The 109,971-nt window shown below is 41.9% G+C and overlaps 2 protein-coding genes across 4 annotated transcripts; one reads left to right on the plus strand and one right to left on the minus strand.

The window, feature by feature from the left end:
• The first annotated feature begins 25,354 nt into the window (after positions 1-25,354).
• Positions 25,355-63,537, plus strand: PRDM11 (PR/SET domain 11). 2 transcript variants are annotated; one of them, XM_019551308.1, is made up of 7 exons: positions 25,355-25,501; positions 26,393-26,496; positions 27,727-27,989; positions 29,085-29,152; positions 49,027-49,214; positions 52,260-52,907; positions 53,835-63,537. In XM_019551308.1, the coding sequence occupies exons 1-7, from the start codon at positions 25,386-25,388 to the stop codon at positions 55,997-55,999; spliced, it is 3,552 nt and encodes a 1,183-aa protein (XP_019406853.1). In that variant the 5' UTR covers positions 25,355-25,385; the 3' UTR covers positions 56,000-63,537. The 2 variants fall into 2 exon arrangements, with proteins under 2 accessions (XP_019406853.1, XP_019406854.1); XM_019551309.1 differs by lacking the exon at positions 52,260-52,907 and having other exon boundaries at positions 25,356-25,501.
• Positions 63,538-75,999: 12,462 nt separating this feature from the next.
• On the minus strand, positions 76,000-98,638 carry SYT13 (synaptotagmin 13). Of its 2 annotated transcripts, none has more exons than XM_019552206.1 (6): positions 98,094-98,638; positions 86,190-86,412; positions 84,011-84,151; positions 81,651-81,964; positions 77,592-77,721; positions 76,000-77,044 (listed from the first exon to the last, which is right to left on the minus strand). In XM_019552206.1, exons 1-6 carry the CDS (start codon positions 98,274-98,276, stop codon positions 76,740-76,742), a joined length of 1,296 nt encoding a protein of 431 aa, XP_019407751.1. In that variant the 5' UTR covers positions 98,277-98,638; the 3' UTR covers positions 76,000-76,739. The 2 variants fall into 2 exon arrangements, with proteins under 2 accessions (XP_019407751.1, XP_019407752.1); XM_019552207.1 differs by having other exon boundaries at positions 98,490-98,568.
• Between the last annotated feature and the right edge of the window lie 11,333 nt (positions 98,639-109,971).

Below are 109,971 nucleotides of genomic sequence, written 5' to 3' on the forward strand. Positions count from 1 at the left end.
TGTTTTTTTGGGGGTGGGGGAGTGATTGTGTGTGTGTGTATAGGTAGCAGACCCTGCACTGAGGGGAGACTTAATTTGCAGCTGGGGGTGGGGTAGGGGACCCTGATCTACAGGGACAGTTAATATGCAGCTATTTGGGGGGCTGATTATGTGTCATACACACACATACACATGTGTGCAAGTGTAATACCCACCTCTGCCCCTCCACCGTGCCAGTGTGTGGGCAGGTTCTTCTGCCACCACTCTCACCTTGAATGCCTCCCCTGAGTGCCTTTCACCTGCCCCTTGAGATAGAGGTGTAACTGGCAGCAGAGCAGCTGGCACCACTTTGCATCTTCTTTGCTTGCTGAAGGGCTTTCTGTGCTGAGTGGGCTGTCCCTGAGTGGCTGGGATGCGGCACTGTGCCGTGTTGTGCTTGGCCAGCAATTCTCTGCTGGCCTCCTCAGGTTTTTCAGGATGTTAAGCTCTTGTGAAATAATGAAAGAACTAGGATTTGGAAGTAAATCCCTGCCTCCAAGCATTCAGCTGTTCACCTGTGCTTATGTCCATGTCCCATTGCAGCATCTGATGAAGTAAGCTGCTGCTTACAAAAGAGCCTGCATCTCTGATTTACCCTGCCTTGTGCTGATGTAGTAACTGCAAGAGCAACCACATACAGGTCAATGTGTGTTGACTCTGAAACCTAAGCATGGGCACTGAATTGCCAGTGTGAAGTACTTCATTAATAGAAACTTCAAACTAATTTAGGATTGCAAGCGGAGATTGAGCCATCACTCCTCCCAATTTCCAAAATAGCAACAGTCATCAGCTGAGTTACTTTCCTTATGGAGACAAGGATTCACAACTTAAAACAGAACTTAACAGAGCTTCAGGTACCAACTTCAACTTCCACTGTTAATACTAGGATACTTAGGGGGGTTTACAGAATATTTAGCAACTGATAGGATTGGGCCCAACTGTTCCTATATTTTAGTTTGTTAGGGAGTCGATGTTACAAGAGTGTAAGTGGAGAGAGAAATGACTTTGCTACTTAAATTGAGTTTACTGGAGTGTTTGTGTGTGTGGATTAATATTCATTGTTTACAAGTATTCAGACAGGCAGTGTGTGTGTTTACTGAAAATTTCTGCAAATGAATCTTTTCACAAGTCATCCAATAATAGGCATTACTACTTGCTATTCATCACTTATTTATGTCCCTATTTAAGTTTGTTGCCACTCAGGAAGCAGAAACAATGTCATGTGATTAATCGCACCTCATGAATAGTGCGAGAGGCTCACAAACACTCCGGGCTAAAATTTGTTCACATCAGGCACTGGTCAAACACTTTATTAATAACAAACAGATTTGCAGACCTCGCAATTGGGTTGCAAATGACTCGAAGCCAAGAGATGTGTGAAATTTGCAACAACAAAATATTCTCGTTGAATAATTCAACAAGCTCGAGCTGCCTGCTTTCATTGTGCCTGTTACTGTGCTATCTGGTGCCTGCATTTAGCACTTGAAAATAATTATTTACATTTTGAAAGTAGCTTATAAATTTAGCTTTGTAGCACCATATCTTTGGGATGTAATTCAGTGCTGTCTTCACTGCATACAGGTTCAGAGATGAAGTGGCTTACCCAAGGTCACAGAATAAGTCGGTGCCAAAGCCAGGAGTAGAACTTGGAAGAGCCTGGTTCCAATTTCAATTTGGACTCTGATCCATATATGCTTTGATCCAAGTGACTCCACTCTGGGGTCATTTAAACACTGAGGATGGGCCAAAATTAAAGTTCAAAAACTTTCTGAATGTGGTTATCTTTCGTGGCATACAGGGAAAAGACATGTGAGTTAAAATTAAATCTGGAAAGTACACAAAACTGTTATTAAATGGTTAGAAACTTGCCAGTTCTTATTTAAAATAAGAGTGTGTGAGAGAAGACAAAGGAGGTCTGCAATACGATGTAACTCTTTTCTATGCTTTTATACTGTTTCAGAATGAGTTAAGCTCCCTACCTAATAAATATTTTTACTTGTTTCATGTATTAAGGGTTATGGCATTGCATGGGCAGATGGGCTGTCAAGTTATATGATGTATATAACATGTTTGATTGAGAATAGGAAATTCACTCAGCATGGATTTCAAAGAGGACCGAAAACTTGGGCTCTCATGTAAAAGATCATTTTCTTGAGTTAATAAAAGCTCATATTTATTTTTCCAGTGTTATGTCAGTAGGGTTCATCTTGTCTGCTTTTAAAATTAAAGCTATAAAAGCCTGTTTTCCCTGCCCAAGATCCCTTTGCACAATGCAATGGAAAAGTTATTGCAGCACTGTTGAAATAGTTTATTTAACCATGTGAAAAACTTCCACTGTCTTTTGTCTAAGTTGAATACATATATTTGGCATGTTCCCTCTATTTTCAGTAATTAAATCCTTGTTGCTTCTTTCAGAAGAACACAAGAAGCGAAGAGCAGAGTTCTCAGCTTGGGAGGAAATTAATTCTCTTGTTTCCTGGGGCATTCCAGAGGGGAATGTGATAACTGCATCATTGCTATAGTATATCCTTGCCTTGTTTGGATGAGGAAAGAGGTGAAAGAGGAAAATTCTGCCTGTAGGCAATACTGCTGGGTCCAGTGTTCCCTTCTTTATTTCTAGTGGCTAGGAACTGGATATGGTAGGAGGGCTAGTGTAAAAATATATCCCAGCCCAATCACCGCCTGCTGTTTCTTCTCTAGTGCTGTGACAGCATATAGAGTTTTACCCTTGGTGCAGTGTGCTGAACAACTGGTTTTTATTCCAAAGATCTTGCATCTAAAGGTTGAATCGTGTCAAACCACCTTCAGGTACCAACTTCAACTTCTACTGTACATAGTAGGATACTTGGGGGACTTAGAACATTTAGCAAGTAACAGGAGCTGGCGTCTCTTCCTACATTTCAGTTTATTAGGGAATTGGATGTTACAAAAGAGTGAAAGTGGAGGGAGAAATGACTTTACTGAAGTTCTTTAAATGTACTGCTTAAATGATATATGAAACTGTTTCTCTGATCCAGACAGGACTTTTTTTTTACTTTAAATTACAGCCATTGATCTAAAACAAAGTCTTGGATATATATTTATTTTTGGCAAGGTTCATTTCCACCTAAGTCATTACTGGCCTACAAACTGTTCTTCTGTTTCTGTGAAAAACAGTTCACATACATGCACACACATACAGCAAGCGCAATGCTGTCTTGGCATTTCATGGGTAGTTCTCTTGATATTTCTGTTCTGAGTCATACTGGTTTTCTATGGCTGGCAGCAAGTCGGCTTTTTGAGCAGTTCATTGGGAAGGATTTTGGTGAGGGTGACTTCCATTTAAAAATTAGTTCAAAAACTGCCTTGATCTGAGGCAACTCATTATTGCTTGTTATTTAATGACCTAGTTATGCAAGATTGATATATATTTTTTTGTGAAGGGTTATACCCAACAATAAAATGGTTGGACTTGACAAAATCAGTAGAAGAGAGAAAGAGGTGGCAATACCTACTAGTGCTGCAGTACAGATCAGCAACAGGGAAAGCAAAGGAACTCCTGTAGTGCTACAGCATAGGGATGAAATGAGGAGCCAGCAGTCTTGCTGTAGCTTCAGTTGCCCTTCGGAGTGAGGACTGGGGAAAACAACATGCCTAGACTGAAGGGGTCTTTATATATAAACAGTATGATGCACTTTTCTTACCCCCTTCTGGTTTTTCTGTCTTTTTTTTCTTTTTCATCTTGCAGCTCAACTAACTGTTTGCTTTTGGTTGGGGGGGTTAAATGCTTTTCTAATATTTAGCAGCAGGACTAGGTTGGCATTTTCCACTTACTTCATTTGTACAACAGTGATCCATGCCTTTTTTAAGTGGTAGGTTGGATGGGGGCTATGCCTATGTTTGCTCCCAATACTTTCAGCTGATTCAGGTCCCTCTTCTGATATCACCGCTGTTACAAACATCAAGTTGTCTAATATCTGAGCTATTTCTAAGCAGTGTATTTCATGCTGTTAATGTTGACCAGGTGTTCTGAAGCTTTGCTTGGCTACTATTGGTAGTTCCAAATGCATCATTTGTATGCAGTGCCAGTCTCGTGGTAGATGCACTGAGGACTGAACCAGCAACCTCCAGACCTTAAAGAACTGTCAACTTCCAGAGCCTCTTCTCAAGAGCTAAGGCTCTTGAGGGTTGGGCACAGACTGGGACCTGTATAATTCCCTGGGAAGTGTGTGTTTCATAAGCTTACTGCATCAGGAGAATCTGTTGCATTTTCAAGTGAAGTCAAGATGAGCAAAGACTTTTTTCACTGAGTTTGGTTTGCAGCTCTATGGAATTTTAAGAATTTGGGAGTTCTGTAGAGTGTGTATGACATCTGTCTAACAAGTCACATGAGTTCCCAGTATTTTGAGTTTTCTTTTCTCTAATCATTCCCCATCTGGTTAATATCAAGCCTGAGCACAGTTTCTTCTTCAAAAACTGTCCTTCCAAAGGCAAGGATATCTCCAATTAAAATAGCAGGCAGTACATTCAGCAGCTGTCATAGTCAGGAAAACTGCAGCACACCCCAGTACCTGATGTTATTATGTTAGTGCCACCATTGTGCTAAGGGCTGTGGAGACTCCTAGCATCTGCTGCGCGGTGCTTAAAAGCTAAAGAGATAGAAGGCAGGCCTAGAAAGTGAAGTATGATGACATAGCAGGTTGGCATTCATTGTGGAAATAAAGCATAGGTATTCTGATGCCCAAGCAGTACCCTAGGTGCAGCTGGGGTGGTGTGGGCACTTAAGTGCACAGTTGACAGCCCAGAGGTCACAAGTTGGAGGCCATAGCAGATGTACTCATGGCACAGGTCTGTCAGATTCCAGCAAATCTGCAAATTCTGCTAAATACCTCGTCACACAAGGACGTGAAAAAGAAGGAAGGACTAAATCCCTGCTTGCTGTACTTACATTTGCACTGTGTTCCACCACATGTGGTACTTCTAGTATCATACAGTTTTTCACTAGAAGGAAACCCTGGGCCCCAGAATGAGGCACAGAAGTTTTCCTGAGCCAGGGGCTCCTATGCATTGTTAGGATGTAGCACCTTCCTTAGCACTAGCCTCTTCTCCAATAATAGAAGGTGCTCATTTTACAAGCTTTGGCTCTTCTCCATTTTTATCCCCGTGGCCCTTTTCTGAGACTGAAGGTTTTCTTAAAACTGAAAATTCCTTTTAGAGTGGTGGTCCTTTTTATAAGTGCTAAGCAGAAGGCAGTGGGTCCAGTTGAAGCCAATGCGGGCAACTGGGAGGGTTGGTTTCTTGATCTCACTGCCTAGAAGAAAATGCTGAGAGGAGTTGAAAGGCAGGTAAGCACCACACAGGTAGAAACTTTGGATGAGAGGGGCATGGCAAAAGGGACTCAGAGGGGAAAGAGTAAGCAGGCAGAAAAGACCAAATAACACAGAAGAAACCCAGAAAATCTCTGAAATGTCCTTGGAGGGACAGAGTGAGAATGGAGAGAAGGATGAAGGGGTAAGAGAGGGAAGGAAACAGAAGCCCTGCACAGTACTGATCATGTATTGTATTTGTTTTGTAAAGTATCTGGTGTATGTCAGGCACTGTATTAATAATAAAAAACACTGAAATGACAAGAGCACAAGGAAAGAAAACATGGCAATTCTGAAACGCAAGTTATTATTTGCTGTTGGAAAACATTTTTATAACATTATTGAATAGAGAGTCCGTGCATAGCTTTCACACTGTAGACTGCAAATTTTGTTAAGGGATGCAGGCTACAGCAGGAATCTGGATGAGAGAAGTACTAGTTCTCCAAACTCTAAGCTCTTCCCATGAGGCAAGAACCTGTAAGTATCTGAAAAACTGAAGCAGTTCAGAATGTCAAGACTTAAACTGATGCCATTTAGGCTTTCCTTGTCCACACCACAGTGAGGTTAAGGGCTGTTAATGAAAGACTTTCTGCCTGCAGCTCAGGAAGGCAACATTTAAGCATTTCATATTCAAAAAGTTTTCTTTGCGTGCAGAAGGTAGGAAGTTGCCTTTTTAAAATGAAAGCTAACATAAAATAAGGGCCTTTGAAGAAATGTCAGTAATGCGTACCACAGAATACTGCCTCAGTGCAGCCTTAGGTCACAAATACCCATCAGTTTTATAATGTGCCCATTGGCAGGGTAGCTAGATGCATACTTCTAATTTAAGCATCCTTATCACACAGGAACTATATTCTCCACTCCCCCTCCTCTTGCTGCTGCTTCTTAGATGGAGAAAAACTTCACTTCCGTTATCTATCCATTGACAATGAAGCCTATTCTGCAGATACTATCGTGAGGCAAAACACAGCATGTTCAATATGATGATAAAAATTTCTGCAGCATATTTGACAAACATGCTTTAGGCAGTTGTGAACATTTAACAAAAACACATCAGTAAAGAAATGTAAACTGATGCCATGCTAACTTACAGTGCTAAGATTGTCTCTGCCTCATTAAAAGCCTTGTAAAAGATACAGACGCCTTGCCATGGGCTCTGGAGGCCAGCAGATTGAAACTCTTGGACAAAAGAGGGGAGGAGCGAGTTCCAGAGTCAGGGTTCTCTACCAAGAACATCTGGTCATTATTATATTTTCTTCTCAAGGACTTCAGCTGATCAGCTGCCAGTGCATAATGTGGAGAGAGAAGCTGGTCTTCTGGATTTTTGGGCATAAGTAATAAAAGGCTTCGGAAGTTAAAACAGCAGCTATTAATCTCACAATTAGTGGGGTACTGCCATTCATAGAGCATGTGACAATCCGCTAAGGCAGGGGTGGGCAAAATACAGCTGGATCCAGCCCACCAAGGAATTTTATCTGACCCACAGTGGGTCCCTTGGCCCTACCTGGCCCAAGCTTCGGGGGCAGCCTGGACTGTGGTACATACAGCCGGTCCTGCCATTCTCGGGCATGTAATGGGGCTGGGGCGGCACGGCAGCCAGACTTGCTTCCTGGCACCCTCCATAGTGGCAGCTCTTTCTAGCTGTCACTGCTGGACATAGCCCTGGGCACCTGGCCCATCCGCTTTACACCCACTGCCAGGGCACTGGACAAAGCAGGTGGGAGGGGTCTTCATGGAGACAGGATGGGATTGGGCTTCTGGTGGGTGGGGAGCAGCATCCAGGAGTGAGACGAGCAGGCAGGGCTGGGGTTGGGACTGGGATTGGGATGGCGAGGCTGTGACTGGGCAGGGCCGGGGCTAGGGCCTGGGGTGGAGTCGCGATGCACTCCCTGTGCACCCCTGTGCCGGGTGTCAGTTCCGCAGGCAGGTCCGTGCAGGGAGCAGATCGCAGCTCTGCCTCAGGCCCCATGCTGCCCCTGCCCTGCGAGCCCAATCCCACCCCTGGCCCTGCTTGCCTGTCCAGCTTCTGGATGCTGCTTCCCACCTGCTCACAGCCCTATCCCATTCACTGAGCTGAGCATGCTCTGCCCGTGCGGGTCCAAGGCAGTCTCCATGGAGACCCTGAGTTCACTGGGTAGTGACGGTCAGGGCCATGGCCCAGGGCAGAGCCACGATCTGGCTCTGTTTCCCGCATGCCACTGCCCACGGAACTGGCACCCATCACAGGGGTTTGCGGGGAGCATATCACGGCTAGACCCACCCCTGCCCATCCTCCCTGCTCCCAGATGCTGCTCCTGCCTGCCCACAGCCCCATCCCATCTATCCAGTTGAGCACAGGGAAGAGCCACTTAGGGAGTTTTGGTGAGCTGTTGCGAGTGGTGGGGGGGCATGCTGACCTTACCCTCAACAGATTGCCAAAACTCCCTAAGTAGCTCTCCAGTGCAAATAATTGCCCACCCCTGCTCTAAGGCAAGATGTCCAACCAAGCAAGTGAGTAGCCACATTTTGCTTTAGCTAAAGCTTCAAAATGTGTTGACACTGGTAGCTACTGATTATAACCAAATGTGCTTCCTTCCCTGCCATGACCTAGCACCATCTGTGATGCCCCATGTCCCAGGTATGCTGCATACAAAGTCTTGTTATTCAAGTTGACTGAACAGCTAAATAGCAAGGGGTGGTGTTGGATGTTACTGAGGAGTGTCAGCAGAGCTGTGTGAAGGGAGCTCAAGACTGGAATAGCAGGGCACATTATAGATCAGAAAAGTTGCACTGGCAACTCTGGGTGGTTATGGTTTTGTGTGCTCTGGCTGTGAGCAAGCACATTAGCTGGCTTAGGTATAAGGGTTATACTAAGGCCAAAAAATGGCTCAAATCCATGTCACTGGGGTTATACTCAGTGTAAACTGCACTATATCATATTAAGGCTTTTTTTCCTCCAGATATCCAGTGAGAGTTAAGGCAGATATAGGCCCATGAGACCAGAGATAGAGATCCAGAGACATTTCTGTAAGTGTTGTACACTGACATAACATTGACTAAACCTGTTTATTTTCACCTCCTTCCAAATACATGAGCCAGGTCACAAGTGTGCTTTTGGGTGTGTTGCTCCCACTCCTCTGAAAAATATGAGCATTACGTATGTGAAACCATCACCAGGCCCTGATAAGTCTCATTTCCAGCTGTTTCTTATTGAATCTTAAGATAGGAGCTGCTGTTGCTCAGTGACCTCAAACATTTCCATGCTGACCAGCTAAGACGAAAATTGAAGTATGGAGTACATTCCCTTTCAGTACAATGAAGCTTCGTTTTGAACACCATTCATGTGAACAGCAATTGTAACTAGTGTTAAGAAATAGGAACACAGCTGAAAAATCCAGTAACATGGCAAGAATTACTGTGAATATGCACGAGAGAAGATGTATTTTTAGATGAATGTGTGGCTTATTTGAAGGATGGTAACTGTTTATATTTATCATATGTATTAGACACTGCACATGTACTTGTATTTGCATGGGGATTCATTTTTCAAGCCCCAGTGAGGAAAAACTGAAGCTTTCCTGAGCAGGTCACATCAGATCTAGAGAAATCTAAGCTTTCTTTAGAATCTAAGCTTTCACTTTTTAAATTATTGAGCTATCTATCCCTTATGGTAGTGAAGAAGACCTCCCAATTGCGAACAGGATGAAATGTAATTAAATGTTTCTTGCCTAAGTTTAGGCTGCTCTCATGCCTGTTATAGTACAAGCACTTTTCCATCTGTACAAGTAGGCCTTGGAGCAGTGGGAAATGAATGACTTTTTCCCCGACCCCCAGATATTGTTTTTAATTTCCAACCTGTAACATATATATGTTTAAAGAGCTGTATATGTGTGGTGCATGCTGTGTTGTTCTCTGAGAAATCTATTCTGTACAAGTGTAACAGAAGAATTACCATAGATTTCTAGTGCAGTGGTTTCTGCTCAGTGCAAAGTACTTGCAGGGCAGTGTTGCTTTTATGCTGTTAAAAGTGAACTCAGCAAAGAAACAAATACTTCCTGGATCTCTTTCTTGGAGACTGGTACCAAGTAACTCAGATGCTAATATTTTGTTCTCGTTTCTATTGTAATTTGCTGATACTGTTTGTTGTATAGGTTTATTCTGTACCCAAGTTTTTGAAAGGTTGTCCTGGGGGCAGCTGGATGTTTTAGATTAGCTGATAAGGTTTCTGTCATTGACTTTTGGCAAATGAATGGATTAGGCTGTTTTGAAACTTTCCTTGTTTGAACTTGTGTGTGTTCTGACAAAGTGTCCATATCATGAAGGGCCTACATTTTTTTTCCTGTGTAAACTGCTTTCTTGGCTTATAAGATATCCCTTCAGAAGATTAAAGAAATAACTTCAGAAATGCCTGGTCTCTGCGGAAAGCTCTGTGCAATTAGAATAACACCATGAGTGAATGCAGTATCCAAACGTCCCCTCCTCTATATGGAAGGGAATGTGCAGATCAAATGATGGTGCTAGTGAATTCAGCACACGGATATCTGATTTCTTGGCAGATCCAACACCGGGAGTATCTGGACTGCTGCCTACGTTGAGAAAAAGGGGGTCGATATGACCTGTGCTTAGCCAGTACCGATGCGAGCTGTGTAACATGAACCACTAACCTGTAGACAGATTTACCAGCTCTGAATAATGTCTGTTGTACTGTGTGATCTTATCTTCTTAATGGCCTGCAAGAAGGTACAAATGAGAAGGAATACATATGGCTCTTGCTTTGGTTTCTTCTGCAGTGTCGACAACAGTTTATTTGCTCTTGTGACTGTTGCTGCTGTTCTGCTGTTAAACAGCTGGTCAACTTGTTAGAATTTTATAAATTCATGAAAATTATATAAAGTTTGGATAATGTTACCCTTTTCCTGCCCAAAGCTGCTCCAACCCTACTTATTCAGAGAACAAAGCTAAGCAAAGCACGAAATGAGGTAACTGCACAATATGCAACATCCTGTAACATCAATAGAGGAGAAACCACTACAGTAAATGTAAAGAGCCTATCTCAAAACGTTATCCTAGAAGTCACAGATGAAAGATTTCTTGAGTCCTGCTCAAATCACTCTCTCTGAAATCAAAGGCCACCAAAAGACCTCTGTTGGATGGGGATTCTGCCATACCACATGCTGTCTGAACACAGATAGAAGGGGTCTAAGGGTCTCTGCTGTAAAGCATTTAAAATCTGAGGAGTGTTTCCTGAAATAAGTTTGTCATTTGGGCTATAGTTGTATGCCTATTGGTTCCTTATCTGCCCCAGGAATCAAGAGATTGTTCCTATTCTCTAACTTCAGGGCGAGGGCTCAAGATTGGAATAGATAATGCATTTTGGTTCTAGAGACCTGACTTGAGATGTGGGTGGATCATGTAGAAAAATGAATTTTTGTGGTCTCTGTTTAGTTCCTTGTGCTCCATATTTATCCTGTGATTTCTGTCACTTTGACAACATGACAAAAATCATCGTTCTGTGTAGAGAAACAAGACTGAAATGCATTAGGTCCATTATGAGAGTTGCATAGGACTCCTGGGTATGTTGAAATGTGTGGTGAAAACAATAAGTCAGAGAGAGGGAAACTGACTGATTTCTGCATGGGAAGGTTGCACAGAGCCTGCTCATCCTCTGTCCGCCTCCCTCACCCCCATATTCTCAGTTCATCCCTTTCACCAGCACTCAACTCTCAGGTATGTAAGGGAAAAGAAAATCCTGCAAATGAAGTAAAAAATCGCTTGGCCTTGTATGAAAATGGATGAGTGAAAGGCTGTCTCTCCAGGAGTCTGGCGTGCTGCTGTCTTGAGGGGTGAGTTCAGACACTTAAGAAATATGACGGAAATCGTGATTGCTGGCTGCATGCCATTCTGTGAAGGGCACCGGATGCTGAGATGCCGAGCAGTGCTGGTAGTGCTGGCACTTTGGCCCATGACGGTTGGGCTACATGAATTATCTCTCTACCTTCCAGCTAATTTTATCCTGTGGATTTTCATGAATCATTTCCCATCTCTGGGGGTAAGAAATTAAAATGGAAGCTTACCAGCTACAGTGGCCACATCTGCTATTTAAAAGGCTGTTTCCGGGGTCTGCTTCCTGCCCATACCCTTTTTCTCTTTGGGTAGATGTTGAAATGCATCAATCACTAGTGTCACTTAGCCAGGCATCTTACAGTAGCTAACCTGAAAAACTGCAGACTGACTCTTTAGGACTACATGAAAATGGATTTGGGATGATTTAAAGGTTTCCTTTGAGGAGTAAAGGAGGCAGTTTGATGTTGACCTGTAGTGACGAGTGTTCTGTAGCAAGGTCCCAGGGTCACGGTGAGCTGGCAAAACTTGGGAGTCCCTTGGATTCTACAGGTGCGTTTTATAAATTCGCAAAAACACTCGAGTGTCTCCCTTTATCTCCCTAAATGGTATAATAATCATGGTAAGAGAAATCCTTTGTTCCGGCACAGATTAACAAATAACGGGCACTTCCTAACACTGGCCTCCTTCTTCTCCACAAGTGAGACCTAAAAGCTACTGGTGGACTAAATCTTCCTATGTGCTTCATATGAGAACCTTTTAGCCTTTGCAGATGATTGATCACTGTTCTGTGGCAGGATGTAAGAGAAAATATTTGTTAAGAGACGGCGTCTGAAGCCATATAGTCCTTAAATTCCTCAAATGACATTTGCCTGGACTCATGATTAAAACTGTCAAGTTCTGAGAAAAGTGCATGGTGCAACTGGCAGCATTATTTTCTAGGAAATAAGATTGAAAGAGACCTCAATTTTGGTCCCCTGTTGTCATAGGCAACCAATCCATATACAGGCAGTCCTCTTGCTTACAGCAGGTTATGTTTCTGGAAAAGGTGTTGTAAGTTAAAACGATGCAAGTCAAATCTGCTTTTCCCATAGAAACAATGTTATAATAGGGGGCTATGTTCCTGACCAAGGACCTGATGCCCAACTTTTTATAGAAATAACCATAAGCACCATATTTAAATCAACTATTTAATCAACTATAAATTATATACTCTGTACAGTACTGAAAGCTTTCTAAAGTGTACTGTATATAAATCGATTAAACAGGGCAATACTGTAACTAATCACATAAACTTTTATTTAATTAGAAGATGAAGGAACACCATCAGGGTCATGGAATTCAGAAGGACTGCTTTGGGGAGATTTTGAGGAGACTTAGGGCTACTTGATGGCTCTTTGAGAAACTGATCCAGGGATGTTTGTTTTGCTGCCCTCTTTCTCATTGTAAATTTCCCTGTTGTGCCGTAAGTGCGCAGATCCAGCGCCATAAGTAATAACATGGGTGTAAATGGCGGAGCGCTGCAAGTGCAAATTGCTGTAAGTTGAGGACTGCCTGTAATCCCTTTTATTAACTGATCTTTTTACAACTTGAAACCTGCAATTCCTCTTGCATTCAGAACTTGTGTTGGTAGGCTATGCCCACACCTCAGTCCTCTAATGGCTAGTAATCTAATTTCCAGTATAAATGTATTCATGACAAGTTTATACTCATTTGCTCTTATACCAACTTTTTGTGCCTTAATTTTAATATCATCCCCTTTTTGTTGTTTATCCCTTTATGAATTTATAGAGAACAGTAGTCTTCTCTCAGCCGCAGTTTTGCTAGGCTAAGCAAGGCAAGCTATGTTAGGGTTCTTTCATAAGATACACTCTTCATTCCCCGCTCATCATCATAACCATTTTTTTTTTTTATACCTCTTCCAATTTGAATTAGTCGGTGTGACCAGAAATGTTTGGAGTATTCCAGAAGAGGTCTGCCTTGCACAGGGTATTAATGCTTCCCTATCTCTGCTGGAAATGTCTCTCCTGTTACAACCGAAGATCTTGTTTCACACATTAGTGGTTCATAGTCTTTCTGTGATCTACCATTGCAGCTGTGTTTTAGGGCCATGTCATATGTTACACTTAGGACGTGTTGACTGCACTTAAAACATGAGTGTCCATGTGTTCAAGCAGTAAAATGGGTGCCAAGTGATATTGGAAAGTTATCAGGGATATTTGTTGTAGCCATGTTGGTCTAAAGGCATAGGCAGATAAAACTCTTGGGGTAGAGGTGATATCTTTTATTAGACCAATTAAGCAGCTTTTTTACAAATTAACTTTCCTACCCAGGAGAACTGTACCATTTTTTAGTTCTCCTGTGCAGTATGAAGTTTTGTTTCTACGTGGGAGAAATTTTACAATCTTTGAATTCTCCTTTGCCTGATGAAGAATGTTTGTACCTGAAACATTGGAAAGTTTTGACTTTTTTCTCAGGAGGAGTATTTCCAGATCAGATTAAGTAATACATGTTCAGCCATTGTCTCACTGGTGCACAGCGATAATACAAGTTCAAGACTCTGGTGCAGTGTGGGGGCTGGGACCAACAATCAGCTGACTGTTGGTCCCAGCCCCCCACACCACAGCGCACCACACTGAACCGGGGCTGGTTCAAGCTTGCCAATGACCAAGATGCTGCTCACCCCACAGATACTGTGGCAGGAGCAGGGCTCTCCCTTGGGCTTGCCTCCCTAAGCTTCCCTCTGCCCACCACCAGTGGCAGAGACCCAGATTACAGTGACATGGGGCAGGTGCTTCTAAGCTGGGCAGTTGTGGACCCACAGTGGGGATAGTGCTGGCTCCAGGCATGGGGGTTGTGCATCCTTATGTGTAAACATGTGAACTGCAGTGTCCATTGCTAGGGTCAGTGTTGGGTTGGGGGGGCACAGCCAGCTCCAGCCTTGTCCAGAGCAGTCTGAGATTGTAGTAAGTGACCATTCAGAACATGTTCTAACTTTTTATACAACACAGTAATGCTGCTACAATCTAAATTAGGGGTTCCCAACCCCTGGCCATGGCTCGGTGCTGGGCCTTGAAGGTTTGGCTGCCAGGCTTCAGAAGGGCTGGTTGCCAGACCAGAAGTGACCACAGACCAGCAAACGGCAGACTGGAAGTGACTGGCATACTGTGGACCAGCAGCTAACTGTTGGCTACCTGCCCACAGTATGCCGGTCACCTCCAGTCTGCGGCTGATCCACGGCCACTTCTGGTCCACAGCTTGCTGGTCCGCAACCTAAAAAAGTTGGGAACCGCTGATCTAAATGTAACTTGTGAAAAATCCCGTGTTAAAATGCCTTAAGTTGTGAGCCCCCCAGCTATAGCAGAGATTCTTGTGTTAGTCCCTAAATGCATTATCTAACACTGCACTATTGAGTTTTTGTCCCATTGCTGTTATTTCAGACCTCAAGTTCTTTATGCTATTCCAGTCCTCCTCTATTTTGTCAATACCTCCCAGCTTTGCGCTGGCTATAAATTTCTTTAGCATGCTCCTGCTTTTTATACCCAGGTCACTAATTAATATGTTGAATTGGTTTTTCAATGGATTTTATTTTTTCAGGATTCCACTGGGCACATCTACACATGCATTTGCATCGCATTAAGTTTACTGAACACACATACACACAGTGTTACAATGTAGTAACGCATATACACGTGCATTACTGTGCAGTAACTAATCAGGTGTAAATATGAGACCTGCATGATGCAGGTATCACATTTATGCCCAAGTCAGTGTAAGTCACCATAGTTAACGTGCAGTACAGGGATGCATGTGTAGATGCATGCCCGTACTGCACAGTAATTTTAGATTACTGCATAGTAAATGTGCATTTGTTCACATGCCCACTAATAACTTTCATCCAACCCAACACTTCTCCTTTCAGCACAACCCATTTAGGTTCTCTATTAGTTAGTTCTTTCTTCTTCTTGCAATCCTTCTGTTTCTAATTTTCTCTAGTCAGTATAGACAGGATGCTGAAAAGAAGTGTAGGACCAGACTTTTTAAAAGAAATCAATATATTGAGTGCCTGAACCCTTTTTTAAAAAACCTGGCACTTTTAGACCTCCCATCCTATGTGTATTTCATCTTCTACAGGGCTGCAGTGTGTATGATACCAGTAGCAAGGGAGGGAGGGGTATGTTGTACACTGATGCTACAGAGTAGTGTAGGTCTGCTCAGACAGTACATGTTCCTTTGAGATAAGGTGTCTACTAACTTGATAATCTAGTGGGAGGGGATCTCTGGCCCACTGCTGTTCATTTTTAATAAATCTTGGCAAGCAAGGAGAATTCCAGTAGAGTGGAAGAGTGCTAATGTTGTGACAGTATTCAAAAAGAGCACGTAGGATGACTCTGCTAATGGTAGGCTAGTTAGCCTGACATCAGTCCTGGGCACAATAGCAGGAATATCATTAATGCCAGCTAATGTAATTATATGGCAAATATGCCTTGTCAGACAAATCTGTTTTTATTCTTTGAGAAGCTTACAAGGAGAGTTGATTAAAGGTAACTATATAGATATAATACGCTTAGAATTTGTAAGGCATTTTACTTAGTACCACATGACAATCCAATTAAAATTAGCACTACACAATATCAGTAAAGAATAAATGTATTGAGAATTGACTAACTGGCAGATCTCAAAAGAAGAAATTACTGTAATGGGAAATTATCACCAAATAAATGGTGAGGGGGTTGGACTTGATGAGCTGCTCAGGTTCCTTCCGACCCTACTAACTATGAAACTATGAAATACATCCATCAGGGAGGTAAAATCCTGGGGAAAAAAGAAAAAACTGTTCAAGCTAAGAGACATTGTTGAAAAGTCAGAGGATGGAGGACCACCAAAATCACTGGAGGGCTGGAGAGACACTTTACAGTGAGAGAGGTTTAAATAGTACTAATTTATATAGATCCTTATACTACACTCATCACCATAATATCTTAGTGCTTCCCAGAAGTGCTGTAAGCAACAAAGCTAACATCTGGCACATGTTGTTCTGTCAGCTTCTCTTTTGGGAGAGAAGAGTATTGAGTGGCATGTCTTGTTTTGGTAGGGTTTTTGGGTTGTTGTTTTTTTAATAAACACAGTGTTTGTATGTTTATGTGGAAAAGGCATTGACCAAAGAATTAGGCTTTGCACTTGGAGCAGAAAGTGATGAGGTTTGTGAGGTTTTTCAATTCCTGGGAAGTTCATTCCACAGCCTCAGAGTGGCACCCGTTAAATTCTGTCATCCCTGCAGGACTTTTTTCCCTCCTTTTTAAGCTAAGCAGATTTGTCCATGAGTTCTTGATAAAGAACAGATTGAGAAATGACTTGATTACAGAGTAGAAGTAAATTAATGGGAAGAAAATACCAGGTACTAAAGGGCCCTTTAATCAAGCAGAGAAAGGCATAACAAGAACCAAAGGCTGCAAGCAGAAGCTAGACAAATGTAATCTTTTACTACTGAGGGTGATTAAGCATTGAAATAAACTACAAGTGAAAAGATTCTCCTATTGATATAATCAGATCAAAGGTGGATACCTTTTTGGAAGATATAAGCATAGCTAATGTGTGTTTTCAAAGTTCAGTACTAGGGTCACTGGGTTAAATTTCAGAGCCTGTGGTCTACAGATTAGAGTGGATGATATAATGGTCTTGCTTGGCCTTAAACTCTAAATATCTCTGAGATCAGTAGAGACAGGTCAGCTGGGGAAGAGGGAGAGCTGAGGATACCAGCCTGTACATGGATTCACAGTTTGTTTTCATTTTTAACTTAAAGTTGAAATGTCCTTTTTTTTAACCTCAGATATCTTACTGGCTAGAATAAGCAGCCTTTTTTCTCCCATTTGCAGGATATGATACCACGCGAGGGGGCTGTTCTGTAGAACTTTCTGCCATGTTCACATCCTTCTATGTTGTAGGGTCCTGATTCAGCTCTTACAGAAAATCCACACTAAATACTGTGGACACACATAAATATCCTGCTTAGAACAGCCTGTGCTCAGCCAGCAATGGGATGCCATGGATTGACAGAGATATAGGATTTTGTATCATTTCCACCCTAGCTAGAAACAATGGTGTGTAATGAGATGTGATTATAAAATCAATTGAGGATTGGTTTGATTCCACCCTAGGCTAGAATGTGGCAGAAGCTCATCAGCAAAGCATACCATACAACCCTTTACAACTGATGGTGGTCTGACATGGTTAAGGGATTTTTCTATAGCTAGCAGCATGACAAATGAGTGATATAGCTGGCATTGTATCTACTTGCTTTGGAGTCTTCCATCTAAATGACCAAACACACATTTAGAACAGGGTTGACTGTAAGGTGGATAGAAAATGAACTGTAAGGTGAATAGAAAACTGGCTGGAGCATCAGGCTCAGAGTAGTAATCAATGGGTGAATGTCTAGTTGGCAGCCAGTATCAAGTGGCGTGCCTCAGGGGTCGGTCCTGGGGCTGGTTTTGTTCAATGTCTTCATCAACAACCTGGAAGATGGCATAGAGTGCCCCCTCAGCAAGTCTGCAGATAACATCAAGCAGAGAGGAGTAGTAGATATGCTGGAGGGTAGGGCTAGGATTCAGAGTGACTTAGACAAATTGAAGCATTAGGGCCAAAAGAAATCTCATGAGGTTCAACAAGGAAGGACAAGTACAAAGTCCTGCCCTTAGGACAGAACAGTCCCATGTGTCAGTACAGGCTGGGGGCTGACTGGCTGGGCAGTAGTTCTGCAGAAAAGGACTTGGGGTTACAATGGACAATAAGCTGAAAATGAGTCAACAGTGTGCCCTTGTTGCCAAGAAGACTAACGGCATACTGGGCTGCATTGGTAGGTGTGTTGTCAGTAGGTCAAGGGAAGCAATTATTCCCTTCTATTCGGCACTGGTGAGACCACATCTGGAGTACTGTGTTTAGTTTTGGTTTCCCCACTACAGAAAGGATGTGGACAAATTGGAGAGAGTCCAGCAGAGGGCAACAAAAATGGTGAGGGGGCTGGATATCTGGGGGAACTGGGCTTATTTAGTTTAGAGAAGAGAAGACTGAGAGGAGATTAATAGCAGCCTTCAACTACCTGAAGGCGGGGGTTCAAAGAAGGATGGAGTTAGACTGTTCTCAGTGGTGGCAGACGACAGAACAAGGAGTAATGGTCTGAAGATGCAGCACGGGAAGTTTAGGTTAGATATTAGGAAGAATGTTCTTCACTAGAAAGGTGTAAAATGCTGGAACATGTTGCCCAGAAAGATAGTAGAAGCTCCATCCTTGGATGTTTTCAAAACCTGGCTAGACAAAGCTTTGGCTGAGATGATTTAGTTGTGGAAGGACCTACTTTGAGCAGGGGGTTGGACTAGATGACCTCCTGAGGTCCCTTCCAACCCTAACTTTCTATGATTCTATGACTGGTGGCAACCTTCGGCATGAGTCTCAAGCAGAGCTCAAACTTGGATCTCTAGTCGTTTCAAGACACGTAAACTAGTGTGCCATAGTGTCTCAACAGGGGATAATATAATTGCACTGAATGGAATTGCAGGATGGGTACTTAGGAAAGGAAGGGTTGGTGCAGTGTAGAGCAGGTTTCTAAAGGCCCACAAGTCAGTGTTCCCAAGCTTTATCTGTGTTCTCACCACTTAAATCACTGTAATTTTGGACAAGTCTTTTGAGCTCTTCTGTGCCCTCAGCCTTACCAACTGTAAAATAGATTTAATAGCGGTTGGCCAGTGACCAAAGCGGGGCCTAGTACTGACTAGTGTCACAGAAGTACTGAACATCAAGTCAAGTACTGATACTGTGTCCGAACATTTAACTTGGACAGTGACTTGCTGTACCTCTAGCTATTCTAATCTGTAGTGCCCCTCAGCTGAATTCATAACTGACATTTTTGCCTATTATGACACTTCCACCTGTTCTCAGTGGTGGCAAGTGACAGAACAAGGAGCAAAGGTCTCAAGTTGCAGTAAGAGAAGTTTACGTTAGATATTGGGGAAAACTGTCTCACTAGGAGGATAGTAAAGGACTGGGACAGTTTACCCAGAGCGGTTGTGGAATCTCCATCTTTGGAAATGTTTAAGACCCTGCTAGACAAAGACGTGGGTGAGATGATATAATCGCAGATGGTCCTGCTTTGAGCAGTTAGATGGCCTCCTGAGGTGCCTTCCAACCCTAATTTTCTATGAGTCTCTGATTCAGTTAGGCAGGTATCTGCACTTCTTTATGAGAGTAAATTGTGCAGCTTTCAGAGAAGAATCTGACTATGTCCCAGACGATCACCTGACAGGTCTTTGTTACACAATTTACTCTCATAAAGAAGTGTAGATACCTGCGTATCTGAATCACAGAAACCAATGATAAGAAATTAAGTGAAAGGCCCAAACATTGACAAGGAGATGGGGAAGAATTTAGGGGAGCAGGGTGTAATTTTAAGTGGCCTTTTCAAAATCTAAAAGATCCAGGTCTGTGTAACGAGACTGTATGTTCTGCCACACTGGTGAATGGGCCACATAGAGAATAAGACTACTACTGATAGCTGATGAAATAACTGCTGTCATTTCACTGGTAAAGGTCTCTACTGTGAGAGAGAAATTCCCAAGTTCCAGTTGCTGCTTGAACCCTTTTGGACATTATTTCTGCATTTCAAATTAACAGCCCAGAAACTCCTACATGTGTTTTTCTTTCTTTCATTCTTAGCAGAACCATAAGGCAACAAAATGTAGTTCAGAGTTATTCTTCCTTAACATAATTCTAGGTTTCTGCACACGCTGACACATCTGCCACAAGATGGTGTAAGTATCTGTATAGCCACATGTATCATGGAGGTACTCTCTTTTATCTCTTCAGAGTTAATAGAACGTTTCTTTTTTGACTTGTGTCTCTGTGTTACCCTAAATCTAAGGAAGCATTTCAAATTTAGCTATAAAAATTAAGAAATGGAAACAGGAAGCTGATAGCCATGAATATAAATTAGAAGATAGGCACTATAAAAAATGATGCCAAAAGAAAAAAGATTAAAAGTCAAATCAATGGTCAGCACACATAAGGACAATTTAAAGGGGTTTAAGTATATTAGGAATTAAAGGAATCCTAATAGTGATATTGCTCTACAGATGGAAATGGTAAACTTGTTAATAAAAAAGCAGAAGCCTTAAATAAATATTTTGTCCTATATTTGGAGAAGGAGCCGGATGATTTATCATATTATCATCAAATACTTCCCATTCCAACAGTAACTTAGATGCTGTTTAACATCTTCCTGCTGAAATTAGAGCTGATATTAGCTGGTCTGGATAATGTATATCCTAGAGTTTTAAAAGAGCTAGCCCTAAAGCTCTCTGGATCATTGATGCTGATTTTTCCAGTAAGTTGCACTACAGAGGCATTTTCAGTGGAATGGACAAAAATCTAGTGGACCAATGCTTAAAAACAGTTAAATAGATTTACCCATTTAATGTAACCTTAACATTAGTTGCAGGTAAAGTAATGGAATGTCTGATATGGGACTTATTAAAAGATATTAATGAAACCAGTGCCACTCTGTATAGGCTTATAGCAAATGGGTCTAACTTGATTTTGATGAGATTAAAGGTTGGCTTTAAAGAAACAGTATTCATAAAATGTATAAGACTTTTGATTTGATATACCATGGCATTTAGATTAACTGACTAGAAAAATTAAAATTCAGTGTGCTTTAAATGAAGTAAAAGCTGGTGTACTGCTAGATCTCAGTTTAATTGTGAATGAGTCACTCACTGGAAGTGTTTTTACTGGTTTCCATTTATCAATGACCTGGGGAAAAATATAAAATCATAACAAATAAAAGTTTGCAGGTGACACAAAGATCACAGGAGTCATAAATACTGAAGGATCAAGTCACAGAAAAAGAGCAATCTGGATTGATCAGTTAGTTGGACACAAGCCAGCAATATGTAAGGCCATGTGAAAAGTCATACATTTGGTAGCAAAAAATGCAGGGTACATTTATGGCATGGAGGACTCTTTTTGTGGGGGAAGCAGCGACTCTAAAAGGTATTTGTAACTCTGAGCACCTAGTGCAATACTTGTGGCCAGAATCCAATAGTCCTTCCTTTTTGGGAAATCTTTGCTAAGAGAAGGATAGCAGTATTGCCTTTGCAATTAACACTAGTACAAACTCTGTGGGAATACTGAGTCCAGGTTTTGTGGCACCAAGTCAAAGGGAACAATGATAAATTCAGAAGTGTTCAGAAACAATATGCAAGAATAAAGTATTGGAAAATGTGCCTTAAGGTGAAACAATGAATATTGTTACCTTGTCTGAGAAAGGGAGAAAATGAGACTTGATCAATGTCTAAAAGAACCTGCATGAGGCTTATCATATTTCTATATGATAAGAGGGTCATTCGGTTTAGCAGACAAAGAAAGGTATAACAAAATTAAATGGTTAAAAATTGAAAATGGATGAAGTCAGATGAGCATTAAGGCACAAATATGTATTACTGTGTGTAATTAGCAGGGATCCTGGTTTTCTCTGATTAAAAAAAAAAACAAAACCCAATTTTCTGTTTAAAAAAAAGTAACCCCAAATCCCCATTTTTCTGTGGTTGTATCTATATATTAGTGCTGTTTCATTTAAATCACAGAAAAATGAAACACCACTAATGTGGTAGATATATTAGTGGTGTTTCATTTTAATCATGGAAAAATGTGGATTTGGGGTTACTTTTTTTAACCGAAAATTGAGGATTATTTTAAAGCAGAGTAAACCAGGATCCCTGTTCATCACTGGGTTTTGGGGGGGTTGTTTTTTGTTGTTGTTGTTTTTTTTAAATCAAGACAAGATTTTTTTAAAGATAGAGTGGTTTAACTGGAAATTAATCCAGTCCTACAGTCTGTTACACAGATCTAACTAGACAATTTGGTTCTGCTTTGTAACCTTGAAGGAAGTAGCAGGGAGAGGAAAAGTGTTGTTTGCTCACAATGAGGCATGCAAGTCTGCTGAAAGCCTCTGGTTTGTGGATGCTCAAACTTTAAGGGTTTGTCCTCTGAGCCTCTTCTGCCATGCAGTCATCTGAAAATGTAGTTGAATGTCTGTCCCAATACTGACATTATCATGTGCCTCCTGTGCTCTAAGGGACATAGTTCCATGTTGCAGCTAGCCACTAAGGGAGGATATTTGGGGAAGTATCCCTCACAGCCCTTTTTCTTCTTCATTGCTCTGCTCTATTATTTATTCATTATCTCCAATACATTCTTGTGGCAAGCTCTTTAAGCAAAGCTTTTCAGCTTCTCTAGGGAAGACAGGTTGCCCCTTTCTTCAGCCAAAGTACGTAGAATCAGTTATTTGATTTATTTCATCTCTTGGTGTGTGGAAAGGCAAGCAAGGATCTTAGCGCCCTAAAATACACAGGCCCAGTGAGTAAAGGCAACAAAGATTAGAAGTTTAAAATTTCTTGGGGTATCTTGGACTTGTCATGACAGTTTTTGATTGTCTTTTGGACAAAAAAAGCATAAAGTGCTTCATGTAGATATGTGTGAATTATGGTACTTACAGTGTGGCTACACTTTCATTGCACTCCAGGGGTGCTTGTACACACAACAGTCTTGTCCTTCAAAGTGGCCCTATTGCACCACTTTAATGCCATCGCTGTTTACACCTTTGGCAGCGTATTTCGCTTTAAATGACCTTGTTACGTAGCAATATAAAACACGTCCGAGGTATTTTAGTTTGCTGCATAAAGTGCAGTGGCACACGGGCTGCTGGAAGCCCTGACATGGTCAGGGAAGCTTGAGGATGGCGGGTTTCCAGAGCCCCGTGCACTGTTCCCGCCACCTTCTCCCACCGCCTGCACATCCAGCTGCCCTCCTGCCATCTTGCCACACTGTCCCGGGGCAAGCCAGCCCATTCCTGGGCTGCCCCAGGTGGCGGGAAGGCAGTGAGGATGGTGTACGGGTTCAGGAGGCCAGCTGCCGGTGGACCAAGCAGCCCCTGAGCTGTGTGGGACCCCAGACCTTTCCTTCTGGGCAGTGGCACCCGGCAGGTGCCTACCAGAATCCCGCCCAAGGGTCGCCACCACCATGGAGGGAAGCACCGCGTGCCATGCAGCTCAGGGGCTGTGCGACCTGGCGGCAGCTCATGCAAGGAGGCTCCACTGAGGGAGAACAAAACTCAAAAAGCGGCGAGGAGCCTGATCTTCTACATCCCCGCCCCAACCCCTTCCCAGAGCCTGCCTGAGCTGTGCGGAGCCTGGTGCTTCCCTCTGTGGTAGCGACAAACTGTTTCCCTGCCCTCTGGACCACCTGGGTGCACTGCTAGTGTGCTGCCCAGAGGGTACCGCCACTGCAGAGGGAAGGACCAGCGTGCCCCGCAGCTCGGGGACTGCTCGGCCTGCCAACACCTCGTTTCCCCCCTTCACCTTTGCTTCGGGAGAGTCAGGTAGGCTCTGCAAGGGGGGGGGACAGGTTCGGGCACCTCACCACTTTTTTCTGGTGGAGCCTGCCCACGGCAGCACGGAGGGGGCAGAGGCAGGGGAGAGGTGAGTTGATGGGGGGCCGTGATGCACTGTGACATCACATGACATGACAGAAGTCCCTAAATTGAAGCAGTGGGTTTTTAAATGACACAATTAAAAACCCACTGTTTCAGTTTAGGGAGAACTAAATCCCCATCATGTGTACAAGTACCCCATGAGTATTAGTTGATGAAGTAGGGGATCAGTATTAGTCTTCCGGTTTACAGATTGACAGGTGGGGAAATAGGGTCTGAAAGCCACTGCCTGAAGGAGTTTACAAACCAAGAGTAAGAATTCCAGAATTTAATCAGGATTAGAGCTCCGAGACCAGATTCTGGTCCACCCACGAGGTGTCTGCGTGGATTTAGACACCTGACTACATCCTATTCCATCCTGTTAGAGTCCCAGAAATTCTGTTACTCCAGAGGGTGGAGAAGTCAATCTTATGGGTAAGATGACAGCATGTTACAAAAGTAGATGTATTCATGAATTTTCAGGGACATGACACGGTGAAATAGGATTGCATTTAGGTGCCTAATCAATGGCATAGGGTCTGGATCTCAATTCTGTACTGCAACAACCGTTCCTCAGTGAGCATTTCCGAAGGAAGGATTCTGACTGTTAGAGGTTGGGTGCCCGCAGAGTACTAGAGTGTGTGAACATGACGCAAAAGAACAGCCCTGAGGGCCATGAAGTGTAGTACCCAGTGTGATAGTAACCACTACCGGGTGCTTTAGAAGAAAGCGTAAGAACAACAGAATAGCAGGTGATGGATAGTCTCTGTGCATACACACTCCCATTTGTGCATACCTACACATGTATGCATATTTGGTCTCGTTGGAAAGCAGGACATTTAGATACTGTCTTAAGCCACCGAACACAAAGTTTAATATCCCTTCCAAAATGTTGTGAGCATCAATTATGCTGATTCCAGGAATTCTTGATGGCCATATAAATGCCCAATCCTTTTCTGAATCTGGTTTAAGTTCTTGGTCTCAGGAGCATCTGGTGGCAACCACTGGTGAGAAAAAGCCTTTCCCTTTAATTGGTTTTGAATCTAAATCTGCCACCTTTTAATTTCATCAAATGTTTCCTTATTGCAATGAGCCAAGATGGTAACATTTATCATTAAAATAATATACTTCCAGGAAGTATGGTAATAACTGGTCTCCATTAATCACAAGGAGCAGAGAGCTGAAGAACCGTAAGGCATGCAGGTCTGGTGAATTCCTGCATGCCTTTGAACGTTAAGGATGCTTGACTGCATCTAGCTATGTATTACTCCTCCCTGGACTCTGAGTCAGGCTGGAAAGTTGTGTAACCATTCTGCTAGACAAGCTGTAGTTCATTGCCCCCTTACATTCTGTTTCTCCACGTTATTTAAAATTGCACTTCTGGTTATATGCTATAATGTTCTACCCAGTGATTTCAAAGGTTGTCGTTCTATATTAGCTTTGTCATTGTATTATCAGCACAATCCTGATTTCCAGTACCCCATTCGGTTCCCCACATCTTGCACACTAAGTCTACCTCATGATAGAATTGCTGTTGTCTCTTGGTTCTAGAAGGGATTTTTCGCTGAGAGTGGCAGTGATTTCTTGTCAAAGGGAAGGTAGCAAAGAACTAGATATTTGGGTTAGGAAGGAATTTCACAGCTTCTCTACCCTTCACCTTCCCCCCTCTTCTCTTTCAGAACATGAGTGAAAACCTGAAGGACTGTTTGATCCAGACCCAGACTTCCTTAGGGGAGATGGTAACAATAAAGACTGAGGCCTGTTCTCCACACCGGGACCAGGAATATGGACACCCCTGGTAAGCACTCTTGCTTTTCCTGTCTTCTCTTCTTCGTTCATAAGTTCAAAATGGATTTGATGGATTGTGCTCCCCTTAAAGCTACTGGCATCCCAGCAGGCTGGGATGTGGAAGATGTCTGTCTGAAGCCACTAAGTGCTGTAAGCATTAGTTACATAATACTACCTGAGCAACATGCTCTGGCAGGCTGGGGCATCAAATATCTTTAGATTAGATCATGGGATCAGCCTTGGGTACTTTTCTTTCCTTTAGGCCTGGGGAGCAGTGCAAGGCTGTTACCATCCCTTCTCTCTTGTCTGTCGGAGAGTTCTTCTCTATTCTCCATTCAGGATGTTGTACTTTAGGCTAGGGACAGAAGTTACACACAAACTGGCATAAGTGATTAAAAACTGGATCACATTTGTAACACAACAGAAGTTTAGTGCACATAAACCACGTTCAAAATGGCCACAATTGTTTTAAGATAAATCTGGATGGATGTAATATCAGATTTAGTTGTTTTAGGTTAAATAAATTTATTGAAATCTCTCAGATCCCCTCCAGATTCAAGTTAACTCACAGTCCCTCAGCATCCCAGGATGTTTTGCACCTCCCCTGCAAACTCCACCTTGCAGGTTGGGCGGGCTAGCCTTGGCCCAAGTTGTCTGCTCCAGCTGAGCAGGGAGGCATGCTCTGGCACCTCCCAGCTTCTTGCCTGGGCCACTGGAAGCATGTGGTTGCATTTTCAGAATCAAAAGTGAATGTCTGTTCACTTGCTTATTGGTTCAATCTACACAGCTTAAGAGTAACCAGCAAAGATTGAATCGATTCAGCCTTGGGCTTTTTAACTGTCTGTAAGTAGGCCTAAGAATTTTTTTTTCTTCCCCCCACCTCCTTTTGCTATCTTTTCAGCTCTGGGAGGCCTGACCCACAGTCCATGGAGGTAGAGCCTAAGAAACTGAAAGGGAAACGGGATTTAATAATGACAAAGAGCTTTCAGCAAGTAGATTTCTGGTGTAAGTATTTTACCCTAGAGATGACTCCATCTAGATAGCCTTTCTTCTTTTCTGTGTCCACCCCTTTCCTCTAGAATGAGGGAATTTGTCACAGAATTGATCTAACATCTGCAGTTAAGCTGCAGTGAAGATGCAGATGCTGAAGCTGTCTGTATATGGTGTGTGTGGTCCCAGATTCACTAGGAAGAAGAAAAGAGTCAAAGCTCCAGGTCACTCCTTCTGGGTGCAGGTTAACCTCCCAAGGCATTGCCTGCTTTCAGCCTTTTGAATTCTGAATATTCCTTGAACAAGGGGCCTTGCATGTCAGGTTCCCACCATAAATGAAGAAATGTTGTAGTCAGACTTCGTCCTAGCCCCCAAGGCATAGTAATGCCAATTGAAATCCATGGGAGTTACTCTTGCTTTGCTGGGGGGAACAGGATCCGTGACGTGGTGCTTTCTCCTTAGTGAGGAGGAAGAGTTTTTAGAAAGCTATTTTAGAAAGCTTTCTTTAAATTCTGTCTTTTGAAACCCTGTGTTTTCAACTATATTTCATAGGGGAAACACTGCCAGCAGTGGAAACCATTATTTTATACAACCGGACAGTGGGTCATGTACTTAGCAAGAAAATGTCATGTGTGTCTCAAATAGTTACTGGTCTAAAGGGGTGAGACAGCATGGTACAGAACAGCATATAATCCAGAGACCTGTTTCACTGCCATGCTTTCTGGAGCAAGAGTGCCTTCAAGATGAATTTCAAGGAGAGGATGCTAGGCAAGTTTCTCCAGGTGCAAGCTGTGGCAGGGATAGAAGCTGGGCTAAAGCTTGGGCAAAGTGGTAGAATGCTGTAGGAGGAGGTATAGGAGGAGGATTAGGTGAGAACAGAGTTGTAGGCATTCTAGAATAGAAAGAGGATTTATCTGATACAGAAAGTGAGCAGGAGATAAAGCCAAAGCATCAGGGAAAGGAAGCATTTTTTTCTACTGAAGTGAAACGGGTTGTGGTTTAATACATGCCCCTGCACACATTTCTGCACCCTAATGAATAGACTTGGAACTGCTGGACTGTGTCGTAGACCACGTGTTCATAACAGATTTTCCTTTAATTTGGGTAGCAGGTGTCTTAACTTTTGGAATAGGAAAATCTGCGCTCTGTCCTCATTGGGATAGTCTGTATGAGCTATTCATTGTTTTCAGATGTTGAAACTTCTGCTGAATCTAATCCTGTTTTCTCCCCACCTCACACCTACAGTTTGCGAGTCCTGCCAGGAGTACTTTGTGGATGAGTGTCCAAACCATGGTCCCCCTGTGTTTGTGTCAGACACTCCAGTGCCCGTTGGGATCCCTGACCGGGCATCACTGACCATCCCGCCTGGCATGGAGGTGGTGAAAGAACCCAATGGGGAGAATGACGTGCGCTGTATGAACGAGGTTATCCCCAAAGGTCATATCTTTGGGCCATACGAGGGGCAGATCTCCAGCCAGGACAAGTCAGCTGGATTTTTCTCTTGGCTGGTAAGTGTCCTAACTGCCTTCCTCATTGTGTACTATCTAAGCACGCATCTTAGCACAGTAAATTATGGGATGGGAAAGCTAGAAATTGAGTCTCTAAGAAAGCAGATGCCTTTCTGCTGCTGTTTGTTTACAGCAGCCTTAGGTTGGGGGTGGTGAGAAGGAGTCGGGATTCCAAGGTTATAGTCACAGATTTGGGAGGACTTGACCACTAGTGTCACACAGTGCATGCAGTACACAAAGGAGCATCTTTCGTGTTTTGTTTCATCAACTGAGAAAGCCACAGTTTTGTAGTAATGAACGTAGGGGGAATAAATAAGTAAGCTTGCACCTTCTCTCAACTTTCCTGCTCTCTTTCTTGCCTTGCCTCCCACCGTTCAGCCTTTAGGAGCTTCTTCCTCAAGCATCTTCTTTCTCTCTGCTTATCCTACATATTATTTCTAGAGATGGGTGAGCTGTCTGCCCAGCCTCTTGAAGTAGAACTTTCCAAGAGCAGATCAGTGGGTGGGAGAAGCTTAGGATTTAGGAGTCCCAGTATCTCGCAAGTCCATCCGCTTATCAGGAACAACTTCATCTTTTGCAGCCGTAACATAGTGTGGGTTGCTTTAAGCAATCTACAGGTAGATTTGGGATTGTGTTTATAAAAAAGTTGACAACTGTTTTGTAAAGTAGTTAGAGCAAGGAACTGGGAAGCAGGACTCCAAAGTTCTGTTCACAGCTATCTCCTGGGGATGCTTTATGATCTAGACTTAAGTCACTTTTATCTTAGTACCTAAGTCTAGCTGCCTGTAAAATGTGGGGATAAACCCCAGCCCTGCTCTGGAAAGATAACCTACATGGGCAGAGGAGGTGAGAGTTCAGTCTCGTGCATCTTGGTAAATGGAAAATGGCCTTAGACTATCAAATTCACTTCATGAATGGAAGGAGGCCCGGCAAACATCTGGTGGGAGTAACCTAGAGTCAGTAATGCTCCAGGTGCATTTGAATTGATGAACTAGAGATGAAAGACTACCTATGCTGACCAGCACCTGAAAAGTTCTGCATCCCATTCCCTGAGACAGCCCATTGACCTGCTGTCTTCGTTTTATTATTCTTCAGATTGTTGATAAGAACAACCGCTACAAATCCATAGATGGGACAGATGAAACCAAAGCAAACTGGATGAGGTGAGTCCAGCTGTCTTATGCCTTCCCTTGTGGGGTTTTATGGTCTTGACCATTTCTTGATCCTTCAGTGTGACAATAGCAAAGGTACTCTTAAAAGGTTCATTTATTTTTTCCTAGTAAGAGCTGTTGTGAGAGTCCTCTGCTGTCAGATTGAATGCAAGGGTGTAACATGGAAAGCATATTCAGGGAATATCTGTTGTTTTATTAATAGGCATGGTGAAAACAGGGAGTAGAGACGTACCACAACCCTCTTAAAAATTAATAGATCTGGCTTACATTATCTTTAATTTTTTTCCATTTTACTTTCCAGTGTTTCCAAAAGACTTCATATAACTTTGAGGAGAACGGTCGTAACATTTTTTATCTTTTCCCATTTGCTAGAAATTGAGAGAGAGATGCCTTTTTCTTTGAATTTCTAGTGGAGAAATATCCTAGGCATTCTCTTGTTTTGTTGTCCACGTAGTTTGCTAGCAGTACTGAGCATATATAAGAATTCATTAGTATACCTGAGCTCCCTCTACTGGCTGAGTGGCTCCACAGCAGTGGAACATAAATCGTTGGACCCTGGGCAGAAGAATCGTTTTGATTCTTGTTCTTGGATGGAGCAGTGAGTGAGGAGTGATGTTTAGCATTTACACAGCATGACTAAGTTTGAAAGCTCTTTACAAGTATTAATGTTACTCATGTAGCCTGAACATGAGGTAGATGGATATCATTTCCTTTTCAGAATGGGGAATTTGAGAGAGAGTTGATATGACTTATCCAAAACCACTAAATGAGGCAATGACTGAGCTGGAATGAACACTGCTGGATGTGTGGCTGCCCCTTTTGTGCTCTGACCACTCAATCGCATTAGCTCTTCAAAAATTTACCACTGAAGGCAGATTGTTGGCCCAAATGAACAGTTTCCATTATTAACTTCACCAAGGAAAGACATGAAATATAGCATTTGTATGGAAATACTGCAAAGGTACCATGGAAGGCCTGGAGTATGACACAGTGTGTTCTGCTTGGCTTATTTCTTGGATAGCACTTCTTGTGTTGCCTACATCTATAGGGTTCAGGCAATGCCTGTGTTATGTGAGAACAGTTAGACAAGGAAGGCTGGATGAGTAGATTAGAAGGCTGAATGGAAATGACACAGACAATAATGGAGAAAATATGAGGTTGGATCACTTGCCTGTTGTAAGAGAGCCTGTTGTAGAATGCGTGTCAAGAGTCTTAAGATAGATCACACTCTAGGAAGCAGTATCTTTCTGGTCTTTCTGTGTATAACATAAAGCTCTCTGCAATAGACAAAGGGAAAGAAAGAGTTAGTAGGAAGGGTTGACTGTTTAGGAATGTGTCTATATTCAGAAACTTTCAGACAGAGCAGGCATGCAGTGCCTGCCTTAGGATTTTACCTGTCGTTGACACCCATCAGAAACCATACCTTTAGGAGTGCTGCAGTTGCATCTGAAAAAAAGCGAGCAACTGTCTCCTTGCCATAATTTCTAGATCGACTGCTTTACAGATTGGATTGATTCACTAGGATGGGTGACAGTTGCATGTACAGAGCAGCAAGGGTTGATGCCAAGTTTGTTCTACATTTATGTATCAGTTTGTATATGTTTGACCCACCAAATCTGAGACCATTTTCATATCCCTGTGATGAAATTTTGGACTTCCAAGTGCTTGACATTCAGAGAATTTAGATCCTCTTTAACCAGGACAATAGACACAAGTAGCGAAAGAGCATAAGGCAGGGTGGGTGACAGACTGTCACATGACCAATATAATGGAGCATTTCCCTTTTTGTCTTTCTTCATCTCTAAGAATTTTCTGAAGCTGGACTGCATGTTCTCCTGAGATGGCCATTATCAAAAGAGCAATTCCATTTTATCTTCAAAACTCTATATAATCTCCATTTAGCATGACAAGTTGTTGTAACTAGTATTGTGTGAAATTTAGTGACTTTGGTTTGCAGGGTTTTATATTAATTTTTTCCTCTGTTCCAATTCCCATAGTATCATAGTATCATAGTATCATAGTAGCTAGAGGCGGAAGGGACCTAGGTAGATCATCTAGTCCGACCCCCTGCCTTGGCAGGAAAGAGCACCGGGGTCAGATGACCCCGGCAAGGTGCTTGGTTTGAACAAATGCTGTGACTCAAAGCAAACCTCAGTTAAAATCTTTGCTTCTTCTGACTTGAATAGGAAACTAGCAACTTATTTCAAGTTCTTTAATTTTACAAGGGCCTTCAAAAAATCCAGCACCAGACCCATTGTGTCTGGTTACTTGTGGGACATGGAGAAAGAACTTTAAACAGATCCTGGTGACCTTTTATAATAGTGGATGAGGCAGGGGATTCTTCTGGGAAATGGTATGGTCTTTGCAATAATGCATGAAGGTGACCCTTTTTGTGGTACACCTCACCAAAGGATGGAGGAAAGGCATGGGTGGAGAGAAGTAACAGATATTGTGACAGAAATGAGCCCTATATTTCTCAAAGCCTATGGCATGGCCTAAGTCCCTTAACTTATGCAGTCTGTGTGGGGAAGCCATACGGGGAAGGATTAACCACCATACACAATAAGAGATTGCAGGAGCAAGAATGTCTTCATTTTTTTCCTTCTGCATGGAAATGTCTGCATGTGGGTTTTTCAGTGGGTTGTTTCAAGGCCTGTACTGTTACTGTAACTCCCCTGTTAGACTTTTCTACCAGGATAATCATGGCTGTCTATGAACATGAGAATAATAATCATGGCACTCTCTTTTCAACTTTTCTGCTCTTTGGATGTGGCCAAGGATAGATGCCTGATTCCATGAACTGTGCCCATTTAATTTAATTTAACACACCATTTTTTGTAAAAAAATTTCAGACAGGACTGTTGGGTTTTTAGGGCCCTTCTGTTTCAGCAAATTGCTGTAAAGGAGTAAGAAGTAATACACATGTAAATCCCTCTGAAACTACAGTAGAGCCATCAGCATCCTTCAGAACCTTCCTATGGCACTCAGAAGTAGTACTACACTTGCTGCTTAGCAGGAGAGGGAAGAGAGGTGACAGCGTGTCTTGCTAATGGCTTTATGAGCAGAATGGTTGTGCATAGTGATCATTAGCATTTTTCAAACATTGCATCATAACTGTAGAACTTCAGAAAAAGCAAGCCCACAGAGACACCTTAATGAGGTATATAATCAAAATGGTGCATGAGCATATGTGGTTCCTGTAGAGCCTGGTAAAACCCATGCTCTGTGCCACTCTTCATTCAGTTATGCCACAGGACACAGTACCAGACTGATAAACTCTTAAATGAAGTGACAAAACTTTCTCAGCACTGAAACCAACTGCAAACTCATCCTGGGCTTCTGGAAACTATCACTGTGCTATGCAAGCTCTTTATAAGTCTGTGCAAACCGTGTCTGAAACCTTTCTGTTCACTGGATTCACAAAATTTGCCTTAAAATTGGCCAAACTGGCCTGTTTTTGTGGCATTTCATTTTGTGTTTCATGACTTAATTTGATTCACAGTGGACATGTCTCCACCCGCAATTAATGTTAATAATAAACTCTGGTGCAATTTGAGCCAAAGTAAACAAATCCCAATGTCACTGTCTACATGTGCATTTAAATGCAGTAATTTACTCCACCATCAGATAGTATCTGTCTGACAGGACTATCCTATGCCAGAGTAAATTAGTCTACTGCAAACTAATTGCAGCGCACATGTAGATGATGATGCTTCACTGCGCAGTAAATTAGTCTACTGTGCATTAAAGTGCACATGTATTCATATTCATAGATTGGAAGGGGCTGGAAGGGACCTCGGAAGATCATCAGGTCCAGCCCCCCTGCACCAAGCAGAAAAGACAACTGGGGTCAGGTGACTGCAGCAAGGTGACCATCCAGTCTCCTCTTGAAGATTTCCAGGGTAGGCAATTGCACCACCTCTGGAGGGAGCCTGTTCCACAGTCAGGACACCCTACCTGTGAAGAAGTTTTTCATAATGTTGAGCCTGAAATGGTCTTCCTGGAGTCTGTGACCATTACTCCTGGTTTTCCCCAAGGGTGCCCTGGTGAAGTTGTTCACCAAGCCCTTGATGTACGTCCCTGATGTAGTGGTAAGCTGCTACCCAGTCCCCTCTCAGCCTACTCTTCTTCAGGCTGAAGAGTCTCAGGTCCCTCAGCCTTTCCTCATATGGCTTGCCATGCAAGTTTCTAATCATACGGGTGGCACCATCATTTAGATGTGCCCAGTGGGAGGAAAAGAGTGGTACACTCCCTGAAACCCCAAACTGCTTTGTTAGATACAGCTTGTAGCTGAGTGCAGCTGTTCCTTTTATGGTATTGGCATTGGCAGCAAAAATTGGGACCTGTAATTCACTGCCAGTGCAGCATACTTTGGCTTGAACAGTTAGCTAACATTCATGGTCTCGTGGGTTATTTCCATTGGGAAGAAATGATGAGGGCCTAATGGGTTTTTTTTAATGGAATCCTGTTTGCTTACAAAGAAAGGTCCTAAGAAAGTCCAGTCTCACTGAAAATGATAGGAAGCAGTTTCCATGCTCTGGGTTCCAAGCCTCTTTACTACTTTATCCACAAGCAAACTCTTTATCCATAACAGCGTTTCTTAGCTTTCTCTCTGGGTCCTACTCTAAAACTTTCTTGGTTCTCCTTGGCTTTGTTGTTACCTTCCTGAATGCCTGCAAGCAAAACATTTCCTCATCACCCCTGCCAAAACTTTACCCAGACATCTGCCTTTTCTTTCAGCCCAAGTGAGACATCTTTGTCCATTTTAGCTCATCTCCTGACCCACCTTGCTTGTGGCCTGTATTTTGAGTGGTGGCTTATATTTGTTTAGCAACTTACTCCTGAAAGAGCTGAACTGCTTCTTACATTTATCCTGAACAAAGAGCGGCTATAATATCCACCAGCTTCCTCTAGGGTCTGGCAGAACAGCAGTAAGGAATCTAGATAAATGCATCTCACAGAGGTCCACTTACCTTTCCACATGTTTTATCATATTTCATATTTTGACTAGCATATCTTAACGTATCCCAAAGCACCTTGTTTTGTGTTAGACATACAGCAGCACTGGAAGGCAGACACATGTTAGGTGGCAAGTGGCAAGTATGTGACAACTGATGCATATCACGAAAAGGAGGCGAGTGGGAAACTTTGGGCACAACACTGACTCGTGCTACCTGTCCCTTCCAAAAGCATATTAAGATTTTTAACGTATGCAGGATAAATGGGATGCTATTTTAAGATCTGTATTTGACTCAGGCATACAACAAACTCCATAAAATGAAATATAACTTCTTCATAAGGTGGAAGGTTTGAATCAACTCAGCCCATCTTTGAACTGGTTGTACTAGCCATGTCATTACAATGAAGCCATTTTATTGTTGTGGTCTCAAATAAGATAAAACTTTAAAGCCACTTTAGCTTTCTTTTTCTGCATGGAGCCATTACGTGATAGGTATGAAATATTCTTATTTGCGTTTCCATACTTTTATAGAATTTCTTTTACCCCAGAATTTCCAGAGTTAGTAATAATTGTGGGTATGGTGGGTTTTATTTTTTCATTTTCTTTTTTCTTTTTTGATTATTTTTATTATCACCATTTTCTATCTTAAATTACTAGTAGGTATGCTCAACTTCCAACTTCATTTTGATATTTATTTTGTCTGTGATTCTTTATTTTTTAATGATCAGAAACTTCATACCTGAACACTAGGCAAGAAGCCCAAAGAGAACATTTCCTTGTGACATTTTTAATTATTTGAACATACATAACATCAACCTTAAATTACTGTTTTTCTTTTAGGGTCAGAGTCACCAGTGTACTCTGGCTGCTTTCCTTCCCCTGGAATAGCATAAAACAACTGCATACTAGTTGATTAACATGGGCTTACAACTGCTTATATTACCAAACCAGTGTGAAGACACCGAAGTGGACTCTGGTTTCTCTCAATCCTTTAGTCTTTCATATTCTGTGCACTTGTTGCCACCTCTTCTTCCCCCTCCCCAGCCCCCAACCCAACACACACATTGATTTACTATGTACACATACTTATTTCCATTGTTCCTTCAGCCTACATTCCCCTGCTCACACCCTGGCTGACTCCTCTCTTCTGTCTCCCACCATTCTCTGCATACACATGTACATACCCTTAGTTTCTCCTTTCCTTTGAGTAGTTCTAGTACAAGAAGTATGCTTTTTGGAAGGAGAAATTTAAGAGTTGTCTTTCACAATTGAATGCTTCTGTCAGTGGAGAATAAATTTGCACTGGAGAGCCAAAAGACTAATTGCTCTCTTCCAGAATGGCTGCCATTTCCTACTTTTCTCAATGACTTTGCACAGTTTGGAGGTGCCCTCTTTCAAAATAGCCACTGGTTCAGCTTGGGAACAAGGAGAGAGCTGCCTCTGGGCAATATGGTAAATCCATTGTGCTGTCAAGAGGTAGAAAGAAAGCAGTACTTGGCTAAGTCTTATTTTACCATCACATGCCTAAGTGGCAAGTACATAACCATATAACTGAAGTTGGGGGCTTCAAGTTTGTGTTTTAGCCTAGCTTGGCTTACCTTCACGTTCTCAATTCAGCAAGGTCAGTAGGCCACACTGTAGGTGTTTGGGAGCAGGGGAAGAAGGGGGAGAATTGAATCGTCCAGACACGTAATGTTGGGCAAGTCCCAAAATTTTAATTGCAAAGAAACCATAATTGTTGGAAGGAGAGAACCTCCTGTCTTTTAAGGCCCTTGTCCAGGGAGCAGGAGACTCAAGTTCTAGGTTGACTTCTCAGCTCATTCTCTGCCTCTCTTACTGCAGATGACATACAAAGCAGCCAGGAAGGCAAGATGGTTGGGGCCAGGAACCAATGTGCTAGAGGGAGGGCAGTTCACTGAGAGACATGTTTACCTGGAAAGAAAATGGCTCTAGGGTTTAGCCTGGGCCCCTGTTCACAATGGTGTAAAAAATATTCCAGTGCGACTTTATCCAATGAATGATAAATACAAGGTGCAGTGGGCCAGTGTCAGCTGGTGAGCACTCTGGACAACTCCTAGCCTGTGGCCTGGTGGTTAAAGCAGTTTGCTGGGAAGTAGGCAGCACTGGTTCAGACTGCCTTTGGGTGAGGGCAAGGTAAAAAGCCACGGTTCCCTGCTTCTAGGGCTTACTCCAATGTGTATACTATCTGGTGAAAAGGTGGGTGGTCCCCCTCCTTCATTTCACTTCCAGAAATATGTATGTAGAGTGATACTGTTCAACTACAGTTGGGATAGTAACTATGTGACTGTCTACAGTTGCAATTATGAAGCTACATACATTCCACTTGGGAATGTGATAAATAAGATTTAGCCCATTGCAAATGGTGAATGGAAGCAGTGGCCACTTTTGAAAGAGGATAGTTCAGAGAACTCCACGGAGAGGAGCATTATTTCTTAGCCGTGCTGGAGAAGAAACTTTCACTGGTCAAAAATAAAAGTAGAAGAGAGACCACTATTCTGTTCTAAAAAAAAAATCTTCAGATGTAGCCCATGCATAAAGTATTGGTTTTAACAGTGAGGGAAGTTATAAGAGTTTGTATTATATTTCCTTATTAGGAACATTCAGAACACAAAAATAAGTCTGATACAGGATACTAAATTTCTTTATGATCCCATTTATAAAATAACAGTTAATTCATAAAATAATTGATTTAAGTATAAATTCTCACACTTTATTTTATACTTAAAGTGCTGTAGTATTAGCAAGGTTATGCTAAAATTCATATATACATTACAAAGACTTTGAATCCCTGTTTTATGTGTAAAACTCAGTTTAACCTCAGAGCTGAAACTGGCACCTCTATAAAAGTCTCATTTTCAAGCCTGAAAGCTTCCTTTAAAAAACAAAATGGTTGCCCTTTCCTATTTTGACCGAAGAAAACTGAAAGCTTGCTGTAGGTAGAAGAAATTAGTCCCTATCCACATCTCTTGCTGGGGTCAGCCCCACTGCAGCACTGGCTATATGGTTGGATGTGAGGGATGCCTCGCGCTGATTTCCTTTTACCCAATTTTGCTTTGTGGGATATTCAACCCAAGGAACATGGCTGAACGAAAGAGGAAGCCCAAGTTTTCCAAGGAAGAGCTGGACATTCTGGTCACTGAGGTGACCCGGAACGAAGCCATGCTGTTTGGGAGGGAGACGATGCGTCTATCCCATGCTGACAGGGACAAGATCTGGGAAGGCATAGCAAGGCAAATCACATCCGTCAGCCAGGTCCCTAGGTCTGTAAAAGACATTAAGCACAGATGGGACGACATGAAGAGAAGGACCAAGGACAAACTGGCATTCATGCAGAGGTCCCTCTCCAGCCCCGGCAGCATGGGGCGGCCCTCGGCCATCGTCCTGACCGCCCACGAGAGAGCCATCGAGTCGACGCTACATTCGTCACGCCAGATGCACGGCTTCCGGAGAGCGGATCTGGACGTGGTTGACAGCCCATCAACAAGCTGTAAGTATCATTGCCTTAACAACTCTTTGTCTTTATGCTTGCACATCTCAGTTTTGACATGAAAGTGCCATTTGTGTGTAATCCAAGATACTATGTTGCTTTCCTGGTCAAGACCCAACTGTGTAATAAGCCTTCTCTGTTGATCATAGTGCAGTGAGATGGGATGAAGGAAATTTCCTTACCAGTTAATATTTTCTTCTCTATCCACACCTTCAGTTCCTTTGCCCTTATTGCCTCTTCCCCTTTCCAGTGACTTGGTATTGCTGAGGTGCTTCTCTAAAGGACAGACATGGGCTATCAAATCTTTAACGAAGCCAGCTACAGCAATTGACAGCTCTGGGGGAGGGACAACTGGTCCCAGTTGGCAGACAGGCATTTATGAAACAAAATGCAGTTTTTCACAAATGGGCATTGCAATAGACAGGAGTCTTGAGCAAGCTTTCCACCAAGTCCCAACACTAAAGGATCTGCTGCACAGTAACCAACTTCTGAGAGGCTTTTTTTTTTAGTGCAACAATTGACATTTGTGCTTTGATACCTGGTCTCTGACTTTTCTTTTTTGGGTAGCGTGATGATTCAATAACAGTAATAACAATAAAAAGAGCATGTGATGAGTGCTTTTCTATTTATTTATTGAAATAAGAGGCAATAAAGCTATTATACTTTTTAGTTATAATTAAACTCAGTAATTCCTGTGAATGCTGAACACACAAGCTGATTTGTAAGGGCTTTTAGCCTTTGCTTATGATTTTTTTTCCTCCTGTGTGTATGTAGAATTTGCTTGGCTGTGAAATTTTGGTGAAGTAGGAGAGGAAAGGATATCTTTTATTCTAGAGACTGTAGTAGTTTCAGTTTTGGGGTTCTCTCACCATGTTGTATCACTTACCTTACCTCTTCCAATTAATTAGTGGTGTTAATAGAAAGGCAAGGACAGAACTCTGCAAGTACTGGCAAAATGGGGGTTAGTTGTGAGACAACTCTTTGCACCAGTCTTTGAAAGCTAGAATGTATCTTTCAGAGTGGAAGGAATAATGGGTACATTTCTACAGGGTTTATAGCCTTTCTCATTCAGAAACTCACTTCTAAACTGCTAGCCTTTTTAAAGTTCATAAATTTTACTAGGGCATCATCAGTAGGGAACTGGACAAGCCAGTTGTCAATCATCCTAACATTTTGACTTGTGTACACCCATGAACAGGGTTCTAATTAGATTTTTATTAATATTGGTGGCATCAAGTTAAGTTGGAATTTCCTTTGGTGTCGTTTCTTCCATCATTTTGATGTGCCTAGCTAATGGGGGAGGTAGGTGGGGGTGTCCTGTTGCTATAAAAGAGTTTCAGCATTTGATAGGACCAAGGCAAAAAATGATGACAGTCAGTGAAAACTTAGGAAGCTCCAGGTGCTGTTTCATAGCTCTTTGTCTGAAATATTTTATGATAATGCATAACCAGGTGTTTGGCATCAGGTACGTGCACATTGCTGGTGTCTTTTGAAACACTAGTCCAAAAGCCAGCAACCTCCATTTGACCAAAACATGTGGGCACTTTAGGAGAAAGTGGATCATTGCTACTGTATACAGTTAATTTAGTTCCTGCCCCACTCGGTTATACTGGATACCTGCCAGTTTGGGTTCTTCAGAAAATTTGGTTTCTTCACTCTCGGCACTTGGTCACAACATTGATTGCCTCGGTATTCATTTTTGTGTCATGTGAGCAAGCATGTTTTAGGTATGCACCAGAACATGTAACCAGAGACTTGTCTCTAATACCAGAATAGTGAAGGGAAACTTTTCTGACTGCTATGAGATCTCTTGACACCATTGATGAGAAGTTTTCATGTTAATAATTTATACTTTTTGTTCTGTTTTTAAGCTGATGAAGATGAGGAAGTGCCAGGCCCCTCGCGGGAACACCATTTCTCATCGCTGCAGAGAGACAGTGCAGAAGCCAATCAGCTCTCTGGGCCCTCTCTCCTCTGCACCTCTTCTTCATCTGATCAGTCAGAAGCTGCCAGCCAAAGGCAGGAAGTGCAGCACCCATCCCCACGAGCCCAGTCGTCCTGCAGAGCCCCTCGCCCACGCACCAGGAGCCCACCCCTCTCCAGCTTTGACCGGCAACTTCTCCATTCCCACATACAGCAGACAGACCTGTTCAGGCAGTTCTGCCAGGAACTGGTAGCTATCCACAGAGACATGGCGGACAGCATGCATGTCATCAGCCAGAGGATGGCTGACCTGACTGGACAGGTTGGCCAGATGTGTCAGGCCCTGACTGAAATCCAGGATGGGATCCAGGCTTTTCAAAGGATGCAGGACCCAAATGCCAACCAAGGGACCCTTCAGCAGGCAGCCTGCTCAAAGAATAGTCCCGAGCCCAGTGCAGAATCCAACCAAAGTCCTCCAAAGCAGACCCGTCTTGCACGGACTACCAGGTCACGGAAGAGAAAACACCATTTTTAGTCAGCTTTATATTAAGTAAAGAAGGGTCTCCCCTCCTGACCTGTTGCAGATTTACAGGGCCTTCACACATGGTTCAGTATTACATGGAAAGGGACAACAGGCCTCCTTCCACCCTTAGGTATAAAGTAGTAAGAATTATGGCAGGTGAGTAGACCTGGTCCTGACAAACCAGAGCCTCAAACTCTTAGAATCTGGAATGTAGGGCAGCTCTACTACTTCCTAGAACAGTGGTTCTCAACCTTATTGGACTCAAGGCACCCCTCCATTGCTTCTATGAATTGTGTGGCACCCAATTTCAAAAACTGATTCATAGATTACAATGCTCACTTCCTTGCAGAGGGGTCCAGTAGTGAGGTTGGAGAGATGGCCAGGCAAGGACAAGCCTGAGCCTGTATTTATCTGCTTATCTCTACACAGCATCCTGGTTGAGAATCATGGGCCTGTAGCATAGAAGCTATTGTCACCCTTCTTCCCCCAGCTTAAGTACTCTAGACACTTTGAGATGCAGTAGGGTTCCTTTTCCTGATCACTTTAATGCCTGGGAAATATTATTTACTAAAACAGCTTATTTGCAAAATTCCTAACTAAAACTCTCTTACCCCTGTCCTCCCGCCGTCATCCTGCCAACTGGCATGTGTGCTGTGCAGTCTTAATTAGTCAACGCATCATTACAGCTTTAAAGGCTCTTATTGCTCGTTAGTTCATCTTGTGCTCAGTAATAATAGGAGATCAGGGCTTTCAGCAATCATTACACAGGGTGTTGGGAAAGTAGTGTGAATGCTGAGAAGGGGAGAAAGTGGATGCAAAGAGAACTCTTCTTGCAGTGCTGCTGTGAGAGAGAATATCTGAGCACTATTTGACACATAAATCCCTTTAAGAAAGGGTGGTCTGACACTTGGCCAGAATCCTGCAGTTCTGCACGTACTTGTACTGTAGGATTTAATCCTCCTGTTCCTCCTAGTGTATCTGAAGCCCTGATTATACTTCACAGCTGTAGGTAAACCTGGGTGTTTGTATAATATGATTGCAGTCAGAGTCGTACCATATTCTTTTCTTGCATGTTATAACCTTTTTATTTTTGAACATCCAGAAATGTGCAAGATATTCGGTAGAAACAAGTAAAGACACAGGGCATGAATCTGACCTCATATATGCCAGTTTTACTTCACTGTGACTCTTTGGACATTAGGGGAGTTGTTTTGCAATTAAACTGGAGTAATTTAGGGCAGAATTTGTGCAGTGCTCTCTGCCCTGAAAAGCTTACAGTCTAATGTCCTGGTAGACATCCAAGCTAAGACCCTAAGTCACACTTTCTTTTTCTACTCAGACAAGAGAAACCAATGTTGTAACATCTTAGTTGTTTAAGTGCAGTGTAGTCAGGACAAGAGGCTCCATCACTCCATCTGCCTTTATGTGTACACTTATCATTTCAAAACCAGGTTTAATGCTCTTACTTGACCTGGTTACAACATGTAGCATCTTTTTCTACAACACACCTATGTGTCTGCTTTGTTTACATATCCGTGCCATGTTGCTTAGATCTCTAGAAGTTACTCGGCAATTCCGTCCTCCATGGTCCCCAACATTTGTTGGCCCATTGGAGAGAATACCAAGTAAGTAGGGCAGTTGTAGGCAACCACATACTTTGTTCTCCCTGTCAGCATTAGTTTAAATATTTTAATTTCCTGTGGCCTCAAGCACAGGTTCTTGTGAGCACACAAGGCCTGCAAGCCATGGGTTGTGGACCACTGCCTCAAGAGGAAACAATGTATATATAACATTCATACTGAGTAGCACTAGCAGTGTGTAAACCAAGCTATCAAGGGTATCTTTTTGTTCATAGAGCTAGGTAGGACACAAATCAGATTAGGATGCCACAGTGTCACAAGATAATTACAAACTGAGTTAAAGGTTGTTTGGGCAGTGAAGTTAGGCAACAGAATAAGGCAAAACTATGGGTTGCATTACTTCCCTTAAATGTTTTGTTCTTTTAGCTGTTTACTGTTTCTCTTATATTATGGTAATTGTCAGAAACTGGGTTCAGTGTATGACTACAGAATTTGAACCATTCCTGGCACACAATTTTTTGTCCTTCATTCAATAGTCATAATACAAATAGGTTATTTGAAATGGCATGATAAAGGGCTTTTGTTAAGACAGCCTAGGTCTGGTAAGAGCTCCTTCTTTCTTCCAGGAATTAATCTAGTCTGGAATCCTTTAGAGAAATTTTCACAGTGCATTAAGGCCAGACCCCTTTCACTTCCCTTCCTGGCAGTCTGTCATTTTGTCTCTGTTGTAATATTTGAAGTCAGTAAAAAGCCCCCTCTTTTTTCATTCTGGGGGGTTGGAGAACAAGGAGATATTTGATCTTGGCAGTTGTTGGAGAGTCTGCAAGAAACTGATCTAATATTGTGGCTTATGGAGAATCAAAGAAGTGGCAAACTCTTTAAATGGTTTTATGAGCAAATCCAGTGCGGCTAAAGAGTATTCATATGTTATATTTTTTATACAGTTGGTCCACACTGGGCACATTTACACAAGACACTACATTGCCAGGCACAAACAGTGATGCTGCAGCAACATCATCATAGCAACACACTCCCTCACTATAGCATGTTGCTACGGTGACATAGCAGCTAAAATTTACTGTGTGCCACCAGCACCAAAAGGAAGTACTAAATGATGGCACAGTAACAATGGCACCATAGGGACACGTGTAGACGTGCCCACTGAGGTCTTAGTGCCAAACCTGCAAGGTTGGCCACCTTGATTGCATTGTTCTTGGGGACCATGGGAGCTTGGAGACCTGGTCCCTGCAGCTGATAAGCACCCACAGCTCCCACTGACTGTTAGAGGAGTCATGGGTACTTTTATGATTAGGCTATTAATGTCAAGCTCAGACATACAAAAGCACTTAGTGTTTTGTCTGATGGTAGGCCAGACAGCTTTAAGAGAATTCCCCTGAAATATCAGGGCCTGGTGGATTGGTTAGGAGAAAGCACTATGGATTATAAATTCAAATGACTAGTTGGAGATGTATCTCTGAACTTCCTCTGTGAGGTTACGCAGATGGGCCCACTGCCTAGGGACAGATTGTCTGCCCTGTGAAGGTCCTCAATGAAATGGTTTCTCTGTACTATCTTGAAGTAGGGTACTTCTTCCTGTACATATCATGTTAACTGGTTATTGAAGCCTTGCAATTAAGTGCCCCTGTTAAAGCATATGGCTTTGCTTACTCAAGTATTTCCATTTCTTGTATATGCTGGAAAAGTATTTCTTTAAAAGTATTTTTGTTAAGATTACAATAAATATATAACAGTTTTAACACGCATGCTTGTTGAGTCATTTGTTTCTCCTATTCATCTCTGCCTGAACTTGTGCCAGGGAAGCAGTTGCTTAGTTAAAGGCATGCAACAAATTTTGCAAGGATATCTTCCTTGCTGTTGCAGATGCCCAGGCATCCCCAAAACTGCCACACAGCTGGAGTGACATTCATACATTTGCCAGCCCTCTTGCTGTACGGCTGGGTTGCAGGCAAAGACTGCCTGTGCTCAGCTGGAACGTGAGCGGCAAACTGCAGCTATTCAGTTGTGCCATTAGGTCTGATGCAGTTCCTGGCTTCCTTTACTTCCCATTCTGGCCCAATACCAGCAGAGGCAGCCCCTAGGGAGGAGACAGCATCTGATAGGGAGCAGAAAGGAGCAAGGTGGGATTTGGGGCAAGAAAAAGAATGTGGCCATACTAAGGAAGTTGATGGGGAGGTGAATATGATAACTGAGACCCTGATCCCTGCTAAGGATCACCTCCCCAAGCTCTCCCATTGTCTAAAAAAAACAGCACATCGTTGCAATGGCTCCTGGCTCCCTTCAGTACTTTAGACTTCACTGAGTACAGTGGTTCCCTCCAAGTCCCCTTTTTTCTGAGGTGTGCCTCTCTGTACCAGCTGCCACACAGATCAGAAGGACCCTGGGAGTAGCTTTTCCTCAAAGAAGGGATGCACGTGGAACTACATAAATACTATAACCCAGGCTACAAATTTCACCTAGAGAGAGAAGCAGGTCAAAAGGAATTTAGAAGAGCACTGAGCTGACAGATTGAAAGTATATACTGCAGGGACAGCTTCTGTATAGCTGGGGTCACTACTACTTACTTTTCCAACAGCTAAGGAATTGATGCAAGTCAATACATACTAGCAAGTACAGGAAAGGCTCCTCTATATCTCAGTACTGCAGTGAATACCTGTCCACTCTTGGGTCATGGCATTTAGCTGAATTTGAGGAGGCTGGACAAAATCTTCATTCAGTCTTAGAGATGGCTTTGCTGTTACTCGGCACTTAGGCCTGTCTAAGCCAGGAAATATAGAGAATGAGACTGTCGCACATGAGAAAGCTCAAGCTAATTATTTTCACTTTACTCTGTGTGCCTCTCACCAAAAGAGAAATGACTACATGAATAGGTTTGTGTGTCCAGGGTCACTAGTATCGTTCTCCGTGTGGAATGGCCAGTAAAACTTAGAACAGTTGCTTGGGAATAGGATCTTCCATTTATGTCTTAAGCTCTTGCCTAAACACTAGGACTGTGCAAAACAGCACCGTTTCGTTTTGACTTCCATTTCACTATTTTGAAGGGACAGTGTTTCCTTTCACTTTTGGCACATTTCAACATTTCCCCCATAGGCTATAATGGGACTTGCGAAAATGCCTATCACTTTGTCATTTCTTGCCTGATTTGGATGAAAATTGTAGGGAGGGTAGCCCCGCCTGAGGGCATGAAGCCTGTCAGGTTTCAAGGAGATAGGTGCAGGAGTTTCTGGGAAACTGCACCTTAAAATGTTCAAAACAAACTCATATCACTTGCCGGCAGCAGCAGCCTGCTGTCATCCCTCATCATCTGGGATCCCATGCCCCTGGGAAGAGCTGGGGCAAGTGATCAGAGAGCTGGGGGAAAGATTGGGGAGCTGGGGAACCCAACCGGGAACTGGGGGACCTTGAACATTCCCCCAGCTCCTTGTTCGAGTCCTCCAGCTCTCTGATCATTTCCCCAGCTTTTCCCATGGGGCGCGGGCCCCTGGATCTGCGCACCGGGTTTCATCAGGCTGCCACTTCAGGCTAGGGCCGGCGGCAGCACTGCAGTTTTCCCAGCACTCAGCATAGGCAGCGCCAAGTGGCTGCTGCTGGCCCCAGCCTGCAGCAACAGCCTGGTGAAACCCCACACACAGATCAGGGGCCTGCACCCCCTGGGAAGAGCTGGGGAAATGATCAGGGAGCTGGGGGATCAAACCAGGAGCTAGATGTCAATAGCAGAGCAGTCCTTCCCCCCCCACTTAGTTTCTGTTTAGCTGTAAGCAAGCCCACACAATTTGAAACTTGAAACGTTTCAAAACTTTCTGAATTTTCAAGTGCCCTTGTTTTGTTTTGAAGCTGTTTCAAAGCCTTTCATTTCATTTCAATTTCACTGTTTTGAGTTTGTAACGCATAGAAGCAGCTTCGAAACAAAACACCTGTCGAAATTTTGCATAGCCCTACTAAACACAGAATTCATTTCAAGTAAATCTGTTTTGATATGACTCCAGCACCCTCATGTAGCTGGCCTTGCTTTGAGTTGAGTGCCTTGTGCCCACACAAAGGGGATGGTCTGTTTTAGCTACATCAGTTGCCAGAAACACTGAACTATGTCACTTTAGTGTGTGTGTAGACAAGGCTCAAGACCCAGACTAATCACTGGGTGGTGTCTAGTAGCTAGGGAAACAGCTGTTTCCAAGGTTGGCAATGACAACAGTGGAGTGATCTGCCCAGGAGGGAAGGTTTCTGGCAGCCTTTGCCTCATAAATTCTATTAGACTTTACCCAGATCTGTCTGGATAAGGTCTATTAGGAAAAATGCAGAATTCTTCCAACCAGGAATTTTCTGTCTCCTTCATTCAAACATGCCACAAAGTCTAGGATGTTCTTCCTTGCTCTGATGACAGTTCTTAGTTCAAGGACTTTTGATAAAACTGAATGTTTTAAACTGGTGAATAGAAAAGCGTTGTTGTTTGACGCATATCTAACACGTGGAACTCACTGCCATATGATAACCCTGAGGCTAGAAGCTTGATAAGATTCAAGGACAATTTGTTATGAAACTGTCTCCATTTAGAGTAGGTAAGGGAAAATATAAAGGCTCTAAGCCCTCTTATTTCAGGGTAAAAAACAACCACTTGCTTCCAGGGTTGGCATCCATTTCTATAATGGCCCTTTTTGTGCTTTTTGCACCTTCCTCAGAAATTGCTGCTATTGACCACTTTCCAACACTAGGTTGATATGGATGGACTCCTGGTCTGATCCAGGATTTTACCATCTGCTGCGTTTCTCTGTTTGCCCTTCCTTCTCTCTGTCTCTTCCCCTTTCCCTAGTTCACAGTACAATGGAGGTCAGGAAATGGCAATTTAAACAGTTTGTGTTTAGAGCCATGTTAGGGAAGAAGTAGTGCACAACCAGTGTGATTTGTAGGTGGGGAAGCTGGGCAGGTGAAATAGAAATGTTAGGGGAACATGAGAGGTGGAGTTTTGGGTCCTTAGAGCCTCTCATGAGCAAGCAGAAATGTTGAGTGGTTTGGGGAAGCCTGGTGAACAGTGAATGGGGAAATATAGTTTTAACATTAGTTGTTCCTGTGTGCCCCAGTAGGAAATGCTACCTAATTTCTTCTCGACCTCCTCCATATCACAAACTTTAACTTAACGGAATTTTCTTTGGCCAACTCCAGTTATGGGAATGTACAAAACTATAATGCCCAGAAAATGCACTGTTGTCGTCAGCAAATTCAGATGTGGCCAAGCTGCAACACGGGTGCCACAAATGGAGGGGACAGGTGGCCCTGCAGTAGATAGAACAGGCAGCAGAAAGCAAAGCAGCAAATTGGTCCGTGAGCACAGGGCTGGGAGCAAAAATCAGAACAGAAGATTGGATGGGAAGAGTGGATTACAGTGGCACTTGGGTAGGGAGTAAGGCTAATTTGTGGCACAGCCTCCAGAAAGGTTGCTTCCCACTGGGCTGATGAGTTTAAACACCAGATGTTCCATTAATGTCTGGTGAAAGATGTTAAGTAGTTGACACTTGTGACAGCTTGTGTATAGGACCAGACTGACTTTGTCATTGTTCCCACTGAAGTCAGTGGGCGGTTGGAGATGCAGAGCAGCTGCAAAATCTGGAAAGCATCCTGACACTTTAGTTGTGCTGGGGGTAGCCATCCTCCTGTGCTAACCACTGACGACTGCAGTAGGGCATCGTATCTCCTGGGTGTTCTAGGAAGTGTTTTCTGAATGTCTGACTATATCTTCTGTGAAGTGACTAGCAGCATAGAGAGAGGATGTCCTGACACAAGCCAAATGTTAACTCTCACATTTGGTTTCGGTACTACATTCCTCCAACGTGGTGCAGGAAACCATGCCTGTGGTTTGAACGGATTATCAATGATTATAGTGCATCATAGAGAACATGCACAATAGTCTAAAACACAGCTGATTACAGTCAACCAGACTGTTGTTTAGTATGAAAACCAAAGGTGCTTGAACTTCATTTCAGGCCTTGCAACCTCCTTTCTTGTATTTGCAAAACTTGGTCAAGTTTATGAATTATTTCCCCTTTGCAATTTTGTGGGAGTATGAGAATTCAAGTGAAAATGCACACATTTTGCTAGCCAAAGAGAAAATTGTGCTATGTTTTGATGCTGACTCATAAAGAGTAATATAATAAGAGACTGTAGGAGGAGGCTTATGTTGAAGTTTGAATCTCTGAGATCTGGAGTCTTTTAGGGCTGAAGGGAAAAGCACGCAAAGGAGAAGCAGATTCTATGTTGTAAAATATTCCTCTGCACTGTGTTCAAAAATATCAAGCAGTCGTATGTGTATAGTGACAGGGGCCTGTATCCAATCCTATGTAACTCTGAGGAAGTTGGTGGTGGTAATAGTTAAGATCTTTAGGGCCTATGGGATGTTTTTCTTTCTTCCACCATTTAAAAAAAGGGGCACTAGTAGGAATGCTGTGAGCCTTCCTCTAGATTTATATATTGTCGTATTACAAACTGCAAATTGACTGATTTACATGTTTATCATGTTCTCAGTGAGCTGAAATTTGAGAGCAGGTAGTCAAATCTCATATCTGAACTTCAAACAGTTCAGGATAGATAAACCAGCAGAATAGTATCAATATGGGTATCAGCTTTCAAGCATCTATGGTTTTTCCACACTGGCACCTTTTTTTGCATTTGGATACCAATATGATGCAAACCTGTCAGCATAGGAGTCCATGCTTTCCTTTTTAGCCATAGTCTAGACATTTGTCTCATATACATGTTATTGCCTACCAGGACCTCAGCCCTTTTGCTATCTCAGATATTGCTTACTCAGTAAAAGAGAGGCAAAGGAATATAGCTTCTACTGAAGGGAGAGATGATGTTTAGAAAGCTGTCAGATGGAGTGGTGGGAGTCCACGATGTTCTGGTATTTTAAGGAGATTCCCGGAATGTGGGGGACTCCTAGGATGGAATGGGGTTCGGTGGATTCCAGGCATTCACCATTTCCATTTAAGACATATTATGCAAGAAATTTGCTGAAGGTGAGTGACTGTATCACCAGCACTAGTTCTGATATCCCTTCAGGTCAGCCACGTGTTGTTACAGCAGCAACAGTCAGAACCTCTTTCCTAGGCAGAAACAAGCACCCCAGACCAAAGAAACTATTTAGTATTCCTCAGTTGTTCGTGTTCATTGTCCTGTATCTCTAGCAATTTGCATATCATTACCTATAATTCCATACCCTCCAATCTTACTGTTTCTCTGGCTCTCTTTGAAGGTCATTCTGGCATGATCGCGGTTGTGGTTCAGTAGACTTTGGCTGTGAAGGGTTGGAAAAACAGGATAGAAAGTTTTTTATTCAAATCTGCCTTATAACCTTACTTTCAGGTATGTGATCATATCCCGAGAGGAGAGAGAGCAGAACCTGATGGCCTTTCAGCACAGTGAGAGGATATACTTTCGAGCCTGTCGCGACATCCGGCCTGGGGAGAGGCTGCGGGTCTGGTACAGTGAGGATTATATGAAGCGGTTGCATAGTATGTCCCAGGAGACTATTAACAGGAACCTCACAAGAGGTGAGTTTCATCCTTCCCTTCATCCCTTTTCTTTTTTTTTTTTGCCATTCTCTAGCCAAGTTTCCTGCACTCTGTGATTTGGATCATAGACATAATATCAATAAGTAATACATAGCATGTGCAAGAAGTGCTGAATTTCTAAAAGCAAAGCCCATAAGTAGAGAGCCCCATTCAGCTTGGTATGTGTGCAAAAGAAAATGCAGTTGTCCTCAGGGTGTCTGAAATCACAGCAGGACATCTTCACTTTATGTTTTGTAAGAAACTGAAATAAAACATGAATATTGGAGCTTCTCTCCTTCATAAATCTCCCTGTTGTGAAGCTGCTGCACTGACATATATTAGACTTACCCTTTGTAAGATGTCTAATGCTCTGGTTCCTGTGAATAACTGTTTAAGGGAGCTCTTTGGATAGGTTTGTGTGAATGTGAAAGTGAAGTTTTCTTGATATGTTTGTATCTCTGATTTCCTGGCTTAATTTATCTCCTCTTTCTTCCATGAGTTAATTTGAGACCAACACTGCATCAACAAGAGACTCCTCAAGCACACAGCCTTATAGGGCTTATATGACATATAGGAGATTTTTTTACTGTTCATTAGATTCAGACCAATTTTTCCCTGAATTAGAATTGGTGTCTCATTATAGGAATAGTCATGCTGGAGCAAATCCAGTGGTCCTTTAGGCCAGTATGAAATTACCAATGCAAGAAACTGTAGGAGAAGACAAGATATTGCTATGCATGTATTTGTCTATCTGATGCTACAGCTTTGGGAATGAAGGAATTTCTTTCCAAGCCCAGCCACAGAATGGCAGGGCCTCTGAGAGGCAGCAAAACTAAATATAATTTTATCATTAAAAATTCTCTGTGTGCTATGGCACAGCTGCTGCTGCCTTGACTTGGTAAAAGGTGTCTCCTATTAAAATAGGGGGAGGACAGGGCCTCTTGGAAGCCCTGTTGATTCTCTGTCAGCCTGTAGTTTTTACACTTTCTGAATGTCATGATATATCGTCGATAATATTTGGTGAATATGCATGTATTACATTAACAATTATATTAACTATTGTATGCGTATGCACAAGCATTAGGGATTTTGTTTTCATCCCATGTGCACACCAGATGCTCAAGTATTTTGAAACTTTCAGAAAATGTTAAAAGGAAAACAGTATGTGTGCAGGGTCTACGGTGGGTTACCTAGCAGGGAAGTCTTCCATTGATGTTTCTTCCAATATTAGTCTTTGTATGAATGCCCCTTACCAAATTTTATGTATCTCTGGCCCGCACCACACAAACATATGCACTTGCATTTGGATCTTGTGTTTCTACAGATTGAGAATTTTAAGTGATAGTCTACTTAAGTGAAGCGATGAGTGTAATAGAGAACTGTATCTGGGCTCACCAGAACCTACAGTATCCAGCCACTTGGAGCTTGTTATATTGAGATAGATGGGAATGCCTATATAAAAACCTCCAGCTGTCTTAGTGAGCTAGTCCCTTGCTACTCTGGGCTCAGCATCACACAAGAGAAATGCAGACATGATCATCACATGCATTTTTAATTTGGAACTCCTGGTGTCTGCTCTGAAGTGACTCACCTCATAAGTCATTAGAAAATAAGAATCTGTTTTAAAAAAATGTTCTGTTTAAAATGTAGAGTTGTCCAAAACATGTCAAGAAAAAAAAATGCATTCTAAAAAAGCTCCCAGTGAGTGACAGAGCTTCTGTTGTTTTTCCTTTTGTTTCTGCCCTAATTTCTTGGCTTTATGGGAGGGTTTCTTATGTGCTCAAATAGCGTAACGAGGCCACAGTATTTACTTAATTATAAAAGAGCAATTGATTAAAGGAGACCATCTCTTTTAAGGTCACTTGATCAGTGGTTGAAATCCTCTGCAATGAAGAAAACAAAAAGCTAAAAAATCCAAGCTCTGCCCTTAGAAACACAGTAGCAAAATATGTTGAGTCGGTTGCATTGTTTCATACCAGAAGGCAAGTGGGGATGCAACCTTACCCTAAGAACCCAGCATGAAATCTCTGCAACGTCCAGTCCAGCCCTCCATACAGTTCCATATCTAAGTTGTTTTCAGTCTTCCATCTTTTCTGCATCCTTAGCATTGTTCTCCTCAGCGAGACACTAGTAGCGCTTACACTGTAGCTGTTTTGAAAACATGAACTTATTTTAAAAACAAACAAAAAAAAATCAGCATAAAGCAACGTCTTGTTTGGGAAGCCACCAATGCTTGAAGTTATTTACAAGATAGAAGAAAGATGGACTTGATCCAAACCTATCATCCTTTGAATTTCCAGGTAAGGAAATATGGCTATTCCCTTTATTTTGAGCAATTAATACTTTGTGTAATGTCGCTTTTATTTTTTGTCTTTGAGTGATGGCCACTTTCTTAGAGTCCATAGGGACGAGCTAGATGTCCCAGCTTAGGAGAGAGTCCATCAGTTCTAGCTCAGTTGGAGACATGTACCATGGGGATTAAGAGGGCAACTTTTTGTTTCCTTTGCTCTCTCATCTCTGGAAAAGCCTCCAGACTGAAACAGAATGAGTGCTTCTAAGCTTCTGGTTGTTAATGAGCAGACATTTGTGGTTCTTGTGGAAAACTCTGAATCTCATGCTTCATGTGCTGTACACCTGATACCTTTTACCAAGTCAAAACAGTCGCTGTTCTTCCAGCAAGCCTGTAGGCATTTGGGCACAGGGCATAGGGTTCGACTGTAATCAGTAGTTGACCTTATAGTTTTAATCCAGCACAGGTTGGTTATACCTGTTACATAAAACAAGCTGCCTGTATTTTTACTTTTCTTTAAATGTGTGGGTCCTACTCCTGTGTGGTTATAGAGACTGTCTCTTTTGAAGGCTTGCCCAGTAGTAGAGCTTATCTTCTTGGTTTCCGCTGAATTTGCTGTCAGTTTCCTTATTTGTAACACCACATACAAATCTGTAGGGACTCAGCCTGCCTTTTCTTTTCTTTTTTAGTTTTAGATTGAGGAATATTGCGTAGTTCCCAGTGATAATCCCCGACACCCTCATTTTCCTTTCTAGGCGATAAAAAATCACAGAGGGAAAAGTCAGGAAAAAATGTGGACAATCAAGAGGACATGAGAGGCCCTCTTCAGCTCACCACATTGAAGCAAGGGAAGAGCCCTTACAAGCGCAGCTGTGAAGAAGCAGAATCCCATCCCCAGACAAAGAAAAAGAAGATAGATCTCATCTTCAAAGATGTCCTGGAGGCTTCCCTGGAGTCAGCAAAGCTGGAAGAGCACCAGCTAACCACGAGCACCCCACTTTCCATTAGAAAGGCATCTAAATACCAGACTGAAGATGTCTTTGAAAGATGTGGAACTACCATTCAGCATAGCTCCCCAAACCTCAGCAGAAACCGAAGTGAGGGAGAATGGAAGGTCCCCCATAGTTCCTCTTTTAGCACAGCCAAAGAGATGGGTCTCCTGGAAGATGAAGAAGAGCCCCTGTCACTCAAGGCAGACAGCCCTACTGAACCATCTCTGGCATCCACTCAAGGCAATTCACATGAAATCCCCACAACTTCCTTTTGTCCCAACTGCATAAGGTTGAAAAAGAAGATCCGAGAGCTGCAGGCTGAGCTAGACATGTTGAGATCTGGCAAGTTACCTGAGCAGCCTGCTCTAGCACCTCAGGTACCTGAGCTTCAAGAGTTCTCTGACCCCACAGGTAAGTCATGGAGAATAAGAATGTTCTTCAAACACTGCATAGGAAAATTTAGGACATCACTGTATACTGTGTGCAGGCCTAAAATGTTCCAGCTTGGCCATTGCGTGGAACACTGTATTTTATGGAAACATTAGAGCCATGTTCTGCCGAGTTGGGGGGCAGGAGCTGATACTGTGAGCCCACTGGGAAGACATTGTTTGGGAAAGTTTCTGTAATGACGACTTGTTCTATTTGTTTCCGTTGTAATGAATACACTGTCAATAAAAAAAAGAAATTCCATTGCAGCTGGCTTGTCTGCTGTATTTGTGATGCTTTCTCTTTCAGTGGCAGCAGCAGTGTGATCCTTTCGGAGCTACCAGGAAACTGTACTTGAAAGTCTGAATTACTTTAAATGTTGAAACTGAAACATACTGACTCCCTGCATGTGTGTGAAGCGTTACAAATCCATTCTTTCCTTTGGAAGCACTCACTGTGTACTCTGCTGTCTTAATGCAAGCATGCATTCCTTTCAGAGACTTGTTTCATTACCCTCAAGAATATGCTGTCAGTTACTAATTTTCTTTAGCAAAGCAGCATCATGTTTACTTTTGGGTACCCCCCAAAGTGGTCAGAATGGCATTTATCTTCTTGTTGACCAAGAGACATGATATGTTTAAGAGTTATATAAAATACCTCTTATTTCTCTTCAGAACTTACATTCAGGTGGCCATATTCTACTTTTAATGTTGGGTATGCAACAGAATTTGGCCAAATCATAGAATCATAGAAAATTAGGGGTGGAAGGGACCTTGGGAGGTCATCTCGTCCAACCCCCTGCTCAAAGCAGGTTAGCATTCTGTGTTATTTTTTTAATGTTTGCCATAGCTCTGAAGCTTTGTAAATATTTTTTCTCATTTCTTCCTTTTAACGTTTCTTCTTCTTTTGCAGCTTCGGAAAGCATCATCTCAGTTCCTACAATCATGGAGGATGATGACCAGGAGGTGGATTCTGCCGATGAATCAGTATCCAATGATATGATAGCTGCTACAGATGAGCCTTCCAAGATGTCTTCTGTGACTGGCAGGAGGATTCGACGCTTCAAACAAGAATGGCTTAAAAAGTTCTGGTTTCTGCGGTACTCCCCAACATTAAATGAAATGTGGTGCCACGTTTGTAGGCAGTACACAGTGCAATCCTCTCGGACTTCAGCCTTCATCATTGGCTCTAAGCAGTTCAAGATACACACTATAAAGCTTCACAGCCAGAGCAACCTCCACAAGAAGTGCCTGCAGCTCTACAAGCTCAGAATGCATCCAGAGAAGACAGAAGAGATGTGCCGAAATATGACCCTGCTCTTCAACACGGCCTACCACTTGGCTTTGGAAGGCAGGCCCTACTATGACTTTAGGCCTCTTGCAGAACTACTGAGAAAGTGTGAACTCAAAGTGGTGGATCAGTACATGAATGAAGGAGACTGCCAAATCTTAATTCATCATATTGCCCGGGCTCTTCGAGAGGATCTGGTGGAACGGATCAGGCAATCTCCCTTCCTCAGCATCATCCTGGATGGGCAGAGTGACGACTTGCTGGCTGACACAGTTGCAGTTTATGTGCAGTATACAAGCAGTGATGGGCCTCCAGCAACTGAATTCCTGTCTCTTCAAGAACTGGGTTTTTCAACAACAGACAGTTACCTCCAAGCATTGGACAGGGCTTTTTCCAGTTTGGGAATAAGATTGCAGGATGAGAAGCCAACTATTGGTTTGGGAGTAGATGGTGCTAACATTACTGCCAGCCTGAGAGCTAACTTGTTCATGACAATCAGAAAGACATTACCTTGGTTGCTTTGCTTGCCATTTATGGTACACAGGCCTCACTTGGAAATTTTAGATGCAATCAGTGGAAAAGAGCTTCCATGTCTGGAGGAGTTAGAAAACAATTTGAAGCAGTTACTCAGCTTTTATCGTTACTCCCCCAAGTTAATGTGCGAGCTGCGAGTCACTGCTGCCACTCTTTGTGAGGAGACTGAGTTCTTGGGAGACATCCGAGCAGTGAAGTGGATCATTGGGGAGCAGAATGTCCTTAATGCTCTAATCAAGGATTACCTTGAAGTTGTGGCCCATCTCAAAGATGTCAGTGGTCAAACACAAAGAGCGGATGCTTCTGCCATTGCCTTGGCTCTCCTGCAGTTCCTGATGGACTACCAGTCAATTAAACTGATCTACTTCTTGCTGGATGTGATCGCTGTGCTTTCACGCCTCGCCTATGTCTTCCAAGGTGAATATCTCCTTGTGTCACAAGTGGATGACAAAATAGAGGAGGCTATCCAGGAGATCAGCAGGCTTGCAGACTCGCCTGGGGAATATTTGCAGGAATTCGAAGAGAACTTCCGAGAAAGCTTTAATGGCATTGCTGTGAAAAATCTACGGGTGGCTGAAGCCAAATTCCAGTCAATCAGAGAAAAGATCTGCCAGAAGACCCAGGTGATCCTAGCCCAAAGGTTTGATTCACGTAGCCGGACATTTGTGAAAGCATGTCAGGTATTTGACCTTGCAGCTTGGCCCAGAAGCACTGAGGAGCTCATGAGCTATGGAAAGGAAGATATGGTACAGATATTTGAACACCTGGAAACAGTCCCATCATTTTCCAGAGAGGTTTGCAGAGAGGGAATGGACATCAGAGGAAGTTTGCTGATGGAATGGCGAGAACTCAAGGTGGATTATTATACCAAAAATGGTTTTAAAGACTTACTTGGTCACATTTGTAAATACAAACAGAGATTCCCACTGTTAAATAAAATAGTTCAGATCCTTAAAGTCCTTCCCACCTCATCAGCCTGCTGTGAGAAGGGACGCAATGCCCTTCAGAGAGTACGCAAAAACAACCGCTCTCGCCTCACTCTGGAACAGCTCAGCGATCTTTTGACGATTGCTGTTAATGGGCCAGCCATTGCCAACTTTGATTGCAAGAGAGCACTAGATAGTTGGTTTGAAGAGAAATCAGGCAATAGTTACGCACTGTCAGCAGAAATGCTGAGCAGAATGTCCTCCCTTGATCAGAAGCCGATGCTGCAGAGCATGGACCATGGCTCTGAATTTTACCCTGATATTTAGGAAGGAATGCCTCAACTTCAGAAAGCTGTTGAATAATTTTTTTTTAAATCTATACTCTAAACTTTGATATATTATATAAGATATATATATATATATATATATATTATATATATGAAAAACCCACACTGAAAATTTAAAGTTAAGGCGAAGTGCGTCTGATAGAAGCTAAGTGGAATTTTAAGAATGAGACAATGTTTGAAACTTACTGATGTCTCCAAACATGGCAGCTGCAGTGTAGGTGGCAACATTTCATTCTTCAGAAGCATGTGCTGGGGCCATACTCTACATGTTGAAACGTAACAATCTATAAGCTAGATGACAGGTCTCTGTCAACCTCCTCCTCACAGTAGCTTCCTTTGTATGTGTAGTTTTTTATTTTCATTCCCTGATTCTCTTTTCACACTTTAGTCCAGTTATTGAGCCATTTGAGCCCTTCGGTGACAACCAGTAGATTCCTGATTTCCGACAGAGCACCCTGTTCATATGTGTTGGGATCTCTCTTGTTTTGAACAGAAGCTTTATTCACTTACAGAGGCTGTTGAGGGGCTTGGTTTTTCTTTTTTCTTTTTCTTCTATTTTAGAAAAGAAAAGTCTCAGCTAAACTGTGATATCCCATTCTCAGTTCTCCCCACCGGTGGGCTGTGGAGTAAGGCAAGGCTTTCAGCTCCCCTTGTGATAACCCAACTACCAGTTATACATATTATAATACGATGTCATGTGCAGACTATAAAATAGCATATTAGAGAAGGCGGGGGAAATTTTGCATTTATATTTTTATATTATAGGAGATTAAAAAATATATACAACTCTTCATTAAAAACCAGGGCTGCTGTGGAAGCTAGACAGCCGGTGAGTCAAAACCCATCATAGGGTGGAGATTCTAGGGCTTAAAAATTATATTCTAATTTACATTATTTATACTATGTCTTTATAATCATAGATTGTTGTGGTTTTTGTTTCTGTTTTGTTTTGTTTTTTGAATGAGTGAAAGAAAACCTGCTATAGTTCTGTGGCAGGGGATATCAATGCAAGATCCATCTTGGGTTATAATCATGTGATGATGTCCTTTAAAGGTTCATGTACTCTCTTGTGACCAAGGTAATGTGTCCCACAACATGGCAGAATGATGACAAAAGGAAGAAGGAACACTGTACTTCTTCCTGTAAAATATTTCTTCCTTTTTTGAAAAGGGTGCAAAGTCCAGCAGAAATTTGAAAGTGGGACTAACACTTTAAATGATAAATGATCTCATTTTTTAGAAGCAAATGAGATCCATATATTTACATAATGTCAATTCAAGTTAGAAAAAGCAAAAATCAATAATTAAATAAGATGCAAAAATTCCACAGATGCTAGTGCCTTGCTCTGCTGATGTGGCATGGGCAGCATCAACCTAGCTGGAGCATCACAGGGGTGAAACATAGTTACCCAGAAGAATCAGGCTGGCATGTTCTCACTTCCTAGAGGGATAAGTCGTGTGCCAAGCTGTGTTATTTGGAAACATGGTGGTGTCAGCAACACTGAACCTTTCTTTTCTCCTATTACCCCCTGCCCTTGGTCTTGGTGCTAAGATATCTCTAGAACCGTTGCTGCTAGTTGATAGCTTTTCATTTATATAAATATATATATATATATATAATTATTTTTTAAACTTTTGTTTTCAATGGTGATGTAGCATGTCTGAAACCAATCTCTCTTGGAGTCACTTTCACTGCCAGGGTTCACACACTGTCTTCCCCAACAAACCCCCACACCTCTACCTGGATCCCGTCCCCTCCCAAACTTTGCCCTGAACAGGAGCACACAGGTCAGGTGGAGACATGCAATTGAGCTGCCATCTTCCAGCTCAGCTCCTCAACCCCTAGACATGGCAGAACTAGTTATTCTGATGCATTTGAAAATGCATCCTGTCTATCTGTAAATTATCCTTTTTGGGGTATGGTGAGGAGGAGAGATGAACACTGCTTGAAGTACATATTGCAATGATTCTCTATACCTCTTGTCCTTATTCTGCGCTATATGTTATTATAATAGAACAGTTTATTTGGTCAGTTTTGAAAGGGTCAAAATAGACGATGGAGCCTGTGATAGCTGCTGGGATGGAATACAGTTTGAAGCACTTAACTCCTTCCTCTCTGTCTCTGCCTCACTCCATACAGTAAATGAAATTCATATCCTAGGACAGATGCACCAGAGTGAGCTTGGTAGATAATGTCTAGTGTGAATCCAAACAGCTATTTGTATTAGAAACCAGGAACTGGAATGCTTTTCCCTGAAATCCTCATACAAATCCACAAGCAAGTCAGGTCAAGATACTGTTCCATATAAGCATAGGGAAGGCATTATGTAATACCTGGCAAGTGAATTATCATAATATATTGCTGAGGGTCCGCTTCTCCCCTTCCTCTCCCAACAGAGACTTTCCTCGGATTGATTCAGCTTCCCAGATGCGGAAAGCTAGATCAGATTGTCCTCTGAAACTGTGCAGACTCAGGCAACCCCTTGTTCAGATACACAGGAGAATTTCTTGTAGAGACTGTTCTCAACTGCTGCTGGCCTGTGAAGTAAAACACTACCCATTTCACCATCACAAAGCCACCCAGATCAGTTTTCCTTTTGGAATCTGTTCTATACCTTCTTTACCCAAAATCTGAGAAGATAAAACAAAACAAAGTCCCCCCAAAGAAACATTGCCTATGCTTTCTGCTGTAGCTGGACAATGTGAATTTAGATACTGAGGAAGTGCAAGTAACCCAGCAGCAGGAATAGGATGGGCTTATTAGTTTCTTATTACAGTACTTCCTAACTACACTCAGATATCTGGGAAATCTTCAGCAATAGAAATGGCAACCGTAAGAAAAGGTACTTGGTGTAAGCTACTCTGAGTTTAAGGGAAACAAAAGACAGCTTCCACTGTCTTTATTTTCTTCAAAACAAGAGCTTAGGAGGTCCAAGGGATCCATACTCTTCACCCTAACAGATCTGTCCATTATCTTTCAAACAGAAAAAGTTAAATGGCCTATGGCTCTTTTTCAGAACAGAGCTTCAGATTCTGTGGCTGTCTTGTTGGAAAGAGACATGTGGCCAATCCACAAATACGTTTATAAACAGTAAAGGTGAACTACTTCTTGTTCAAACCAGTGTTCAAGCCATGGAAAAGCCTGTTTACAACCTCTACCCCATCATCCTTTTTTGCTGATGTTGCAAAAGAAGACATCACTATTCTGGAAAGGTACACACCACAAAAAACTGGCTTAGAAATGACATTTGTGACAGTCACATTTCATTTTCTAATACAGTTTATCATTGGTGTGACTTCTCTTGAGCTGTACACATTCTCACTACTGGAGTAATATAGATGTATAAGGTGTTTTCTTTCTAGACTGTCTGGAAAGCAGTGGTGTCTTCTCTTGCAAAAATTACCCTACACGGTATCAGTGAAGTAGTGCCAATGAAATGAGTAATTCCTAGTGGCTGCATGCTGCTAAGATATGTTAACAGAAAAGGCAAGAGATTCCTAGCATTTAACTATTAAGGGATGCAAGAGTTTTGTTCAATAGTCAGGCTTGTGCAACACAAAGGAGTCTTCATTGTGCTTCACAAAGCAAATAACATCTTTGCACATGATTAATGTAGGGAGCTTTCCTTGCAGATTTATTTACCTAAAGATCTGGGTCTACAACCCTTTCTCATGTAGGTAGGCCAAGGGATTTAAATACAACTGCAAGAATAAGCAAGGTCTACTGTAAGGTTCACAATATAAGGGCCCCAACTGAAAAACTGTTATACTTGTAGAATTACTGTTGATTTTTAATGCCAAATGCTTTATTCATCCCCCTTTGTTTTTCAGAACTAGTACCAAGTAAGGCTTTTCTGAAAGCAGATATGTTCCATTGCTGCTACTTTAAGTCGTCTGATTTCTTATGCAGGCCAACCTAAAGAGAAGTTAAAAGGTTCTGATGTAGTGATATCTGAGTGACAGCAGAGGGTGCCAGTTCTCAAGGCTGGTGGAGATCCAGTGTAGCAGTAGTAGTAGCAGCAACAGCAGCAACCTACTGCACTGTACTACAGCTCTGATGGGGTAGCAAGAGATACCTGTCATAGAGTCTGCCTGAAGTTAGGAGGGGAGCTGTACAAATGGGATCAGGTTTAACTGATTCCCCCTCCTGCTACTTCCAGCTAGGTGGATATTGTTTTGAAGGTATTGCTCCTGGTATTGTGAACATCCTCAACAGGAAAGATATGATGATTCTGTTATTCCTTGAGGTTTTTTATTTTTCCTTTTCCCTCTTACCTGAGGTATCTGACTGTGACTAATACACATTTCTCCAGACACTTGATTTTATACAGCTGTTCTTTGGGGGGGATTGATGGCCAGTTCACCCTATGCCCTTTTGCTCAGGCTTCTCTACTCTTATCCTGCTATTTGGCAGATACCCACTAAGCACACAGCCAACTACAGGGGCTCCCAGTGGCTGCATATAGTCTAGGCCTCCCGGCCACTAGGCTGAATACAACAGGGACAATCCTCATGGAAAAAGAGACCAAAGCTCTTCCCATATTAGCAAAAGTGCAAGAAGAGCAGATGCATGTTGCAAGGATCATGAACCAAATATGCAAGAGTGTCCTTAAGTAGGCAGGTTCCTGGAATGTTCTTTGCTTTAAAGGTTGAATTGATCTTTGCATTACCCACATGTACTGTTTGCACAGTTGCTGGTCTGGGTTCTCAGACACTGTTCAGGCTCAGTCCATTGCTAGCACGCAACACAAACTCAACCAGTTGGCCACCAGAGTTCTTTGGGGTTACATTTCTTTCTTAACTTAGCATTGCTTTTTGCTTGGCCAATGGCTAAAACCACCAAGACAGCCAGCTTGCAAACAAGTAGCAACATCCTCTGCTTTTGCCAGATTTCCCTCTCAACTCTATAAAAACAGAGAAATGGTACGTTGCTCCCCTGACCATTGTACTCTCAATCCAGTAATGCCTATGCAATTCCTGTCTCCTTTGGAGACATGTATAATGTGTGTGCATGTAAGTTAGTGTATGTATACAGTAAATATGCATACAGTCTATATATTGTATATACGCACATCCCAGTACATATACACACAGTACAAGAAATAAAATCACATGCCTATATATCTATAAATAAGATCTTATATATTTATATATTTCTATGTTTTCAATAGATCTAAAGATATAATATAGAGGTAGAATCAACCACCTTTGTGTAAGGCTGGCCCTGTGTTCTAGCACAAGGCATGTAACACTGAAATCCAAGTACTTCAGTATAGCTTTAGCCTTACACTGAGGTCTACATTTGTCTGTATAGCACACTAGTGAGAGAGACTTTGTTGTGGTTAGGACAAGGGGATTCATGGTGGTATGTTCAATAAGGTGCTAAATGAGGCCTGTGCAGCAGTAGTTTTGGGAATGTGTCTTGGTGAGGGAAAACAGTAAGCACCCTTGTCTTTTGACTAAGCCTGCCGTAGGTCCTGCGTATTCACACTTGGGTTGATTGATACATATCCCACCTCTTTATGCACTTTTCTTCCCCTGCATGGACAGGGTTCGTTGACTTGGTGGTCCCAGTGCCATGAAGATGTGGCTTTTCTGCTTCACCTGGTTGACAGTCCTAGGTGGGCATCAACAGGCTGCAAGAGGGAACTAGTTTTCTAGTCACTAGTACAGCACAGTACAATAGAGTGTATTTATACTCAGCATATTCCATACAAGATATCACCCGATACTTTAGAGGTGCAATTAGAATAAAGAGAGACGTACTTTACATAGTTGAAGACAGTTGTTCTCATGTGGTCAGATAGGAGGAATGAAATAAAAGAAACAAAAGAAAAGCGACTGAATTGGGAATGGTAAAGATCTTAGTGTTCAAACTCCACTGGGAATCATGCTTGCAGTTCTGCTAGATAATTTTTGCAGTCTGCTCACTTTACAGTAGACCCAGTGAATGCAACTGCACTGTTGTTCCTCAGTGACAGCTGTTTCATCAGGTTCTTTTAAAGACAGCTACTTCTTAGCTGTTAACTAGCCTGACTGACTGATCTAGATAGTTTTATTGGTGGAGAGGGGAATTATTTGGTTAAGTAGGGGCCACTGTAAGTGATGCATAATGGTCACATAAGCCAACACAAATGCTAACATTGCTGATTTGAGGCATTTAGGCATTTCACTCTTTCATCCCCTCCATTGAAAAGAGAACCAAGAGAAATATTTTCATATGAATGGCAGTTTCAAGTTAAGGACATCTTGCTGGATCTGGGCTGTAGTTTTCATGGATCAGCTTTCCTGGAGCATATGTTGATGTCTGCAGGATGGACACCCACCTCTTTCCTCTCTCTGCATCAAACTCAGACTGCGAACAGAACCATTCATCTTCCAATGTTCTTGGCTGCATGGCAATGCCTAGGGTAACCAGAGAGGTTTCTCTTTCAAAGCTAGTAAACATGATAGTGTCACTGCTGCTTCTTCCCAAGAGGAAGCTATCGTACGTTCAAAGGAGAGGAATGGAGATCTGGCTTTACGGCACCAGCATCAGCCTGGTAACCACTTCTTACATTTGTTTTAATTTTTTATTTCTTTTGGGAGGAGGGGGAGTTCAGTGAATTTTAATTCTAATGATCGTGACTAATTACACTGGTATTGCATGAGGAAATGCTGTGTAAGCATTTCCCACACAACTCTGTCAATGCACCTCAATTTCTGTCTGTTGCAGGTTTCTGTCTCCACACAACTACAAATCCACCTCAGTTACAAACTTGCCCTTCCTGAGTCTCTCTGAGCTGTGACTGCCAGTGTGCTGAACAGCACCTAATAAACATACACAGCAGAGAGAAGTTCTCCCTAGCACCCGTTCTTAATGAACCTCATAAATGGTTTCCCCACCCCCAGCTTCCTCCTTAAATGCCACTGACTTTTTTTTTTAAGCTCAGTTAGCAAAGCAACCCCCAGTCCACATGCTGCCAACATAGTATTCACACCTGGTATTGGGATCTTTCATGCACTGCACCTCATGTTGAGTAAGCTTACTGGGCTACCTGGGGGAACCATATCCCATATGCTGTAATATATTGTGATAGGAGGGCTATTCAGGTTTCTGACATTCAGGCATCCTCACAGACTCATAAGCAGTTTTGCAAGATACATATTTTTTTACTTAAAGCAGAAAACAAAAGGTCTCGTCTTAACCTCTCCCTTCCCCACGTCCAAGCACAGCCCTGCTGAACTGTTAGTTTCAAACACACCAACACACACACATACACAAAATGAGAGAAAAAAGTATCTAAAAGTCTATTATTACATATGTATTAATATGTTAATATCACACTCTTTTGGAGAACATTAAAATGTTATTACTTTGCAGACTATGCTTTATAGTACCTGTGTGAAAGGACCTAGGACACTGGATACGAATAGAGCTATGTTGATATATCATAGTATGTACACGAGAACTTTCCTTTTGTCATATTATACTTGTAATGTAAGATGATTGTTAATAAAACATTTAAATTTATCAGGATGAGGTAGTTTCTATTTTTTTCTTTGATATTAATATAATTTAACTCAGGAAAAGCAGGAACACCAAAGCTGCCCACAAAAGACCCACTTTGGCAAATTACTAAAGTACCTCCAGGCAATAATAGTTTGCATCCAGTGAAAGAAATTGCAACCACCCTTTATTAATAACTTTTATGTGTGCAGATAATCCCCTGGCCATGTCATATCAGCCTCTGCCAGAAACAAATGTAAGGTTCCAGTCAGTTACTTCTTGAGCATGATCAGAGAAGATGTTCCCTAACAGTTCTGCACCTTTTCAGCTGTGATAAGGAGGTATGACTACAACATTTATTGCTATACCCAAGTTGACTTTGATCTAGGTAGCTTAAGTACCAATAGCAATGAAGTTATTGTGGCATGGGCTTCAATCCCCTAGCATGTACCAGGAGTTCTGAGTTGCCTTTTGCAGCCTGCACTGAAGATCATGCACTGCTATCGGGACCCTGGCTACAACACAGTGTAGATATATTTAAGAGTCTCCATGTATGTATCCGTTGTAGTCTTCTTGCCTTATATTCCAGCTACTACAGTTGTTTATATTCTGAAACTTTGTGGTGTCTTCTTTTAGTGGTCCAGTACACATTTTAACTGTCTTCGCACATTTAGAAATGAGATTCTTCTCTGCTTCCAAGGGAGAGCAACTAGACTTTCCTACCCCTTAAAGGAATGTTGTTTTATTTCAGGGTGCTCTTGAAATTTGGACATCTCTGGTCCCAATCCCTGTACCCAGTGGGGCAGAGGCTATCCCAATAACATATAAATGAAAAATGTAGAAACACCATGGAGGGGCAGAGGCAGAAACAGAAGCACTCTCCCATTCAAAGTAATGACCATCAAACTGAGCCATATTTCCCCTGGCCTACTCTTCTTTTGGCCCAACACACCTTCCCCTCCTGGCTGTGGAGCTGGGCAGGCTTCAACAGGAAGGGTGGCCCTACCTACCCCCCATCTTAGTGATGAAAGCACTTGGGTAGGAAGTGGAAGATGTTGATTCAGACCTCCTCTACAGGAAGGTAGGCCTGGAACTTCGTTCTTCTACTTCAGAAAGTGCTCCTACCTCTACACCAGGCCTGCCGTTGTTGGTGTCAAATAATCACTGATCACGGTTTGTAGTCCATAGTGACTAACATTTCAGGGGCTTACATGGAGTTTGTGTACTTTCCTGGGTGGAATAGGATCACAGAAGCAAATAAGTTCCCATAGCACAGCCCTCAGAAGGGCAAGGCAAGTCCCACAAGGGAATAAGATCTGAAACTTCATAATGGGCCCAAAATTCTGCTTATGTAGTTGCTCTTTATCTACCTAAAGGGGAACTGGATTTGGGCTTCGGTTTCTGTTTCCTCTTGCAACCTTCAGTATCTGACCAACCTGAACATTTAGCGTGAGATTTTCAAAAACACCTGTATTGGTCTAACTGCTCTCACAGAGCACTGAAATATCCCATCCTTTAAATGCATCTTAGCTCCACTTATCCTACTTAAGCAGTTTAACAAAAAGTAATTGAAATACTTCCCTGTTAGCACTGGCCATAGAATCAGTACTAATTACAGCTTTATCAATTTTTGAGAGAAGACTATGAGAACTTCAGAGGAACTTGGGTACTGATTAAGTGCAAGGCAATGAACGCTGGAAGGAATGATTGGAACCATGCTTATTGCTCACACACACATTGCTATGTTCAAAAATAATGGTAACTACTCAGCAAAAAGAAACCTCCTTATTATTCTGTTCTCAGCTGGGCTGCAGTTGAAAGAGTTCAGCTATGGACCTCAGCAGCCAAGGGAACAAACTTTTATCTGAGGGGAAATTGAAAAGATTGGATCTGTTTATTTTAGAAGGGAAACAGTGTCCAAACAAAATAATGGGGTAGCTGATAATTTAAGGATGCCTCTGTTTGAACATAAGCTTCGCCATGTCCAAATGTTGCACTTAGACTGGTCTAAGTGAACAGAAATCATTCTAAATCCATAACCATACAGAAGTTTAGTGCACATAGATTGGTCCAAAATTGGTGCAAATGATCTAAGATAGACCTGGTACAAGGTATATTCAATTCAGCTTGATCTAGGTTAGACTGGGGCATCAGACTTCTGTACTGGGAGGATGCTCAGATGGAAACAAAGGGACAATAAATGTAAATCTAGTGAAAGAATATGCTTTCTTAAACAGTTATAAGGGAAGGAATTTTGGACTAGATGGACCATTGCCCTGATTTGATCTGGCCCTGTTCTCCTCCTTCCCTACTACCTCTGAGTCAGAATACTAGTAAATTTTACAAAAGGGAAATTTACTAACCTGGAAGGCTTCTCTCCAAAAATGCTATTCTAATCAGTTTTTCCCCCAGTCCCCTCCAAGTTTGATGATTAGATTTTTTTTTCTTTTTGAAGTATCCCAGTGTTTTCACCTTGTTTGTAACATGTTTTAGCTCTGATTCATCATCCTGAATTGTCCGGAGAGCTTGGCTTCGTGCTACCAGGAGCTGTAATTGGCAATCCTAGTAGGGCTGATAGGCCAGGTGGAGTGAATTAGGCTGGTTGTGCTTGTACACCACTGGATTGGGTGAGAGGGGACAGAAAGACCCCTACTTAAACTCACCTGAAGGCAATGGTCAGCTGGCTGCTCAAAAGACTTGTTTTAGGGTGCAATCTGCTTTGCCTTTGGATGGTCTGCAGCTGATTCTCACTGTGTGACTAGTTCCAAACCTGGCTTTTGCTATTAGGTCTGACTGCCTTTGTAACATCTGTTAGTATGTCTAGAGGGTAGTATTTGTATGTAGGGTAGGCCTAGCTCACATTCTCCCCCATGACTACTTCCATCAGCTCAAAATTGTTACTGAGGGTGTTCCACCAATTTCACTCTAGGGAGCAAGAGTTTTACCAGAATGAGGTCATCAGGTAGGAAAGCATAGAGATGAGTTGCTTTCATGAAGTGCTTGCCTTGTACTTTGTGTTTTCAATTCCAAATTCTACCTAAAAAGGCAAAATTTTCGAGTGATTGATTACTGATTTTGGGAGCTGTAGTTTTTGAGTGCATAAAACTAGAGCAGGGAAAATATGTTTCAGAGATGAAATAATTGCCTGCCTCTGCCCTAGGGTGAGAGTTAACCCTGACAGGGGAGATTGTGCTTGCCAAGCTCAATGTTTGAGAGCGGATGCTCATATTTTGATTTTTGTCTGCACCAAAAGATTGAGGTGGCTGTAAGGCTCGGAGAGGATTAGAGGCCCCTGGGCTGCAGCAGAGGTACTCTGTTTATGATGCTCCTACCCTGAGCCTTGCATCTTCCTCCTGGGGCAGCCTCCCTTTGAACCTGTAACATCAAGTCGGGGCAGGACCCAGAGAGCCTGGAAGCGAGGGTGAGGAGGTTGGTGCCTGGCAGCAAGCTGGGCTAGGCACCTTGGTAGTGTCAGCCCAGAACTACTGACATTGCCCTAGGCTCATTGTGCACAACCCTGAGGCCAGTCAGACTGCTGTGCTGAAAGAAGGGGACAGCCTGCTTTTAAAAGTAGCCACAAATCTTCCAGCATTTCCAGGGGTCTCCTAAGCGTCCTCTTTAATGCTCAGAAATGTGAGAAGCAGTGCAAGTGTCAGGGGGAGAGGAGAGAGATGGTTAATGGGCTAACATTGTCCTCTCTGGCTTTTCCTTGTCAGGTTAGGTGTTAATTTCTTCTTTATGTAACAATGATTCCCTTGACTTCCTTCGGCTCAGCAGAGCACTTCAGGACAGGCTCTGTATGTGAAGACCAGATTTTCAGGCACGTCTCTGATTCAGATAAGTTAGCAAGTGAGCTTGAAAGAAAGCAGCCCATGATGTGACTTTCCTATTAATGTACCAGACTGAGAGGAAGGCATCTCCATAGAAACCAAGCTCCATTTTCCCTTCCCCCTTTCCAGGTAACTCACGCAGGCAGTGGCTGAATATGAGGTATTGCCAGCAGACGCTCGCCAAGCCCAACATTTCTGTATGCACTGACCTGTATCCAGTAGGCTAAATAAACAGACCCCATCTTCACTGAGGTTGTTAAATCCTAGGCTCCCTTCAGCCTTTGTGGGCTGTGCCACGTGCCTGTATCCATGTGGGGATACTGAACGGTGGGCGCAAGAGAACAGATGCTGTTTTTTGCAGATGGGGAAGTTGCTGCACGAATGATGCTGCAATTCATTTACAAGGGGCTCTAAAAATATGTGAAAGAATATCAAAGGCTCCAGGCTGCTAAAGTACCAAATGCGATGCACTAGACTTCCTGTCACTCGGGGGCTTGAGGCCACTTAAATCCAAGTGAAATCCAAATTAGTTGGCATTGGCCATGTTGGTTACAGCTACCTCCCACTTCAAAATGATTAGGAAACACCAGGGAGATGGTGGCATGCAAGAATGTGTGGAGGGTAGAGAAAAGGCACCGAGTTCAAGACTGAGTGGACATAGGGTAGGACTGAAGGGCATCAGCCAAGCAAAATGTGCAGGGCTGGGAAAGTAAGGGCAGGAGGTGCTTCAGGCCAATAACAAGGTGCAACAGATGCACTGGGCTGCTCTGAAACCTGCCCCAAGACAGGAATTGCAGCAGCTGTGGCAGGGTTGGGATTGAGGCGTTAGCAGAGCTGTCCTGGAAAGGGAAAGGCTAAAATAATGTACAGGCTTCTGGTCCGAGCTGTGCTTTCAAGTTCACTGGAGCAAACTTTGTTAGGCCCTGGAGAGTGGTGTCAGTCTTTGATTTTCATCCTCCCCTCCCTCTCCCTCCCTTTCCCACCATAAGATTTAAATGGGAAAATGGAGTAGTTTGGAAAGAGGTAACTTTTATTTTTTCTTCTTCTTCAAAGTCCCATGTATTCTAAGGCATGTGGGTCTCAAAATCCATGACGAGGATGATCTCCAGTCTGTTATGTCATGCTGGAGATCTAGGGTGGTCATCAAGGTTCCTCAGGAGTTGAAGATAGTTGCATTTAATGTCCATGAATGTTGCGTGTTTCCTGATGCTGAGGAGACACAGTGAGCTCCCACGGACAGGGGCATGGCAAAGGCAAGTGGCAAGCTCCTGCAGGCAGCCACAGCAGTGTTGGCAGGGCGGGCTGAGCAGGGAGCTCCTGCAGGCGGCCACAGCAGTGTTGGCGGGGTGGGAAGGCGTGCCGAGCTGTGAAAAATAGAGGACAGAAAGGTGTCTGGTTTCATATCAATAAATGACCAAAAAACCAAACTGTCCTCTATAAAACCAAATGAATGGCCACCCTATATGAAGATCCCAACACAGAAGTGTTTTAAATAACAGAAACTCTTGATGAATTTGATATGAAAATAATCATGTTACAGCAAGAATGGTTCTGTAGACCAGACTGCTGCTTCAAAATATGGAGGGTTTGAGTAATCCTGGCCAACCCACACCAAAACAAATTGTCAGGAAGGAAGCCATGATGGAAAATTGCCTCAGCCTTGGAGGCAAGGGTATTGTCAGAGCCATCCTTCTACTTCCCTTTTTTTCTGTGAAAAGGATTTTAAGTAGAACTGGCCTGACTGTCCCCTCCAAGCAGTCCAAGGACCATAGTATTTTGCTGGTCTCGTTTGTGACCCCCAACATGAGAAAACAATTCCTCTCAACCATGCTATATACCTCTTCCTACCATACTTTAGTTCTCACCTAACAGTCAGAATGATGTCTCTATAGTAGTCAAGCTGCATTTCCCCACTATATCTCCACTATGGAGCTTTCCAAAACTATTTCATTGGCACTTTGGGCTCTGCCCCTTGCACTGGGCTGTGAGAGGAAGAACAAATGCATGTGCCCAACGTCTGCTCCGACACCTTCCTAATTAGAACAATCATTGAATAATTGAATCATTGAATAATCATTCAAATTATTCAAACTAATCAGAACACTCCAGTGTGCTGCAGTGTCTCATATATTCAGTGCCCCCGTATTTCCAAATGGCAGTGGGGGTGCATTAACTCAGGGTTTTCAACCTTTTTTGAGAAGTGTACCTCTCCTGGTGGGTACCCCCTTCTGGATGTGGAGTGGGGTCTCCCAGGGGCCAATAGATGACAGGGGGATTTAAAAGATGCCCTAACTCAGTGGTGGACCAACGGGGAGGTGGGGGGCCATGGCCCCTGGGTGCCGGCATGGAAGGGGGCACTGGCCAGGCCCTTCAGAGTTCTTCTTGCGCAGCCTGACTTTAAGTTTTGCTATGAGAGACAGGGTGGGAAGCGCAAATGCAATCATTGCCCCAGGCACCAGAGACCCACAGTACATCACTGCCCTAACTCCAACTCTAAATGGATGACACTAGTCTCGAGTGTCTCAGGCTCCTATCTTCTTGTCTCTCATCTGTGTGAATCTCTTTTGCTTTTGTTCTTGCCTTGTGAAATACCAAGGTGGACACCTTCCAGGTCCATAAGGGCTTTGGATTTTACCGACTACCAGTGTGCCAGAGGAAGGGTTTAAAATGGGGACAGGGGATGGACTCAAACTAAAATCTCAAACCTACACTGTGCAGGGATAAGGTACTACAATGGCACTGCAGCTCCCCTTACCCCATGCATCACCAAGGATAATCAGACTAGAATCCTTAGATCCAAATGAACTGTTATCATTTTAGGATCTGGATCCTAATCTTGCCGTGGATTCATTTTCAGATCCTGTCCCCTCATCTCTCTCAGTCCTTGTCCTTTTCAGAGGTGTAAGGAAGTCTCTCTAATTTGATAGGGATGGTTTTTATATTGCTTCACTGAAAAGCAAGGTAGGAAGTTTCTGGTGCTTAGCATGGGTGCAATGCAGTTACCAAACACTATTCCCATCCATCCGGTTAAACAGTACATCTCAAAAGGTCTTCCTCAGCTTTCCAGTTAACCACTGAAAAAATTTACAACTGTTTTACAAGCTTGAAGCATAGGGAGCACAAAGGAGACAGAGAGACCATTGACAGTTTGGAATTATTTATTTACCACAAAAGCTTTAGGTTTGCTCTGTAACATTAGACACATGACTGCAGTTTCATGCTCTCCTTTTGTGCTTTGGACTGTGAGTACAATAGAAACAACCAATACCTGATTATTTTACAATAAAGACTGGCTGGTTAACTGACCGAGTAACTGGGAAAGTTTGGTAATTCATGTTGAAGGCCACCGTCACCATTTTTTCTTTGCTATTCTTTATTTTGAAACGTATCAATGAAAATGACCATATCAATGCTAAGAGTTATCATTATTAACTCATCACAATTAGACCTTTTAAGTGAACCCTGTTCAAATGTGATTGAGCTAAACTTTAAAACATATAAAATGCTTCATTAAAGTTCTATAATTAGAGGTAATCTAACTTTAAAATGACCTTCACAGAAGTACAAGATATATGACCAAAGCAACTTCAGCTCAGGGCCTTTAGTAAATGTCACTGTGACAGGAAATATCATGTTGAATTCAAGCCTCTGCTACTGATAGGGACTGTGCCTTCTTTCCCACAACATTACTGAATCATATGTGACTCATGCACTTGCTAAGAAATACAAGTGGACAAGTAATTTCAAGTGAATCCAGTACATAGTTCTCTATTCAGATGGAGATAATGGGAGCCAACAGGTAATGATGGTTGCAATTGTAATGCACTGAATATTCTCTGTATCATTTCATGATGAAAAGCGGCTCAGTCTGGAATCGTGGATCCAAACATGGTGAAACTCTGGACAGGGGCCCTTTTGGGTCTTGATCTAATCTCTCTAATGGGCAGAACTACAGCTTCTTTCTTCTTGGGGGGGAAAAAGCATGTATCACGCTCCAGTTCCTTTATACTGATGGTGGCAATACCCTGAGTTGTTTTGGGTTTTTTTCCCAGCACTATTCCTCAGCAACTTTCAAAGTGCCTTAAAAGCACTGTCCCAGATTCCCCTCTCACTCCTGCTGTTCAGTTCCATTGACTTGAATGGCATATCACCTCAAAGAGTGCAAGCATAATTGAGTGTGCTGAGCTTCATACATATCTTGCTGAAGATTTATAATGATCCCTTCACTTGTCACTGAAACACAACCCCTTTGCTTATCAAACATAGCTGTTTTGCAGCAAGAAGCCACAATACAGAAAAAATTAGGACAGGGAACAAGAAAGAATACTGTAGCCAATTGAAACTGCATGGGGATTTCAAAGGTCTTGGGATGTAATAGGCGCAGTAACAGAGAACAAAATATTTCACAGACATCTTAAAGTCCACCAACGATTCATGATTTTACATCACACCTGCCTTAGCACAAAGCTCCCAGCTACTGCACTGGAACATTGATTCAGTGCTAAAAACTGAAGGTAGAGCTGGCCTCACAACTCAGTCACCAGCATTATACCATCATAGGGCATGTTGGAATGGTACACCTATTTTTTAACATAGTGGACACAAGTTAGTTCATTTGGGCCACTATTCCCCTCCCACGTATGAAATGCACAAGAGGGAAACGTCTACCACAAATAGTACAGTTGGATTAGGGGAGCTGTATTTCCAGTGCAAAAATTTTTCTCCCATACACGGCCAATATCAGGAATTGGATCTAACCACCTGGCTGGCTTGCCCATCCAAGCCACTCCACCCTATTCAGTCTCACTCCCTTCTGCACTATACAAGGGCCACTGCAAGTGGTGTAATCGGTATAACCTCTCTTATTACAGACATAGCTCAGGAACTTCAGTTGTTGCAACTGTAAAGGCATCTGACATTAACACCCTTTTCATCTCTGCATGCTTAGCAAGAAGCAGCTGCCAAAAGGTACCCTTTCATTTGAGAAGACACAGTAAAGGTATTCCTTGGTTTTCCTGTAGTTATAGACTTATACAACAAAGCAGCTGAAAACCGAAGGACTGCTCTGGCTCAGCTTTCTGGAACCACCTGGCTCAGGTGATATTTCCAACAAACACATTTCTAAAGCACTTTGGGTTTAATAATGCTTGGCCTTTACTGAGCTCTTTGTTGTTTATATTTTTAGTATTGCCATTGGTGACTTTGGCTCTACGTGGTTATATTGTTTATAGCAGTTGAGCTTCTGAAGTACTTTAGAAACATGTGGCTTTGCTTGCTATGCAGATATTTGCATGGAGGATAGACAGATGGATGATAGACAGACAGCCTGCAAAAGCAATATTCATATGAAAAATGATGCATACAGCTTCCATTAACATCATGGGCAAAAATCTCCATTTCTGTACCTGATCCAAAGCCCGTTGAAATTAATGATTTTCCTTCCAGTGACTTCAGCCCTCCTTCCTCCCCCACAACCCAAAACACACACAGAAACACTCAAAAACATCCTGTACATTTGTCTTTGTTTTCAGTGCAAACCTGAACAATAAAACATGAGTAATAATAATTTAACTTAATACATACCACATTTTAGTTTAAGAGAGACTGTTCCCAGGCAATAATGTGAAAGAGCAAAGAGAACCAGGCCCTCTACTTTTTACTCACTGCCTGTTACTGATTCTGATTTCAACATGAGAGATCTGAGCCTTAGAAAAAAGATTGCATGGTTTTATCTGGAACTGCTTTACCTAGAATTTGATTAATATTTTTTAGGCAATAAAAAAAACATCCTTGAAAAGAAGATCTTTCTTTTCACAGCCTGGCATATACCAGGGATCACCTAGTGACCACCAATTTTTGATCTGTAATAAAGATTTTGCTTTAAATCACTGTGGGGCACTGGGAGAAAATATGGCTTATAATATATTGCCAATCATTATAAATGACTTGTTAGTGTAAGCAGAAGCCAAAGTTAGACAAAGCTTCTGACAGTGAGATGACTATTTGGCCCTTTGGGTATCAGCCAATCTTCATCATACCAAATGATGATATAACTCTTATCCTTATCTTAAGAGAGAATTTTTAGCATGATTCTCAAAATAAGAAAAAAAACCCCCATCATTCATAGCAAGCTGCACAAGACACCTGATCTTAAAATGAGTTTCATGATTAAAATGAGCTGTAGTAATTCTAGAACCAAATCATGAATACAGCAACTGGTTGGGCTCAGACATGTTGAATGATACTTTTGCATTATCATCTTAACTTTATTGTAAGTGACTGTATCGTGTTTGGTTTATTCACAGCACATTGCAACTTTTTAATTAGAAACAAACAGAAATCTTGGCTGAAGTATCTCCCTAATCTCCCTGTTGAGTTTGCCCTTTTACCTTTACCATTGTCTATGTACATTGTGGAAGGTGAAAAAATAAAGAATCAATTGAGAAATAATTAGAGGCTAAAGCGTAAGACATAAGATTTACAATATAATTCCTAACACTGCAGCCAAACCTAGTCTTACCAATTGAAATAAATGTTCAATGTTATGCAAAAAGCCAGCCTGATGTGTGCTCCAGTTTACACCACACAAAACCTATAATATCTAAAGCACAATATCAATATCAATAATAAACAACACAACTTTTTGTGATTGTCTGTCTCCATGGGTCTTGTTTGAGTTTTTCCCCTGTCTTGTTCACAGTTTTGGTTCTTGCTTATGAATGAAAGGTAATTTTCCATAGACAAAGGAATAAAGGACACATTAATACTTGTATAAACATGAAGTGTCATCAAATGGATAATTGTTAGCAGTAATACTTTAATCAAATGATCCAGAGACTGCCCAAATGAAATGGGGGATTGATTCAATCATTGGTAGAATTAAACAGAAAGCACTACAATTTTATTCTGATGTGTTTTCTACTTTGAAGTATTTTAAAGTTACAAACAACACGGTGATACCTTGAGTTCCTTGCACACCTTGTCACCATGTGTGTCTCTCAAAGCTGGACTCATTATTTGCAATGGAGTGACAGTAATATGTGCACAGACCCAAAGCAGCATTCCTGTTAATGACACCCCTTCAAGATCCCAAGAAATTGGAATGAAAGGGAAGGCAGCCACCTACTGCATGTCAGTTTCATAGTTGGTAGGGTCGGAAGGGACCTGAGCAAATCATCAAGTCCAACCCCCTGCCATGGCAGGAAAGAGTTCTCAAAAGCATTTAAGTAACAAAGAGATGATGAGTTGTAGTCAGTGAAGTTGGGCCAAAACATGGAAGCTTATAGGCCCATCTTAGAGCAATGCTGGTAACTAAGAAGGTTTGAGTATGACATTGAAGTACGACCATGAATTGTCAACTACCTGCCAAGGTGATCCCACATGTTCCAAGAAACACCTGAGACTAACTGAAACATAGACATATCTTGGATGTTTTGTCTCAGACACCAGTTTGTTTCTAAATGGAAAATGTGGAAATTAACAAAAAGATTTGCACCATGTCTGTGAAAAGAAGGAATGCCAACAAGAAGTTTCTGCATTGTGCCAAAGACCTGCAGGAGAGAGAGAGAATACAGCTCCTTGAAGGCAACAGCGGTAGAAAGAGAAACAGAACATTTGGAACAAGGATTCTTAAACAGGGTGCTGCAGCAGTCCTTTCAGGGGCGCCACACAATATTAGCACTATTCGGTGTGCAAACATGATGCACAAGGAAAATCCAGATATTTAAAATAGGAATTCATAATGTTAAAAGTATTCTAACCTGGTGTGATGTTTCTGAGTTCTTTGTAACAAAAGAATTCCTCTATTTTTTTTTGCATTTAAAAAAGAGTGAAAAGAAAGAGTTTTTATTTTCCAAGGGATGCCTTGAGTCTATTGAGGGGTGTCTCAAGTCTAAGAAGGTTAAGAGCCACTGATTTAGAAGATGCAGATAGGTGTTAAAGGATCCTTAATATCTCATGTTTTCAGCAGCTTTCAGCAACCCTAAATCCAAGACTGCAGGCAATAGAGGGAAAGAAAGGAATTCAGACATAAGGTTTAGCAGTACTCATTTCAAAATTTGTGTTTATTCCATAAATCCTTGAGATAATACCTATGTCTCACAAATCATCTATTGCTTTCTCTCCCTTGTCTTCTCTTTGTGTGCATCTCCCCTCTTTCTGCATCTGTCTTCACTTTCACGTGACTTCACTACCTTTTGTACTTCTGTTTCTCTCACAGGAGCCAGATTATTTTCATAATCTTTGTTTTTTATGTCCATGCAAATAAAACTGTGGCAAAATAGGCAACATCAGTCTGCAGTTAGAGAAACCACCCTTCTTAAGGGGGCTTAGGCAAGAATGGCTCCTTGTCACATCAGGAGTGAGCAAGCAGTAACTTCTCGGTCCATCTACTCCCATTACCTGCTTGCTTATTTTTTCCTTACGAGCACCTATTTTATGTCCATAAAGATCAGCAAAAAAGTGCGCCTGCTAATCCTGTAAGAGCAACTTGCCTGGGCAATCTAACTACTTCAAAGAAGCATGGACAAGACATCCAGAGGTGGAAGATGGCCTGAATTTTGAACCAACTGCATTGCCCTGACTAACTTGGAGCTCCTGTATGTAAAGACCTAAGAAAGCAAAAGAAAATTAGGGAAGTTAAGCGCTTTTCCTTCTATTTTTATGAATAGAAATTTCCACATTTATTTTTTACTTTAAAAAGGTCAGTCAGTTGTTTTCTGTTTTGCTGGAGGTCCCTGTAGCAGACTTAGACATGCAACATGGGTGCTCTCTTGCCCTAAACTGAAAGGATGGAAGTGTTGAGAGTCTTTAAAAAGGAAGCTTTCTCCTAACCTGCTTGTCAGCTGCTCAGATTAAAAATGTTTATAAAAAGATAAAAGTGCTTTGAACAATATGAATATAACTCACTTCCCTGTTTACTAAATCAGGTTTCATGTCCATATCCATATGCAAAATCTTTGCTATGCATCTTCTAGGTCTTCAGTCAGGCACAGTCTTCCAAGGAAAGCAAGGTAGAGAAGACCAGAACTTACCATAAATAAACAGACAACTAAAACTACTTTTTAAGCCTTCTTGAAAGTGGAACACCTATGCCAGCCTATCTGCCAATACCCATCAACTTGCCAATGTGAGATCCTGTCCCTGTAGAAGATAGAGGATGACTTGCTCCAGGCTATCTATCTCTAGGAACTAATGAAGGATTATCTCCAGACTTTCCCTGATCTAGCTTGAGAGTATTCTTGTGGCAGGGAAGGGGAGAAGACAGTGTCAGTAACACAGAGTGCTGTAATTCACCTTTTTGTGCATGGGAGTGGTTCACGTTCCTGCAAGACAAAATACAACTCATCTTATTCCTTCGGGCTCAAAGACCTGACAGCAGGTTGCTCAGTGACAACTGCATGGCTACATGTGAAGTTGATGCCACATGGCTATCTGCCTCCTGGGGTTCCTCAGCATTTCTTCCCAGTGGTTCTTCTCTGTGCCAGTAGCATGCAGACCTAGACTGCACTTGCCCAGTGACTGGTTCTGCCCTCCACCCTCCTGGGTCATCATCTCCAGCTCCACAGTCGAGACGCGCAACAGCTCATGAGGCACCTCAAACATGATCATCTCATTCCAGACAGGGTTGATTTTGTGCTTTGCATGTTTTGTCTGCTTCTTCTTCAGCTTCACAGACTGATGCTTCAGTGTCACCTTGACAAACACATCTGCATGGAAAATGTAGGGGTGGGGGGAAAGACACCGTGGTGATGAATATGCAACAGGGAGAGACTAATTACAGGACGATACAAACGCAATGACTACAGATCTAAATAAAAGAACTTGAGCCATTTTTATTTGTATGCTTTTTCCCCCTCTTAAAAGTATTTTAATCTGTTTTGCTTTCTAAAAGCAAGTGGCATTTTTATAATCCCGGGCAGAAGTTAATAAACAGTTCCTGAAAATGTACTATAGAACGCAATGTTTGATACTACTGCTTTCCATTAATCCTGTCTGTAATTAGACTCTTTGTGGTCTTAACATGGGATGGTTAAAATGAGCATATGAACGTTAACTATAAATCTGCTTGTGCAGCCAGATGAAAAACATGATGCTACTCTTAATTATGGAGATGGCTTCTAGGTAATAGGATGAGGGGCATTAGATTAGATTAGATTAAACTGACTATATGGATTCCCAGTAAATCAGGCTGCACTGGTAGCATCATGTCCAATAAAAATTTACTCAGTCTCCATATTGCCATTCCTTACTCACCATTTCCCAGGAGAACTTTCAACTGTTTGGAATGGAGATTCTTGGCCTTTATGATCACAACTAGCAGCCGGTTTGCTGCTGGCAGATAGCTGATAGAAAGAAGAACCTCCCCATAGCCTGTAGATGGCACCTGGCAATCAAAAGAAGTATGAGAGGGAGGGCAAATTTTCTCTCTGCTTTTTCAAGTAATTCTCAGAGAACAGCAATGAGAGGGCAAGGGTCAGTGGTAAACTCTCAGATATACTGAATCAAGACGGAAGAATCCCCCAGTTGGCGCGACAAGAGTCTGATGAAACCAAGAAGGGTCTTGGGAGGACTCAGCTGACAGGTCCCCCAGTTCTCCTTACCAGTTAACCTGGACACAGGAGTTAACTTTTTCTTTTTTTTCATGCTGAAAAATAATTGTCTCCTACCAGTTGTTTTCAGAAAAGCATTTACTCCAAAGAATGGAACAATACAATGTCACATGAGCAGTATTCTGTGCAACAAAAATGCCTACAGAGAAATTTAGCTGCAGCCTTAGTTCCTCCCTTCCTTTAACAAAAAAAATATGGAACAGCTGCTATCTCTGTCTTTAATTACTGCCTTTGGTCTTCTGTGTCTTTTCTCAGCTACTCCTTGTGTGAAGAATTCTGGCTCAACGTAATCTTTGCCCTCTGTAATCAGAGTGTGAGATCTGCTAAACAGCAGAAAATCCCCAAAGGTATTAGATTAATATGTACTGCTAGGGTATGTAGTTGATAAACCAGATTTGGCCACTTAAAATTAGGTTTCAGTTTTTGTTTTGAATCAAAACCTCTGTACAATCAGCACTTGTGCCACTTGCTTTGCTTTGCCTTCTTGACATGTCTGCTCCCAAACCTGAGAGTGATTGTCTACTTCCCCAAGCTTCAGTATCACTAAGGAAGAGCTGTGAATGATCAAACTTCCACTTCATAGGGCCATTTCTTTTATTCCCTTCTTCCCATTAGTGACTGCCCCCTTAGCCTTCTGACCTTTCTCCCCTCTATGCTGTAGACATGTATCCCTGAGGCAGAACGGGGGGTAGTAATCACACTTTCCTTTGAAAGCAATGCCATTTTCGTAAGTAGAAAGTCAGAGGAAAGGGAGAGAATATGCCACAGATCAGACAGTGGGAAGCAAACGGGAAGTAATTATGCACTCATGTAGCATTAGCTTTTGACAGAAATCCACGTTTAGTGTGAGGTTTAATGACCCAGAAGAGTCACTGGAAGCCAATGCTAGTTGAATCAATTCCCTTGGTTTTCTCAATACCAGCTACAACCTTCAGAACAGCAAACTCCTGCCCAAGGCTTTTTTGTGCCCTCTACTCTCAGTTTTAAATGGGCTATAAATATTTCAGATTAAGTTTTCACTAGAATGGCTGCTGTTGACACAGATGAGCTCCCTATCCATGCTTTAACAGTGGACTTACTCTTTAGAACAGTGTTTTTCAACCTTTTTTCATTTGCAGACCCCTAAATAATTTCACATGGAGGTGCACACCCTTTGGAAATTTCAAATGGAGATGTGGACTCCTTTGAATTGCAGATGTGGACATTCACATACTTTTGATTGATCGTAGTCATCTTTCATGGACTCCTTAGGCATAGTCTGCAGACCCCTGAGCATTCGCAGACCACAAGTTGAAAACAACTGCTTTAGAAAATATGACTGTCAGCACTATCAGACTGGAATAACTCATACATGCACAAAGACAGAAAGTCATTACCAGGGAAATCCAAAACTCAAATAAGTAAAAAATCTTAGAGGAGACAATGTACATCTTTTTCATGAATTTAGGCAGGAAGAACAGACAGCACCCAATAAACTGTGCTCAAAACACCTTATACTAATCCTGGCCTAAATCATAATTTAGGTCAAAGGAAGCAAAAGCATGAATTTTAATCCAGTACTGAAAAGAGCCTTATCTTCACTGTAGCAAGTAGAGGTCTTCTACATGTATATCGTTCTCTCAGCATGAAAACCCAGTGGGGAAAAGGAACATGTTTTTACCTTAGTGCAGTTAGGCAAGGTCAGCTATATATCCCTCATCCAGGTTTTTCACCCACTAGTTACACTGACTACAGTACCTCATCCCCCCACTAAGATTTGACATTGAGAGAGTAGTTTCAAGCCAGCTCTCCGCAGGTGGTAACTCCTTTCCATTTTTGTTATCACAGAGAAAACGTATCTGATGGTTTGTTCTACCACACTGGGCACTTCATTTAAAGCCTCCTGTGCCTCAGCTTCCCCTTCTGCAAGTAAGAATAACTACCAGGTGTCATTAGGTAGAACCTGTGAATAATGTGTATGAAGCAGTCTGAGCTCATGAGATGGGAGATAGGAGCGATTATCATCTTTATAATTAGTAAACCAGTGGGAGGGGAGGAAGCCTGCAGCATCTACAGTTTTCATTGCTCTAACCAAGCAACAGCAATCCATACTTTTCCAAGCAGAAATGACATTGCCTGGGTAGCTGTAAGCTCCCTCCTGGGTTCTTTTATTTGTGATGGACTGTTTCAAAGAGGATGGCTTTCATATTTTTGAAGCTTTTCAAGGAAATGTCAGACTTTAAACATGTCCCAGGAACCTTGTTCCTGGATGCAGGCTGGCAAAAATTGCTCCTATCGCTTTTGATCAGCAGTCTTTCACTCCCTCATTCCCTACTGCTCTGGTTCTCGATTAATGATTCAGGACCTCTTTGTGAGCAATGTGTGTAATGGCTGGCTCTCCCAGGTCCCTGATGACGCAAATACAGCGTTCACTGCACATTTTTCAGCTCAAACTGGGGCATTGTTAACAGCCAGTGTTAAAGTTAACCTACTCCTGTCAGGGTACAAAAGAAATCAGTTTTGTCCTTACTATGTGGGCAGCTGTCTGTACAGATGGATGAAATCAGAATGACTAACATGTCTGCCAGCTTATGGTTATATTTGGATGATACCTGCTAATCACTATATACACACAGTTTCCTGGTACTTCACAGTATGTATGTATTTAACCCATTACCACTACACTGGCATAGCCCCGTACAAACCTTATACCGCTTTATGTTCCTTGGGAAGGGATTTAAGCTAAACCAACAAAGCCATTTCTATACCAGAATAAGTGCCCTCATGGAGGGTGCTGAATCCATTTAACTATGTTGATGTAACTCTGGGGTGAGTAATTATTTCGGGCTGAGGGCCGCTTACTGACTTTGGGCAAGCCATTGAGGGCCACATGACAGGCAGCCAGGGACAGATAAATATTAATTTTCTGAATTTTGGGGGGGCCCCACAGGCTGGACAGAACCACCTGGCAGGCTGCATCTGACCTGCAGGCCGCATTTTGCCCACCTTGGTATAACTGGTGAAACCTTCCTCTTTAGAGAAGGCCAGCAAAACCATCGAATAAACAGGTCATTCCTTTATTTCCTTCATACAGTACACAACCTGGTTAGTGGCTGAACAGATAAATTAGCATTATTGTAAACTGGAGTCACAGATGAGTTCTGTGATTTAAGCAAAATGAGCGTGTAGCCCTCACAAATGACAGTGCCAGGTGGTTACTTATTTTAGTGCCTGTAGCAACACTATTAGTGCTATTTCTCACTGCCTGTGTTGCCTTGCCCTGTCTGGAATTACAGTACTGATTGTCCTGCCTTCAAGTGCTCCAAACTGCTAATGGGCTATTTTTTTAAAACAATGGCAAGGGAACTTTGGGCTAGATCCTATCCCACCTATTAGACACCTAACTGGATGTAGGTGCCCAAGTGTGATCCTGTTCCATCTTGCCTGAGTCTCTGGGAAAAAAAATCACACAAAAGGCAGCAGTGCTTATTTAACTGGAATAGTTTTAACTATCTTGAGTCAGGTCTTGAAGAGCATATAGTACTTTTGAATTCAGAGGCACTGAGTAGTTGCATATCCATCATCTCTGTGAACTGGTTCAATGTAAATACAAACGAGGTTATTGTATGCTCACTGAAGTGCAGGCATATTGAAAAAAACCTCCCTTAACTTTGGCACTGAATGATTTTCTCGTTATATTGCCTGAGCTATTGCCATGCAATACCTTCTCCAGGGTCTTCAGTTTCTCCCACTGGGCTGTTCCAAAGGGTTCCCCGACCTCAGCCAGGCTCAGTTTAAGTTCCCCAACAATGCTGTGCCTAGAGAACTTATCACAGGTCCTCAAAGTAAGAGTCAGTGTCCCCTCTGGCATCTCTTCCTCGGCTACTGGAAACAGCAGAGCTTCTTCCCAGATGGTGTGAAGTGCTTTCTTCTTCAGCTCTGTCTGGGCCTCGGTGATGCCTGACTTACTCACCACAGTGCCCAATATGTAGCAGTGACTGCCAGGGTCCTGGTCCCCCATCATACTTCCATGCATAGCTAGAGGAGAAGAAAAAGGAAAAGGAAGCTTTAATTGATTGAAAGATGGTGTCACAAGGGTTAGCCTTACAAAGGATTTGGGGCCTTTGCCTCAAAGTGCATTTTATGGCTCAGAGTGCTCATAAAATGAACTAAACCATACAAAAACCCTCAAAGCACAACTAATCCTCCTGCTTTTTACAGTGGAAAGACTCTAGTCTTTGAGGCAATGTTATGGACTTCACTTAAGTGCGTACAAGAATATTATTGTCCACTGTCTTCAGGAACAACACAAGGATACTGTTATTATTGTTCTGGAGAGTCTGCATCATACTCAACTAACATGCTCAGATTCAGGGCACTGAACAAGTAGCTAGATGAGACACAACATAAGATATTCTCAGGGGCTTTAAACTTACCTTCACATCGGGGCAGAAAGAAAGCCTGTTACATTTAAAAGGGAGCAGTTAGTCACAGGAGCTATAGAGGAGGAATAAGACCTCTTAGTATATCTGCTCCATCCCTGGAGCTAACTATAGTATGCCCCTAAAGTTCATTCTTCACTCTTACATCCAGTTCATTTGCAGATGGCTTCCCAGAGAGACCATTGCACTGCTCAAAGGACTTCAGTGATCTTAGCCTGAATTTTCCCATTTATTTTATCTGAAGGGTGAAAGATCTAAAATGAAAACTATATGTGAAAAATCATTTTTGCATGTCTCCTTAAATACAGAAAAAAAATCCTATTGTCCTTCCAAGACAAAGGTTACAGTTCTGTCCTTAGGCGGGTAATGCAATAGGAGGCTTTTGGGGACCACTGGTTCTGTAGTTGTGAGCTGATTGACCTCCTGAGAGAATAGAGTAGGATCCAGTCTATGGCTGAAATACACTGACAGGAAAATCAGCAAGAGCATACATGCATATGAGGACTCACTGAACATACACTTCCACCTGAAAAAGAAATCCAGCACTACAGGTTAGCTATTAGCAGCTTGTCCAGAATGGGGGTTGCAAGTCTTTGCTTGGAAAAGTGATATCTAGGTTTGATTTGGGGCAGCTGAGGGAGCTGCTATGAAATAGATGGGATTTCTGAATTATTTACATAGCAAGTCTTACCTTCCCCATAGGATGAATGACACTACTACAGTTATCTGTCTTCATTTCAGACACAACCACAGAGCCCAGTTCTATGGCCAGCCTTATCTGGAGAGAGTTACCATACTCAGAAAGAATATGAGCATCTCCCACTTGACTTGAGCAAGGAGATTGTTGTGGTTAATGTTAGAGCTTTCTTTTCATCTGGTAGTGGGAAAATGCATATTTTAATTTCTGCTAGTTTATCTTTCAGCTGGATTTGCCTTAAGGACCCATACAGAGGGACAAAACACCTGCCTGCCACCTCCCTCGCCATGTCCCTTTAAAAGATGTCCTCTTATGTCCTCTCATTTGTGCCCTTTTAAACCTGAACAGAGTAAGATAAAACCAGATTCCCTAGTTATGTGCTTAATGCACATAAGCTGTTTCTGGTTATTGCTAAATGATGGCATGTGCATTCTTTTCAAGCAGTGAAATATCTCAGCATTTCTACTTTGAAAGCTTCCTGGGCAATAAAATGTTCCTCTGTGGGTTCTGTGAGAACGTGTTGGTTTTTACATAGGAGGCAAAGTATTTTTACAGTCAGAAAATGCCTTCTATCTTCACAGACAAAGGATGTCAATGCAAAGCCTCCGAGGAGCCTTCCAGAAGGCATGGGACTCTTGAGCCTGGAGAAGAGAAGGCTCAGGGGGGAAGACAAGGTCTAATAGTCACAAACCGCTGGAAGACTGTTTTAAGACTGGACATAAGGAAAAACTTCTTTACTGTCTGAGTTTCCAGAGTCTGGAATAGACTCCCCCCAGAAGTGGTGCAAGTACCTACTCTGGATACCTTTAAGACATGCTTGGATGCTTATGTTGCTGGAGTGATCTGACCTGCTCCTTGGGCAGGGGGCTGGACCTGATGATCTTGCAAGGTCCCTTCCAGATCTAATGTCTATGTAGTCTATGAAATGCCACACCTTCTGCTTACCTTCCAGAAATGCCACACACAGCTCAGCTTTCTGTCGGTCGTAACCAAGGGAATAGTGGAGCTCAGGGACCTGGTTACAGCTTGCTGCTCTCTCAGGATTCAGGCGCTCTGTGACACACACATCCTTTACCACACCTGGAACTGAACAAACCCCGTTAGGAAACCCTCAGCTTTCACCAGGACCAACTCTTCACCTCTTTGTATTCCTCCTTGCTTCCCTCCTTCCTGCTCCCATTTCCTTCTCCCATCCCCTCTTTGCACATCTGTCCATATCATTTGAACAAGCCTCCCATTTTTTCCTGCTCTGGGACTGCAAAAAGCTTGCCACATATTGATCACTTCTCCAGCTTCCCTCCCATTAATTCTATATGTGTTGTTGCTCTTGCACTGTTTTTCCACACGTTGCTTGAAGTATGTGGTCTCTGGGATAACAACTTTAGGGTTGCTCCCTCCCAGGATGCTAAAAATACAAAGCAGCTGGAAGGAATTCAGTCACGTTCATGATACATTCTTTCCCACACAGAAAGCCACTGCTGCCTTGGTTCACACAGTCCCTGGCTAAGCAGATGATCGTGAGACAGTGATGGGAAGTTGTGAAGCTATTTCCGCTTGCAGGATTTTTGTAGTGGGATATATTAGCCCGGCTACCACAAAGAAGGCTGTATGGGCAGGTAAGGCATCTTGCTTTGACTCTGGAAGTGTCAGTCTATGTCAAAGGCTGCCCCTGGTTGACCAACTGTTAAATGGGTGCCTGGTCATTTGGGCTGGGAAGTCAAAGGCAGCCTGATGTGATGATGGCTACATCACTCCCTTTTGTGCCGTTGGCTATGGAAGTGTGTTGTGCCTTAGCCCTGTACTGTCTGGCAGGGCAGACCTTTGACTGCCCGATCTCGAAAAACACAGCCTGCAGGATTAAAAGGACAGCCAATATTTTGGTGCTGGACATTTCTGTCTGAAGGACCAATTTTGATCAGGACAAAAATATGAGGGAAGTTGAAATCCCATCATCATGTGTCACTCATGATAAAAATCAGTGGGATATGGTATAGAAAGGAGAATTCAGATACTTAAAATAAAGCACAAGAAACTTGCGGCACAGCAGAAAGGAAGATCATGTGTGGAGCTGGTATTGCACAGGGATTAGTGCAATTGCACAAAAGTACATTAAGTGCTGTACTTGTCTCCATGGGAGCCATTTTGCTTTGGCATCCCTATCCTCCTGTTTGCCCTGTGATACCTCCAGCACAGCTGCTTCCTGGGGCATCCCCTTATTCCCTACAAGACCTGTTTCTGCAGGCAGAAGTTGGGATAATGGCTCTGTGCCCAAAAAGACAGAGAGAAACTTAATCCCTAGTGATTTCTCAAGTTAAAAATAAATCTCTCTATAAACCACACACAGACAGTATTGGGCCTTCTGGAAAATCTCCAGGAAGGTTGTATTAATGTTATAGTCGCCAGGATCAATTGTGCCGTTAAAAAGGCAGCAGGGGAGGCAAAATCAATGTGGGCACAAAACCATCTGAATTAAATGCTGCCAAATGTGAATAATTAAAATTAGATTGTCTCTAAGTTTATAAGAGTGGTTTTGAAACTATTCAGGATGCTGCTGTGTTATGCCTAGGGCTGGCTAGAAATTAAGAATCCCATTTGGTGGAAAATTTTTGAGGTTTGGGAGGTCTTTTTTCTTCAGCATCAGGACAAAAGTAAGAACTTGAAAAAATATTTCTGGGAAAAAAGCAGAGACTCTACTCTCAAAGTTCCCAAGACTCATCCTAGACCTGAGAATTTTTTCTGTTGAAGGTTTTGTTTAAATGGATATATCCCCAAAAAAGTGTTGTATTTAATTAATTGGGATTTTCTGGCCAAATGTGTAGTTAAAAAATTCTCAACGGACTCTGGTCACAGCATTGTGAATGGAACCACCCAGTGTGTTGCCATGCCCCCCTGTTACTCACCCACATTTAAAATGATGGTGGACAAAAGAAAGCTTTAAATGATTTGTAAACAGAGAACATTTATACTGGAATCCATAAGAGAAGGGAATACTGGAGCCTATCCTCATTATTTACCTCTCTTATTGTAATTTTATTTAGTCCTATGGATCAGGACACCTGGCCATCACCACAATGGTTACCAGTCTGACTAGGGAATAGTGCCATTGACTTGGACATGTACACACCATTTTGAGGGAGAACAAATAACTCCTCGTTGACTTGTATCTTCATCCTGTTCTCATCCAAAACAGTATGTTTTCCTTTAGCTGGTTCTTCAGTTGTCTTCAAGGCATAATCTGTGTAGTTGACAACTTCTGGAGAAGTCACTACTGGCTTTGGTCCATAGATGTTGGGAAATTTCAGGAGGGTCCGAGGCTGGACAGGTTCTGCAGTCTTCTTAATATTGAACTGAAAAGAGATCCAGTTGAATTATTCTTTACAAATTAAACTAACACTGCTGAGCTGTCTCTGAGTCCAGACCAAGATAAAAATGTTTGCTTTCAGACATTCTAAATGTCATTGCTACTTCTCTGCCAGAACTCGCTAGGGTTATCAATCAAGAAAATTCCCTGCCAAGCCTGTTACCCCATTTCTTGGACTTCATCTTCTTCAGATTCATCATGTGGCCAATGTCTGTTTGCAACAGAAAAAGGAAATGTTCTTACTGGTTGATGATTTCCCCTTCACAGTACTTTGAATCCTTAATTTATATGCCTATGCCACCTCCTTACTAGTCTTAAGAGACTAGAGACTGCTAAGGGAGTTGCATCTGAGCTATAATTGATATGCAGCTTCTGTTGCCTTTTTGTGTATGTCAACACGAAGATCAATTGGCTACATTTATGCATTCCTTTACCAAGCTTTTCAGATGAGGGTATACTAAGCATTACGAATATCTGGCCACTGTGAATCCTATTATTTGCAATATGGAAAACTAAGATACAATACAGCACAGGGGAAGTGGCTGACCACAGCAATCTTATACTCGTTCCTGCAATTTAAGACTAGCTCACCCAGAAACTCATCCCCTCCCCCGCCCCCCGTAAACTGCTTGGATTTTGTCATGGCTCTATGAACCAAAGCCCCAACTCCCCACTGGGGTACCTTTCTCTTGATCAAACAGGCAGACAAAATACCTTTGATAGTTTTGAAATTATACTTACACTTCCTGCTTAGAAACTCAGTATGCACTTCCTTCATGTTTACCAACTACAGCCTGCCAGCTATGATAATAGACAGACTGTTTTAACCTTCCCTTTCAGCTGGCCAGTGTTACTTGGAGTCTATCTGTCCTTAGACTCAAGGATCACAAGGGTTTGGATGGCGATTGCTTTCAAAAGTCAGTTGCTCTCTTCAGCCTCATACGCCCAGCCCCAGGAATGTAGGATTGCTCCCCTCTGTTCCTTCACCAGGATGCCAATGAAATACCAAATCTTCTCATTTCTGAGTTCAAGGAAGTGGTGGAAAACTTCTTTCACCAGTTATTGATTCCCCAAGCTATCTGTTCATTGCTTCTAGCTACTCATTTAATCCTGTGGTTACATTTAATATAAGCAGCCTATATTATGATGCTGAGTTTGCAGCTCAGAGGGCTACGGGTTGGAGCGATCACCTGGTTCAATAAACATAGGTATACCTGAATGAAAAGAACTACACAGCAGGTTCTGGAGCAGTAAGTAGCCCCTGTAGCCCCTTTGCCTTTCTCTGACTAACTAATTTAACTGAGGGATCATCTCCCAACTTCCAGCCACTGTAGTCTAAGTAAGTGTCTCCAGACTACAGCATCAACCATCATGTCTTCCCTCTTACATACCAAAATCAATTAACACTCCTCTAAAGCAAAGCGGTTATTAGCACATGATTCTGTAGTGAGTTTTTACCATTCTCTTTTCTAATCCCCCCTTTTCTGCAGCTCTTTTAACAAGTCTCTAGTGTCTTTCAGGAAATTTCACTTTCCTCCCTGACCAACAAGAAGCTGATCCTGAGGCACCCAAGGGACCTACTTGTTGACCTGGTTCTGTTTCTATTTCCAGTGCTAAGGTAGGAACCATTAACTGAGAACAGTCCAAGTCCATCTTTTCTCTTAGGTCATGAGTTTCATGGGAGTGCTCATAGATCCTAAAAATTTTGCCTCACCATGTTGTCCTGGTCCATTCAGAGTAGGGACTTGACTTGGGACTTCACTAGGCACTTGACAGTACCACACTGATGGTGATATTTGAGACAATTCCTCAGACTCACTCTGTCCCCAGTTTTTAGTACTGAAGCTCCTAGGTTCCTCTATCAAAATACAATTTTTGTTTCTGTTTCTGAATTTCTTTTGTCTCCCAGTGTCATAATCTTGATCTTTTAGTAAGTTGCCACAGATCAGCAACTTAGAACATATCCATCGACCCATTAAACAGCTGTGATGGTGACCAGCCATTTACAAAAGGTAACCTTTAATATGCCAATAACCCTCTCAGAAAGTTACCCCTACTGTCAAATGATTCCTTTAGTAGGTTTTTGTGGTCTGAACAGAACATTACACAAGGCCATTTGATAGGGGTAAGTAGGGCTTGATGTATTGTGCCAGAAGTCCCAATCCTCAGCAAACTGCTTAAATTCAGAACCAGAGAACCAAGGCCCATTTTCACTAAAAACTTCCTCTGAAGTCCCATGGCTTGCAAATATGGCCTTCAGGATGGATATCACTGACTTCTCAGTCATACTAGACAAAGTGCATACTTCTGGCTACAGGGAGTAAAAGTCAGTAGCTATTAAAAAAGTTTTTGATTTCTATGTAAGTAAAACAATACCAACCTTTTCATATACCCCGGATAGAATCGAGTGAAATTGTAGGAGCTTGGCCTGCTGATGTAGCTGAAACTTTAAATAAGTGTGACAGTTTTCTACTATGTTTGCAATGTCATTATTGATTCTGGGCCACCACCTCACTTTGTGATGCTTGGTTTTATATTTCTCGATTCCTAAATAGCCTATGTGGATCTTCTGCAGCACTTTCTTATGAGACTCCTCCATATCACCAACTTACTGCCTTTTACCACCAAAAGTTCATGTCTACAACTCCAGTAATTTGTTATCTCTATGTTCCACTGACTTTGGGACCCTGGCCAACCTGGCCAACCTTTAACTATCATTTTTTCATGAGTCTCAATGAGTTGTCCTTCTCCATTTCTATTTTTATTTGCTGAAGTTTCCTCTCTGCTACACAGAGCAACTTGACAATCAAGTCTACATAAGCTTGCACTTCTGTCTCAGAGGTCTTTTCTGGTTTCATAGCCAAATGTATATCTCTAGAAAGTGCACCTGCAGTAATCATAAATGTATCTGATAGATAGATCACAATTAAGTTATACTTCTGCAGCTTGAGCACCATTCTTTGAATCCTCAAAGTATAGTCATTTAATGGCTTGTTAAACAATGCTATCAGGAGTTTGTGGTCTGTTTCCATATATGCTGTCTGGCCATAGATATATTGGTGAAATATCTCACAGGCAAACAATATTCCCAGTAACTTCTTGCCAATCTGTGCATATCTGGTTTCTGTCTTGGTATTGGATCTGGAAGCATATGCCACTGGTTGCCAGTCATCATTATATTTTTCCAAAATTGCTGCACTGACCCATGACTGAGACTCCTCCAGCAATTTTTATAGGTTTTCCAGCTGTAGAGAATTTCAGTACAGGCTCTTGCATTAACTGTTGCTTCAGCACAAACCGTGGTACTTCCTATTCTGCATTCCAGCACTATTCATTTCTATTCTTGAGGAGTATCCTTAATGGTGTCGTTTTTGCTGATAAATTTGGTATGAATTTGCCCAGAAAGTTTACCACACCAGGAAACTTCAGCATCTCTGTCTTTATAATTTCATAGTTTCATAGTTTCTAGGGTTGGAAGGGACCTGAGCAGATCATCAAAGTCTGACCCCCTGCCATGGCAGGAAAGAGTACTGGGGTCAAATGACCCCAGCAAGGTGTACATCTAGCCTCCTCTTAAAGTCCCCCAGGGTCTTTGACTGGGGACATGGCATCTTTTCAATGTCTTTAATTTTTGCCTTGGCAGGTTTCACTCCTTTGTCGTAGATGATATCCTCTACAAAAATCAGACCAGTGATATCAAGCATGCACTTTGTTCTATTCAATTTCAAATTTGCAATTCTAGTGGTCTCCAACACTTTCTGAAGATTGCAATCATATTCTTCTTTGGTGGAGCCCCATATAATAATATCAGTCAGAAAGATGTCCATCAATCACAAAGGTGTCCAGGAATATGCATAAATCATACATATGGTTTTACGATACATGTTGGGGTCAGAGGAGATACAAAAGGTAGATGTTAAAATCTTTACTTTCCAAAGGGAGTGTTAAATGTACATAATATAGAGCTTTTCAAAAATGAATTTCAGCTGCCAAAATCCTGAGGCAGCATCCAATTTACTGAAAAATCATACATTTGCACCTTGAGCCATAATTTCTTCTCTAGTTAGGAATTTAAAATGTTCTCATTTGATAGTCTTGTTGAGGTGCCTCTGATCCAGGCATATATATATATGTGACCATTATTTTTCTCCACAATAATTAAAGAGATTACCCATTCTGTAGGCTCCTGAATTTTCTGTGTCACTTGTAATGCTTCCATTCCTGCTAACTCCACCTTGAGTCTATCACAGAGAGCAAAATGCATGGATGAATAAAGGGAGGGACTTGCTCATTTTTCTGAATTACATGTTCACCTGGCAAGCAATCCAGCTCTTCAAATAAATCCTTATACTTTGAGATCATATTCTTAGGCTGTGGCTTCTTGTGATGTGGTGATAGATGTTGTAGTTTGGGGTTGCTACCCTACTTAGACTACAGAGGTTGATAATTGGGAGATGGCCCCTCAGTTAAGTTAAAGATGGACATAGAGCCTGCAGTGGTTGCTTACTACTCCAGAATACAACCTATCATACAGTTTTTCTCATCTAGGTATACCTGTGTTTATTAAGCCCAGTGATCACATGGTGTCAGCCAAATGTGGATCCTGAGGGGGAGTGCAGTGGTGCAGTTGTACTTCTTCCCCTTTGATTCCTCCTCCACCCAAAACTTCAAGCCAAATGCTTGAGAGGGGTAGCAGAATTTCTTTTCAGGCAGTGCTGAGATAGTCAGTTGGTTTCATGGTTCATTATTATTTCCCTGATTACTGCTCATCACTCTTTATGGCACAGGTGTTAATGACCCTCTATCCTTTTCAAAGGTCTTGATGTTCCTCTATTCAAATTATCCTTTCTTCCAAAATTTTGCTACCAGTTATCCCTGGTAAAGTCTGTATTCTATGTCACAGCCCAGCAGATAGTTTTAAGCTCTAGCTGAAAACCTTAACTCTGTCATGGTAATATTATGTCAGGTAACACTAACTCAGCTGTAGAAATGGCTGACAGTGAAATATTGTAGGCACACCATCTGTTCTACCTTTTTCTAAATCCTAGATCTGCCCATGGTGTCAGGACTAGTGAGTGAGAAAGAACTTGAAAGAATTTGAGTTCCAAACTGAAAAAGAAGCCAGAAACTGAGAGCAAGTGGACGAACACAGTGATATGGAAAGACAAGGACTGCTGTAAGTGATCTGCCTACACAGTTAAGTAACAGGACCACTATACACGTACATTCTGCAACCTCCACCTCCCATTCTGATGTTGGGCAAGAAAGCAGAGAACTGGAAGGCATTCCTACAAAGATTTGAATGGTACCTATCAGTCAGTGGGAGAAGTTGACATCAAGTAGGACTGTGTGATCAGACTAATTTTGTTTTCCATCTTTCTTGCAGTCATTAAGATGGTCATCCATGACCATCTGCCACATGGCACTGGCAATGAGTACAGGATGGATGGTAATCTTTTCAATCTCTCCTGCCTTCCTGCCAAAACCAAAGTTACTTCAGCCTCAATTGTGGAACTTTAGTATTCCAGTGATTGTGCTGTCATTGCATATACAGAGAAGGACCTACAAATGGTCCTTAACTGCTTCTCCCAATCATACTAGTGCCTGGACCTGACTCTTAACATTGGAAAAACAGAGGTGCTTCACCAGGTTACTCTGGACCAATCAACTCCCCCAGCAAAGATCCTCATTAATGGACAGGAGCTAGAGAATGCCGAACACTTTGCATGCCTTGGCAGCCGTCTCTCAAAAAACTTCCCACCAAAAACAAATTTAAAAAAAATTAATTTGATACCTCAGTCTGAGAAGAAACCTCCTGAAAGACCCATAGAGCCTAGCTTAAAAGAGCTGCAGAAAAGGGAGAATTGGAAAGTGAGTGGTAGAGGCTCAGTGCCGAATGACGTGCTAGTAACCTCTCGTCTGTAAGTGAGTATTAATGGAGTTTTATGTTAATTTATTTTTGTACTTTTGTTAAGAGTGGAGAGGTAATTATAGAAATTATAATTTATAACTGCTCCTAACAGAAAATGGAAGGAGTTGGGAATTTGAAGATGGTCTTTCCAGGAGTAGCTAGGCAAGAGTCAGTTAGTGAGAGAAAGACTGAGTCTGCAGATGTTGCACAGTGCTCCACAGATTAAAGTGTATTGTTCTTCTCATTCACTTATACCTGTCCTTATTGAATCCAGTGATCACTACATCAGTGGCTTTGTTTCACAGTGAAAACAGCAGTGTCTTTATAAAATGAGGTGTAGCCTAACAGGGCACTGGACTGCAAATCAGAAAACCTAGGCTGTAGTGTCTTCTTTGCTACTGCCCTGGCATGCAATCTTGGCCAATTTGCATCACCTCTGCTTCCTTCCAACCTATTGTTCACCATGTCACTTTGGACTGTAAGCCCTTTGCATGAGACAAGGCTTTCTACTACGTCAGTGCACTGTCTAGAGTAGGGGTGGGCAAAATGCAGTCTGGGGACTGGATGCGGCTTGCCAGGCCATTCTATCCAGCCTGCGGAGCCTCTAAAAAATGTAGACAATTAATATTTATCTTCCTCTGGCTGCCTAACATGCGGCCCTTGATGGCTTGCCAAAACTCAGTAAGTGGCCCTCTGCTCAAAATAATTGCCCGCCCCTGGTCTAGTGCAATGCATCTCCTCTCTGCATACTTAATTGAACCCTACACATGCTGTAGGACAGATCACAGGACCTTATCAGCAGTGCCTGAGAGAGAGGATCTGGAATTCAAAGGAGGCCTGAGTCACATAGCTGAGATCTAAATTTTAGGACTACTAGGAGCTTGGTTTTCTGTTTTGCTGATCGTACAGAGAGGGAACATGTCTGGAATGAGGATAGACCCGCCTATGTTTTGGACCTGCCTCCCACGGAACACTCACAGCAGTATATCAGTACTGTCCTGTATATGATGGGTATTTTTGCTACACCTCATTTCATTCCCTTTGAATCATAAGGCATTGGCCCCTGATCCTAGTTCTGATACAACACTCATCAGTGCAGAACAAATTCAGGTAAAATTTTCTCTGTTAAATGAAATGGTATTTTAATGTGATTGGCCAGAGCTCATGCTCTTATCATTCCAGCCTGTGGGTGGTTCACAGAAGTGGAATCAACAAGGGGAAACAGAAGGACAGTGAAAAATGTGTATCCATGTTCCCAGCAATGTGGAATTGTCTGCTCACTTGGCAGAGGCTCTGTCCTTTGTGGAGGAGAAGCTAGTAAAGTTCTTTCAGCGGGACATTGCATTCCACCCCCACCTCCAACCTAACCATAACTCCCAGCTCGGGAGAATTTAAATCATTCTTTGTAAACACATGCTTGGACTGAACAATGGAAAGGTGCAGGGCCTGCCTAGGAGCCTGCCCCTGCCACTCAGCAAATTTGCATTAAAGCACTTAGAAAGCCTTGCACGAAAGACAATGTGCAAATGTAAAATGTTGTTTCATTCTGATCTTGCTGTCCTAGATGATTCTCTTGCCCCAGTAATTGCCAGACCATTTCGTGTTAAGCTTAAACTGAGAGGGAGCAAGAAAACCTTCTTAATTGTAATGAATGCTTTCTTTTTTCATTAGTTACTTTGTTTCCTATTAATAATGAATGCAGATGAAGCCCTGGGGAAAGCTTTCATCTGGGTTAGGACACTTTGCCCCCAGATTGCATGTCCTTAGGGAAGAGTACCATTCTTCAAAGAGCAGACAATAAAGTGAAAAAAAACAATCCCGGACCTTGATTTTTAGCCACCCCCCACCCCCAGCCTGTGGTGCTCAGAGAATTAGTGTCATAGCCATTAGCCATGGAAAAGAACTAATTGGGTCACTGACTCTGTCTCTCCAGGCAGCCAGGGCAGCATTGTTCACCAGTGCCCATTAACTAGTGCTTGCTTCACCCTAGCTTTATGACTTCCAGCCTATGATCTTCAAAAGCAATTCACCCCTACGCAGAAGACAAGATCTGGTCTGAAATGACACTTTGGCTTATATAAGCCTTGTGCAGGCAGCCTGCAGAAGAGTGAAAAAGGGGTCAGCCTTGGAGATTTTTAAGCCCCAAGTCTGGAAATTCCTTGAAATCACAGGTTGTTAAGTTCAACTTTTCATTTTCTAAAGAATTTTTTTTTAAATGAGCTTGTTCTGTGCAGGACATGGGAATCTCTAACTGCTCTCTTAACAAAAAAATAAAGGTTCTGTGTGCACTTGTGCTAATTTTTGAAAGCAGGGTATGGGTCTGCCCTGATAGCTCTGGCCAACGTCTCTTCTCCCTTCCCCTTTATAAGATGTGGACTCTGTAGCAGCCGTCCGTCCAACTGGCTGTAACCCACCACACCAAAGGTGGTTGCATGTCAGTGTTGTTATATGTCTCTAGCATGGAAAGCATTTAGGGATGATAGATGCTATACAAACATGACGTATCATGATTACTAGGACTTTTTTTCTTTCTAGAAGCCAGGCACGATCAGCACACAAAAACTAACAGCTCCACTGGGTTTACACATTACCCTAGTCTGTCTGCTCTGCAGAATTAGAGATGAAAGACATATGCAAACACAGTAGGGACCAAACCACCCCCTCTTCCAAATGCATCTGCTTCTGTTTATTATGCATGCTGCCAGCTCCGCTTCTCAAGTGCTGTCAGCTAATGCAGTCATATAGTATTGCCTGTGGAAAGTTCCCTTTACAAATCAAATTTCAACAGCAATGTCTTAAATAAAGCAATGAGCAGGAAAATTCAGTCAGTTCAGCATAAAATATGGGAAATGAGATAGACCTAAATTAGTTGCTAGACTGATGACAAGCCTTTTATGTCCCTCCCTGACATCAATTGAACACCGTACCAGATTATTACCTTGATTGAACGTGTGTCTTATTGCCAAAGAATCTGTGTCTTTACCGTGTCCTATCCTCTGATACTTCTTCAAAATGACAGTACAAAAGCCACTTGTTCTGAAGATATACCTTTATGTTTGTATGAGCTATAATTGTGTTCATAGATGCCTTTCATAACCCAGGGGCTTCCTTGATACCATAATAGTGTATAAAGTGTACACTATTCACTATCTACCTTCCCCTCTCTTTGGCATCTGTACTGTATATATCTGAATCTGAGACTGACAAGCATCAATAATTAGGTGTTCCAAACACTGACTAGGTTACACCATGAATTTAAGTCATTTTCCATCACTGCTTAAGAAATTAAGAAAAACGAAAAATCCAGTACACAGTATAACAAACATACACATGATATACAATACTTTAATGACATAAATATAGGTTGGAACTCTATCTTTGTAATTAATATGGCCAAATTTTAATCAAAAACTTCTTAACAGATCACATCTCCTGGCAATTGGATCTTTTTAATTAGGAAAAAAACCAAACCTAGCAAACATATGGAATATGGGAACTAAAGACATTTTGCATATTTGGTGACAGAATGCTTTGTTCATTCTACAGGCAGTATTAAGCCAGAATGTTTGCTAAGAGATAAGTGCTTCACATGCAGAAAGCCCATAGTGCTAAAAAATATTGATGACCAACATGCATCTACCCTGGAGAATTCAGGTGGAAATAATGTTACAAGAGCTGGGTAAATAATAAGATATTTGTCAAGTTCTTTATTAAAATATTGCAAAATCGGCTAAGGGAAAAAATATTTTCTCAGCCTGATCCTATGATCTTACTGGCATCATGAGCATAATTTGACCTTACGGGGAGCTCGGGGTTCTTTGGAACATGTATAATGGAGCCTTAAAGGGAAAGCTACAGATATGTATTAATACTTTGCCTGGGCTTTGGATAAAGCCTCTCCCAAGAGATAATTATGGAAAGTCGGTCAGTTTTAGGATGATGACATAACAAAGTTTAAATCAGTTAAAAGAAAAAAAATTGTGTTAAACAAGTAGGAAGAGGATAATAATGAAATGCTCAATACATTGACAAGATGGAAATGTGGGTGAAAGATGACATACAGGATAACATTTTAGAGTGAGGTTTTTCAAGGCTGCCTGGAGGTAGAGAGATCCATTTATCATTTAAATGGTAAACTATGCAAATCTCAGCCTTGTTACACAAGAGTTTGCTGGAAAAATCAGAGGGCAATTAGTTTGGATAGCCAAGGCTAGTGAGGAAGTGGAGACACGCCTAACAGAAACGGGGAACTGGGAATACATTAGCAGGTGAAATTCTTAATAAATAAATGCAAACAGCTAATGAAAGGCACATGTCACACTACTTATCAGGCACATTGAAGGATTCAGAAATGGTCATAATACCTCAAGTAAGAGTTCAAATTCAATAATCTGCTCAATAGCTGGTGGACGCACAAAGGAATAAAACAAAACAAACAATTCTAGTGCCAGCAGACATATATCCCTCCCCACCACCTCACCACACACACATGCTATATGATCTTTTGTTATCTTTTAGCAGAACACACTGCAGTAGAAATATGACAAGATTAGATCTATTTTCTTTGGAAAGAATAAGAGTAAGTGGCTATTACTGAGATGCTGAATACCTAATAATGAATGGAACAAAGACAGCCAACTAGGACTCCTACTACACTGTTCAATACTACAAAAATAATAGTGCACTCTATGTGATTGAAAGGCAAATAAATAAAAATTGTGTCATCCAGTGTAGCATGTCCATATGGAACCAGCTGCTTTAGAAGATTACTAAGAGAAGTGACATAATAAGAATGAAAAAGACTTAAGGTAACATATAAATAACAATGGCACCTAAGGTAACAACAACCAAAATAAAACTTTCAGTGATTGCTGGCCTTATAGTTCAAGCTAAGGACAAAATCAACTAGGAAAACCAATTGAAAATGAGACAGCAGACCATTGTAAGCTGTATTTTGAGGTTTTATATTTACACTTTCCAATAATCCATCTGGCATTAGGTATGGGTACTTATAGGACACAGGAGTAAATTGTTTGTTGGTCTGTTCCATCCTGGCAATTTCTGTGCATCGAATGTGGTCGAATCCTCCTAGTAATTAACTAAGATCACGCAGGGTGTCTGACATTAGTAGCACTTTGCACCTGCTGCTTGAGTACATGCACAAGAAACAGAAAACACAGTTCACAAGAGGATGAGATAGTAAACTCTGCATTTAAGGGTCTTGCTAGATTTTCATTATAAGCTTCATTCTGACACATTGTCCTAACTTTTCCCCAAGCTTAATCTGTTTCCCATCCAGAGAAGGATTATTTCCATAATAAACATCCTTATATAGAAGTCCTTCCACTCCACTGCAGCAACTATAGGTGCCTGTGTGTGCAGCTGAACATGGGTAGCTATAATGAAAAATTTTGGTAGTATTACTCTGTGCCTATTATTCCCATTGCTGTCTTCTTAGGGCATCTTAGTAGCATCCAAGTTTCTGTTTTAGCCACCTGATTTACCTTATGACCTAACCTGACATCTCAAGAGGGATTTCAAATCTTCTCAGTTTTTTTGCCACTAGCAGTTTTCATGCTGGCAAAATGACAGCTGTCTAAATCCCTCCTCCTCCCATTGAAAAATTGTTACATCCTGAATTCTACAAAACAAATAGGATGTCTTAAATCACATGCCAGGCAGTCTAGCACAGAAGTTGCATTCCCACCCTCTGCAGTTAAAGAAAAGTGGCAGAAAAAATAGAGAGACTGGTTTACCTGCTGGACTGGCTGAAGCACGCTGGGCTTAGCATTTTCCAGGTCCTCATCTTGGTCCTTTCCTGAGAGTCCTTTCCTAGGCTGCCTGCTTTTGCAAAAGCAGGTGAGACCACAAAGGGCAAGGATGCTAGTAGCAGTCCCCAGAGTGGCTCCCAGAGCTATTACTGGAGCAGACAAAACCATTGTCCTGGGCTACACAAAAATAACACAAGAATCAGGCAATTCTGCTGCTTCTCAAGTGTGGTATATCACAGTTGTTCGCTCTCAGTGTTTAGCTTGGTTTCATTCTCTTCTGAAGAACAAAAAAGATTTCCTGTAGCAGCAGGGAAAAGAAGTGACTAAAGGACAGAAATAGATTATTCCAGCTTTGCTAGGCAATGAGACAGCCTCTCTCACCTGCAGATGATTCTGGCTTATGCTCCAGATCAGGTAGAGGAAAGCAGAGGAAACAGTGTTTATAGTGTCTGTAATCCCTTTAAGGCAGCAAACAGGCAGTTTTCAACAAAGCTTGATCTTCAGCTCCACTGGGGAAAGTCTGATGTGTGAGAGAGAGGAAAGACGTCAGCAGAAGGGGATGGGCCCTGCTGGCTAACTCATAGAAAGTGGATCCAAATGTTGGTTCAGCCCTGGGTAGGCTTTTAGAGAGCTGAAGGTTGTGTGTGTTGCAGTGAGGGGAAGGATTTTTTTTCCCCCTAATCTTAAAGTGAATATAGTGGTTGATGAAAGATGCCAGCCTGGCAGTACACTGGACATTTCTAGAATAAGACTGAAGTTTGTGTGGGCAGGTAGTCCAAAGCTAGGCAAAGATCTCCCCAGGAACCAAGGACCATCTCAGATCTCACAGCCTTCCACTTCAAGTGTGAAGCACATTTCTATGACTTCTTTTCCTGATACTTAAACACAGGATAATAGGTTTACTAAAAAAGGGCAGAAAAGAAGGAAAAAAGAAAAATCCCCATGTTGCACTGCACGTGATTCTCCTCCCTGGAGAGGATGAGAGAACAAGCCACATATGGCAGATGTAAGTCACAGAGCTTAATGCAGTATTGGAAGGCACTCAGATGCAACAGAATAGCTGAGAGACAGAAGCAGGTTACATTTGCCTTCACTGCCCTGCCAGAGGCCTTGACCTCTGCCCTAGAGGAGTCATCTCCCTGAGTGACAGGGTAGTTAACTATCTGTGACCCATTTCATCTCTACCCTGTCTGATGAGGCTGTAGTAAAGGAGGGCATACACTCTATCAGAGCATTCTTTGAGATGAGGATGTTTGTCTCCCAGGTACTGCCCCAAAATGAATCAAGTCACTTCACATAGACTACCAAGCACCCAACAAGTGGGTATACATCTGAGTCATTATAAATCAGATTGGAACTAATGGGCAAGTGGTAAAATGTTATGTCTCCCTTTATAAATCCCCTGAAATATACTGTTTTGTTGGGATATTCTCTATCCTTTAACAGAGACATACAGTGGACTCCTGCTGTTCAGGTGCACAATAGTGTTTAGAAATTCAAACTTTAATACCGCAATTCAGTCTGGGTTTAATCACGGCTTTTTTCACTTTCCTCAGGAATTTCATCTAAAAAATCAAGCTCCTATCCTTTCCTTCAAAGGGGGACGTCTGCTTCTGCTCTCCATTTGTTCTCCATCAACTCTGTTGCACAGGTCTTCAGCTAAGCAGGCATCTTCAGTGCTCTCACTTCCCTGCTTCTCTCACATCCTGCTCCTTCTTCCTTTGTAGCATCCCTATGGATGGCGCTGGTACTTGTTCAGGTCCATTCTTCTTACCTACTGAAACCTCTTCTCTGGTTTTTCTGACACCCATTTTCTCTCTTTCATTTTGCCGCCAAGTAGGGACCCTAGGTAGAGCACATGAGTTGAGCTCATGAGTAGAGGACAGAATGGCTCCCATTTGTTCTCTTGTCTTAAATTTAGATTTAAGCTATGTGGATTGGGCCCATTGTTTTTGTTTTGACCTTGTACAGCACCTAACACAAGGGAGTCTGGGCCATGACTGAGTCATAACAACAACTGCAACAACAACTGCTTGAAGAACATTGGGAAAACACCTCCAATGGCCAACATTAGGACCCATTGCATGTAGACAATGCAACATAGTTCTCTGTAGTTTTCTGCCTTGGTAATAAATCTCCCTCTGGAATGGAGGGGAATAGCAATGGATGAGAGCATATACACACTATCTCTATTATTGATTTGAATTGTTTTTCCTGCATCCTGCAGGTAGTGGACTGTAGCTTAGAAGCTTTCATTTGGCACAGAAGGATTCACAGTCGACCTTTCTGGTTTTGCTGTCAATCTTACTTTAAGGACTTACACTCAGACAAACTGATTTGTGTATTCTCTGTCCCAAGTCTGTCTGTGGTAACTGTTTGCAGATGCATTCAACATAAGCAATGCTACTTCATTGTCATACCGCTACTCCTTTACCCCTCATTTTGAATAGGCTGCACTATTATAATGTCTTCTTGAGGTTTTCGTTTTAACTTGCTATTTTCACTTTTATATTAAAAAATATATGACGTTTCATGGGATTCTGCCTCTGCCTAATGCAGATAGAAAAGCATGAACAGAAGGTAAACATCATAAACTTGGATTTTCTTCTCCCCCTTCCTGTGGTTCTATATAAAACCCAAGTGATCAAAGACTCTTCACATTAGGAACTGTCCTTACTGTTCTTCAAGTCCACAAGAGAAGTAGTAATGTGGGATACCATTCAGACCAGAACAGAGAGACAAAGAATTGAGAATGGAGATAGAGTTTTGATTTTTAATCAACTGTGGTTTCTTTATACCTCTCATACAAGCACCCCTGAGAAGCATACAAGACTATAGAAGCCAAGGATAAAGTACGGGTGAACAAACACCAACCATCAAAGTTGAGTACACTTAAATGCTATTCTTCCCCAGGATGCTTTTTAGAGGTTCACAAAGAGGCAGGAAGATTTTCTTGCATATCCTGTATAGATTACAAAATGTACAAAAAGATAATGTTTTTAATAACAAATGCCAGTTGGCAGCCTTTTCCTGGGGGGGGAGGGGGGGAATCTTGCATTATAATGGAACACCATCAGTACATAAACCTTTAGAAGAGACTGTGAACAAACATTTCAAAACTGAACATGTGCAGTGATGCACGCAAACAGTACAACCCTTTTGCTTGTACATAATATGCACATATTTTTACACAGGCTGTCATAAAAGCTGTGCCATAAACCTATTCAAACTCAATTTCATATTGAAAAGAAATTATACTGTGTAAGCAACAACCACCTGTTTTAATACAAAATTGTAATACAATTATTATGTTGTTAAAATGATAGTAAAATGGGGTAGCAACTGGTTTATGATCCCTGCCCATTACTCAGATTCAGAATCACATTGTTTTTCATTAAGTTAGCTAGTTCTGGAAAGAGATTTCCCAAAGTCAGCTTAAATTACAAATGTCTCCTAGCTGGATTTCCCAAGCAACTTCGGGTTATAAACCATGTTTCCTACCTGCCCTGCTGATATACCTTTTTTCATACAGATAAATGATTTCTGGCTTTCTCTGGTCCTGTATTGATCTGGACAGTGATTTCTGATGAGTTTCTATTGTCACAGTTTGCCCTGTGTACACTTACTGCTACCACTGAAGACAGGGCCAAAGTTAGCACAGACCTGGGGCATTGTTTATAGAAGTATCATAGAGAAGTAAGGCTGGATAGGACCTCAAGAGATCATTTAGTCTAACTGGGGATTTAACCTGGGACTGTGGTGTCATTATCATTGCACTCTAACCAACTGGGCTAACTATCTCTCTAAGAAAAGTGGATACTGTTTCCCATAAAAATCAGATCAAGGTTGCAAATTTCATCAAACAGGATTTCTACCATCACATGGAATAGCAGCTTGCCTGCTCTGTGCAGCTGGAAGTGAACGGGTTCATCAAACATGGAACTGTGCTATGTGATTGATCGTTTAGTTGCTGCCATTATAATGCTAACCCACTCCATTTTCTATGTCTGAAGACAATGCACAGGGTCAGCTGAGAGACCAGGTGCCCATGAACAACAATATTTCAATCCCAGTCATGAATCCACACATAATGGCACATTAATATAAGCCTGAGGATATCCCTGCACTAAAAATTGGATTAATGGAGATGAGCTTGACAGCCCTAAATCAAAAGCAACGCAAAATATGAGCTGTTGGAATTAAGCTGTCAGGAAGAGTCATGTAAAAGCAAAAGGCATTTGGAAGGTCATAAGGTGCTATCAACAGATGTTTTAGTGGCCAAGGCACTCTCCTGGGTGGTGAGAGATGTGGCTTTGAACACCTCTCCTCAGGCCGAGAAGGCACCTAACTTCCAGGAAAGATGCAGGATTGCAGACAATTGGCTAGCTGCCAATTGGCCTGCTTAATTTACTGCATACTGTAAATCCCATCTTTACAAACCAAGCTATCCCATAGGGGACAATCCCCTGCCTAGGAGATTTAAGCACTTAATTTGAATTTGTGAATTCCTCTCCTGGGGCAAGCATTTAAGTCCCTATGTAGATCTGGGCCGTAGTGCCTTTGAATCATTACTCACACAAAATTTAAAATTCAAATACATCTTCCCCTTGCTCCTAATTACTTCCAGAAGGCTATTTCTTCATGAGGTATTCCTAGAAAATTGTGTTGGCTATAAAATAATAATAATGATGGGGTGTAGCCAATTATGTTATTCAAGACTTTACAGAGATCCAGGAGAGTGCTAGTGAATTGACTAAAGAATGACTTTGTTACAAGGACCTGCTTCCCCACAATACATCACATTAACGTGTTGACTTTTTGCTCTTCATTATGTAAATGGTAGAAGACAGCTGACAATTCTTTTTTATGTTATGGGATTCTGGGGTTGTGTGTGACTGGATTATTATTGTTGCAAACTGGTTAAAGGACAAAACTAAGGCTCTTAGTGCACTGCCAGCAGAAAAGTATCTAAGGAGTACTTGTATTGATAGTCTATGGGTAATGAATACTTACCTACACATTTTTGGCTGTATTCATAGATTCAAGCCATTGACTCTACATGAAATAGTCCAGTAAATGATAGAGACAATGATGGACAATCAAGTGTCTTGGTGTTTTTGTGAGGGAGTCTGAACCCCACTCATCCTGGGCTTAGAAAGGGGTGGAAAGGGTTACAGGTTAGCCCAAGCTGACCAATAGCATCATGGATTCTGCAAAAGCATTCAGCAAGGCAACATTTACACATATGCTTACTAACACGATGGAGCCCCCTTCAAGTTTAGAAACTCTGTAAGCAATACAACAGACTGAAGCTCTCCTCACTCACCAAGATGTACTTTCCTCACTCACCAAAAGGTACTTTGTAAGGCTTCTCAGGTGTCTCTCTCCCCACCATGTAGACGTATACAAAATAAGGCTGAGACAGAGAGGTTCTTCTAAGGTGCTCTAGACCCCTTCTCCCCTCTTCACTATAATCCTAGAGTAGCCAAGCTACTCGCACAGGATTAATTTACAGGGCTATATCCTTACAAGGAAATCTCCCAAATCTCCAGGGGCAGACAAGACATCACCCTTGTCCCAGAATACACATGCAACCAACTCACCGCACCATACTGTTTTTAACATTCTCTTTAATATCTTTTCTCTCTCCCATCACATCATTCTTTCTCAGTCAATCAATCCCGAATAAAAGCTCATCAATCACTGCCAATCATGCATCGTCCAAGCAGTCTCACACTCACTAGATACATTCAGTCAAATCCAGTCTCTCACCTTTACCTCAAAACCAGTCATAGTTTCCCCCACCAAATATTCTGACCCTACTACACTTGCCCATGCTGCCTAAGTGGGGCAGCAGGTCTAACGTTCACTGTCTTTTGAAGGCGTCTGATAGAAACAGTAACTGTGCATACTCTACTTCAAACCTAGCGTCACCTTTAAGTACATACATGCTGCCTCAAAACTTCACAGGTAACATCAGCTGCACATTTTTAAACGAGAAAGCAGAACATCAAATGCAAATGCATACTTCTTCCTAAAATTTGTCTTCCCAAACCATAAACTCTTTGGAAAAGACTGTATCTCCCTATGTATGTGTTTAAACAGTGGCTAATACAGTGTGAGCATAACAAACAATGAACAACAGCAATTCATTGAACTCCCTTTTGCTACATCCTCTCATCAGCACAGACCACATCATCACTGGACACAATAACAAAAACAGTAACATCCCATATTCATTTATCTGCCCCTCTACCCATGTCATATTGCCATCACCTGCTTGCAGTGCCCCTCTGGTGTCTATATTGGACAGATGGAGCAATCCCTGCATGAAAGCATGAATAGACACTGGTTGGACGTCAACTGCAGGCACACACAAAACTCTGTGGCAGAACACTTTCATCTCCCTGGATATGCCATCACTGCCTCTGATGTGGCTATTGCCTATGAAAGTGCACACCCATCTGAACCAGTTTGTCTCTGAGGTGTCACCCTGCCTTTGCACTATTGTGAAGGCACAGAGACTAATCCTATATTTGCATATTCAAAATGGCAGTTTAGCTAATGGGAGATGTGGATATGAGGTACGAAACTGACCCAGCCACTTAAATTAAATGAAAAGATTTCAGAAAGAAATAAAGAATAATCTTCCAAAATGGAAAAAAAAAAAGAACAATGCCCAAGCCTCATGAGCTCCAAGGTGATGAAGATTAGAATTTAGATCCTTTAGCATGCATCCTTAACTGCTATAAATTGGTAAAATGCTGCTGAGTGATTTGGAGTTACCTTGATGTACCCTAGTAGATTATCAAGTCATTCATTTTTTCTCACATACTCCATATGGTAAAAAAGATTTACTGTGTGAAAAGAAATCATTAGATGTATACAAGTAATGCAGGGCTCATATGAGTACAATTTAAATGAGCCTTTCCCCCTGGGACTTGGGGATTCTTAGGAAAAGGAAAAATCTGTGCCTGTTTCATGGAGCAGTTCTGGACTGTTTTATCTGAAATGGCTGCAAACTTGGAAGAGTTCAACCTTTCCTGAATTTCTTGGATAGGTGGCAGTTTCATTGCTTCTCTCCTTTCCTTTTTCTCTTCTGATTTAGAAGCTAAATGACACAAAATTCACTTGATAGACACACAAATGGATTCAAAACCAGCTAATTGTCAGGCCTCAAATATAAGTTGTAAGAGAATCATCGCCAGAGATCCTGGTTTTCTCTGATTAAAAAAAATCCCCAGCTGAACATAAAGGAGTTTTGAACTTATAAATCCTATTATTTGTTAGTAATAATTTATAATTATATAGTGATGTTTCTTTTTAATCACGGGAAAAATGTGGATTTGGGGTTACTTTTTTTTAACCAAAAATTGGGGATTTTATTTAAATCAGAGAAAACCAGGAACCTTGATCATTACTAATAATAAGGTTTTGCAGGTAACACAAAGGAATGGTCTATAATAAGTGAAAAATAATGAAGTGATGTAGATTCACTTGGTAAAGTGGATATAAGCAAACAATTTGTTTTTTTATTTGGCAACATGCAAGGTCATTTATCTACCATTAAAAAATACTCTGTTTCCCAGAGTAGAATCCAACGTAGGGGATTCTACTCTAGGAAACAGCAACTCAGAGAAAACTTGGGGTTCAAGGTGGATTATAGTCCTGATCATGAGCTGTGAGTGCAGTCAAAAGGGTGAATGCGGTCTTTGGGTGTATAACTAGGTGAATCTGAGTCCGGGTATCTTATGCCTGCATTCAGGTCTGCAACTGCTACTGAAATGCCATTGCTACCCAGGAGAACTTTTACAATCTTTTCTCTGATGCCTGATGAAGGGTGTTTGTGCCCAAAAGCTTGCAATTAAAGAATTTTTTTTGCAAAAATCTTGTTGGTCTAATAAAAGGCATCACCTTTGTCCATGAGCCCTGATTGCTTTTTCCTCTAGACCAATATGACTACAACCTGGATACCTGAGGTCCAACTGTAGCATTCAACATTCAGGAAGAAAGTTGATATATCAGAGAGAGTTCAGAAAAGAGCCACATGAATGATTACAGGACTGGAAGACACTGGATTGGATTAAAGACTCCAAATTCAATCTATTACCTTATCAAAGAGAAGATTAAGAGGTGACTTGATCTGTGGAAAAGTGTTGTAAGTGAATGAGAACAAACCTTTGATATTGGGTTATTCAGTCCAGCAGATAATGGTAATTGGATCCAGTGGCTGGAAAGTGAAGCTAGAAAAACCCATACTCAAGATAAACTGGAATTTGTTTCAAGTTAGGGTAATTAACCACCATAATAAATAATCAAGGTTTGTAAGGGATTCTTCATCACCAGTAATTTTTAAATTGAGATTGGACTTTCCAAAGAGATCCATTCTAGTCCAAACAAGAATTAATTCAAGGAAACTCAGTGGCCCATATTATATAAGAGGTCAGAGAAGGTGATAACAATGGTCTTTGTGGTTTTAAAATGTACGAAACTTCTAATCTATTAATATATGTCTCATCTTCTTCTCATCAGGGTCTTATACCCCCCATCTCATCTACTGATTTCCAGCATTAAAAAGAAGCCTACAGTGCAAATGTGCTGATTACATGGTGAATCCCTCTGACAGCTAGCTGTAAATCTTTGCTACCAGCTGATATATTCCCCACAGACTATTAATCTGTGAAGTCTGGGTTTATAGCAATTCAATTGGTGAGTGAATCAACTGAGTATAAATTAGGAATTAAGAGATTGTGCTGCTAAAGAGATTGTAGGCTCTTGGAATTAATATGAATTCTTTTTTTCTGGGGTCTAAAATATTTCCAAATCAAGGGAAAAAAGCTCCAAATCACAAACCAGGGTGTAGTGCCATCAGTTGTTTTATGTTTACCTTGGATGCCCCTGGGATGTTATAAAAATATGAATATGACATTTAAAAATCACAATTCCAGATAGAATGACAAAAGAGCCATCTGTGTTGGTGGGGAAAAGTCAGCCATGCTTCAGAAGGCTGATGCGCAGTACAATATAATATAGTAGGCAAGTGACTTCCACGCTTCACAGGGACAGCTACTTCATAATGCAATCTTTGCACTGCAGTTGTAGACACCTAAAAAAATAAGTCATGCAGTGGTCAGGACAGAGCTTTTTGAAAATGCTTCTAAGAGCCTCATTCAGAAATTAAGAAATTAAGCATAGGCATAAGTACTGTACATCCCACTTACACAATTAAAGTGAAGCATATGCAGAAGTGTTTTCCTGACTTGAGAAATAATGTCATTTTTGGCAAGCTCACCCCAGATATTTGGCATTTCTACTGAATTGCTGTTTCTATGTTGGAAACCTGGGAAAAAGCAGAGAAAACTTGCACGTGTTTACTTGTTTTTCTTCAAGCTTAACTTTAACCTTATTCAACATGGACCAATTTTTATTCCCAAGTAGCCCCATTTCGCTTGAGAACTGATCTTTTCATCTGAACTATTTTTTACTTTCTTATATACAAATAAAACCATTTTGAGTATGAAGAATTGAAATGAACTGATTTTTTTACAAAGGTAAGTTTCATGTTCCTAATAAAAATGAAAAAAAGCACATTTCCAATGTTTTCCATTTAATGCTAAATATTTTACAAGCTGACATCACAGAAGCCAATGAAAACAACAGAGTTTTGTTTCTGAGCCTAATCAGGTAAAGAAAAATAGCAGGCATATTGCGTTATCAAGGTCACAATTATTTTTCCCTGTCAGAAAGCATGAGGAGGGAGATAACACAATGATGATCAGATTTAAAAAGATTAAATCATATCTTGGGAAAACTGAACAGAAAGGAGTTTTGAACTTATAAATCCTATTATTTGTGAGTAATCATTTATAATGTGTATATAGATATATTTTGAATAAGTATATAATAGTTACAAATAATACATAATCATTTAAAAATATATGTGTAATTTAAAATGATATATATACACATCTATAGATCTGTATCTATATGTATGTATGTACACTTATACACATACATATATGCATATATATATACATATATACATATATATGTATGTATGTACACACACACATATGTATGTATGTATGTATACACATATATAGAGATCTATATAAATCTAGGTTAGTAACAACCTAGGCCACATTTTCAGTTGCAAATCCCTCTTCCACTTGTGTTCTGAGTGTGCAAATCATGAGTGACCTGTTTGGACATTCTCAATTACGACTGAGATTTGGACATTCTCCCTCTATATATATAATTGAGACTGTATATGCGTGTGTGTGTGTGTGTGTGTGTGTGTGTGTGTACGGCCATAGTCATATAACTATGCACCATGGTCATTATAGGATCTTACCATTAATAGCTTCTATCTTTGCCAACTTTAAAACTTTAGGCTGAAATACACATTATTACATATACATATACATTATTGCCTCTGCAAATTACTTGTATTTAGTGTTATTAGCTACAAAATGCTACCACCTAGAGGTGATAAACAATAATTTTCTTACACTGTGAGCAGATTCTTACTTAATATTTTATTAGTTATTTCATACAACCTCAGTTATACACACTATTTTACAGACACTTACATATTTATCTAAAATTATCATAAGAAAGTATATAAAATTATACCCAAAAAATCTAAGTTAAGGGACAGCATTCAGAAATTCCAGAATGAAGCTTGCCTGTGCAACTTTATATCATAATGCCAAGAACAAGGGGAGAAAATTAGTCTTCAATTCCACAATTATATACGATTTTTCTACAGGCCTTCTGGCACATTTAATGCATAAGACTGCCCTCTTCTGGATGCAAAACACTATTATGCAATGAAAAAGGCTGTTTGTAGAATCCTACCACCACTGCCATCTTTAACAAAGTTTAATGATGAAGACAGAGGAGGGGGCACAGATAGAAAAAATATGTCCACATAGCTGAGATATTTTTACTGCTCTCCAGGATAGAGTCTATCCCTGCCTCTGCTCCAGACATAATGTACGGTGCTGAGCAAATCACCTAAATCAGATTTTTCACACATGGTCGCTAATTAAGTATTTACACAGTAGGGCTGTGCAAAACAGCACCGTTCTGCTTCGACTTCCATTTCAACGTTTCAGCAGAACAGTGTTTCGTTTTGAGTTTCATTTCATTTCAAAAGCACTGTTCCATTTTGTTTTCTCGAAACTGTTTCGCTGTTTTGATGCTGTTTTGATGTTTCACCCATAGGCTATTCCTCAGCCAGCACCAGGAAGATAGGTGCTGCCGCTGGCACCAGCTGGCAGCATCAGCCTCCTGTGATCTGGCAGGCAGATCGGCAGCCTGCACCGCCAGGTGCAGTCCGGATGACAGGAGGCTGGTGCTGCCGGCTGGGACCGGTGCTGGGCTCAGCCCATGCCAGGAAGATTGGTGCTGCCGCTGGCCCCAGCTGGCAGCACCAACCTCCTGTCATCCAGCAGGCAGATCAGGGGCTCACCCACAGCCTCAGGAGGACTGCTGGGGGGGTTTGCCAGACTGCTGTCAAGGGTGAAGGCCCCCGATCCACCTGCTGAATCACAGGAGGCTGGTGCTGCTGGCTGGGGCCAGCGGCACCACCAATCTTCCCATTAAAGAAGTCCCATTAAAGAAAATTTCAGCCCAAAGTTTTAAAGTTGGCAAAGACAGAAGCTATTAATGGTAAGATCCTATAATGACTACGGAGCATAGTTATAGGTAGCAGTACCAGCTCCGCTAATGTTTCCAAACACAATTATATAATAAAATATATATAATGGTGAGGCTGCAGCTGGAGTACTGCGTCCAGTTTTGGGCTCCACAATTCAAAAAGGATGTGGAGAAGATTGAGAGAGTCCAGAGGAGAGCC

The sequence above is a fragment of the Crocodylus porosus genome, unplaced genomic scaffold (genome assembly GCF_001723895.1).
Source record: "Crocodylus porosus isolate Cpor-Errol unplaced genomic scaffold, CroPor_comp1, whole genome shotgun sequence".
In the NCBI taxonomy this organism is placed as follows: domain Eukaryota; kingdom Metazoa; phylum Chordata; order Crocodylia; family Crocodylidae; genus Crocodylus; species Crocodylus porosus.

What these genes read in the sequence shown, in the direction of transcription:
- PRDM11 (XM_019551308.1), top strand. Translation starts at nt 25,386, where the DNA reads ATGAGTGAAAACCTGAAGGACTGTTTGATCCAGACCCAGACTTCCTTA. An exon ending in ACCAAAGCAAACTGGATGAG is followed by an intron (nt 29,153 to 49,026) that starts GTGAGTCCAGCT and finishes CCTTACTTTCAG; the next exon opens with GTATGTGATCATATCCCGAG. An exon ending in TAACAGGAACCTCACAAGAG is followed by an intron (nt 49,215 to 52,259) that starts GTGAGTTTCATC and finishes TTTCCTTTCTAG; the next exon opens with GCGATAAAAAATCACAGAGG.
- SYT13 (XM_019552206.1), bottom strand. Translation starts at nt 98,276, where the DNA reads ATGGTTTTGTCTGCTCCAGTAATAGCTCTGGGAGCCACTCTGGGGACT. An exon ending in TGCTTCAGCCAGTCCAGCAG is followed by an intron (nt 86,413 to 98,093) that starts GTAAACCAGTCT and finishes ATCTCTTTTCAG; the next exon opens with TTCAATATTAAGAAGACTGC. An exon ending in GAAAGTTCTCCTGGGAAATG is followed by an intron (nt 77,045 to 77,591) that starts GTGAGTAAGGAA and finishes TTTTCCATGCAG; the next exon opens with ATGTGTTTGTCAAGGTGACA.